Source organism: Amphiura filiformis, chromosome 15 (genome assembly GCF_039555335.1).
Source record: "Amphiura filiformis chromosome 15, Afil_fr2py, whole genome shotgun sequence".
NCBI lineage: Eukaryota > Metazoa > Echinodermata > Ophiuroidea > Amphilepidida > Amphiuridae > Amphiura > Amphiura filiformis.
In genome coordinates, this window is record NC_092642.1 from 49,834,567 (window position 1) to 49,978,745 (window position 144,179).

The 144,179-nt window shown below is 37.0% G+C and overlaps 1 protein-coding gene across 2 annotated transcripts; it reads left to right on the top strand.

The window, feature by feature from the left end:
* Positions 1 to 1,176: 1,176 nt before the first annotated feature.
* On the top strand, positions 1,177 to 119,217 carry LOC140171784 (ethylmalonyl-CoA/methylmalonyl-CoA epimerase-like). Of its 2 annotated transcripts, XM_072195113.1 has the most exons (6): positions 1,177 to 1,240; positions 8,931 to 8,985; positions 9,130 to 9,168; positions 15,842 to 15,897; positions 18,029 to 18,175; positions 117,968 to 119,217. In XM_072195113.1, exons 1-6 carry the CDS (start codon positions 1,193 to 1,195, stop codon positions 118,118 to 118,120), a joined length of 498 nt encoding a protein of 165 aa, XP_072051214.1. In that variant the 5' UTR covers positions 1,177 to 1,192; the 3' UTR covers positions 118,121 to 119,217. The 2 variants fall into 2 exon arrangements, with proteins under 2 accessions (XP_072051214.1, XP_072051212.1); XM_072195111.1 differs by lacking the exon at positions 9,130 to 9,168 and having other exon boundaries at positions 8,931 to 9,024.
* The last annotated feature ends 24,962 nt before the right edge of the window (positions 119,218 to 144,179 follow it).

Below are 144,179 nucleotides of genomic sequence, written 5' to 3' on the forward strand. Positions count from 1 at the left end.
TGCCATTAACATGCCTACTTGTTATTCGTTTAATTCAATCATTGATCATGAACTTAATAATTATTATAAAACAAAATATATATAGGATATTGGCCAAGAACAACATAATAACCTTTCTGATCGTTCCAGAATGCTAACAACTTAATATCGCATCGACACATTAAAGATACAAAACACTTCTGGAAATGTTTTAAGTTGATAATTATGACAAAGTTTAAATCAGTATCTTTTACAAATGGGACCAAGTTTCAAAAAGTGAGCCGAGGTGGGGGCTTTTTAAACTTGCTGCTTTCTTTACGTTGTCAACGTTTTTTTGGTGGATAACCACTTACATGCAATTTTGATTTTTGTTATACAATTTGCACACAATCATGATAATGCTAATGAGCAAGTATGTATTATACACGGAACTAGGTTTTGCTTTTTATTTCAAAAATAAAATGTCCATCTGAAATAAGGTACTCTATACATTAAATGACTCCTTTGTTTTTTAAACATCTGTCTCATGTTCCAAATTTCATGTTATTGTTAGCAAAGAAAAGTCAACTTTTATAATGCAAGTTCCCATCAGCCGGAAATAGTGGAAATGTACGTAATTTTGGGGTTTTTGCCTCAAAACTGGGGGAAAACTGGGGCGGGGGGGAGAAGAAAAATATGGGGGTGGGGGCTAAATATAGCTATAGGACTCAGCATGAATAGCAAAGCTGTTGGAATATAAGAAAAGACACATCAACCCATACTTGTTCCGTAACATTTTCATTCCATGTCTACATCTTTATTAAAATTCATTAGGACAAATTAAATGACCAGAATTAATGTTCTGGATAAAAAGTAAATTAACACGCAATACTTACAACAGTTATAAAGTACTGCAGTAGTCAGTGGAAAAAACACCGGAAAAAACATTAATCACGATTCTATAAAAGCATATTACCATGAATTTTGGCAGTGCCAATGTTTATTAGAAATAGGTAAACTGTCACCAAGAAATGGGACTTCAATAAAACAAAACAATTATGCACTGCATTGGAAGAAACCTAAGACCGAGAGAAATTGACCAATTTGCCTCTTTTTCTCATACTAGCATTCATGCTGAACATGGTGAATGTAAATATAATGTACACTGTCACTTCCGGGTTCAGTCGACGGAATTCCCTTAGCCTCGTTCTGGTTTGTTTGGGATATCCCCAAAATGGCGGCTTGCATCGGTCGTGGTATTTTCAAAACACTCGGCAATTTAGTAAGTTTTCTGTGTGATTTCAAGAAATGACAAAGCAGAATTGCAGCAGTAATCGAAAATTGGAAGTTTGCGCCTCCTTCAGATACAACTTTGAGCTTGTTTAGTTTTGAATATGGTGAAATATCGTACATGAAAATTTGGTTGATACAATTTTCCAAATTTTGGGTTGTCGAATTTGGAACCATATCAATAATCACTGAGTGTATTTTTGTCAGAGTGAAAAATGAAATGATCTATCACCGACAGGTTTATATGATAGTGACGTACAATTTTTTTTATCATGGGTGGAGGTTGCTGTGAAATCCGTGAAGTGGAGCGAAAGTAGACTACGCTAAAGTTTTATTCAGATTTCCTTTGACAGCTTACGCGCTGGACGGCTAGCAGTACGCTTAAAGCCATATTATAACATTATCATACAAAATAGATTAGCATTTCTTTGCCATAAAATGTTAGTTTTTACTGTCAGATATATCCCCTTTTATTTTTGAGCCGAACAAATACGGCAAAGCAAAGAAAATTGGAATTTACTACCAACACGTATGTCGCCAATACGTACCACTCCTTCGGTCATGTTATGGTACGACCCTTTGTTGTGTAGATCACCGTCCCGCATGCCGTGTACGTTACTGTGTGTTATGAACACATGCGAACACATGCTAACATGCGAACCATACCTCAACAAGACACCGATTATCTATGGTAATGGTCTGTTTTGAACCGTTTATCTTACATATACGGTGAGCCAAAATAAAAGAATTTGTTGTTATGGTTTATTCATTTTCCAAAAGACAAACTGGAAAAGCTGATATGATTATCTTGTGTAAGTTTAGGGTTTTTCCAAAATAAAAACACAACGGGACAGTGTAATATTCTCCTCATGTGTCCTGCGTTCGAGTCTATGAGTTTTATTGCAAGTGATTTAATGAAATCAATACAGCATTGATTTCAATCTATTTAACGCGTTAAACGGGAGATTCTATTCAATTCACTCGATAGCCTTATTAATTCTTTATACATATTCGTAATATTAATAATGAATATGTAAATAGTTCAAAGGTCAAATTAAAAAGTGGGTGTGTTTTACCTAGATATGACGGTAACTCATTTAACACCATAGAAGAGTCACGCGGTAGCCGTGACCAGCAAGTTTAAAAAAAAAAAGACTGATAAAGAAGACTAATAACAGATGCTCCAGCGAGACTATATTTACACGTAACATTAAAACACTTGACTTCTATTGTTCGATGTTATTTTTCGCTGGGTACAAAATGTATCTAAAACCATGCTAAATGTGATTTACAGTCCCGGGTGTAATATCGTGACAACTCATTAATTCCAAAAGGGCCACCAATCCTACAGTCAATCATTGTTCGTAATAAACAAATATTTTTGCTTCCATTTCACGCGGTATTTCATAGCGAAAATTGGTTGCAAATCATACTGATCCAGAATTTTTGGACACTGCTACAGGTCTACCTGGTTATCACATTCACACTACTTTTTCAGATTCACTTCCAAATATACCCTAGCAGTTTCCTGGATACCCTACATACAAATTCTGAGCCCCATTCGCCAAAAAATCAAGTTTTTCACAATTCTTTTGTTCTTATCGGACGACGCATCCATTTATATAATAAATGCTGTATTTCGACACAGTATTTTACAGCAGAGGTCCGTGGCCTAATGGTTAGTGCGCTTGACTCCAGATACGCTATCCCGAGTTTGAAACCCGGTGACCAACTGATTTTTTTTTTCAATGTTTTATTAAACAATTTATTGTCATTAATCAAGGATAACATAATTTTAAACATCCAGTGCTATTGTGATATTATTTTTTTATTAAAGCAAGTTGTTTTATTCTCATGGAAATTGTTTTTTGTGTTAAGGGCCTATTTAAAAACACAGCATCCGCACAAGTTCCGCTAGTATGGAAGGCCAGCAGGAAAAAAAATCCAAATAACATTTATCAAGCATATATAGTACGGAAGCGTCTATGTGACACAACTTGACAAGATAATTATCTTGCCATGTCTACTTATTATCAGCATTATGTCAAAATGAGGATATAAACTATCTCGCCAAGACAACTGAACAAACAAGTCAATATGGCAAGATAAATTATCATGCTAAGTCGACATACCAAAAATGGATGTCTTCTTCCCGAAATAAATTATTATGCCAAGTCAATTTAGCAACAAATTAATGTCTACATAGCAAGATATTTTGTCACGTCCAGTTGACTTAACAAACAATATAAGTCAACATGGTAAGATAAATTATCATACCAAGGAATAGTAATTTTTGACACCGTATAATTTAAATTATTGAAAAGCATCCTCGGGATGTAGAGGAGGGCGACCCGAAATTAAAGGTAAAATTAAATCTCAAAAGACCGCCGACAACCGCCGCTCAATAGGGATATCCAACTAGATTGCCCTCAAGCAGTGCTACAAAGAACCACAAACCGCGAATTTCGATATCCAGCTAGATTGCCCGCAGGACTCAGGAACCACAAATCTTGAAATATGGATATCATGCAAATTAAAACCACAAACCGCGAAAAACCGCCAACAACTGCCGCTTAATAGAAATATTCAACTATATTGCCCGCAGAGGCTACAAAGAACCACAAACCGCGAAATTTGGATATCCAACTAGATTGCCCGCAGGGCTATAAAGAACCATAAACCGCGAAATATGGATGTCCAACAAGTTTTAACTATAAATTAGCCCTCGATAGAGGGCAAAGCTTGAAGGATTAGGGAAATTATAACCACGAACACGAAAGTTACCTTAACAAACAATATAAGTCAACATGGTAAGATAAGTTATCATACCAAGTAATAGTAATTGTTGACACCGTATAATTTAAATTATTGAAAAGCATCCTCGGGATGTAGAGGAGAGGGCGGCCCGAAATTAAAGGGAAAATTAAATCTCAAAAGACCACCGACAACCGCCGCTCAATAGGGATATCCAACTAGATTGCCCCGCAGGGCTACAAAGAACCACAAACCGCAAAATTTGGATATCTAGCTAGATTGCCCCGCAGGACTCAGGAACCACAAATCTTGAAATATGGATATCCTACAAATTAAAACCACAAACCGCGAAAAACTGCCAACAACTGCCGCTCAATAGAAATATCCAACTAGATTGCCCAAGAGGGCTATAAAGAACCACACACCGCTGAAATATGGATGTCCAACAAGTTTTAACTATAAATTAGCCCTCAATAGAGAGCAAGGCTTGAAGGATAAGGAAAATTATAACCACGAACCGCGAAAGACCTCCAACAACCACCTCAATAGAGATATCCAACTATATTGCCCTTGAGGGCTACAAAGAACCACACACCGCTGAAATATGGATTTCCAACAAGCTTAAACAATAAATTGGCCCCGATAGAGGACAGGGCTTGAAGAATAAAGGAATACCACGAATCATGAAAAGACCGCCAACAACACGCCGCTCAATAGAGATATCCAACTAGCAGGGCTACAAAGAACTACAAACGGCGAAATTTGGATATCCAACTAGATTGCCCCAGTGCTACAAAGAACCACGTCCATTTTAGTTATAGGTATAGCTACATATACTGTATTTTTTATTGTCATAAATCAAGGATAATATTATTCAAACTTCTATTTTTCGCTTTATTCGTCTTATGGAGTACGTCGTAACCGGATGACTTTTCGAGCTTGGAGCTACTCGGCTTCATTCATAAAAAGAAACGAAATCTACCAAAAAAACGTTGACAACGTAAAGAAAGCAGCAAGTTTAAAAAGCCCCCACCTCGGCTCACTTTTTGAAACTTGGTCCCATTTGTAAAAGATACTGATTTAAACTTTGTCATAATTATCAACTTAAAACATTTCCAGAAGTGTTATGAATCTTTAATGTGCCGATGCGATATATTACTTAAAAGTTGTTAGCATTCTGGAACGATCAGAAAGGTTATTATGTTGTTCTTGGCCAATATCCTATATATGTTTTGTTTTATAATAATTATTAAGTTCATGATCAATGATTGAATTAAACGAATAACAAGTAGGCATGTTAATGGCAATGATGCTAAAAAACACCGATTTGCTGTTGATATTCAAAATGGGACCAAGTTTCAAAAAGTGAGCCGAGGTGGGGGCTTTTTAAACTTGCTGCTTTCTTTTCGTTGTCAACGTTTTTTTTGGTAGATATATATTTATCTTTAATATACTTATACAACAAATGTCCTGAACAAAATCAACGCATATTCCTGGGTACCCTCCTCGACCTATTTGTGTTGGGGTTAGGCCGTGGATTGTTGTAGTTACTAGTTTTTCTACATCTAGTCTTGTGGCCTGTAATGTACTGCATTTTAGGTGCAAAATATCCTTGGTTGAACTTAATTTGTAAGACCTCATGGCTATGTTTTGTTACCTACTTTGTCGGAATCTGCGTTAGTTGGGAAAGGGGGGGACAAAGGTAGATTGACATCCCTGTCCTAATTATACAAGCTTTAAGAGACATAATACAAACTAATTTGCATTATTCAATAGAGGTGTTCTTGGTGTCATTCAATACACACAAGTATTGTTTACCATCTTCATTTAAATCTAATATGCATAAACTTGCATAATAATTTATGCTGATCATGTAAAATATGTTAAAGTCAAAATTAGAGCTCTCTCTATTTTGATCACATAATGTACTTTGATGCATTTTAAGTTTGTTGAAATGTCCAAAAAATCAAATAATGTGGCCAGTGTTTCTAAATATGAACATGTACGTCTCTTGTTCAAAATTTATTGACCTGACCAAGATTATCTTGACCTGTCCAGATTATCTTGACCTGTCCAAATTATCTTGACCTGTCCAGGTTATCTTGACCTGTCCAGGTTATCTTGACCTGTCCACATTACTTGATATAATCAACAGTTGACCAGACTTTGAACAAAAGAAATACAATAGATAATGGAACAAAAGAAGAGGGCTAGACGTATATTCCCAGATAACTTGCGTTCACTAAAAAGATTGTGCCCCGAGCCAGCGCTCTAATTGGATAGTAAAATTACCCGACACTCAACTTGGGCTAGCTACAATGTATAACCCTGATCAGTGTACAAAATCGCTGCTGTATCAGCATGCGCATGATTTGCTGTTTTTCAAAAGCGGCATACATGTATAGACTGACACCCTCATTTGGTCAACGTTCACTAATAAGCCTTATACCAGTTGTAATAACTGCAAATTTTGAACGTTTGAGGACTTGTTCTCAAGTTGTAGCAGGTACCATAGGGTATCTTCAGTGTTAATTTAATTATTTTCATTATATAAATGTTGCAAAATATTAATATTGACAATAATTAACAACCTGTTTGACCTCTCCATATATTCATACATTGCTCACCTGTGTTTTCATATCATATTTTGTGGTGAAAAATGATTACAAATGTATAATTTGCAATCATTTTTGGAGCAACGATTTCTTTGTACCAACAGCTACATTGTAAGTATGCATGTGAATGCACATTAAACACATACACAACACTTGTTGGAACTCCCGGTCGGAGCCGGGAGTTTCAATTATTGGAACCGGCATTACAGGATTCGGGTCTAGCATGAATAACCCATGAGTATAAACTCAGCTTTACACAATGACTAATTTACATGGGCACCAAAGGCTGTGATCATGTACTGTTACTCAGCCAAGCATGACAGAGTATGGTCCGGATGTTCTATCTTCACAACATTAATTTTCTTTACCAGCACAGAGATACGAACAGCAAACATTTATGGCTGTCGTTATAGACCTGCAGGAATGGAGAAGGCTAGATTATTCAGCTATTTCCCACTCACTGCACTGCACTGCCATGGCATGCCCCTGCATGAGTGCCCATGATGACGGCCTGCCACTGGTATGTCTATTTGTACACAGTCCATCAGTAAGACAAAGGTACAATCCAAGTAGGATCGGAATGGATCTGTCCCGGGGGATCTGTCTCATGTTCCAAGGGCAAGGTTTCACCTGCAAAAAATTGTCCAATGATCGTGTGAAGTAAGCATGACCTAGTTGTTTTTACACGATAATCAGGACAAGCGGTTGGCCAGTGTGAAAGGTCTTTCCAAAATACTGTACATGTATTGACTTTTGCTGAATTAACTCTCTTATAGAGTCACCAGGCCATCAAATTATTATTCTCACATGCATACTGATACAGCGGTACCTCAAATTGTTGAGTATTGTCACCCTGGCTTTACAATTTTCACGCTATAGATGGGGGGGTGCTGGTATGATCTTTACTTTTTTGAATGAGTCTGTGACCTTTAACATGCTAGGTATTTCTCTTGTGTTACACTAGACATAAGCAAATAACTTGCATTCTGAACCATGTGGTACTTCATATTCATGCCTACATGTACTTCAACCAGCATATTCTGAAGAAGGCTTCATAAAAATTCGAGTTTATGTCTCAATTTGATAAACACATATTTTGGTTTTTGACCTGAACAGAATATTTTGAACCCCCCAAAAAAAACCCCACAAATTTGAACAATGTTGGATAGGGACCCCTGGCCCAGGACCCCTGATACATTTGTTTTGAGAGAGGAATCAAGGAGGCTATTACATGTATGCATGTTCACCAGAGCCAATCAACCATGTCTGAACAAGGACAAGGGGCACAAACAAGTTACATAAAGTCTATGACCCAATCATTAAATACCTTGCATATCAAACAGCAGGACCAGATTTACCTTTTACTGGGCGCGACAACATGATTGGCCCCCAGGATCTATGGATGGTACAAATGCACTAAGCACACACATTTTTTTTCCCTGTTGAAGCTCATATGGTCAATTCCATTATGGTTGAAATTTTAACAAATTGTGTTTAAAAGCGTATTAAAATTATCACTTTTCAAGCTGACATGGTCAAATATGTAAGACTAATTTGGTCAAAATAACACACACAAGCATCAATTTTGGTTTGGCCCCCCTCTAGATTGTGACCCCTACAATGTGTGGGCAAATCTGACCCTGTCAGATTAGATCATTCTGTTGAAGAAGGCTGTAGTGAATTTAGGAGGTTATTTTTAAGAACATTGAATTTCCCATATTATATGGATCATCATACAGACAAACTTTCATGCTAACATCAATATTAGTAAAAAATAAAATGAATACAATCGTTTGTGAATATGCAATTTTTGCCAATATATGTATTAAGGCTACCATATACTAAAAACACCAAAGGTCTAGCATATACCTGGTTGATTGGTTCTAAAGTTCTGGAGTTTTGTGATGTGTGTTTTCTTATGTATTTTATTGTTTTATTCTCCATATGTTTGCCTTTAATCTCAGTTTCAATTTGCCGCCTTTGTCCCCCATGGACCAGATGATCGTGCCACATATGGGCTGTATTTTTATTCTGCAGAATATTTCCTGTGAAGTACCTTGCTGCCTCTATTATATGTGGCTGACGTATACAATGTGCCACTGCCAAGATTTGACATTCCTGGCAGCAGCAATTGGTGCCAAAAAGGGATTTACACTGCAGAAAAATAAAATTGGTACTTTTGACCTCACCAATCGATGTGATGAATCAAATGAAAAGGGGGAGTTTTAATACAAATCTGAGATGTGTATGTGTGTCACTGTGAAAAACACACTGATATGATTTCAATATTTCTGAATGTTTGTTTCATTTCAGAGGAGGCCGTTATTATTTTGTAGAAGTTATGGTTCAGGGAAGCCTTGGAATCTAGGTAAACTCAACCATGTAGCGATTGCTGTGCCCAGTCTTGGTAAGTTTATGTAAACTCAACCATGTAGCAATTGCTGTGCCCAGTCTTGGTAAGTTTATGTAAACTCAACCATGTAGCAATTGCTGTGAGTCTTGGTAAGTTTAGGTAAACTCAACCATGTAGCAATTGCTGTGCCCAGTCTTGGTAAGTTTAGGTAAACTCAACCATGTAGCAATTGCTGTGTCCAGTCTTGGTAAGTTTATGTAAACTCAACCATGTAGCAATTGCTGTGTCCAGTCTTGGTAAGTTAAAGTAAACTCAACTATGTAGCAATTGCTGTGCCCGGTCTTGGTAAGTTTATGTAGACTCAACCATGTAGCAATTGTTGTGCCCAGTCTGGGTAAGTTTAGGTAAACTCAACCATGTAGCAATTGCTGTGCCCAGTCTTGGTAAGTTTAGGTAAACTCAACCATGTAGCAATTGCTGTGCCCAGTCTTGGTAAGTTTAGGTAAACTCAACCATGTAGCAATTGCTGTGCCCAGTCTTGGTAAGTTTAGGTAAACTCAACCATGTAGCTATTGCTGTGACCAGTCTTGGTAAGTTTATGTAAACTCAACCATGTAGCAATTGCTGTGCCCAGTCTTGGTAAGTTTAGGTAAACTCAACCATGTAGCAATTGCTGTGTCCAGTCTTGGTAAGTTTAGGTAAACTCAACCATGTAGCAATTGCTGTGTCCAGTCTTGGTAAGTTAAAGTAAACTCAACTATGTAGCAATTGCTGTGCCCGGTCTTGGTAAGTTTATGTAGACTCAACCATGTAGCAATTGTTGTGCCCAGTCTGGGTAAGTTTAGGTAAACTCAACCTTGTAGCAATTGCTGTGCCCAGTCTTGGTAAGTTTAGGTAAATTCAACCATGTAGCAATTGCTGTGCCCAGTCTTGGTAAGTTTATGTAAACTCAACCATGTAGCAATTGCTGTGCCCAGTCTTGGTAAGTTTAGGTAAACTCAACCATATAGCAATTGCTGTGCTCAGTCTTGGTAAGTTTAGGTAAACTCAACCATGTAGCAATTGCTGTGCCCAGTCTTGGTAAGTTTATGTAAACTCAACCATGTAGCAATTGCTGTGCCCAGTCTGGGTAAGTTTATGTAAACTCAACCATGTAGCAATTGCTGTGAGTCTTGGTAAGTTTAGGTAAACTCAACCATGTAGCAATTGCTGTGCCCAGTCTTGGTAAGTTTAGGTAAACTCAACCATGTAGCAATTGCTGTGTCCAGTCTTGGTAAGTTTATGTAAACTCAACCATGTAGCAATTGCTGTGTCCAGTCTTGGTAAGTTAAAGTAAACTCAACTATGTAACAATTGCTGTGCCCGGTCTTGGTATGTTTATGTAGACTCAACCATGTAGCAATTGTTGTGCCCAGTGTGGGTAAGTTTAGGTAAACTCAACCATGTAGCAATTGCTGTGCCCAGTCTTGGTAAGTTTAGGTAAACTCAACCATGTAGCAATTGCTGTGCCCAGTCTTGGTAAGTTTAGGTAAACTCAACCATGTAGCAATTGCTGTGCCCAGTCTTGGTAAGTTTAGGTAAACTCAACCATGTAGCTATTGCTGTGCCCAGTCTTGGTAAGTTTATGTAAACTCAACCATGTAGCAATTGCTGTGCCCAGTCTTGGTAAGTTTAGGTAAACTCAACCATGTAGCAATTGCTGTGTCCAGTCTTGGTAAGTTAAAGTAAACTCAACTATGTAGCAATTGCTGTGCCCGGTCTTGGTAAGTTTATGTAGACTCAACCATGTAGCAATTGTTGTGCCCAGTCTGGGTAAGTTTAGGTAAACTCAACCTTGTAGCAATTGCTGTGCCCAGTCTTGGTAAGTGTAGGTAAATTCAACCATGTAGCAATTGCTGTGCCCAGTCTTGGTAAGTTTAGGTAAACTCAACCATGTAGCAATTGCTGTGCCCAGTCTTGGTAAGTTTAGGTAAACTCTACCATATAGCAATTGCTGTGCTCAGTCTTGGTAAGTTTAGGTAAACTCAACCATGTAGCAATTGCTGTGCCCAGTCTTGGTAAGTTTATGTAAACTCAACCATGTAGCAATTGCTGTGCCCAGTCTGGGTAAGTTTATGTAAACTCAACCATGTAGCAATTGCTGTGCCCAGTCTTGGTAAGTTTATGTAAACTCAACCATGTAGCAATTGCTGTGTCCAGTCTTGGCAAGTTTAGGTAAATTCAACTATGTAGCAATTGCTGTGTCCAGTCTTGGTAAGTTTATGTAAACTCAACCATGTAGCAATTGCTGTGCCCAGTCTTGGTAAGTTTATGTAAACTCAACCATGTAGCAATTGCTGTGTATATTGTATATATTGTATATTTTATTAGAAATCACATAGCAGCCAACGTATGTAGCCATTGCTGTGAGTCTTGGTAAGTTTATGTAAACTCAACCATGTAGCAATTGATGTGCCCAGTCTTGGTAAGTTTATGTAAACTCAACCATGTAGCAATTGCTGTGCCCAGTCTGGGTAAGTTCGGAATATGTAAACTCAACCATGTAGCAATTGCTGTGCCCAGTCTTGGTAAGTTTATGTAAACTCAACCATGTAGCAATTGCTGTGTCCAGTCTTGGCAAGTTTAGGTAAACTCAACTATGTAGCAATTGCTGTGTCCAGTCTTGGTAAGTTTATGTAAACTCAACCATGTAGCATTTGCTGTGCCCAGTCTTGGTAAGTTTATGTAAACTCAACCATGTAGCAATTGCTGTGTATATTGTATATATTGTATATTTTATTAGAAATCACATAGCAGCCAACGGCTGAATTGCATGACATTTACATTAAAAATAGCATTATGAAAAATACATACATTTATAATTAAAACACTCAAACATTAAAAAACATACAAATAAATAAGAACACATTATAATTGCACTTGACTGGATTTGGAACAATATCAAAAAAAGACTGGCAATAAAAGCAAATTACATTGCTTTTAGGATGTTGGTGAGAAATGGTAGGGGACTATTTTGAAATCTGTTGGTCCTACATCTAAAAGAGTCAAATTTTGGTTGTCTTCTAAGAGTCATGTGGGAGTGATACTTACTAGGTGGAAACCAGTGTGAGAACCTCACAGACGTGCTTGCTTTCAGGACAAATTCCTTGCAGATGTTTTGTCTCCTCTCAGACAACGAATGAAGTTCAAGGGTAGCTAAGGAATCTGCATAGGTAGTATACTTTCTACCAAGGATGTATTTGCAAACACGTCTCTGAATTTTCTCAAGCTGGGCCACCTGATTATGAGTAAGACCAGAATGCCAAAGTGGGGCGGCATACTCTAAAACAGGGCGGATGTACCCCTTGTACACCAATAACAACTCCTCGGGTGAGAGATGCTTCCTTCAGTTTACGGAGCATGAAGAGTTTACGATTGGCCTTCGCATACATTGAATCAACTTGTTCATCCCAACATAAATTGTTTTGGATCATAACACCCAGGAGATTAACCTTCTCAACAACAGCTAATTTATGATCATCAATGGACAGATCAACATGTGGGGTAGCCTTCTTACCAAAATAAACTTGCATGGCCTGACATTTTGAAGGGTTCAACTTCAGTTTATTGCTCTTAGACCACTCATTCAGGTCATCAAGATTCTCTTGGATTGCACTATCATCACTTTATGCCCGATTTTCACCTATTGTCAGGTCATCAACATATTTCCAGACTCTGTATACTGGACATCATTCAATGCATAGTTGATCATGGCAAGAAAGGTAATAGGTCCCATGTTGGTACCTTGTGGAACACCTCCAGAGAGAGTAACCCATTCAGAAAAGGTTTGCTTGTACTTAACCCTTTGCTTACGGGAGGAAAGGAAGTCAATCACCCACTCCACAATTGCAGGGGAGACCCCCATCTTCAACAAATTTATGACAGCAATTCTGTGGTCTATCATGTCGAAGGCTTTGGTATAGTCCGTAAGGACAAGAGTGCTAACATTACCAGCCTTTTCAGCTCCAGAAACCATATGATGGTAAACATCAATGAGGCAGTGGGTGGTTGACATTCCTTTCTGATTACCATAGTGTCCAGTCTTGGCAAGTTTAGGTAAACTCAACTATGTAGCAATTGCTGTGTCCAGTCTGGGTAAGTTTATGTAAACTCAACCATGTAGCAATTGCTGTGCCCAGTCTTGGTAAGTTTATGTAAACTCAACCAAGTAGCAATTGCTGTACCCAGTCTTGGTAAGTTTAGGTAAACTCAACCATGTAGCAATTGCTGTGCTCAGTCTTGGTAAGTTTATGTAAACTCAACCATGTAGCAATTGCTGTGTCCAGTCTTGGTAAGTTTATGTAAACTCAACCATGTAGCAATTGCTGTGCCCAGTCTTGGTAAGTTTAGGTAAACTCAACCATGTAGCAATTGCTGTGGCCAGTCTTGGTAAGTTTATGTAAACTCAACCATGTAGCAATTGATGTGCCCAGTCTTGGTAAGTTTAGGTAAACTCAACCATGTAGCAATTGCTGTGGCCAGTCTTGGTAAGTTTAGGTAAACTCAACCATGTAGCAATTGCTGTGCCCAGTCTTAGTAAGTTTAGATAAGCTCAACCATGTAGCAATTGCTGTGTCCAGTCTTGGTAAGTTTAGGTAAACTCAACTATGTAGCAATTGCTGTGCTGAGTCTTGGTAAGTTTAGGTAAACTCAACCATGTAGCAATTGCTGTGTCCAGTCTTGGTAAGTTTAGGTAAACTCAACCATGTAGGAATTACTGTGCCCAGTCTTGGTAAGTTTAGGTAAACTCAACCATGTAGCAATTGCTGTGCCCAGTCTTGATAAGTTTAGGTAAACTCAACCATGTAGCAATTGCTGTGTCCAGTCTTGGTAAGTTTAGGTAAACTCAACCATGTAGGAATTACTGTGCCCAGTCTTGGTAAGTTTAGGTAAACTCAACCATGTAGCAATTTCTGTGCCCAGTCTTGGTAAGTTTAGGTAAACTCAACAATGTAGCAATTGCTGTACCCAGTCTTTTTGATGTTTTTTTTAGGTATTTAAATTCTAAGGCTCTATTAAGGGGGTACTACACCCATTGATTTTTGCTTTTTTTTGCATTTTGTGAAGAAATTACAAAAAAAATTGGACAAAGTGGTATGCAAAATGAAGGGCAAATCTTCTCGTTTTATTGGTGGCATCGGTATCAACGTAGCTTACATGCTTTTGAAGATAGAAGCCAAAAGGAGGTACATCACTGATGATTTAAATTCACTTCATTTTGGAAAGCTTACTATCAACGGATTTCGTTAAAATTTTGGATATGTGTTGCTAACACGTTAGGGGAATAAAGTTGATATGTAAAATGGGAATAAGTGGTTCCTGATTTCTTTTATGACTTCATGAACTTGGTGCTCCACAACTATCAAAAAGGAACTGGTTAAAATGCTTCTATTTTCAATGTTGAGCTATATTTTGTATTTTTAACTTGCGACATTATTTCACTGAAACTTAATTAAGCCACAGGTAACAGGTTACCACAACCATACTACAGCAATGTTGAAAAAAATTGTATTTCTTGTCACCTATACCACCATATTGGGTAGTTTTCCGTAAGCTTAACGTTTGTGATTTTGGTAACTATTTTATATTTATTTGTGAAATCCATCTCAACTAGGCATTCAAAATTGTACTCACCATTTACATCCCAAGGTATATTAGTATATCCACCTTGCACTTCTCGATATATATCCAGTTAAAGACAGAATATCAAAATTATTCCTCATTATGATATCACAAACTCTCACATGTGTATTCAAAATTGATGCTTAAATTTGACCTGAACCAATTGACCTATAACCTGACATACGGTGACCTAATAGCCTTTTCTTCTCCTAACAACACATTATAGTATTATTGACTAATGACTATGCATCTATTGTGTAAGTGTTTATATATTTTGCATGCACCACTAGATTTTCTATAGAGAGTATAACAAAGGATTTAATGTATTCTATTCATGTACCCTACTTGAACATGTTGAATGGAATAAATCATGGTTTGTTATGAAACACGCATCTGAGTAACTAGGATACAGTAAACAAAATATATATAGGGCTAAAATGACTTACTACAATTGTTTAAAAGCACTTTTTTTTCTTCTTTTTTCATATTTTTTTATTTCACATGATCCGTGCATATATCGCCTAGCTATAAATGAAAAAATATTTATTTAGACCAATCAAACCAATATATGGGTGTAGTACGCCCTTAACCAGTCTACATATATATGGATAGTGCCGCCAAACATAAACAAATACTGTGGTCTGTCATCTATAGCTATGGACCTACTTAAAGCTTGACATTTAGTTGGAAAATGTGAGCTTACCATGGTCACACACATTTTGCACATCACTCTTGAACTTCAAGTTGAAGCCTAAAGCCACATTATAAAATTTGCTGAGTGGGATGCCCTCATTATTTTTCAAAATTCTGATTTGTACAAGATTGTAATGTACTTTAATATTAAACTAACATACCCTGCAAAAATCAAGACTATGGGTGCTGTAGTTTTGACAAAATCCAAGATTTTGAGGAGAAAAAAACCAGAGTACATCGTTTAATTACTGTGATGAAAATATTAGTCAACCGCATATGGGATGTTCATAACACTCTATGTAAATGGCATGCGGGAAGGTCATAACACATCAAAAGGACCAATCTCAGTCACGATTGACAAAGTAACAGGGTCAAAATTAAAAGGGAAATATCTGACCGTGAAAATAACTTATGGGGAAAAGAAATACAATTCTATTTTTCTTATGAAATAAGATTCTCCTAAATTCATTTTGGTCACTTTGAATGATATTATTGTTTGTTTACTTTGTTTCTACAGAAGGGCAGACAAAATTATATAGAGATGTTCTAGGTGCTAAAGTCAGTGAACCAATGGTAAGTACTTTATCCCCAATCACTGATTATGTTCCTCAATAGCCACGTATTTTGTTCCGACCTGTTTAATAGTTTTGAGATGCATAATGGGCCGAGGGACATCCGACTAAGGCTATTGACAATAGCCCGGTGACTAACCTCTGTAGATCTCAGTGAGCCTGGTACGTCATCTGCATTAGACTGCCTCCACCAGTGGTCCACATTGTGCTTGTAAAGTGATATGTTTCGTTACCCCGATTGTTTACTAATGAGGGCAGCTGTCATTTTTTTCTGTTCTGCACATATAAAATCTGATTTTTTTTGTCAGTTTTTGATTTCAAAATGCACAATTTGTCAATACGCTCGCTAACGACTATCATGTTCTTTCAACACATATATTCAAGTGCAAGCCTTGAAATTGGCTTCTTTAGAAAACAAAAATTACGGGAGATATTCATCATTTTCCACCCCGGTATCCAAAGATTTATCGTCTGAATATATCGTGCATGTGTATCGATCCCGGGTATTGATTTAGTTTCCCTGCTGTACAATGTAATTATTTACCAGGCGATGTCGCTGTGCACCATTGACATTAATTTGTTGGCCTTGTACTTGTACGTGTGTTATTGGCTTCCTTGTTTACATGCACATTTCTTGCAGACCTTGAGACATTGGACCTGTAAGTGTTACCCTGGGTGGGACCCTGATATCGCCTACCACTACGCTGCGCTGCATTGGACTTACTCACATAATCAACATTATTCGCTGACTGGCTTTCACTTACGCTTGTGCCATTACCACGAACTAGACCTCTATCTTGCTTACGTGCTTCAGATTGTCTACAAATTCTGACTTCTTCTATTAAGGTTAGATTGGACTTGCCTTGCATATGGTCATATAAACTTTCATCAGACACCCCAGCAACCAATCTGTCTCTGATAATTTTGTCTTTGTGTGAACCATACTCGCAATCGTCAGCAAGTTTGTATACATCTTGGATAAACTTTTCAATGGGCTCACCAGGTCTCTGTTGTCTTCTGTTGAACTTTGCACTTTCAACAATTGTATTTTTTCTAACGTTGATGACCTCTTGATAAGATGCCTTTGATTCCAGAGTTGCCAGGATATCGCTTGGCTGAATCGCCCATGCAATAGAGTAGCAATGAGACCTGATCTTCTTGGGGCTGTTAGATAAAACCGCTGGATTGTCTATATCTTTCAAATCACTGCTTCCATTTTTACCAGTTCTTGGTTTGCTGTGCCCCGTTTGCACCTTGAAATTCGCCTGGCAGAGGCAGATGTGATGCCGGAATGCCTGACGGAGGAGTAGGGCCGTCATCTATAATGGCTCATTGGTCAAACACTAATTGCCACCATGTAAGAATATCGATAAAAGGCGATGGACACAAGCGGTATAGAGTTAATGTCAATTGTGATTTATTCGCTGTGTAACAACCTTTGACCAGGTAACTAAATGTTGTAGTCGGGCGCTTTTACTACACCCATGTTAAACAGCTAAAATAGCCAGTGTGGACTCTTTCATAAATCAAATTGTCATAACAAGATCGGGTTTTGGTGTAGGATGGGTTACATAAGTGCAGACTTTCATTAGGCTGAAAAAAAATAGTTGGCATGCCCTTTATGTACCAATACCTGGGTCGGTTGATATTTTTTTTAGAATTTTGTTGTTGCAATTTCTACAAAATACAATGTGCATAGAGAATTTGAGAGAAATAGAGACAGTATGCGCTTTACAAATGTACGCATCTTCAGGTACGAATGTTATCGAAAACACTATTGAAACTGTGATTCAAATCCATGCAGGAAATATGACTGAACACAATTGCTATCCCACATTTCCCTGTTAAAGTTACAGCGTATGTTTACGCTGCCAAAATTAACAAAACAAATGCAGAAATCAAGTCAGAATTTGCAAGAAATTGATGACTTTATGTGTTTATACTGCAGTTTAACATATTATAAATAAAACACATATTTTGAATATTATAAACCAAAATATGACATTTCCTTATGGTCATATTTAAAAAACAAAAACAAAATGTGACCGTGTTTTTTCAGATTTTTGGGTCGGTCGATCAGGGCAAATTTTTTATAAGCATTATTTGTATGAATTGTTATGTGTATTTCTTAGGACTTGCCAGAGCATGGTGTAACAGTGGTGTTTATAGAACTTGGTGAAACCAAACTAGAATTACTTCAACCCCTAGGAGAGAAGAGCCCAATAGCGGGATACCTAAAGAAGAAACCAGCTGGAGGAATGCATCATATATGTATAGAGGTAGGGTACAGTGCTTTTGAATACCCTCTGAGATAGGGTTGCATGACTTAAGCTTTTTGTAGTCGACAAGTTGTCACCAAATAGTCGCAACAAGTCAATAAAGCCTGAGTTAATTTTCATGGTGTGCGAACCAGGCATTGTGCTCACTGTCATGCAAACACTACGCTTACGGGGGTTACTTGTGACCCCCACCCTCTTGTTCACTATTTTGACAATTATGGGCATTTTCTTTGGTGTTTGTTGGATCCTAATGATTATTTACATGGTTTGGGGACCCCTGAATAATATATTTATGCAGTTTTTACAAGAATTGTAAAAACTGCACTTTAAGAGCTAATTCAGAATGCAAGGGCACTGTTCAGCCTAAAAGCTGTTACATATCCCCCTACTGAAATTTCATCATAAGGTATATTGCTGATAGCAATTGATAGGCAAAAGTGATGCATGCTGGGAATGAAAAGGGCTCAAATTGGCCATCGTGGGTGATGGCCTTCCCCCGGACATTGAGAGAATGGAATGAGTTGCCCAAAGAAGTAGCTGGAGCGCCCTCAATCGACGCCTTCAAGCAGCAGCTTCAAGCACTACCAACCCATACCAGAGCAGCACGTTAGATACCAATCCATTTCAGCACAGCACATGCACAGCACTTAGACTGATATCCAGCCTTATCCTTTTGCCATTCCCCCCTTTTTTTTATTTCTTTTGTTTGTCATTTACCACCATTTTAAGTTGACAAGAGTGGCATATAAATAAAGCCGCCCTGTCGACGTACTTAAGAAGAAGAAGAAGAAAAATTTGATGAGTTTTGAGCCCTTTTCATTCCCAGCATGCATCCATGTTTGCTTTATGATTGCTATCAGCAATATATACCTTATTTCTTATTATCAAATCAAAGTTATCATAAATAACAGCATCTGTCCAGATTTTAAGGGGGTACTACACCCCTCGATAAATTTGTGTCTATTTTTGCATTTTTCTCAAAAACTTATAACACAGTGGTAACGAAAGTTATGTATATTATTGGGGCAAGGAATCCAATAACTACACTGGAATTTCAGTGACCCAAGACAAGCGGTTTGTTATTTATGATAAGAAATAAGGTACCGCTAGGATGTACCTCATTTCCTGTCATATATACTGAACCGCTTGTCTTGAGTCGCTGAAATTTCAGTGTAGTAATTGGATTCCTTGCCCCAATAATATACATAACTTTTGTTACCAGTGTGTTATTATTTTGAGAAAATACAAAAATAGTCACAAATTTACAACAGGGGTGTAGTACCCCCTTAACTCTCAAGCGTATTTCATTTGTGCGTAGTAATAGACACTTCCATTGAATTACATGTGATACAAAGTTTGTTGACCCCTGTATGATTCTATGGGCAGGTCACCCCTATATTAAGATTTAATGCTACTGCCACACCGAATGTTTAAAAGGCTGAAAATTTCGAAATATGGATAAACAAAAATGGTTGCTAAAGGGGTCGTTAAAGGTAAAACACCATCACAGCCTAATTTTACCTAAAACTGCAAATTCTAAGGACACCAAAAAGTTTTGTTTGATAAAGTGCATAAATGGCTTACCTAGACCTGAAACCATGTAAGTAGATACCAAAAATGCATAATTACATAATTCTTAATGTGACAAAATTCCCTTAAAACTAGAAAATAAAGGTGAAACCTGCCCCCTGGTTTTTGCATGCAGGATCCAATTTTGGACAAGGAGTTTTGGAGAAAATGGTGGGCACTTGTCAAATCCTAGCTAAGACCCTGATAGGGGGATGGTGGTTTGTCTTGTATAGAAGCAGATTAAATGGAGCATCTTTTGCTCCCAGAATGACTTTCAGAAATGTGAAGCATGCAAAATATTACTATTTTTAAAATTTATTTGGTCAAATATGAGGATAATTGGAATACTGGAAGTATTGACAACTAATTATGCCTTTTGTTACAATGCTCCTGATTGGTTAATTACACAATATAATCATTAAAAGTAACCAATTAAAATACAGCTTTTAGATTTCTTGGCAATTTTAAGCTTAATCCCCTTCAGCCCTACTGACTCTTCTTACCATATCTCTGATTGGCTCAATACATGATATAGCCCTCTTTGTAACCAATCAAAATTGTTCTTACAGGCTGATAATTCAGCTAGTAGTCCCCATGGGGTTAATCAGGGGTCTTGCAAAAAAAAAAGCACATCAAAGTCAGTAATCATTGGACATATCAAAATATCCTTTATTACTATTAAGTTTATTACTGAGTGTAATGACCTCACATCACTGTACATTACTATAGGAAATAGCCAGTTATACTATGAATTGGATGCTTAATTGGTTATAGTATGGATGTATACTGTAGGAAATACATATTTAGTTTTATCAGTGTAAGGATGTTGTCTATTCATGGTCTCCTGGTGACTGGTCCTTCATTAGGAGTCACAAGGGCAGAGACCTTTTAAAGCAATAATGTGTGATTTGCATAAAGAATAGATTCCTATTTAAATGTTTGTTTTTACTGATCACATTATCCCCTTTTAATTTCGAGCCAAACAAATGTGGTATAACGAAGAAAATTGTGATTTCATTCCAGCGCCTATGTTGTGTGTACCGCGGCTCTCCGATCGTATTACATGTAATATTGCACAGAGCATCGTACTCGACGTGTGTACATATAAGCTGACATCCACGGGACATGTTAGCAAGCACTCGATCGGCGAACTCTGAATAAAACCAGGTCTCCCCGGTTTAAATATAAAAACTTAAATTTTACTGTTATTAAAGCACTTCAGGCTTAGTCTTTTATGTAGTATTTTAGTACACCACTGGACATTATAATTATGCACAAAGTAGAAATCCAAGTAAAATTGATGGCGTCGCTGTGAAGCAAACCACACATTATGGCTTTTAAAACACCTTCTTTATCAGCCTTTTTTACTTTGGCTTTTATTCAGGCCCCTGAACCCTTGGGCCCCTGGACTTTGTCCACTCTGTCCACCCGCTTGCTATGCCCCTGATTTTAAAATGTTGCTTTCTTTATTGATCAGTGAGTCCATCTTGGTTTTCCTCCTGTAGTATAGACAGACAGGTTTCAAAATGATTGGTGACCAAAAATGCAGAGATCGCTGTGCTCTTCATATTCTCAACACTTATCAGTTGCACACACATAATGATTATTTATACCACTGCAATAAGCCCTTTCGCAATTCCAGAATCATGATGCATTATGGGTAATATTTACCAATTTTTTTTTAGATAAACAAGAGGAGGCTGCAGTGTGTTTGCAATGGCGGCAAACTTTGCACTTCCTTCAAAAACACATTTTTGTAAAACATTTTTTATTCATTCCTACATATGTTAATATTTCCTGTGATATACAAATACAAATTCCCTGTGAACTGTCAGCGAAATTCCAGTGCAAAACGTTTTTATGCAAACGTCAAAGTTCACCCCATTGAAAATGTATAGTAGCCTTGTCGTGTTTATCTCCAATTCATCGGCAAATATTACCCATAATGCATCATGATTCTGGAATTGCGAAAGTGCTTATAAATGAACTTGAAATGATGAAAGGTCAAAATACATGTATTTCATAAAATTTGTTAAATTTTTTGTTGTTTGTGATGAAGATTTGTTCTAAATGTCAACGAGGTAGGGGAATCTTAGCATGAGGTATATTAGCAAACATCGCGCTCTTCTACGAATTTATACTTAATTGTGCTAATTTATGAAAAAGCATGAGTTACTTTGTTCAAAATAAGAGATAGTAATCAATAACGTAGCCAGGTTTTCGGAACCGAGGGGGTTGGGGAGGAGCACAAACTAGTTAATATACCAATGGAAATATTTGTTCCTGATGGAAGTTGTGAATTGTTGACCCCATTGTTTTTTGTCCAGTGCACTCAAGAATCTTCCAAAGTGGGGGTGGTGCAGAGCAGAATTTCAATGCACGTTTATATTACGTGGCAATGTAAACAGGGAGATTGGGGGGACTGAAAGCAGGCCCCAGTGGCTACACCACTAATAGTATTTATGCTCAATCATTATTTTGTATTTATTAATACTATGCAGCATGAAACTAAAAGAGTAGATGGGCTGGAGTAAATGGCTGCAGCAAAAAGTATATGTGTGTAAAAGTGCGATTTGGAACCTGTTTGTATGTAGATAATGAGTTTGATCCCATGATGCTAGCCGGTAACCTGTTCCAGGTGCTAGGCATCATATAGCAGAAGGTCCTGCATTCTGCAGACTTGATGGGTTTTGATAGTAACATAATTATAGTCAGTCAGGAGGTGATATCATACATAGAACAGGCTTTCTCTAGCAGGATATTGAAAGGAGATACAATCAGAACTGGCAAATTCTTAAAATGGTCTGTCAAAAATCACTTGCCCCCCTTTTAACATGCCAAAAATCTTCCCTTCCCTTTCTTGTGCCAAAAAACCTTTGCCCTCCCTCTATCATTCTTACTGCAATGCCTTCACACATGTCAGATTTTTGGTAACCCAAATTTAACACCTTATAGTTTAATCATGATACAACGAAAAGGAACTTTTCTTTATATGAATGTTTTTCTACATGTTTTTAGGGTGAATGTCAAAAGGGTGACCGCAATCTGTGCTAAAAATTGCTTTCCCCACTTTCCCCCTGCTAACAACTGCTTGCTCCCATCCCAAAATAAAAAAAAAAAAAAATCCCGGGAAACATCCAGGATCACACAAAACTTTGGGTACGGTACATATAATTATTGCACCACCCCTTTTGCATAGCACATGCAGCTGCACAACCCTGATTGGTACCAGCTATAAATCATATTAAGACTGTGTCATTGACATACAAACATTCATTCGTTTCTTTAAATCATGTTAAACAAAAACACACTACTTTTCAGCAATTGCATTTTAGTGTGCATGTTTGAATATCTATGAGCTAATCGCTTCAGGCTAATTCCTTGTGAGTGAGCCCTCTACTGGCCAACAACTCACCAACAAATTCATATGCATGTACTTTATAGACAATTTCCTGTTTATGGCATAGGAAACCAGCTCAGTGGCCTAGACAAGGACGTTAAGTTTGCAATCTAGTTAGAAAATGCGCACCAGGCCTTAATGAGTTTCATATCTAATTGAAAAGTCAATGACAACTCATATGAACAAAGCGTTCCATCAGTCAAGGCTAAATTCTATATGTTAATATGTTTAACTCTATACTCACTATGGACCACTATGGCCTCAACCCTATGGCATAGTCCAATAACCTCAATTAAACAATCATAGTGCAAAATGTGACCTCAAGTTGAAGAGTATGATTTTTTGTACCCAAATTTTCAAAGGTCATTCAATGAATGTGCAACTGTATTGGGTTTCAAGAACTATGCCCCTGATAGATGAGCATGTTGTGGATCCTAGTACCTGAAACGTGATCTGCTTATTTGTTTGTTTATTTGATTGTTTTGTCTTAAAATTCCATTTTGTTATCTCTAGAATTTCTAAACTACAGTTATATTTATTTAAATGCATGTTTCATGCAGAATTCATAATTTATCTTTATAAAGGGAAAATTTTTGACATTTTTGGCAAAGTTTGTAAAAAATATTGACTTTTGTATATATGCGATGATAAGGGTTAGTTAAAACAACGTTGTGTCCTGTTTTATGTAGTAATCAAATTGGAATTATTTCCACAAAAACTAAAATGTCATGGAGGAATTTGATAAATGGATGTACTGTTGGAAATTATATTATTAAAGTGAAGTTGAGAAGCAATTATTTTTTTATTATTATTAATGTTAGTGCATTTTGATGTTGTGGTCTTTCCCCTCATTTGTGTTGGTTTCAAAAGTTTGTCCCTTTTCTCCTTCACACATTATGACATGCTGCGAATATCAGAAAGTAAATATCCACTGCTCAGTGCCAGAAGTGGGTAAGCTATTGCACTTACCCACTTCTGGCACTGGCACTTATAATCAAGCTTGCTTGGGTACCCATCTGCTATCGGGATCTGCTAAAGCCAAAAAAAAGTTTGCCTCTCAAACCTGTGCGCATAAGTAAGTGAACGCTATCCTAGCACATAGCCCTGCGCTGAGCCCTTTTACAGGCTCTTTGTTTAGTTAGAAAGCAACGAAACTGGCAGTGAAGTGGCAAAAAGAAGAAGCGGGGCTAACAAATTATCATGCGTACCACTTAGCTTGTTTTAATTTTTTTTAAACCAGAAAATTTGTAATAAATAGTAAAATAAATAAATGAGAGTTGTCTAGTTAGATTTGAAGTTAGTTAGACTATATTTAGGATCAAGTGTTCGAGTTACAAAAAAGGGTGACGACAAAGGGCTAGGTATGTATAGTGAAAATCTTACATCAGCGTGCTTCTCCATTATGGGTTAGTTTAATGATCTTCTCACCACTGCGACCCGGGTTCAATTCCCCTTGGTGCCACATGTGAGTTTGGTTGCCGATCCATGCTCGTTCTCGTAGGTCTTTCTCCAGGTGCTCCGGTTTTCCTCAGCTCCTGTATCTAAAATCAGACCTCTTCCCATATCCCTGTCCCGTAATATCCGGTTAGCATCCCTTGAATTTAGTAGCCTCTGACTATTGGGTTTTGCCTGGCTTTGGCTGAATGTTTAAAATAAATTTAAAAAAATTGTCCATTCTGTGATGTCACAAAAACATGAGCTTTCCAGCAATCAGCATGTTACTGGTGGAAATCGATGTATTTAGGTTTGAAGCATCAGGCAGGCTGTACAGCTTTAAAATTGTTTAAATGGTAGCTAGTGTTAGTGGAATGCCATCAGTCCGTTCAGGTATCATTTAATTAGTAATTTAATGGAGGATTGATGAAATGAGTGATTATAAGAGTAATATAATTTTTATGAGTTTGTAGAGCTGCAATATAGGATTGGTTTACCGGGGTATTGGTTGTTAGTTTGATTCATACGCTCTTTGTTTCTGTCATCCGCAATCACTAGGATATGTTCATCTATCAGGGCACAGTTCTTTAACACCAATACATTTGTACATTCATTGAATGACCTTTGAAGATTTGGGTACAAAAACTCATACTCTGCAATTTAAGGTCAAATTTTGCACTATGATTATTGTAATTGAGGTTATTGGACTATGCCATTGGGATGAGGCTCTTGTGGTCCATAGTGTTAGTTTGATTCATACGTTCATTGTTTCTGTCATCCACAATGGAAAAACAAAACAAAATGAAATGAAAGCACATAATTATTGTGGAATGTGATCATTATTGAAATAAATTCTTTGAGATTTAAGGTTTTTTTGAGGTATAGATATTGTTGTCCCTGCCGGATGAGTGCAAAACGTGGATAATAAAATGAGCACGGTCTGTATGTAGGGGTGCATGTGTAATTACCTGCAAACGTGGACCTACATTAGGATACACACAACCGTGGGCACACCTGCAACTGTGGATGTCTGTGGTTGCTGGCTATAACCAGGACAAAGCAAATAAAAATGCATTTAACTTAGAAATGTTTTTACTTTTCTGACTTTATTCTTGTATTTTTATAATATTTGCTATTTACTGTTTTCATTGTAGTGCTAGAGTATAGTACTCTAGTACCGTATTCTAGCAAGTATGACGGGCATATTACTTTACTTATCTACTTGTTAATGTTGAAATTAAGACTATAGCTCTGATTTTCCTTCTGTTGGGATATTTTTATCCAATATTTCTCAACTTTATATGTCATGCAAACATTTTATCATAAAGCAAATTCAGAAGCATTATAAATATAATAATAAATTTTGGATTTATAAAGCGCCTTTCTCCAGATCTTAGAGGACTCAAAGCGCTGTAATTTCGCTGCAATGGTGAATCATCACAATCAGATCGCATCAACTAGGTTGCTGCCGAACGGCGCACACCTATCCGCATTTAGATTGTAACATCCACCAATTATCTGTGCAGCTCCCCAAATTCCATTGGGTGAAGGAAGTTTTGATAACCAAACAACTAATCACCGATTTTTTGCGATACAGGGGAAACCGGAGATCCCGGAGAAAACCTGCGAGAACGAGCATGGAATCGGGATAAACCAAGTGCACATGAGTCCTTGGGCGCGCCGGCTTGAACCCGGGACCTCAGTGGTGCAAAGCGAGGAACTACCGCTGCGCTTTAACTTCGCCTCCCCCTAGCATTGAGGTATTCAGAAACTTTATTTTGAGGACATCGTTTTTTCTGTACGTTTTACTTTTTACTTATAAGTTCCTCATTGAACTAAGCAGATGAAATAATATATAAAGGATTTGTACTTGAGTGTCCTTCTGAAGGTATTAGTTAGTGTAAAAGTGCAAATTGTGTGTTTTATATATAGCAGTCCAATTAGTTAATGGGCGAGGTGCTTGACTATTATGTGTGACGGTTTTAGTTTAGCCTTGGCTGTATCAAATACTGTTCTTGTTTAAAAATTGAGCCAGCTTGAAATTCCCCTGTCCAAGGAACTTACAGCTATTTGTCCCATTCTATCTGTACACAATTCAGGGGCCTGGTTCTGGCTGCGATGGTTTATGTACATGTAGGTCGATTAGGGCTTGCACTGATCTCTTGAATGGTTTATGAAGTGTGCAGCTTTGTGAGTCTGGCAGCACACTATAAAGATCATCGTCATGAGGTTGGGTCACAGTATAGTAGGGCAATAAATAAGTCCAATTATTTATTTATAGCAAGCCTAAGTTGTAGATATTATACCCGTACTCTTTGCAACAGATTACTGCTAATATAGATATCATCTACAGAAAAAATGTCATTTGAATGAACATAGCCTTGTCAACATCAAGATAGACTGTGCGTACACATCCACACCAATGGAGGTGAATCCAATTCACTCTGATTCACTCTGATTGGCTGGTATTTTCGATAATGTCTTTGATTGGTTTGATTGATCAGTATTTTCGATCACCTACATTTTGTGTTTTGAAATTGTTATATATTGTAGGCCTATACAGTCTGAATATTCACCAAAGTGTTTAGACTAGGAGAGCCTGGACTCCCACCATATTTATTTTGCATGTATAGCTCTGGATATTTTTTCACCATATGCCCATCAAACCTTGAATTGTGCATGTATATCTATGTGTAAAAGCACTGTAAAAGCACTGTCCGTTATAATAGCCCTTTTTGTTAAGGTGCAAAGTCTTATCTCATTTCAAGATGTACACTTTTTTTGGTACCCATGGGTGACAACCCAATATGGTGGCTTTCCCTGTAGCATTATGACTATCTGCACTCTCCCATTATAACCTCCTTGATCTTCTCTCAAACCCTATTTTCAGTTAAGAAGTGACCAGCATCACTATGGACCACAATGGCCTCATCCCAATGGCATAGTTCAATAACCTCAATTAAATACTCATAGTGCAAAATTTGACCTGAAGTTGCAGAGTATGAGTTTTTGTACCCAAATTTTCTAAAGTCATTCAATGAATGTACTAATGTATTGGGGTTAAAGAACTGTGCCCTGCTGATAGATGAACATGTTGTGGATCCTAGTGTATGGCTTCTTGGACCTCTCTGTTAGGCCAAGGAAAGTCGATTTTGAGTTTCCCGTCACCCGCCCTCACTTCATTTTCTGACCCTCACTTGAATTCATTATTGTGATTTTCCAAAAAATACTGATAAAAATTGGTTATATTTGCAAAAAAATTATGAATATCCCTTTATTTTTTGTGGAAAAATCAAAATCAAAACATGCATTTTGTTGTCAACCTTGCAGACTCTTTTTAATATACTTTTGAATCTCGTTTGGGCTAAACATCCATCTTCAAGTGAGTGAGCGGCAAGTAACAACACATTTTACATGCGTGATGGTCATATAATGAAAGGCAGAAAAATAATGAATAATGAAAAAGTTACCTCACTTGTTTTCAGAACTTATGTGACGGGAAACTCAAAATTGACTGTTAGGGGTCTTATGTTTAAGTTTACAGCACAAATGTTATCCTCATATTATAAGGATATGGTGGCTCAGTGGTTACGGCCTTGGACTCATAATCTGAGAGCTTGCTCGACGTGCATGGGTTCGAGTCCCTGTCCCTCCACCGTGTTGCGCCCTTGGGCAAGGCACTTTACCTCGCTTGCCTCACCCCACCCAGATGCAATGGGAAGCTGTTAAGGGGTAGTCACAGTCGTTGTACTGATGAACCCTACACCATTTGTAGGCTGCAAACGTGGTTCCGACATATTCTAATGACGGCGGAATAAATGTAAAGTGCTTTGAGGCTGTTTACGGCATAAAGCGCTATATAAATATCTACATTTTATAAACACAGATATAGACAAACACGTAGCATAGAAATTCAAATCAAAGTAGAACAAGTTGCAACTTGTATTTTGATTTATGCTGGTACTACGCATCCTTATGTATAATTCATTCAATATTCATTGGGAAAGGTCAGTGCCATGTTAGTCAGTGTAATAAAAAGACTCATCCAATGTGACAGAATCACATTCAGAAAATCCTGGACCTGTAATTTGCTATAATTGACCATGACACAACACTGATATGTAATTAGCTACTCAGTCAAAATGCTGATTCTATTTTCATTTTGGCCATTGGGCTATTCAATTTCAAATCCATACTCCCTCCGTGGAAGATTCTGGAAATATCTTCCACAGGGGGAGTACAAATGGAATGAACACATTCATTTCAATTTCATACACCCTCTAAGAAAGATTCAACCTGAATCTTCTACAGAGGGAGGGTGAGTTTCAAATGGAGCTGCCTAATGTGTTCATTCCATTTGAAATTCATACTCCCCCTGTGGAAGATATTTCCAAAATCTTCCACAGGGGTGTGTGGATTTTAAACGGAATAGACCATTTGACCATGACACAACACTGATATGTAGTTAGCTTTAAAGTTAAAAGGCGGATTCTATTTTAATTTTGACCATTTCTTTTTCCGATTTCAATTCTCGTTACAATTTGATGAAGCAATGGACACCTTCTGTATACACTATGGACCACAATGGCCTTATCCCAATGACATATTCCAATAACCTCAATTACATAATCATAATGCAAAATTTGACCTCAAGTTTCAGAGTATGAGTTTTTGTACCCAAATTTTCAAAGGTCATTCAATGAATGTGCAGATGTATTGGGGTTTAAGAACTGTGCCTTGATAGATGAGCACATTGTGGATCCTAGTGATTACCTTTTTGGAGATTGGACAACTACATGTATGAAGAAAGTAATCACTTTTATTTATAATTCATTGGAATGATCATATTTCAAAATTGTAATTGAACAGAAGGTAATATAATGACAGGAATACAATAAATGGAGGACAAACAAGAAGAATTTGAGACAATATAATTATATGTTCTTGACCTTATAATCAAGCATTATCAGGCTGTCACTCTTTAGTCTTTAAGGGTTTAGTGTTAAGGCATTTGTGGCTTCATGTTGATTAATCATCTAGAAAGCTTAAAAAGTAACCATTATGTCTAAATTGATCATTAGCATGTGTAGCTATACCTAGTCTCAGGCCATTAACTTTGCCCTGGTAAAATTACTGGCCATCTTTGGTGTGTTAAGGAAATTATGTAAAAATATGCGACCTTGATTACAATGGACTATTCCAGTTGAAATCAACACTCCCCCTGTGGACGATTTTGGAAATATCTTCCACAGGGGGAGTATGTTTTTCAAATGTAATTGGTCAGGGTACATCATTTTGAAACCCATACTCCCCCTGTATTATGGCTTTACCTATATCTTCCACAACTGGAGTGAGTTTTTCGAATGGAAGTTACCCAACCGTCTGTTTTATTTAAAACTTATACTCCCTCTATGGAAGACTTTAGCTAAATCTTCCACAGGGGGAGTGTGGATTTTAAATGAAATTGCCCAATACATGGCATGTTAGTGCTTTCACTATCTTATTGTATTTTGCTTGAACTTGCAATAAACTCTCTGCCTAGAAACAGATGTAGAAAAATAACAGTATAATTATTTATATTTAAGGTCATTGTGTGGCGTACACAGTTGCACTGGCTATAGAATTACTACATTTTCGCTCTCTCCGTATCTTTGTGTAGCGAGCTAATTTGCAATCAAAAAAGCAGATGACAGCGCAAGATTGATTACCAAGGACACGGGGTAAATGGTAGGCCGCGTAACTGCGCATGAGCGGAGTCATTTAGCCAACGATCGTCGCATCGTTTTGCTTCTTTAATCACTGTTACTAATCTCCAATAGAATTGTGTTTATTGTGTAGGTTTGTATTGTGGCCTAAGGGCATATGGGTCCTACATGCTTGAGGCAAAGTTCACAGACCTAACAAGACACAAATACGCAAGTCATTAGCTGGGTGCTCAATTATCATACCCACATTTGATTAGGTCAGTATGTTTGAAGAGACTTTGTGTATAAGTCAATGAACAGAGACTCTTGGGGATGATGTCAATAGGGGGATAGGCATGATGAAAAAAATGAATTGAAAAGCTTATAATATATGTTGAGACTATAAAATTGTATATTAGGCTGTGCATGGTCCTTTTGGTCATGTTAGTCATAACCGTTACTGCAATATTTATGATTAATTGAATAATTTGAATGTTTTATTGGAGAATACCAAAGTATGTATTATTGTTGTCTCTGATCTTAGGATTGAAGTTGGAGATTAAACATATTTTGAGTCATTCTGGATTAGCTGCAAAATTTGTCAATGTTGATTTATATCGATGGCAATATTGAATTTTTGAAATTTATTTGTATTTTAGAGTCCAACAATAATTAAAGTAATCATAAGAACCAGAATTTCAGGACCAAAACGGGCATATAGCAAATACAAAGGCCACCTTCTTTTACTTAGAAACCATCACTCCACTGAATGCAGAGCATATGAAAAATAACCAAGAGACCCAAAACTTCAAGAAACATACATAAATAAAAAGACCATCAACAAATAATGACAAAGGTAGCTAAATATTTTGGATGCTTGTTATAAGTCATTCATAGGCTTTGTAGCAAGGATGTACCTCAACACCAGTGGCAGGTGCCTACAAGTCATAGTCTGAAAACCCAATATAACATTACATGCTACATTATGTGAATGATACTGTGTGCCACCTGTCTCAATCAATTGTTACAGTTATGTTGCTATCTACAGAAGATAACTCACATATAACATTTAATTACATGCTATTTACAGTAGATAGCTCATATTAGAATATAATAAGGCAATAGAAACAAATTAGTTCGATCTTTCGATCGACCATCGATGCTTGGTCGATCCTTATTATTTATGAAATCAATTAATTTACTATTGTTTATTGTGATAAAATAGTAATTTGTGCCTGTAGTGATATTGTCCAATACAAATTTATCGTTAATTCTGATTAATTAGTTGATAGTTCATTAATAACATGCATCGAAGCAGCATCGACGGTCGATCCAAAGATCGAACTAATTTGTTTCTGGCGCCTAACATGCTGCATTATGCATTATGTTGCTTTCTACAGAAGATAGCTCATATTTTAATAAAAAATATTAGCTTCTACTATCTACATTGTGTGAATACTACTGTCTGCTTTTTGCAATTAAACAATTATGTTTAGAACAATACATACTACATTGAGTGAATGCTACTGTGTGCTCGTAACCTACCTCCATTGATTGTTACAATTATTATGCTATCTGCAGAAGATAGCTCACTTAGAACACTACATGCTGCATTGTGTGAATGCTACTGTGTGCCACCTGCATCCATCGATTGTGACAGTTATGTTGCTATCTACAGAAGATAGCTCACATAGAACAGTTACATGCTACATAGAGTGAATGCTACGGTGTGCTACCGGCATCCATGGATTGTGACAGTTATGTTGCTATCTTCAGAAGATAGCTCACATAAAACATTGCATGCTACTGTGTGCTAACTGCCTCCATTGGTTGTGACAGTTATGTTGCTATCTACAGAAGATAACTCACATAGAACAGTTACATGCTACATAGAGTGAATGCTAGCGCGTGCTACCGGGGTCCATTGGTTGTGACAGTTATGTTGCTATCTTCAGAAGATAGCTAACATAAAACATTGCATGCTACTGTGTGCTAACTGCCTCCATCGGTTGTGACAGTTATGTTGCTATCTACAGAAGATAACTCACATAGAACAGTTACATGCTACATAGAGTGAATGCTACGGTGTGCTACCGGCATCCATTGATTGTGACAGTTATGTTGCTATCTTCAGAAGGTAACTCACATAAAACATTGCTTGCTACTGTGTGCTAACTGCCTCCATCGGTTGTGACAGTTATGTTGCTATCTACAGAAGATAACTCACATAGAACAGTTACATGCTACATAGAGTGAATGCTACGGTGTGCTACCGGCATCCATTGATTGTGACAGTTATGTTGCTATCTTCAGAAGATAGCTCACATAAAACATTGCATGCTACTGTGTGCTAACTGCCTCCATCGGTTGTGACAGTTATGTTGTTATCTTCAGAAGATAGCTCACATAGAACATTACATGCTACATAACATATTACTATGTGCTACCTGCCTCCATCGATTGTTACAAATGTTGCTATCTACAGAAGATAGCTCACATATAAGAACATTACATGGTACATTATGTTGCTATCTACAGGAGGTAGCTCACATGCTATATTTTCTGGGACACCCTGTAGAACATTGCATGCTTCATTTAATGTGAATGATCATGTGTGCTACCTGCCTCCATTGGTTGTGCCAGTTATGTTGCTATCTACAGAAGATAGCTCACATAGCTCACTACATGCTACATTATGTTGCTATCTACAGAAGATAGCTCAGAAAGAACATTGTATGCTTTATTATGTGAATGATACTTTGTGCTACCTGCCTCCATTGATTGTGACAGTTATGTTGCTATCTACAGAAGATAGCTCATATAGAACATTACATGTTACTATGTGCTAACTGCCTCCATCGGTTGTGACAGTTATGGGAGCGATTACCAAATAGGGTGCGACTCTACTAGTCTCATTACAAGACTACCCAATCCCAACCCTAATCCCTAACCCTAAACTGTGTAAACCAGGACTGAACTCAAGTCTAGCAAGTTGTACCCGGTTTGGTAATTGTACCCAGTTATGTTACTATCTACAGAAGATAGCTCACATAGAACATTACATGGTACATTGAGTGCATGCTACTGTGTGCTACCTGCCTCCATTGATTGTGAAAGTAATGTTGCTATCTACAGAAGATAGCTCATATTCGAATATTAAGTGTTACAATTATAGTTATTGTAGTTGAAATTCATACACCCCAATGGAAGACATGACCTTAATCTCCCACATAGGGGTGTAGATTTCAAATGGAGTCACTCATTCAGGTAACCCATTCTCCATTTACACTCCCTGTGTGGGAAGATTAAGGTCATGTCTTCCATAGGGGGTGTATGGATTTCAACTGGAATATCCCATTATCACTTCCAATTTGACACATTGCTGTTCTTGTCTTTAAAAAAATGCTTATTACTTAGCAAAATAAAATAGAATAAAAAATGCAAATTACTTAATTCTCGAAAAATCAGGTCCTGATTTTCCTCATTATTTCACACTGTGATATTGGGTTGTTGGCTCATCGAGTGGAGTGGGAATTAATTGTTGCATACAAATTTCCCACTATTTATATGTTATGTTACCTTGGCAACAATAAAACAGGTGTTAGAAATGGTATAATTTTATTGTATGTATTGTATGCTAGGTCAGCAGAGGAAAAATTTGTTAAACATTCATTCTAACTCTCATATATTTTAATGAATGAATTCATGCAGCTTCTATGGAACCATGGGCGTCAATCCTGGGGGGGGGGGGGCACAGGAGGAGACATGTCCCCTTCACCTTTTCCCCTCAAACACCTAAAAAGTGTAGATCTTTGGGGGCCGGAGTGAAATGTATATCTTCAATACAAAAGTTAACATTTTCATATGTTGGATGGCTTTTCATCCAAGCTACATACACTTTAAGTACATATCATTAGATTTATGAGATTTACTTCAAGGACTTTTAAACGACAAAAATATAATTTGTTAATAATTTGTGATAAAATTTGTATTATATCGCATATTTAAAATTGATATCAGAAGGACTATCATCGTATTCAGAATGCAATTTGGTATGTCTGTTGTGCTCTCAGGTCCCACAAAAATATGTGTAAACGTTGCTATCCGAGCCCTTAAGCTTTTTCTAGCATTTGTATACCATGAATGATATGAATAGTTAAATCAATGAGTAAATAAAAAATAAAGAAAAAATGACACCTGATGAATTTATTCATAAAAAGGAAATATCATAAATTTGCTGGAGTTGCAGTTTTGGTAAAGAGATAAATTTGTGTTTGGAAGGATTTTATGATCAGTATTAAAAAGTAAATCTGGATCACACAAAGATGAGCCCTTAAACCTAAATTACGTTCTAAAAACAATAGGGATGGGGGTGATTGGATAGGCTGAAAACAGGGACTGCCTTTTGAGGAGAGTGAAAGCAATCACTCTCTACTGCGCTCATTAAATCTGATATAGGAGAGTGATTTTTAGCTCTCCTTAGTTGACAATTCTCTCTTTACATTTTGTTGTAAATGCTCTAAATAGCTCTCCTGAAGGCTCCAGAAGAGCTTTTTAATACTCTCCTGCAAATTCCAAAAGACATTCCCTGGATAGGCTGAAATACACTGTTTGTGCAACCTCGCATAGACTGATTTAGCAGGTTAGTTATGGGAGCGCCATGTGACCATAGACTGTAGAGATGATGCTGTGTGACCAACCCTAGCCCTGCATATTTTATTAACTCAAAATGGTTAAGGGGGTACTACACCCCCTGGTCAATTTTGTACCTATTTTTGCATTTTTCTCAAACATTATATCGCATTGGTGACAAGTAAGATATGTATATTATAGGGGCAAGGACTACAACTACTGCACAATTGTTTTCTGTGCTAAAATAAAATTGCGCTATAATTTTTCAGAAAAATGCAAAAATAGGCATAAAATTGGGCACGGGTGTAGTACCCCCTTAATTTCTTTATTACCATATATACCTGTAAATATATGTACCTGTAACAATTAAGAACTTAAATCAAAATAAAATTAATTTATGCAGGAAATTTTGTATGCAAGCATACGACCCAAGATGGCGCCTGTGTGTCGTGGTCGTCATTTTATCACCAAGCTTCATTTAGATTATGCATTTTATTGTTCAATCTTGCCTGTATGAAAAATTTTGTACTTGATATCGTTTCACTAGGATCCACAACATGCTCATCTATCAGGACAAAGTTCTTTAACCCCAATACATTTGTACATTCATTGAATGACCTTTGAAAATTTGGGTACAAAAACTCATACTCAGCAACTTGAGGTCAAATTTTGCACTATGATTGTTTAATTGAGGTTATTGAACTACGCCATTGGGATGAGGCTATTGTGGTCCTTGTGTTTCGTACGACACAATGCCCGTGTCTAAGGCATATAACAATAGGATTCACTTGACTGGTATAGATTTGTGTAGGCCTAGTGTGTTGGTTTTGTTGTCGAGGTCATAGATCGCATGCAAGGACTTGCATACATGCAAGTAAAAGGCACAATACGTTTGGTACAAACCATGACTTGGTATATGAACCTGAACGCACATAAATACTGGTTGTGTTTGAGACTTTTATTTGTGGATTAAGCTAGATACCTGTAGAGGTTATCTTTTATTTTATGTGCCAAAAAATCCAATAGATGTTTTCTGACATCTGTTCTTCAAGTCAGCATTAGTGTGTAAATTGCAACCCTGATATGGGTGCTTAAGGGCTGGGGTATGAACGTTTGGACAGTATTTATTGCGGGACATTAGAGCACATCAGACATATCGAATTGCATTCTGAATACGAAGAATGTCCTTCTGATATCAAATAATTTTGATTTTTTGAAATTCGCAATGTAATACACATTTTATGGCAAATCAATAAAATTGATATTTTTGATATTTAACAGTACTCGAAGTAAACTTTATAAATCTGATGATTTATACTTAAAGTGTATGTAGGTGGGATGAAAAGTCGACGATCAATTGAAAATTTTGACCTTTCGTATTGAAGATATGGATTTTTTCCCCAAACACCAAAAAAAATTAGGTCTTTTTGGGAAAAAAATCCATATCTTTAATATGAAACGTCAAAATTTTCAATTGATCGTCGGCTTTTCCTCCCAGCTACATACACTTTAAGAATATATCATTAGATTTATAAAATTTACTTGAGGACTGTTATATATCAAAATTTGAAAAATATCAAATTTTTATAATTTGTCATAAAATTTGTATTATATCGTGATTTTCAAAAATGAAAATTATTTGATATCAGAAAGACATTCTTCGTATTCAGAATGCAATTGACACGCCTGAGGTGCTCTCATGTCCCACAAAAAATACTGTCGAAACGCCATAAACGCTCATTCCAGATCCCTTAAACATATCAAGTTCATTTTACTGAAAACATTTTAATGTTAAAAATGTAAAAGAAGTTGAACACCTCATTAATGTGTCCATGTTTCATAGGTTTGCTCTGCATGACTGGTGATTGCTTGATTACCATACCACATCATAATTTTTGTTGAAAATCTTTTGAGATTTGCATTTTTAGTCTATGTTGGGGATACTCAGTTTGGTTTGGGCATGGTACCCCTGAGAATCAAAGAAGAAACTTTCACTCATCAGTATACCTAAAAGCACACATTTCTGTCAAATTTAAAACTAATTAGCACAGTTATGTCAAATTTCCAAAAACATCAAATTTTTTAATATGTTGGCTTCAATAAGTTAAATTTGGGCTATTGTCTGCAAATTTTTGAAATATGCATACATATACCAAAAATAGACCTCAGAAAAGGGGTCATGCCCGTGAGGGGGGCGGGGGGTACTCAAGTTTGCTTTGGGTAGAGGTGTGGCATTGACAATTTGAAAGTGGACCCATCAATATATCAATTTTTCAAGAAATTTGGACCCATTGATATACCAAGATTCAAAATTTTCAGCCAAATTTAACACAAATTGTCGTAATTTTTACTCCTTTCCTCCCCAAATGTTTAGGAAATTTCAAACATTTTGGCTACAGTGAGGCAAAAATGGACAAATTTCTGCAAAATGTGATAAAATCTAGAAAAAAGGACCCATCCATATACCAAAATTGGCATAGAAGAAGGGGTCATTGATATACCAAAAGGCCAAAAATGCTACCCATGTTTGCGGCATGTCTCTGTATGGTCATTTCTTGTGAGTCTATACTTCTGATTATATTATGTTGTTATATTTTGTTTGAAATAAATTTTATAATTGTCAACGTAATTGAGTTCTTCAATTGTAGTTATGTTTTGAATCATTGCAAGTTAATCCCCAAAAGACAGAATGAGGCATAAATAAAACTGTGTTTCCACAATCTTGACTTTTTCCTGTTGTTTAAAATCAGAGGATCAAGAAATTTCAAACTAAAATCTCAAACAGGTAAAACATGTCAACTTAATATGGCCGGGTAATATCATGAAAATGACTGCTCAGTGCCCGAAGTTGGTAAGTGTAATAGCTGCCATGTGCACATGCCATGTATATAGATGAGTACAATATATTGTGTGTAAATTGCCAAATGTTCACAAGGCAGCTATTGCACTTGCTCACTTCTGGCACTGAGCAGTCGATAAGTTCAAAGGTGATTAGCCGCTAGGTAGCCCATGACTCAGTGAAAAAATGCACAGTAAATTGGCAGTAAAGTTGGATGTATTTGATAAGCTTAATATCTGGAGACCCAATTCTGTGGCAGAAGAAGGAATGGTTACCACTGATAAATTGTAAATATTTAAGCTTACTAAAATTGAAATGTCCTTCTGTTGTTGACTGATCATATCCTGCTATATTGGTATGGATAAGGTTATCTACCCCACTTCATGCCCCCTGTGGACTACTTGTTCGGAATGTTAAGCTGAAAGAGCCAAGTAATGGCAAGGTCTGGCAAGTGGGCTCAACTAGTACTAGCTCAGTTTGCCGATTGTGACGCCCTCTATCCTGACCGCTATATCCTCGCGGGAAGTGCAAGCTTTGGCTATCTCGAATAGGGCATTATGTTGGCGCTATGCTAAACCATATTATAGGCCAAACACTCACTTGTATAACCAAAAGAAAGGACATAGAGATTGGGCTATTCCATATTTCCATTTAAAATCCACACTACCCCTGTAGAAGTTTAGCTAAAGTCTTCCATAGAAGGAGTATCAATTTCAAATAAAAGAGACAGTTGGGTAACTTCCATTCGAAATACTCACTCCAGTTGTGGAAGATATAAGTAAAGCCATAATACAGGGGGAGTATGGGTTTTAAAATGATGTACCCTGACCAATTACATTTGAAAAGCATACTCCCCCATGGAAGATATTTCCAAAATCTTCCACAGGGGTAGTGTGGATTTCAACTGGAATAGCCCATTAGAGGTGCCTTTGGTTATGACCCCTTTCTTGAATAGACTCTTACAGACAGGTGGATCCAGGAGTTTAAGGATACTAGCGATCATGCTTCTCAAAATTTCATGAATCGGAATGCAATCATCCATTATGAAAAGAAAAACAGCTTCAATGGGACTTGAACCAGCAATCTGTTACTTCCATTCTCCATTGAATACAGTTGTGACACCTTACTGACTGTGCCAACTAGGCAGTTGAAAAGGAGAAGTAGAATATAAAACATAACCCTAAAAATGTTGTGTTTATTCCTTTGTTTACATAAAAATAACAAATTTGGTAAAAATTGAATGGCCACTTTAAATAGTATGAATGTTTAGAGAAGACATCAAACAAATAATGTAGGCATTATAATATGATGACGTTGCATAAAACACGGGATATCTCTGTGTCGCACAGGTTTTTTTTGTGCAAGTTGCGTTCAAGTTGACCGGAATACACAAATCGGTAACATTATCATTTGGATCAACAAATGATATTTCAACAACATATGATCACATTCTTTCTTTGGAGTGTTTTGGACACTGTCACAGACTATTCTAACTAGGCTACCTGTTTTCTAGAATTCCTTACAATTCTATCTAATGATGTCACTGGTAGAATTATTTTCTCAAATTTGGAGGTAGTAATATTGTACAAAACAGGTTTTTTCCTGTGTCATGCTGCCTTATCTTTATGTCCTTAAGGGCTGGGGTATGAACGTTTGGACAGTATTTATTTTGGGACATTAGAGCACAGCAGACATATCGAATTGCATTCTGAATGCGAAGAATGTCATTCTGATATCAAATAATTTTGATTTTTGAAATTCGCAATTTAATACACATTTTATGGCAAATCATTAAAAATTGATATTTTTGATATTTAACAGTACTTGAAGTAAACTTTATAAATCTGATGATTTATACTTAAAGTGTATGTAGGTGGGATGAAAAGCCGACGATCAATTGAAAATGTTGACCTTTCAGATTGAAGATATGGATTTTTTTCCCAAAACACCAAAACAAATTAGGTCTTTTGGGAAAAAATCCATATCTTCAATATGAAAGGTTAAAATTTTCAATTGACCGTCGGCTTTTCCCTCCTGCTACATACACTTTAAGAATATATCATTAGATTTATATAATTTACTTCGAGGACTGTTATATATCAAAATTTGAAAAATATCAAATTTTTATAATTTGTCATAAAATTTGTATTATATTGTGATTAAAAAGAAAGAAAATTATTTGATATCAGAAAGACATGCTTCAGTATTCAGAATGCAATCGATAGGTCTGAGGTGCTCTCATGTCCCACAAAAAATACTGTCGAAACGCAATAAACGCTCATTTTAGATCCCTTAATACCAAACCCCACATTCTCATCACACAGATGCAGGGAAATGATGCATGAAGCTTCCATAAATGCCTTCATCTTCATCTTCTTGTGATGGAGAAGAAGATGATGATGATGATTTGCCTTTTTCTTCTTCATCTTCTTGTGATGTAGATGACGATGAAGATGACGATGAAAATGATGAAGAAGAAAATGAAAATGAAGATGATGATTAAGATGAAGATATAGAAAAAGATGAAGAAGATGATGACGATGAAGAGCACAGCATGACGGAACTACATCATAGACACCAGACACTGACTATATGGACATATTTTAATATTTTAAAAGTATCCCATTATGCCAGATTTGATACACTATCTCACTACGCTTTTATAGAACATGTATGTTTAGCACACGGTTGTTTGATGTATAGATGGCTTCATTATTAACTAAATGCAAACTATAGATGGTGCTATTTATCCTGAATCATATTTCTTTATTTGCAAGGGGTAGGTGATTAATACTGCCATTAAAACAGCTGGAATAGGTGAAACAACCAACAAGGAAATTTTATAAACATATTTTATCAAACAATAAAAGGAGTTGTTTGTATTAAAAGCTTGAAAGAGTAATTTCCAGTAACTAAATAGCGCCACCAATTTTGTCATTAATAGATACATTTTATATCCAAAAAAGGTAAAAAATGCTATAAAAGTGAATAATTTTGTAAAAGAGGGAAAATTAAAGTTGATAATGACTCAAAAGGAGAGGAGAGGAGAGCGTGGCCTAGCGGTTAAGGCATAGGACTGTGAACCCAAGGGTCAAGGGTTCGAATCCCAGGTCCGGCTCTTTGTGTCCTTGAGCAAGACACTTCACTCTACTTGCTTAGTGCTTCGGAGGGCACTTTAAGCTGTCGGTCCCGTGTACATGCATATTTTCTCACATTAATGTAGTGTGCACGTTAAAGAACGTCCACAGGCTATTCGAAAAGAGCAGGGGATCATCCCGGTCATGTTGACTGTACTTCAAAATACACTCATCTACTCTAGGTTCCAGAGTAAAAATAAGTACAGCTTGTCTGTAATGCAGTGCTTGCGACAATACTCATACATATGAGGGAGGCACTTATAAGGAAGAAGAAGAAGAAAAGCGTCTGTATACATTAGCATGATATCACATTTAGCTGTCCAGGCCTAAGATTTGGTTGTACATGATGTTTTGTTTGAAAAACTAATAAATGATCCCATCAAACAACCGTGAGCAGCATCTCCAAAAACATAATTGTCATGAATGACTTACTATTCCGAACTAATGTGATTCATAAGATATGTTTCTTTGATTATTCAACTTTGAGCTTTATCCTTCACTTCTGAAATCAAAATGAACATTTTCTTTTCAATGTCACATTTCCTTTAGGATAAAAGCCACAATCAATATTTCATTGTCTTTGACATTCTACAACTTCGCAATCTGTTACAAAAGATTTGAAATTAATGTTGTTGAATATTTTGGTGTTAAGCATAATGAACAGTTTTGACAATGCCATCCATATTTTTTTGACATTTTCAGAGCAACCAGTATCCATCATCATTTGCCATCCCCTTATGTTGAAGAACTAGAATAGATACTTATAGCAGTGAAATATGCACATAAAACATGAGAGTTTCAACAAATGTTTGAAATGAAGACACGTTTGAAATATAATCATTCAAATCAAAAATCTCCACTTAATAAAGGAGTATTTTGTGACGCTAGCATTCTCTTTTTTATGGTATATTTTAGTAGATATCCACAAAAAAAAAAGTTTATTCCCAAAATTTCAGTTGATTCAGAATATTTGCAAATTATGCATGATTATGTATAATATTACTTGTTCTATAGGCCACTGTGCTATCATGTTGCCTGTTTCCCCCCAGTAAAAAACCCTAAATTACGAAAATTTCACCTTTTTGCGGTAATTTTGCCCCCTGAAATTCACTTTGCCCCCTCAATGCCCCCCGAAAAAAATCCTGGCACCGCCACTGAATTCAAATTATATCTGAGTATAATGTATTATTGTAATTCATACTATACTGAATGAAGTCACCAAAGACCTTTACAGAAATGAGCCAATTTCTTCAGAACATGTTTTGCACAAGGAGACAGTTATCATTAGGTTAAAATACAAAGGACATGCTAAAGATAAATGTGGTAAGAAAACAGCTTTTCAAATACTTCTGTCAATTATGATGCCTAATAGCTCACTTGAACATGTTCATTCATAAATATTAACTCATAGGTGTGACTCCTTGGCACAGTGGTACTGCACCCGTACCTACTTTTGAATCTGCCAAATCAGTCTGTTTAGGTGGTTTGGGCATTTTCATTTCACCAAGTTCATCCTCAGTTCTCATTTAAGGTTACTATCTTCCTTTGCGTTATATAATAAATTATATAAATAACAAATCTTGGATTTGTATAGCACCTTTTTCCAGATCTTATAGGACTTAAAGCACTGTAATTTTGCTGCCATGGTGAATCATCACAATCAGATCGCATCAACTAGGTCGCGGCCTGTTGCAGTACAAACCTATCCGCACTTAGATTGTAGCATCCACCAATTATCTGTGCAGCTCCCCAAATTCCATTGGGTGAAGGAAGTTTTTGATAGCCAAACAACTAATCACCAATTTTTTGAAAGCAGGAGGAAACCGGAGATCCCGGAGAAAACCTGCGAGAGTGAGCATGGAATCGGGATAAACCAAATGCACATACAGTCCTTGGGCACGGCCGGGGCTTGAACCTCAGTGGTGCAAGGCAAGGGAACTACCGCTGTGCCAACTCGCTCTCCCTACAGTTATATAGTTATACAGAGGGCCAGAGAATTCACGTTATCATAATAAAAAAACTATATTTAAACTAGAAATCAAAGACATCTTTGAGTATAACTGTAGTGTAATGAATGACTGACGTAATTTTAACCAATGATTTTTTTTCGGTGATCCATCAAAAAACAAACCTTAATATCAATTTTAAATTTAGCCCAAAGTGTGTTAAAATATGGATAAAAAACCCTTCCTCTTTAAGTGACCGTACAGACTTTTTATTCAGCGTAAAATATTTGATGTAACATATCTACGTTATTTAATCTAGTCCCATTCTATTTCCAGTAATGTTTAAGTTCTAATGAATGTTTGTTTAAAATTAATAATATATTTCTACCAGATATTTATATACACAACATATTATCGATTTTACGTCATCAAACATTCGTTAGAACTTCAGCATTACTGGAAATAGAATGGGACTTGATTAAATAACGTAGATATGTTACATCAAATATTCTATGTCAAATACACGGAGTCTGTAGCGGCACTTATAGTCAAAATCGTTTTTACTATGAACCTGCTAACCATTGTTGATGCCATTTCAGATACATGTGCCTTAATTCTAGCCGCAATTTGTGGCCCTCACAGACTTAGCAAGCGCGTAGCGCGAGCAATTGAATGCATAGCGTTCAACCGAGAGCGTAGCGTGCAACCTCTCTGGATAGTACTGTAAAACACTTCGCAGGTACTTCATTTCGCGAATTGAGAAAAAGCAGGATTTTTTGAGGGTTTTAAATTCGCGAATCTAGAAGATTTGCTGTTAGTTTCAATGTAAAATTATATATTTTGCGGGGATTTAATTTAGTGAAATTTGTGAAATTAAATACCTCACGAAATTTAAGTGTTTTACAGTATACTAATAGCAACAGCCCGAAAGTAGTGCTACCTTAATTCATGAAATGTTAAAATGGTGTCACCTGAACTCCTTGTATAAGAATCAAAAAGGCCCATTAAGAAAATTGCCTAATTTACATGAAAATATCTGATTTTGTGTACAGGTTTGGATTGTAGCAAAATAAAATAAACATATGATTGAAGAGATATATTTGAAACAATTATACTAAAACACATCGTTTCATGCCACAACATTTTTTTTGTGATTTCTGCTTATTCTGCTTGATCAGATCGTCACAATCATCCGCCTAACTTACCTCGTGCCCTTGCAAAGGGCACAGTTGCTCTAGTTTTTAGTTGTTTTTGTGTTTTGATTCAAAGTAAAGCATATCTGAAGGCAGCTTTGGTATTTCTTTATGAATACATAAAGTTTTGCATTCACAATATAATTATGCAAGAAGAAATGCTTTGTTATATACAAACTGGTGAACAACATGCGAAATAGTTGTTGCCAGGTTAACTTTTTCTTCATTTTTGTGGGGGACGTGCCTGGATGGTTAGCTGCCATTATCTACGTGTCAATGTTGCTGCTGGCAAAATTAATCTTTAGGAATTTAGGATAATTACAAATGTGTAAGTTAAAAAGTTAACCTTGTAACACTTTTTTTTTAAACTTGTTTGTTTCCATGGGCTACCAAACACAGTAATACATTTAATTTGCACATCAACTTCATTGCATTTATGACTGTGGAAAAGACCTTTCTTTTGTATAGAACAAGAAATTTTGCTTTTTTTTGCTTGTTGTATCACACATTTTTAAGGACCAAGCATTACTTAAAGCAATAATGTGCAATATCCACAAAGAATATTATTTTCCTCAAAATGTTAGTTTTTCGCTGATTGCATTTCATTCCAGCAAAGTGCTATTACAAAAAACAAAACAAAATCATGCGTAGCTTTTTTCACAACTAAGAATCACAAAATCAAATATCTCATAGCTTTAGCTCTTACATGTCTCTGTATCAACCTTTTTTCCCCTTCTTTGGCGTAATAGGTACCGGGTAACCTGAAATGACCCTGCGGTCAGATGTTAATTAATGTTGACTCGTTAATCTAAATTCATCTATGATTCACATGGTAAATTTGACCTATTTACAAGCATGAATACCTTAATCCATTTACCAATCCCTTAGTCTCACTGACTAACTAAATCAATCAGGGAGGCAAGCTTTTAATCAAGATAAAAGTATCGTAGTGCTATCTTACCTAACTTCAGTCAGTGTGGCTGTCTCGAGGGATACTTCAGATCCCTATCACATTCATATCTACACAGGCTAAGTTCAGTACTGTGCTGTGTTGTGTTGTGTGTATTGGACGTTCCATGCTATACTGACATAGTGTACGGTAATTAAAGGCGCATTTCCACATTTCGAATTCATTTTTTGGTACCAGGGGTGTAGCGAGGGAGCAATTGCCGAATAGGGTGCAACTGTACTAGTCTTATCACAAGACTGCCCTATCCCAACCCTAAACCCTAACCCTAAACTCCGTAAACGAGGACTGAACTCAAGTTGGGCCACCCCCATCACCAAAAGCTAAAAAGGTCCACTTTTCAAGCATAGCAAGTGAAAAAAATATAGGTTTTTATCCTTTTCTGTCAAAAAAAGTTAAAATTTGTCCTAACATAGCGAAAGCGAAAAAATTAGGTTCTTAATGCTTTCTTGATCAAAAAGTCCATAATTTGGGGAAATGGTCCACCGTTGGGGGAAACAGGTCCACTTTTCAAAATCAGCACCCCCCCAAAAAAAAATCCTGGCTATGTCCCTGTGGGGTACATGCCTATTTAACATGAAATACCAAATGAGAGTTCCAATAAATGACATGACATTGATAGAACAGAAAATTGTGAGATCTGATAGATAGTTTTTTCACCAGCTCGTACACACAACTCAAACTGGGAAGGTATGTTGGTCTGTGACGGGGTTTGGCCCTCTTTTATGTTAACACAGTGTTGTGTCAAACTCTTTCTGATGTGCTGCTTAATAAAACTAAATAAAAATCCAAAGTAATTATTTTGGTACAACCCCAATAAAAGGTATAATTGCAATTGTGATCCCAGCTGGGGGGGTCTGTGAATGCACTAAATGTGATCCATGTGACAAGCCCAGTGGGGGCCCAGGTTGTTCAGTTCCCCTGAATGGAGTCTGATTAGGAGCAAATTTGGATGTTTTTAACTTTTTCCCCCCGAATCCCCCGAATGACGAACAAAAGTGGGGGGCCATGGCCCCCTTGCCCCCCCCTTTGCGCATGCCACTGGACAAACCAACATGATTTCTCCTTGCTCTAAATTTTTTTAATGTGTATGTAGGGTCTCTGTAAAATAAAATTTGTGAAGAACAAATCTCTGAATGTCCCTTTAAGTCAACACTTTTCTCTTCATGACTTGGGCTTCTAGATTTGTTGAATAGAATAATGTTTGATGTTGATATCTTGGGGGCAATAAACTTTAGAAGTGATGGGTATGTGCCTACCAACGATAGGAAATAAGAGCTATCGGTATCGGTATGAAATGTTGTTTTAAAAAGGGGGGTCATTGGGTATAGCAAAATGAAAAAGGGGGTCATTGGGTATAAAATTTTGAAAAAGGAGGGTCATTTGGTTTAGAATTTTGAAAAATGGGGTCATCTGGTAAAATGTAGTGATGTCAATGCTTTTTACCGGTTTGCGCTGCAAGCTCTGTGCAATTAACTTGACGCATGTGATTTGATACTGCTACCAGCAAAATACGCACCTACGTCACTACCGAGCTTGAGGCGAACCAATGTATAGTGAAGTTGGACTGTACGGACAGTACATTAGTCCAAATTGTCATTAGTCCGACAAGGTTAGGGTTATCATTAGGGTTAGTATTAGGATTAGAATTAATAGGGTTAGGGTAAGTGTTAGGATTAGAGTTATGGTTAGGTATTGGATTAGGATTAGGGCTGTGTTCAGGGTTAGAATTAGGGTATAGGTTAGGGTAAAGTTTAAGGTTATGATAGCGTTAGGGTTTATATCTATTAGTTGCTGGGTTTTGGGACTAATGACCCTTCGGATGACTAATGACCTGCAACTAAACTGTACAGGTATAATACCTGCACAGTTTGGTTGCAGGTCATTAGTCATCTAAAGTCATTTAAAATTTGTGTTTGGGATACTAACATCATACCCAAGATGTCAACAATATCATTCAACAGCGATATAGGTTAAAGAACTTTGTAAACACAAGTGAGATAATTAAGGTGAACAAGGTGTCCTTAAACTTTGTGGAAGAGCGTATCATAAGGTTTAATTGATAAGGAACTAATTAGTCCCTGAGGAATTGTGGGTACTGACAAGTGTTAAGCCCCTTAAGTTGGTTACAGGAAAGTTTCAATCAGGCAAGGAAAACCCACAAGTTAAGTTTAGAGACCTCAGAGGAACTATTTAATACTGTAATGTTCTCCAGTGTACTGAGCAGTTCCTTATATGATTAACTGAATTAGTGTATAGAGGGTTGAATACAAGGCTCAATGTGAAAATGATGTATGCAGGTGATGAGTAGGCTGGCAGTCAGGGATATATTGCGGTAAAAAGATATGCAGAATTTTTTTTGCGTGCAGAGATTAAAATTCTTAAACATTTTCTGATTTTGGTTAGGTGGGTGAGGAATTGGGAGGGGTTGGGTGTTAAGGAAAGGTTTAGGGTTGGCCAGGGGCACAGCAAGCAGGTGGACAGGGTGGGCCAAGTCCAGGGGCCTTGAGGGTTTGAGCAAAAGCGAAAATGAAATAAGGGGGATAAAGGATATGTTAAAAGGACCTGCACTGCTCCTTGTCCATGGGCCCTCAAGACTCTTGCTATGTCCCTGGGCTTGGCACCAAAGAAACCTCTTTTTCATCACGTTGAAATAACGGAAATAAAGCCATAATATAGTGTACGTTTTCCATAAATGTCCCAACACATTTTGATGACGATTGCACTTCAACTCCTGTTAGGCTATAAAATGATGTTCATATAGGGATGGTGGTGATGGTCTATTTTAAACAAGCCATAACCCTTAAAACACTTGGTTTGGTGTTCCTCAGATGGGCCTACCTTCCGATTCACTGTAGCAGTGTGAAAAGTAACAGGCAGAGATTATAAGCAACTTAAATATTGAATACTCATTACATGTCATGTATACATAATTTAATAACCTGTTTCTGTATAAAGTTTGTGTATATTGTGCAAGAATGTAGGCCCCCTATTTATCATGCATACAATATGCATAACTGCAAATCACTGTTTAAGGTTAGCAACTATTTTAAACTGTTGCAATTTGGTAGTTCACAGCATCTTGCGAATGGTAGTGAGCTTTGGCAAAAATTGCATTGATCATTTCATAACGAGTGTGTAGAAGAATTCAAATATCACAGATATACTTTTGTAGGTCCTGTGGTTCTTGAGTTATGTTGTAAACATGGATTAAACAATTCACTTTTGTAAAACGTACATAACTCATTAACAACAATAAATCAAGCACATTTTGAAAGTATATGATTTGTAGAATGAACTTTTGCAAAACATCAAAGTGTTATTTTTCAATAATATTTTGATTTAGATAATGAAAATCAATTTTTTTGGGCTGCTTCGACCAACAATACATAGTCTACCCTTAAGCTGTACTCTTCCACTGATTAAAAAAATGAGCGGCTCATCTGTCAAAAAGTAAAATCTTCCAGAAAACAGATGCACCCAAGAGTTTAAAGAGAAGAGAAAAGAAAGCATTTTCTTTTTGTAACAGAAAAGAATCTGATTTACAGTCCCTTCTTATCCCTTTTGTTCATCAGTCCGGTCTGCCTGCCTGCCGTGGAATATTGCCAGGCCAGGCAACATGTTGCCTGCATGACTTCAGTAACTCTTCCGAATTTGGCAGACTAAGCCCTAAATTGATCATGGTGATTTTACAATTTTAAACCAGGCAAATCAAATTTCACCAGGAGGGAAAAGGATTTAAATAACAAAACAATTTTAAATGTTTTTTTGACACTTTAATTTAAATATGCAAATTACCTGTATTTGAATTAGAATTGATGACGAAATACCACTGATTGTTCATTAGCTGATAATGTTAGATGTTACTTATTTTACCTACTTCTTTACTCTAAACTAAGAAATAATGGCCTATTAAAGGATGCTCATTTCAATTATAGCTTGCATTGTGGTATACCATGTTGCCTGCACAGGTAACATGCTGCCTTATCAGAATAACCATGTTGCTTAATTTCTAATCATGATTGTTCTGCATGTAGTCACACTAAAGATATTAGTACTTCTTCATAAAAAATCATTGCAATATATATATATTTTTAATTTAATTTAAATCTCAAAATTGATCATCCATGACAATGACCATATTTGTGTTATCTATGCCATACATTGATAATATAATAAAAATAGAAATTATTGTATGGAATATATTTTATGATACCTATGTTTATTGTTTAACTACAGCAGTGCCTTGCCGTTGTTATGGAAATTGAATATGAGTAAACCATATTACTTGCTGATTGTATACAGTTAGTGAATATGATTGAGACCCAAGTATCTGATTGCTCATCAAATATACAGATGTCTGCTAAAACCGAAACAATTAAAATTTTGGTAACTTTTTATATATATATTGTTTTTGGAAAATGAACTATCATGTGGAGAATAACGCCTTGCATGTTGGATTCTGCAGTATCAGGTTCGAATTGTGCACGCTAAATCCTGCGGGATGTATACACACACATAGAAGGGCGATTTATCCGTATGCTGGCGACACAACCGCATAAACACCCTGATTCAACCTGCCACTCGAAGTCCAACATGGCATTACTCTTAACTTGAGACAGAGACACACTTTAGCTGTACCACTCGGGGGTGTTTGGTGGAGTTTCCCTATGTGTTACTCTATCCTGTTATAGCACCACCACACTATTACAGCGTGAAATTTTATGTGACAGTCACTATGCATATCGACTGCGCAGTGCCAGAAATGGGTAAATGCAATAGCTGCCATGTGTAGATGAGTACAATATACTGTGTGTAAATAGATTAAAATAGGTGGGAGAGAGGGGGATGGCAGGACGTCAAAATGTCAACCGATGGCTCACTCTAGGAGAACGGAAAAGGGTGTGTCACCATTGAAATACTCATTCATGAGTATTTGTTTTGAGAAAGTTTCACGTATGAAACCTTAACGATTCGTGAACTAAGATGTAGAGAAAAACGTCATCATTCGTGCTGGAAACGGAAAATCTGAAAACTGATACTGAAGACAGCAAGGCCCAGGGCCTCCCGAGGCAGCGACTCCCCATCTGACGACTAAACACTCCAAGTGGGACCCCAATATAAGGGGCCCCTTGGGCAAGAAAGCAAGGTGGATTGCTGCGGAAACATCCTCTTTTCTCGTGTTATTGCTTCTCGTAAGAATGTCCAATATGAAAGAACTAACAGTGCATGTGTGGTAGGTCAGTTCGGGTGTGAGAGAGAAACTATTTTCTCTGAAGTCCATCATCAAAATGAAAAGACTTAACATGCACGCTATAAGATGGTGTTAACATGGTTAAGGAAAAAAGACTATCTTGGTAGTTTTTCCCTTCCCCTTCCATGAGATACAAAAGTATAAAGATGGAAAGGTTTGGGATCTAGATGCCCTTAGGCTTCTGATCATATAGTTAGAGAACCAGTACGCATGTCCCCTTAGGGCGTATGCCATATAAAAAGTTCTTTGCAAAGAGAAAGCTGGTTTCTAACTATACGGCTGCTAGACACGTGTTTCTGGACTTAATAGTCCTTCATCAGTAGCTTGCCGGGTCCCTTTCTTGTAGTGGCCTCATATATGTCAACTTGACCTATACATGCTGAGTCTTGTAGTTCAGAAAGTATGGATCGTATGGTATAGCCGTGTGCCTATAATATAGGCCCATAGTGCATGTTGAAGCAATGTGACCCACAGTTGCGTGTATGGAACATGTTCCATATAATATTTTGTTGTCTGTTAGTTCAGAATATGTTCAGTTGGTGATAAAAGCCGAGGCTTTTAGTCCTGCTTCCTTTTCTTCATTTTTCTGTTGACTCTGTAGTTCAAAATTGAGCTACGTGCTGGCTGTCTTTTCTATGATGTCGGTTTTTTTCGCCTTAGGCGAATAGTAGTGACCAAAAGCGTAGCTTTTTTTCTACTACTTCAAGTTTCAATTTTCCTATACTTGGTTGATGGTGTGTGCAGCTCAATTATGAGCTACGTGCTGCCTGCTGACTGTCGTTTTTTTCTCTGATGTAAGCTAAGCGTCTTCATGGCTTATTTATATGCTAATTTTTCCTGGTCAGAGTACCGCTCACGATCATAAAAATTATTGATTGAAAGAGGTGCAATAGAATTTTCCTATTCACCAGTCCGCCGCGTAAATTTACCGAAGTAAAATCTGATGCTCAGTATTCCGATTAGATTTCTTCTCTTCTGACTCTCTGGTTCCTCCCGCGTTTCAGATCAAAAAGATCTGCAAGAAAAAGGTCCACTGTTGAAGAGACGTATGTCTGTAGGTGTCGGTATTTCCCAGTAGGGAATTTAAATGATATTCCATAAGTAGCGATCTTGCTATATCATGATCTCTAAATACATGATAGATAAAAAAAGGAAGTCTATGAAAACCAAAGGAATATGGTTTTGTTTGAGAATAAATATTTTTAACAAAAATATTTAAATAAAAGCCGAAAGCCCAGTAGGGCTGGGGCCGATGACTCCCATAGTAACTTGAACTTGCAATTGTCCAAATTATAAGAGCCCCGTAGGGCTTAAAAGCAAGAAATAATAAACCCATAGGTCTATATTAATTTATGGATATCTTTGAATGAACACTCTTGTGGTATTCTATATCGCAAAGTTTGATGGTGGAACATACGTACACGGAAGAAGTCAGAATAGCAGGAAATGTGTCTCCTGTAATAAGTGAAAAACCACATGGTTCACAAAAAGACGGATTCGCTAACAAAAATTACTAACTTATGAGTAAAAATTGCGCTGAATACGACCCACCGCCGGCCCTCGTACCCGCACTACGCCGGTCAAGACCGTGCATAGGGGGCAAAGTATAAACAGATTAAAATAGGTGGGAGAGAGGGGGATGGCAGGACGTCAAAATGTCAACCGATGGCTCACTCTAGGAGAACGGAAAAGGGTGTGTCACCATTGAAATACTCATTCATGAGTATTTGTTTTGAGAAAGTTTCACGTATGAAACCTTAACGATTCGTGAACTAAGATGTAGAGAAAAACGTCATCATTCGTGCTGGAAACGGAAAATCTGAAAACTGATACTGAAGACAGCAAGGCCCAGGGCCTCCCGAGGCCGGCGACTCCCATACGACGACTAAACGCTCCAAGTGGGACCCCAATATAAGGGGCCCAGAGGGCAAGAAAGCAAGGTGGATTGCTGCGAAACATCCTCTTTTCTCGTGTTATTGCTTCTCGTAAGAATGTCCAATATGAAAGAACTAACAGTGCATGTGTGGTAGGTCAGTTCGGGTGTGAGAGAGAAACTATTTTCTCTGAAGTCCATCATCAAAATGAAAAGACTTAACATGCACGCTATAAGATGGTGTTAACATGGTTAAGGAAAAAGACTATCTTGGTAGTTTTTCCCTTCCCCTTCCATGAGATACAAAAGTATAAAGATGGAAAGGTTTGGGATCTAGATGCCCTTAGGCTTCTGATCATATAGTTAGAGAACCAGTACGCATGTCCCCTTAGGGCGTATGCCATATAAAAGTTCTTTGCAAAGAGAAAGCTGGTTTCTAACTATACGGCTGCTAGACACGTGTTTCTGGACTTAATAGTCCTTCATCAGTAGCTTGCCGGGGCCCTTTCTTGTAGTGGCCTCATATATGTCAACTTGACCTATACATGCTGAGTCTTGTAGTTCAGAAAGTATGGATCGTATGGTATAGCCGTGTGCCTATAATATAGGCCCATAGTGCATGTTGAAGCAATGTGACCCATTAGTTGCGTGTATGGAACATGTTCCATATAATATTTTGTTGTCTGTTAGTTCAGAATATGTTCAGTTGGTGATAAAAGCCGAGGCTTTTAGTCCTGCTTCCTTTTCTTCATTTTTCTGTTGACTCTGTAGTTCAAAATTGAGCTACGTGCTGGCTGTCTTTTCTATGATGTCGGTTTTTTTCGCCTAGGCGAATAGTAGTGACCAAAAGCCGTAGCTTTTTTCTACTACTTCAAGTTTCAATTTTCCTATACTTGGTTGATGGTGTGTGCAGCTCAATTATGAGCTACGTGCTGCCTGCTGACTGTCGTTTTTCTCTCTGATGTAAGCTAAGCGTCTTCATGGCTTATTTATATGCTAATTTTTCCTGGTCAGAGTACCGCTCACGATCATAAAAATTATTGATTGAAAGAGGTGCAATAGAATTTTCCTATTCACCAGTCCGCCGCGTAAATTTACCGAAGTAAAATCTGATGCTCAGTATTCCGATTAGATTTCTTCTCTTCTGACTCTCTGGTTCCTCCCGCGTTTTCAGATCAAAAAAGATCTGCAAGAAAAAGGTCCACTGTTGAAGAGACGTATGTCTGTAGGTGTCGGTATTTCCCAGTAGGGAATTTAAATGATATTCCATAAGTAGCGATCTTGCTATATCATGATCTCTAAATACATGATAGATAAAAAAAGGAAGTCTATGAAAACCAAAGGAATATGGTTTTGTTTGAGAATAAATATTTTTAACAAAAATATTTAAATAAAAGCCGAAAGCCCAGTAGGGCTGGGGCCGATGACTCCCATAGTAACTTGAACTTGCAATTGTCCAAATTATAGAGCCCCGTAGGGCTTAAAAGCAAGAAATAATAAACCCATAGGTCTATATTAATTTATGGATATCTTTGAATGAACACTCTTGTGGTATTCTATATCGCAAAGTTTGATGGTGGAACATACGTATACGGAAGAAGTCAGAATAGCAGGAAATGTGTCTCCTGTAATAAGTGAAAAACCACATGGTTCACAAAAAGACGGATTCGCTAACAAAAATTACTAACTTATGAGTAAAAATTGCGCTGAATACGACCCACCGCCGGCCCTCGTACCCGCACTACGCCGGTCAAGACCGTGCATAGGGGGCAAAGTATAAACAGATTAAAATAGGTGGGAGAGAGGGGGATGGCAGGACGTCAAAATGTCAACCGATGGCTCACTCTAGGAGAACGGAAAAGGGTGTGTCACCATTGAAATACTCATTCATGAGTATTTGTTTTGAGAAAGTTTCACGTATGAAACCTTAACGATTCGTGAACTAAGATGTAGAGAAAAAACGCGTCATCATTCGTGCTGGAAACGGAAAATCTGAAAACTGATACTGAAGACAGCAAGGCCCAGGGCCTCCCGAGGCAGCGACTCCCATCTGACGACTAAACACTCCAAGTGGGACCCCAATATAAGGGGCCCACTTGAGGGCAAGAAAGCAAGGTGGATTGCTGCGGAAACATCCTCTTTTCTCGTGTTATTGCTTCTCGTAAGAATGTCCAATATGAAAGAACTAACAGTGCATGTGTGGTAGGTCAGTTCGGGTGTGAGAGAGAAACTATTTTCTCTGAAGTCCATCATCAAAATGAAAAGACTTAACATGCACGCTATAAGATGGTGTTAACATGGTTAAGGAAAAAGACTATCTTGGTAGTTTTTCCTTCCCTTCCATGAGATACAAAAGTATAAAGATGGAAAGGTTTGGGATCTAGATGCCCTTAGGCTTCTGATCATATAGTTAGAGAACCAGTACGCATGTCCCCTTAGGGCGTATGCCATATAAAAAGTTCTTTGCAAAGAGAAAGCTGGTTTCTAACTATACGGCTGCTAGACACGTGTTTCTGGACTTAATAGTCCTTCATCAGTAGCTTGTCGGGGCCCTTTCTTGTAGTGGCCTCATATATGTCAACTTGACCTATACATGCTGAGTCTTGTAGTTCAGAAAGTATGGATCGTATGGTATAGCCGTGTGCCTATAATATAGGCCCATAGTGCATGTTGAAGCAATGTCACTCACTGTTGCGTGTATGGAACATGTTCCATATAATATTTTGTTGTCTGTTAGTTCAGAATATGTTCAGTTGGTGATAAAAGCCGAGGCTTTTAGTCCTGCTTCCTTTTCTTCATTTTTCTGTTGACTCTGTAGTTCAAAATTGAGCTACGTGCTGGCTGTCTTTTCTATGATGTCGTTTTTTTTCGCCTAGGCGAATAGTAGTGACCAAAAGCCGTAGCTTTTTTCTACTACTTCAAGTTTCAATTTTCCTATACTTGGTTGATGGTGTGTGCAGCTCAATTATGAGCTACGTGCTGCCTGCTGACTGTCGTTTTCTCTCTGATGTAAGCTAAAGCGTCTTCATGGCTTATTTATATGCTAATTTTTCCTGGTCAGAGTACCGCTCACGATCATAAAAATTATTGATTGAAAGAGGTGCAATAGAATTTTCCTATTCACCAGTCCGCCGCGTAAATTTACCGAAGTAAAATCTGATGCTCAGTATTCCGATTAGATTTCTTCTCTTCTGACTCTCTGGTTCCTCCCGCGTTTTCAGATCAAAAAAGATCTGCAAGAAAAAGGTCCACTGTTGAAGAGACGTATGTCTGTAGGTGTCGGTATTTCCCAGTAGGGAATTTAAATGATATTCCATAAGTAGCGATCTTGCTATATCATGATCTCTAAATACATGATAGATAAAAAAGGAAGTCTATGAAAACCAAAGGAATATGGTTTTGTTTGAGAATAAATATTTTAACAAAATATTTAAATAAAAGCCAAAGCCCAGTAGGGCTGGGGCCGATGACTCCCATAGTAACTTGAACTTGCAATTGTCCAAATTATAAGAGCCCCGTAGGGCTTAAAAGCAAGAAATAATAAACCCATAGGTCTATATTAATTTATGGATATCTTTGAATGAACACTCTTGTGGTATTCTATATCGCAAAGTTTGATGGTGGAACATACGTACTCGGAAGAAGTCAGAATAGCAGGAAATGTGTCTCCTGTAATAAGTGAAAAACCACATGGTTCACAAAAAGACGGATTCGCTAACAAAAATTACTAACTTATGAGTAAAAATTGCGCTGAATACGACCCACCGCCGCCCTCGTACCCGACTCGCCGGTCAAGACCGTGCATAGGGGGCAAAGTATAAACAGATTAAAATAGGTGGGAGAGAGGGGGATGGCAGGACGTCAAAATGTCAACCGATGGCTCACTCTAGGAGAACGGAAAAGGGTGTGTCACCATTGAAATACTCATTCATGAGTATTTGTTTTGAGAAAGTTTCACGTGATGAAACCTTAACGATTCGTGAACTAAGATGTAGAGAAAAACGCCATCATTCGTGCTGGAAACGGAAAATCTGAAAACTGATACTGAAGACAGCAAGGCCCAGGGCCTCCCGAGGCAGCGACTCCCATACTGACGACTAAACACTCCAAGTGGGACCCCAATATAAGGGCCCCAGGGCAAGAAAGCAAGGTGGATTGCTGCGAAACATCCTCTTTTCTCGTGTTATTGCTGCTCGTAAGAATGTCCAAGATGAAAGAACGAACAGTGCATGTGTGGTAGGTCAGTGCGGGTGTGAGAGAGAAACTATTTTCTCTGAAGTCCATCATCAAAATGAAAAGACTTAACATGCACGCTATAAGATGGTGTTAACATGGTTAAGGAAAAAAGACTATCTTGGTAGTTTTTCCCTTCCCCTTCCATGAGATACAAAAGTATAAAGATGGAAAGGTTTGGGATCTAGATGCCCTTAGGCTTCTGATCATATAGTTAGAGAACCAGTACGCATGTCCCCTTAGGGCGTATGCCATATAAAAAGTTCTTTGCAAAGAGAAAGCTGGTTTCTAACTATACGGCTGCTAGACACGTGTTTCTGGACTTAATAGTCCTTCATCAGTAGCTTGCCGGGCCCTTTCTTGTAGTGGCCTCATATATGTCAACTTGACCTATACATGCTGAGTCTTGTAGTTCAGAAAGTATGGATCGTATGGTATAGCCGTGTGCCTATAATATAGGCCCATAGTGCATGTTGAAGCAATGTGACCCATTAGTTGCGTGTATGGAACATGTTCCATATAATATTTTGTTGTCTGTTAGTTCAGAATATGTTCAGTTGGTGATAAAAGCCGAGGCTTTTAGTCCTGCTTCCTTTTCTTCATTTTTCTGTTGACTCTGTAGTTCAAAATTGAGCTACGTGCTGGCTGTCTTTTCTATGATGTCGGTTTTTTTCGCTTTTTCGTATAGTAGTGACCAAAAGCCGTAGCTTTTTTCTACTACTTCAAGTTTCAATTTTCCTATACTTGGTTGATGGTGTGTGCAGCTCAATTATGAGCTACGTGCTGCCTGCTGACTGTCGCTTTTCTCTCTGATGTAAGCTAAGCGTCTTCATGGCTTATTTATATGCTAATTTTTCCTGGTCAGAGTACCGCTCACGATCATAAAAATTATTGATTGAAAGAGGTGCAATAGAATTTTCCTATTCACCAGTCCGCGCAGAAATTTACAAGTAAAATCTGATGCTCAGTATTCCGATTAGATTTCTTCTCTTCTGACTCTCTGGTTCCTCCCGCGTTTTCAGGCCAGGCAACATGTTGCCTGCATGACTTCAGTAACTCTTCCGAATTTGGCAGACTAAGCCCTAAATTGATCATGGTGATTTTACAATTTTAAACCAGGCAAATCAAATTTCACCAGGAGGGAAAAGGATTTAAATAACAAAACAATTTTAAATGTTTTTTTGACACTTTAATTTAAATATGCAAATTACCTGTATTTGAATTAGAATTGATGACTTAAATACCACTGATTGTTCATTAGCTGATAATGTTAGATGTTACTTATTTTACCTACTTCTTTACTCTAAACTAAGAAATAATGGCCTATTAAAGGATGCTCATTTCAATTATAGCTTGCATTGTGGTATACCATGTTGCCTGCACAGGCAACATGCTGCCTTATCAGAATAACCATGTTGCTTAATTTCTAATCATGATTGTTCTGCATGTAGTCACACTAAAGATATTAGTACTTCTTCATAAAAAATCATTGCAATATATATATATTTTTTTTTTATTTTCAATCTCAAAATTGATCATCCATGACAATGACCATATTTGTGTTATCTATGCCATACATTGATAATATAATAAAAATAGAAATTATTGTATGGAATATATTTTATGATACCTATGTTTATTGTTTAACTACAGCAGTGCCTTGCCGTTGTTATGGAAATTGAATATGAGTAAACCATATTACTTGCTGATTGTATACAGTTAGTGAATATGATTGAGACCCAAGTATCTGATTGCTCATCAAATATACAGATGTCTGCTAAAACCGGAAACAATTAAAATTTTGGTAACTTTTTATATATATATTGTTTTTGGAAAATGAACTATCATGTGGAGAATAACGCCTTGCATGTTGGATTCTGCAGTATCAGGTTCGAATTGTGCACGCTAAATCCTGCGGGATGTATACACACACATAGAAGGGCGATTTATCCGTATGCTGGCGACACAACCGCATAAACACCCTGATTCGAACCTGCCACTACGAAGTCCAACATGGCATTACTCTTAACTTGAGACGAGACACACTTTAGCTGTACCACTCGGGGTGTTTTGGTGGAGTTTCCCTATGTGTTACTCTATCCTGTTACAGCACCCCCACACTATTACAGCGTGAAATTTTATGTGACAGTCACTATGCATATCGACTGCGCAGTGCCAGAAATGGGTAAATGCAATAGCTGCCATGTGTAGATGAGTACAATATACTGTGTGTAAATTGTGACAGTCACTACGCATATCGACTGCTCAGTACCAGAAGTGGGTAAATGCAATAGCTGTCATGTGTAGATGAGTACAATATACTGTGTGTAAATTGCCAAATGTTCACAGGGCAGCTATTGCACTTGCCCACTTTTGGCACTGAGCAGTCGATATGTGCATTACTATAGGATTTTTTTTATCAGCTTCTTCCAGCAGCATGATATATAAACTGAATATATTAAAATCAGGCCTTATTAAAAAGAACCGCCCTTCTGGCAGGGACACTATGGGCTATTCCAGTGGATAACCACACTCCCCCTGTGGAAAATTGTGGAAATATCTTCCACAGGGGGAGTATGTTTTTCAAATGTAATTGGTCAGGGTTAATCATTTTGAAACCCATACTCCCCTGTATCATGTCTTTACCTATATCTTCCACACCTGGAGTGAGTATTTCAAATGGGAGTTACCCAATTGTCTATTCTATTCAAAATTCATACTCCCTCTGTGGAAGATGTTAGCTAAATCTTCCACAGGGGTAGTGTGGATTTTAAATGGAATAGCCCTATTTATGCACCATTACATGTAATTTACTAATCTACTTGCTTCAAGCTATACCCTCTTCACACCCCTGGATGTGCAGAATCCCAGCAAACACAAAACGTTTTCGACATCATTCGCAAAAGGTTATAAAAGGTTGTCAGAAAACGCGTTTAAATGTCGGGTTATATAAAGGGTACATTAATGGTATAAAACGTTTTCATAACATTAAATAACATTTGTTGGTAACTTACTGCACAGCAAACACAAATGTTTTACAGAAAACATTTAAATGTCGGGTTATATATATAAAGGGTATAAAAACGTTTTAATAACATTCTAAAACCATTTTTCAAAACTTGGTACAAATCATTCTAAACAGAATGTTATTTTGGGGTTGAAAAAATATTTTGCAAAAAAATGTTTACAATAACGTTTTTAAAATGTTTTCACGACCTTTATATAACCCGACATTTAAATGTTATTAAAACGTCTTGTAAAAAACATTTTAAGAACATTTCTGTGTTGGCTGGGTGCAAATATTTTAACAAAATGTTATTCAAGTGTTGACAAAATATTTGGCCAAAAATGTTTGTAAAAATAGTTTACAATGACATTTTGAAAACATTTAAAAAATATTGTTGTAGTGTGTTTTCATACAAAACGTTTTAAAACGATTTCATGATCTTTATATAACCCGACATTTTAATGTTATTAAAACGTTTTTACCTAAACCAAAACCCAAAATATAACTTATTTAAAACGTTTTAAAAATGTTTTTGTGTTTGCTGGGATTCTAAACAAAATTGCAAGGACTACATCTCTATTTTCTATTCATGACATTTTGCCTGTCCAGGGTTTTAATGTAAATTATTTTAATATAAAAGTGATTGTCAATGTATTAATAATAGTTTCAAGTATTGGCTGTTGTTTCTGCAAATGTTCAATAACTACTCATGAAAATAGTTGACATTTAGGAAGTTGTTTTTTCTTGTCTGATATTATAATACTCTTGATTTAGTTATTTCCATGCGATTTATTTTCACCTGTGCAGAGTTTAAATATTTCACTTGTGAAGGCTCCTGTTAAGGGCTGGGGTATGAACGTTTGGACAGTATTTATTTTGGGACATCAGAGCATCAGACATATCGGTTGCATTCTGAATACTGAAGAATGTCATTCTGATATCAAATAATTTTGATTTTTGAAATTCGCAATTTAATACACATTTTATGGCAAATCATTAAAATTGATATTTTTGATATTTAACAGTACTTGAAGTAAACTTTATAAATCTGATGATTTATATTAAAGTGTATGTAGGTGGGATGAAAGTCGACGATCAATTGAAAATTTTGACCTTTTCAGATTGAAGATATGGATTTTTTTCCCAAAACACCAAAAAAAATTAGGTCTTTTTGGGAAAAAATCCATATCTTCAATATGAAAGGTCAAAATTTTCAATTGACCGTCGGCTTTTCCTCCCTGCTACATACACTTTAAGAATATATCATTAGATTTATATAATTTACTTTTAGGACTGTTATATATCAAAAATTTGAAAATATCAAATTTTAATAATTTGTCATAAAATTTGTATTATGTTGTGATTTTCAAAAATGAAAATTATTTGATATCAGAAAGACATGCTTCAGATTCAGAATGCAATTCGATAGGTCCGAGGTGCTCTCATGTCCCACAAAAAATACTGTCGAAACGCAATAAACGCTTCATTCTAGATCCCTTAAGGACTTTGAAACTAACTATTCAATAGTTTGAATTTTTTATTCATCTGTTTGGGTTTTCTTGTTGTCATCTCACTCTGGTTTGGAGGGCTCCTGTAAGTGTGAATATAAATGACCTATGGAAATGATCACTTCAGTATAGTAGTAAATTCTGCTTCCGTGTGTTTATATTTTGTTGTTTATTGAAGAAAGGTATTGTATTAAGGCGAATGGGATGCAGGAGCCATATTTTTACCATTTTACTAGAAATACTTAATACATAGATCTTATAGCTGAGTTGACCTCAATGTTTATCAACAAAAGCAAGGGACTGGTATATCGATATGCTTCAGCAAACTGCATACAAAAACTACAGTGTTCAATAACCTATTTGTGATGTGGCGGGAGTTTTAAAAGTTTTCAAAAGCACAGGCCTTAAACAAAATATGATGCGTGCATACTGCCAGGCAAGGAACAATGGGAATTGTGGTGATATGCACGCATACTGTCAGGTAATGCCGTCAGAAGTCAACTCAGTCTCATCTATTATAGAAAATGAGCCAAGGAGTTAAGGCCAATAATAAGTTTTTGACATTTTCTACTTCCAAAATCAAGCATATGGGGTGAAAATGACCCCCCTAATATCATGCTTTGGGATTTCCTTTATACCATTCTTGTGTGTCAGCTTTATTTGTCTCAATATTTGAGTTCAAACATCACTAGGTTATTTTCCTCCTCCAACCCGCCTTAATGGTGGCCTTGATATGAGGAAGACCAGTGTTTACTCTATTGTACTTGAAGATGCTGTTAACAATACTTGTTGGCAAATAACGTAAAGACTTGTTAGAATATTAGCGTGATTACGGCTAATGCATTTGATAATACAGGATGTAGTACTGTATACGTGGTAATTTTCGCGAGGGTTTTATTTTTGCGAATTTCGCAATTAGAGCTCCAATCGCGAAAATAACACCTCGCGAATATATGCAATAATGTAGTACACGTATAGGGAAGGACTAGCCAATCGCGAAAATAACATTCGTGAAAATGTGTCTCTCACTCCAAATCGCGAAAATATCTGTACGCGAAAATTACCACTTATATACAGTATATACAACACAAGGAATATTTTAACCTACTGTGGATTTTGTTCATTTTGAACAATGTGTGACACGATCATGGGAAATGAGTCGGATGTCGCTAATATTGATTTTGAGATATTGGTAAAGAAAGTGTTAAAATTCCTTTATTTTATATTGTTTTCAGCGATTGATAAATTGACGTAACTTCGCAAAAAAATGTCGTTTCAACAAGGGGTTTTCAGTTTCTCTTTAGAAAGAAATGTTCTCTTTAGAAACATAAGTAAAACTCATTTGCGACCAGGGTCGACATGTGACTCATTCCCCTTGATCATGTTACAATTACAAGTAAAAGTGAAGATGTTTTACTCAACCACTCGTGTAGTGGTGAAACATCACTAAAATGTGAGTAAAACACCTTCTTTTTTACTCAACCACTCGTGTAGTGGTGAAACATCGCTTAAATGTGAGTAAAACACCTTCTTTTTTTTACTTGGAATTGTGGCCAAAATTAAAAAAAATTCCGGAAATGTAAAAAAAAAAAAAAAAAAAAAAAAAAAAAAAAAATTTAAAATTATTTTTTCTTTTTTTCATTTCCGATTGGATGATGATAATTCGTCATAATAAGAGCAAAAATTTTTTTTTAGGGGGGTGATACCCTGCAGCCTATTCCCCGGACAAGCCCTGTGCAAGTGGTGAAACATTGCTAAAATGTGAGTAAAACACCTTCTTTTTTTTTACTTGGAATTGTTCAAAATGAACAAAATCCACAGTTAAAATTAATAACCCTAACCTATTCTTTTTGCGATTAAAATATTTTTTAAAGGGACATGCTAGGATATTACAGGCTGTCTCTTGGGTCTCTCTAATAATTGATAAATCGTGACATCATGGAAAAAGGTATATATCGTTCACTGTGTGTATCAATGCGTCGGTGAATAAAACTGGGATTCCAGGTTTTATTTTACTGTAATTTAACCATTTTAGGTTTAGTCTTGCACAGGGTATTAGTACACCATTGGTGCAAAAAGTAGAAACTTGAGAAAAATTTATGATGTCGCTGTGAGCAAATCCCACATTATAACTGTAACTGAGGTTCGAGTTGCAATAGAGGTTACTAGTATTCCTCCTTTTGCCAGCTTTTGGGTACAAATCAATTTTCAGTTTTTTGCATTTGCGCATGAAGGATCAAATACTAAAAGCACCCAAATAAGGCCTTAATCTACAAGATGTGAACATGAGATAAAAAGATGTGAACATGTGAACGTCACAGAAATAACCTCTATATGCATGTGGGAGCACGTGTGGCTGAGTGGATAAGGCACCCGACTCATAATACATAGGTTGTGAGTTCGAGCCCCGCTCGTGCTAACGTGTTCTGTCCTTGGGCAAGGCACTTTATCCTCATTGCCTACTGGGGGGATTGGGTTGGGTTGGATTGGATGTTTGTATAGTTGTTTGTTTCAATGTTGCAATATTGGCGCTGATTAAGCTGCTGCCTGCAAATTGCATTGTGTCTGTTTAGTTGTGTTTACTGTACAATTCTAGCAATTTGACCTGCGGGTCACCATTAGAGTTTGAAATAAAACCTTCCTTTTTTTATTTTTTATGTTAGCTTTATTGATGGTCCATAAACAATGACCATGCTATGAAGTGATAATATAGCAAGGTTCAATGCATGATAGCACAATACTTTTGGAAAGCGTGATTTTAAGTTGTGGGTGTGTTCTTTTAAAGTAGGAGGATCAAGGCTGTTAAGTATACTGAAAAATTAAAGTTGGTCCTAGCATTTCTGCCAAAAGTTGCATTCATAGGTATTTAATTAACATTTGTCAGGGTTTATTGTTATCTACTGAAGATAGCATGTTGCTATCTACTGAAGATAGCATATTGCTATCTACTGAAGATAGCATATTGCTATCTACTGAAGATAGCATATTGCTATCTACTGAAGATGACATATTGCTATCTACTGAAGATAGCATATTGCTATCTACTGAAGATGACATATTGCTATTTACTGAAGATAGCATGTTGCTATCTACTGAAGATAGCAATATAAAACAAACTTATGTTCTACTAATCATTATGCTAGAAGTACTATCTACTGAAGATAGCAGTAATACTTGTGTCTTGTTGAATGCTGAGTTGGCCGAGCGATTACTGCATTGCTCTGCTGGCCGGGAGAATATGATCTACAAGAGTTTGAGCATTGGCCTTGCCTTGGGTGAAAAATTTCTTTTCTCAAAATGTTCCTATGGTTGCGGGAATCCTACAACTGTTCAGTTTCTTTGCAGAATAAAATTGTAGAATTTCTTCCTACCCCTATACACTACTTAGCACATGTAAATAAATGTAGTGTGTGTGTGGGGCGGAGGGAGTGTGCAACGCCTCATGGTTTAGGAATTCACATAAAGCAGTTGAACCCTTGTACAGGAAGAGTCATCTCTGTGCATGTTAATGCTCTGCGTGCTAGTCATAAGCTTCAACATAAAAAGTTTTGAGAAATTTTCTCAAAATATCAAGAGCTATATGAAGAACCACTGAACCAATACTAGGCTTGTTTGTACTCATTTTAATGCATTTTTCATGCCGATTTCAAATATGGTCATGAAAATTTACAATTCTGAAATTTTTGAAAAATTCAAATAAAATTTGAAACTTGTCGTCTGCAGTCGACACCCGCGTGGAGAGAGTTAAGTGTCAGAACTTTACGAAAATAGAAGGGGGACCATCCTGATGCTGATACCTGTAATCAATCCTAGGTTTCAGAATCGTGCATAGGTAAACTATGCATGTGAAACATGTGCAATAATACTCAAAATTGATGTACAGCACATTTATAGGAAGAAGTAGAAATAACTGAAATTAATGTTTTTTTAACTTTTAAACTAGAAATTTTAATATATTTGAGAGGACACAGAAGTCATTTAATCAATATCAAACGGATTGTAACGCTTGGTGCGTTCTGTCTCACATTGTTTGAGCTCCATTAACCAAACATTTTTATTCCAAGTTTTGTGTTCCAGGTCTAATATTTGATTGGGATGATGAGAAAAATATGAGCTTTCATCTGATACCAAAATCTGCATTTTGACAGGGTAAAGTGTGTGGGGGTGTGTGTGTGTGTGGGGGGGGGGTGTTACCTATAATCAGGCATTGCTATCTACTTGAAATATTGCTGATAGAAATATTTACTGACATCTAAATTAAAATTACTATCTACTGAAGATAGCACTAATAAGCCCTAATAATCATTATATAGCCTTAAATAAAATGGGCATCTATTATAATTATCTATTATAATTACCTCATTGACTTTAATTGACATGTTGTTATTGACTGACAAGCAAATAACAAAATTTATCATTGTTTCTAAAAAATGCTAAGAAAGTATTTTCCATTAATATTACATTGAACTAAAGACTCTCATACTGATTAAAGATACATCAAAATTCTAAAACAATGGCTCGATGTTACTTTAAAACCTCTTAACTACAAACACACATTGAATGGAGGTACCTTGTGTCACAAACCTGTATGGGTTCTGCAGCGTACAGTGTTGCCTAATTATTTCTAGCTGTGGCGTAGCAGAAAGCATATGGCTATACTTACAGATGGTGCGTGAACAAACCAAGTTTCCAATGGCAGGGAAGAGGCACCCACATTGCCAGTTTGTGTACATTCCTATAGTACAGGTATATCACTTCGGACAGTAAACAGTCAGCAACATCAACTTTGTAAATTCAATTTAATGAGCTTATTTGCATATTTTGCCTACATTTTCATTAATCCACTCTGCAGCTTTTTTAAGTTTGCAGTGAACAGACCAAGTTTCCTTTCCCAATGGCAGGGAAGAGGCACCCACATTACCAGTTTGTGTACATTCCTATAGTACAGGTATCACTTTGGGCAGTAAACAGTCAGCAACATCAACTTTGTAAAATCAAATTTTAAAATTTGTTTGAAGGCCACCATGTGACAGGTGATGGAACATACACACACAAAAAAACTTTCAGAGAATTCCATGGAGGTTGCTTATAAAGTAGAAAATAAACTGAGGTGACATTTAATGTAGAAAATATTGCAGTGCAGCAAACTGAATTGGAAAAGTAGAAAATAAACTGCGCCAACATTTAATGTAAAAAATATTGCAGTACAACAAACTTACTCAGGATGGGTAGAAAGTAGAAAATAAACTGCATCTATTATTATAACATGTATAATTTAAATCTATTAAGTTTATTATACGAGGGGGTATCAACAAGTTTTAGAAATCGCCCAGAAGTGAAAGAGCTATATCAATGAAATTTTGTCAGTACAATCACTGGTCCTTATGTACACTATGGTGCAAAAATGGTCTCATAAGTATTTTTACTTTTTTCTACAGGAGCTAGATAATAATAATAATAATACATGGGATTTATAAAGCGCCCTACGATGTAAAAACAGCCTCAAGGCGCCGCACAGAATCTTAAAACTACATACACTAATACAAAATCAACTAGGGCCTACATGTTGAACAAAATAGTATACATGAAAAATAATCATGATAAAGCTCATTAAACACACCTTAATATATATACTAAAACATAAAATAATGTACAAGTTACACAATCAATAAAATACCGTAAGCTTGACCAGCAAACTACCGGTATAAATTTAGTCTAAACTCTGGAGACATATGTTTAAAAAGTAGCAAAATGAATAAGATTAAAAACGCTTTTAAAAAGGCAGTATTTGCACAAACCACATGCCACCTTATTTCACACTTCTAAAAACAATATAATTCAAGACCTTGCAGAAAATGAAATTGCACAACTGAAATGAGATGACGATCATATTGTCTAACAAGATGCATTGAATAGATGAGTTTTGAGTCCTTTTTGAAAGAGTTTATGTTTGAAATTGAACGAAGCTTGAAAGGCAAGTTATTCCACACCTTTGGTGCAGCTGCGGCAAATGATCTTTCGCCGTAGAACTTGGTTTTACAGTTCTTTGGTGCTCGTGTACAAAGGAGAGCTTGTGAAGCCGATCGTAGAGTCCGCTGTGGCTTATACTCCTCAATAAGATCGCTAATATATCTAGGAGCCAACCCGTGCAGTGCCTTATAGGTAAGCAATGCGATCTTGTACACAATCCGCTGTTGCACGGGAAGCCAATGGAGGACTCTAAGAACAGGCTTCATGTGCTCATCCTTTCTGCACTTGGTAACGAGGCGCCCATGGTGTTCTGCACTCTCTGTAACTTCGCGATTTCATTGTCTTGAAGTCCGTACAAAACAGCATTACATGAGTCTAAACGCGAGGATACAAATGCATGTACCAACCTCTCCACAGATGACTTGTCAAGATAGCGACGCAGCTTTCCAATACGGTAGATTGCAAAAGAGGCTGCACGGACAACACTCTTAACATGGTCTTTCATGTCCATAGATGAATCGAAGATGACGCCGAGATTCCTTGCACCATGATACCTCAATTTCAGATGTATCAATGGTGATTTTGGGAAAGGATGGAGTTTTCACAAATTTTGAACTTATGTGAACAACCTCAGTTTTTGAGTCATTCAAGACAAGCCTGTTTCTGATTGACCATGCTTTGATGTCGCGAAGACAGAGTTCTAGTCTCGGGATGGCGAAATTATGCTCACTTGGGTGAAGAAGCATGTACAGCTGCGTATCATCAGCATATGTCGTGAAGTTGATGTTATGGGCGTTGATAACATCACCGATGGGGGCTGAGAACAGAGTAAACCAAAGGGGACCATTGACCGAGCCTTGAGGGACCCCGTCATTAAGGTCGAGACTGTCCGATAATTCTCCGTTGATGACAACCGACTGAGATCTGTTTTGAAGATATGACTCATACCATTTCAGTGCCGCTCCTGTTATGCCGTGAGCGCTCACGCAGACGCTTGAAGTAAAGCTGGGTGGGAGAGCGATCGAACGCCTGCGGAAAAGTCTAGAAGTACTAAGACAGCTTCAAGATGTTGGTCTGCGGCGTTGAGAATGTCATTGTGAATTCTGGTGAGTGCAGTCTCTGTGGAATGGAATTTTCGGTAGGCAGATTGATTAGGAGCGAGAGATCATTTGCAACAAGATAGTCTGATAGTTGTGCTGCAGAAACGCGCTCAATTGTCTTTGATAAGAACTTCAAGTTTGAAATTGGCGGTAATTCTTCAGCTCATTTCGGTCAGAGTTCGCTTTCTTTATAAGTGGGGTCACTTGCGCAGACTTCAGTGACTGAGGAAATACACCAGACATGAGAGATGCATTGACGATGTTGGTTATCTGTGGCAGCAGTGGATCCAAACATTTCTTCAAAAGACTAGTTGGAATTGGATCCAATGGACAAGACTTTGTAGATGATTTCAACACAATCTGGCAAACATCCTCATCTGATACCTCATGAAATGCAGTGAACTCACTCTCACACGTATCAGTTATATCAACAGATAGTCCAGGTGGATTAATGTTGTCAAGCGTATCTAACAGTCTTTTCACTTTCTTCTTGAAGAATTCTCCAAAGCCATTCGCGAGATATTTGCAACACGAGTGGTCAGGAAGCACACTTGACGAGGAGGACTTGCTCAATTTGTTGACAATCTTGAACAGTTGGCGGTCATCACATTGACTGATTTGTGCACGGTGGTATTCACATTTTGCTCCTTCAAGCTTTTTGCGATACTCTTGGCAGTGTTGGATATACAGCTGGTGATCCACTTCCAAACCAGATTTTAACCATTTACGCTCACATTTTCGCTTTTCACGCTTATATGATCGTAGCTTGTCATCATACCAGGGGGCATTAGGTCTGTGCACTATTGTCCGAGTTCTCATAGGCGCATGAGAATCAAGCAAACTGGAGAGCACATGTTCATATCGGTCCACTAGAATGGAAGGATCGCCATCGACATGATCAAATTTGCTTTCAGATGAACCAAGGGTCGATGATGTAATGTCAGTTTTAAACTGTTCCAGATCAATACTGCGAGGTTCCATGAGCAAACTTCCACTTTTACAGGAGCTGGTCTTTGCACATCCATAAGACATTTCAGTGGTTTATGGTCCGATGGAAGACCATTCAAAACTGCCACACCAGAGATAAGCTCATCAGATGAGCGCGAGATAATAACATCCAATGTGTGACCGTCCTTATGCGTTGGTCCATGGATATGTTGACAGAGTCCACATGAATCTAAGAGATCCATAAAAGCAGTCGCATCGCGATCACAGGAATCATCAAGATGGAAGTTCATATCACCGGTGATCAAAAGATGGCCCGGGCAATGGTCAAAGTTTCCAAAAGCTGGGAAAACTCTGTCATGAACATTTTCACTGTAAGTTTGTTTTCTGTTGATGGTGGTGGGCGGTAGATGATGACCAACCTGATTGATGAGGATCCATTTGACAACAGTACATCGAGATATTCGAATGACTGGAAGATACGAATGTCATTGAGTCTAACATTGAATCCCCTATGAACGATCAAACAGACGCCGCCGCCTCTGCGGTTTACACGAGGAGCATGGTGAATGGCGAAATGGGGCAGAGTGTTGATAATATCTGCAAGAGGAACTTCGTCACGATCGTCTCCATCTAGCCATGATTCAGTAATGGCTAGAACATCAAGTTTCTGATCAATTATAAAGTCAGCAATAGACGCCGTTTTCTTTTTAATTGAACGCGCATTCCATGATCCGAGGCAGGCTTTAGGCAATGATTTTGTCTTTTTTGGTTTCTGTCCAGCTCCGACTGGGGCTGCAGGTAATTTAACAAGATAGCGCCGCCCAAGGAAGGCGGTGGTTTCAAATCAAATGTCTTGGGCGTGATATGAACTTCGATTTTGCGTCCTTTCCCCTTTCGTCCACGGCAACCTCGTCTTGTTTTTCTGGCAATACCGAGGTTGCTCAACGTTGTCCAGACAGATGGTTCAATATTATAACAATGTTGTTGATCACACCTTTTGTTCAGATTAAGTAGGATGTCCTCACTGTATATTCGTGGAGGCATAGTGTGAAAAAAGTTAAAGTACAATAAACTGTCAATGCACTATGTTAGAAAATTGCTTCCAAATTCTGCATTAGTATAATACATAGAGATAACGCTGATCGTTGAGATTAAATAAGACAAAATAGCACAATTGCTGTTTCCAAAAATTCAATCAAGTTCTGCTATCCATAATAAAATGTACTCACGCAAGTCCTATATTGTCGAAAAATACACAAAATGTCTTTAAAATATCAAATTTGATGAAACATTTACAGAGCGAAAGTGACATGCAGCCAATCGTCAACGAGGGCGCTATCATCAATAATGTCTAGATGTCACTACCTGCCTATGTAACCAAATAACCAGCAAAATGGAGAAAATTGAGGCATGCAGCATGATTAAGTTCCATTTTAAGGGTTACAGTGCCCAAAAAATCTGTGATGAAATAAAATTTCCTTTTCCAAAAAGCAACAGTGACATATCACAATCACCACCGAAGATAACTTTCATTTCATCATCAATTTTCTAGGCACTGCAACCCTTCAAAAGCAGGATCTTAATAATGCTGCTTGCCTCAATTTTCTCAATCTTGCAGTTTATACGCAGTAACTGGGGCAGCAGGTTATTGGCATCTAGTGCCACCTGTAGAAAAAGTAAACATACCTTTGAGACCATTTTTGGACCATAATGTACATAAGGACCAGTGATTGCACTGACAAAATTTGATTGATATAGCTCTTTCACTTCTGGGCGATTTCTAAAACTTTTTGATACCCCCTCGTACACTGTGCAGAGGCCCTTAATGTTTGGCTTTACACAGTATACATCACTCATGATTTTAATCATTCACAACTACAAGAGGAAGCACACCTTACCTAGAGTCCGAAGTTTTTCGTTTTACGGAAAATGGAAGAAAATCACGGAATCAGAGGTACAACACGGAAAATGACATTTTTGTAAGATGTGACAAAAATTGTTAACAAATAAGAGAAATAAATGTTAAAAACAATCATGAGTTGTGTATTTCAATTTTTATGATAAAAATACTGTTTAATAATACCGAAATAAAGGTATATTACCAAGGCATGACCCTGCTATACCTCCAAACATCTTAGTAGTCGGCCTATTATCGTGAGAATATTCCGATCGGAGCATATTGATCACAATATTGAACACTTTATTGTGATATTAATATCATTGTTTATACATTTTAAGCTTTATTCATGACACAGATTTACAAATCTTACAACACGGATTACAACACGGAAAATGGATTTTAGAAAACGGTAAACTTCGGACTCTAACCTTACTCTAACCTTATAGAAGAAAAAAAACCCCGGTTATTTTGGTGCAACCCAAAACTACTCTAGTCTGTGTAACTTCCTTGAGTCAGTAATTTAGATTTTGTTTTTTATTGTATCTCTAAATGTAATGATAACATAACATAACAGAAAACTTTTGGTGCGCTGTTCTTTATGACAAGCTTGTAGCGCTTTCAAAGAAGTATATAAAAGTATATATTTTCAGAAAGAAAATGATGCCAGGAAGCCAACAAGCATAACAGATATCTGCAAAAATTAACAGTTTTTGAGAAAATCTCAAAATTTTGTTTTACTTTATTGACTCGAGGAAGGAATATGGACTATAATACTAGTATCTTTTTTGTTGGGAAATGTAATTAGGTTTGGAAAAGCACACAATTTAGGGTGTGTTTTTAAAATTTAAAAGTGTGTTTAAAACAATTTGTGGCCAACCTACCATATTTTTGGCAAAGATAACAACAATGTAACAATTTTTCTGTATACGCTCGTATATATAGCAAGGTGCTTTATCTTGCTTGTCTCACTGCACACAATGAGGACAAGGCAAGTTAAGGGGGTAATTGTAACACACCACAGCAAACTTTGTTCGATTTGGGATCAAATGTAAATACTTCTTCAATACTTATACTAGTTAATGCTAGTTAATCGCTTGTTGAGAGAGAAGTTGGACTCAATGCGGGGGGGGGGGGGGGGTTGCATTGGATGCATTAGCAACATTCAGCGCAATTGCATTATTGTATCTAATCTCTCTAAAGTAACAAGGGATCTGCATTTATTAACCTGTATTATGCACAACAAAGAATTTCTGCTATTTTTTATATCAAACAAAATACTAAAAATGTTGGAAAATTTGACCAAGATCAATGTACCCACCTCCAAGAAAATAAATCAATCATGCAAGGCACGAACACACACCATGTACATGTAGTACACTAAACTGCATTAGACTTTTTTCGAGATATGACGAACACAATAGGATGGCGCTGCATGAAGTGGGTAAAGTCTTTTGAATTTGACGGGTTTTACCCAGATAGAAGACTGCCCTCCTTTTGTGTACGCCATACTTCGAAAAGGCTAATGCTAGTGAATTATACAATATTTATGCACTGAGCATATTTTTCTAATGGCTTTTCTGATTGGCTATGTGGTTGAGAGTGACTATGAATTGTAATTAATGAACTATTTTATCAGAATTAATCGACTAATTTACCAGAATTAATTGTAAAATGTTATTAGGTAACCATTTTCATAATTTACAACAATTAATAAGGTTCGGCCAAGCATCTACCGATAATTATAAGATCAAATAAATTTGCCTAAACTAAGAGCTAAAAGAAGGATATTATGTGAACCTGGCTGGTTGTGGGCCTAAGGCTGTGATCACATAGAAGTATACTGATATACGGTATTAAGCTATACGATATACGCTCATTCGATCAGGCTGAGTTCACATAGCAGTATACTATGTGAACTCCGCCTGATCGAATGAGCGTATTTCTTATAGCGAATACCGTATACCGTATACTCTATGTGATCGCAGCCTTATGGGTACCAAATTGGTGAATCAATGCATTATCGACATACTTGACACCCTTAATACTATGCTCTCAACCAAGAATGAGTTATTTCTAGCAGCCCAATTGGGCTTGTAAGGTGGGCATTTGGCAACCATGCCCATAAATTCCCTGCTCTTTGATGTGTAATCAACATGAGTGATACGTTGACATTTGATATCATAACTTTGCCATGCTTCATCACTCACAATACATTAACATGCAAACCATCAGTGTACTATCCTTCCCTGTTTCTAAAATCCATCTCAAATTCCAAGGGTGGCTTTAAGAACCACTAAACCAATACTGGGCATGTTGATACTTTAAAAAAAAATTTCATGCAGTTGTCAAACATGCTCTTAAAAATGTACCATGAAATTTTTAAAAAAAGAAATGACCTGCTCCTTGCTAACTGGAGTGCATGCTGGCCATAGGCTTCAACATAAAAAGTCCAAGTCTTCTCAAAATATCAAGAGCTATTTTAAGAACCACTGAACCAATACTTGGCTTGTTTGTACTCATTTTAATGCATTTTTCATGCTGATTCCAAATATGGTCATGAATATTTACAATTTCTGAAATTTTTGAATTAAAAAAAAAATTTGAAACATGTCGTCTGCAGTCGACACCCTACCATCAAATGACCTGCTCTTTGCTAACTGGCCAGTGTTAACGCAGTGCATGCTGGGCATAGGCTTCAACATAAAAGTCGAAGTTTTGTCAAAATATCAGGAGCTATTTTAAGAACCACTGAACCAATACTAGGCTTGTTTGTTCTCATTTTAATGCATTTTTTATGCTGATTCCAAATATAGTCATGACAATTTACAATTCTGACATTTTTGAATAAAATTGTTGTCTGCAGTTGACACCTGCATGGAGAGAGTTAATGTCGTTGTTTGTTTATGGCATGCACAAAATAGTCCAATGCTAGTCATGTTTGTACTTATGTGAATATCCTGTCTCAGGGAATAAGTTCTTTTTGGCATTTGTGAGGGCAGCCAGGCAATTCTGCTAAGGCCTGCTAAGGCACCAAGGCAATCACATGCTAAAGAATACATCCAAAGTTACACATTTTGAGGGGCACCAAGGCAAAGGAATGGGGCAAGGCAATTGTCTTCGGTGCCTCTGGTTATTCCCTGCAGTGTCTATGTTAAACATATTTAATTTATGGAAAATGGTGCAATTTTAACTTTTTAAAATTGATCATGCTACCTGCAGTATCTATATCCACATACCTAAATGCTATAAACGTATCTCAAACAAAATATAAGAAAAAAAATATAATTTTATCAGCATTAAAAATGAAGGCAGTAAATAAGAAAGCTTTTTTTGTACTGAACATAGTGTATACATCTGTAATTAGAAAACCATACAATCATAAGAAAATATGGCCTTCGGCCCTGATTTGGTAAAATGATCTAACTTGAAATTAAAATCTCTGTTTCGAGAAAAAGAGCTTTAAAGTTTGAACACTTGACGTTTTTCTTTTTGAATAAAATAAATTATTAAACAGATCTTATGTCTTAGAAAATATAAAAATCTCATTATTTGGTGGCATGGTGGTGATTTTAGGATGTCACCAGTGGAAAGAGCGCCCTCACATTACCCATGATATGGATTTTTCTCAAAATATCCAAATTTCAAGTTAGATCGTTTTACCAAATTAGGGCCGCCTTGCCAGTGTATAGGGTGTCCCAGTAAAAATAGGTTGTAACAGTAGTGAAGCATGCATGACACTTTTATAAGCACCAGATAAAAACATGATTTTGGAAGCCAAAAAACACACCACGATTTTCCAAAAAACACACAAAAAACATGATTTTCCGGGGGAAAAACGCAAAAAAAACCTTAAATTTAATTTTTTTTTTAAAAGACGTAAAAGACCCTAAATTATTTGCCATAAGAAAACATGGCCTTGCCAGTGTATAGAGTGTCCCAGTAAAAATAGGTTGTAACAGTAGTTAAGCAAGCATGACACTCTTATCAGGGCAGATGAAATATCACCTAGTTTCATTATCATTGAGGTATAGGACATTTTATTTTTTTGGAGAAGAGCAGGTAGGGCAACTAATTGATCATATTTCTACATTTTCATACTACATACTCTCAAAATTTCAGAAAAATACCATTGGTCATTTGTTTAAAATTGCATTTTTATTACCAAAATTGAGGCTATAGCGCCCTCAACGGGCATGCTCTCCATAGAACTACATGTAAAGACCAGTTATAGAAAAACGGCCCCAAAATAGAAACGCCCGATCTTTTTTTTCCTCAAATTTAGTATATGATGTAGATTTAACATCTGGAATAAAATGCAAGTGGTGTTGTTGTTGCTTTTCTGAATTCATTTATATAATGTCCGCTCCAGACCAAGGTGTATACTTTGACTTTGAAGTAACACATTATAATATTACATAATTTCAAACAAATGAGGATAATATATTAACTGCCAGCAGTTAACAGTTTTTTATTCAATTTTGATAAAAAATATCTAAACATTGAAGCTACAAACATTGGTTGCAGGTGGTGTCATATGATGATGGTAAGTGCTATCTTCAGTAGATAGCAATTTTGGTTTGAGAGCCAAATGCACAGTGGTGGCACCATTAATGTAAAGGATTATTTTTGCACCACCATGTTATAAGTAAAATTGATACATTTGTTGTACTTTCTGTGGATAATTACACTTTTATCTGTAGCAAATTTATACCAATCATGATTTTAGTGAAAAATATATGAGTGTTATTAATGTCTCCAATAGACATAACTTGTGGTATTCATCAATAAAATAGACATTTCACTTTTGTTTTCATTTTCATTTTATTTCTTAATTCTGCAGTACACAATTTGCCATTATTTAATGTGAAGAATGTGAATTGTGTGAATGTTAGGAATGTTCTGATTGGCTGATTGAATCACAGCTACCGTATCTAAGTATGCTGATTTGGTATACACGCTCATGTATATTAATGTAACCTCTAATAATATTTAACATGCCAGTGATTACTGTGATGGTATACACATTAGTGAAGTACTTGGTAAAGCACTGTACACTTGATAGCATATCTAGTTTAATGACAGGGATATGGCATTAGTTCTATCTTTAGTAGGTAGTGATTTTGATTTTAATGGCAAATTTGTAACTTCAATTTGTAGCAGATGTTAGCACCAATTTAATGTGAATAGAATAGTATGCAAATACTATTATGGTTTAAAGGGAAATAGGGGAAACCATGTTTCCCGCACTACTGGCTACAGGCCTACCACCCCAAACCCAAAGGGTGAGGGGTGGTAGCTCAGTAGCCAGTGCCGAGTGAAAAATAGTGACCCTTTTTCCCTGAAAATACCATGTAGAATTTGTTTTATGACACCTCATGCATATTTATGAGAAAATGACACCAATTCATAACATTTTTATAAGAAACTAGGCCCACTTGTGCTACGGACTTACATGTACCTTTCATGTTTTTTTAACTTGAAGTTAAGCTTCGGATTCGAAAGCTCCTCCTGTTGTGCATATGTGATTCCCTTCTCAAAATACGTCTTGAACATCTTCACAAGCTTTCACAGCTTTATGAATCATACATTGGGTGTTTTGAGCTTCCTTTTACGGAATTACCAGAGTAATTCGGCAATATCTGATTTACTGATGTTCAGACCATTTTCTGGGAATTCTTGTTGGATTTCCACACTGGCAATTTGATGCAGGATAAATGCCGAGTCAGCTTGACTGTGGTACAAGTATATTCACTTACTCACTGCCAGCCTTGTCATTAGCTTCAACTTTATAGCTGTGTGCACATTATAGATTGTCCCAATAAAATGGAACCCTCACATTGTCAAGCATAAACATTAGTTAATCCACAGTGTCTTAGTAAGAGGGGCCCACATTGATCCAGTGCCAGGGGAAAGGCCTCCTTTTCTCTTAAAAAAGGGGGGAAGAAAGGCAAAAATAAATGATACCAACAAAATTGCCAGGTGCCAGGAAATAAAGCCAATTTTTTTCAGCCTCCATTACAAACCAGAAGATAGCATAAGTCATGTAAAAGTATTGCCCTTATTAAAGATAACACAGAACCGAGACGTCAAGGGATCTTTTGGACAGCAGAACTGTAGGCCCTCCAAGTTCTGTGACCCTGTCATGGGATCTTTTGGACAGCAGAACTGTAGGCCCGCCAAGTTCTGTGACCCTGTCATGGGTCACTAACCAATCGCCGCCGAAAAAAAAAAGAAAAAATAACATGGCTTGAGGAAGCATCCAGGATATGATGTGAAATGTCACCAATCAAAAAATAGTAAGTCCAGTTGACTAGATTTTAATTATCCATTTGATATTTTATATACCTGGATAACTGAGAATATACACAAATACACCTACTGAAGATAAAGATTGCTATCTACAGAAGATAGCACCGGAGTCATGTCAAAGTATTACACCTACTGAAGATTACAAATAACGATTTGCTATCTACTGAAGATAGCACTGTAGTCATGTGAAAGTATTACACCTACTAAAGATAACAAATAAAGATTTTCTATCTACAGAAGATAGCACTGTGGTTATGTCAGAGTATTACACTTACCAAATATAACCCATTAAGATTGCTATCTACAGAAGATAGCACTGTAGTCCTGTGAAAGTATTACATCTACTGAAGATAACACATTAAGATTGCTATCTACAGAAGATAGCACTGTAGTCATGTGACAGTATTGCCCATACTGAAGATAACACATTGGGAATAATTGCTATCTACAGCAGAAGATAACACTTGTAGTCATGTGAAAGTGTTATGCCTACTGAAGATAACAAATTAAGATTGCTATCTTCAGAAGATAGCACTATAGCCATGTCAAAGTGTTATGCCTACTAAAGATAACACATAAATATTGCTATCTTCAGAAGATAGCACTATAGCCATGTCAAAGTGTTATGCCTACTAAAGATAACACATTAAGATTGCTATCTACAGAAGATAGCACCGGAGTCATGTCAAAGTATTACACCTACTGAAGATTACAAATAACGATTTGCTATCTACTGAAGATAGCATTGTAGTCATGTGAAAGTATTACACCTACTAAAGATAACAAATAAAGATTTTCTATCTACTGAAGATAGCACTGTGGTTATGTCAGAGTATTACACTTACCAAATATAACCCATTAAGATTGCTATCTACAGAAGATAGCACTGTAGTCCTGTGAAAGTATTACATACTGAAGATAACACATTAAGATTGCTATCTACAGAAGATGGCACTGTAGTCATGTGACAGTATTGCCCATACTGAAGATAACACATTGGGAATGATTGCTATCTACAGCAGAAGATAACACTTGTAGTCATGTGAAAGTGTTATGCCTACTGAAGATAACACATTAAGATTGCTATCTTCAGAAGATAGCACTATAGTCATGTCAAAGTGTTATGCCTACTAAAGATAACACATAAAGATTGCTATCTTCAGAAGACAGCACCAGAGTCATGTGAAAGTATTACACCTACTGAAGATAACACATAAACATTTGCTATCTACAGAAGATAGCACTGTAGTTATGTGAAACTTTTACACCTACTGAAGATAACGAATAAAGATTTGCTATCTACATAAGATAGCACTGTAGGCATGTGAAAGTATTACATCCACTGAAGATAACACATTACGATTGTTATATGAAGAAGATAGCACTGCAGTCATGTGAAAGTATTACAACTACTGAAGATAACACATTAAGATTGCTATCAACAGAAGATAGCACTGTAGTCATGTGACAGTATTACCCCTACTGACGATAACACATTAAGATTGCTATCTACAGAAGATAGCGCTGTAATCATGCATGTCAAAGTGTAATGTCTACTGAAGATAACACATTAGGATTGCTATCAACAGAAGATAGCACTGTACTCATGTGGGAGTATTACCCTTACTGAAGATAACACATTAGGATTGCTATCTACAGAAGATAGCACTGTAGTCATGTGACAGTATTACCCCTACTGAGGATAACACATTATAAATTAAGATTGCTATCTACAGAATATAGCACTCTTGTTATTTAAAAGTATTATATCTACTGAAGATAACACATTAGGATTGCTATCAACAGAAGATAGCACTGTAGTCATGTGAAGGTATTATGCTTACTGAAGATAACACATTAAGATTGTTATCTGAAGAAGATAACACTGTAGTCATGTGAAAGTGTTATGCCTACTGAAGATAACAAATAAAGATTTTCTATCTACAGAAGATAGCACTGTAGTTATGTCAGTGTATTACAATTACCAAATATAACACATTAAGATTGCTATCTACAGAAGATAGCACTGTAGTCCTGTGAAAGTATTACATACTGAAGATAACACATCTACAGAAGATAGCACTGTAATCATGTCAAAGTGTTATGCTTACTGAAGATAACACATTAAAATTGTTATCTGAAGAAGATAGGACTGTAGTCATGTGAAAGTGTTATGCCTACTGAAGATAACAAATAAAGATTTTCTATCTACAGAAGATAGCACTGTAGTCCTGTGAAAGTATTACATACTGAAGATAACACATCTACAGAAGATAGCACTGTAATCATGTCAAAGTGTTATGCTTACTGAAGATAACACATTAAAATTGTTATCTGAAGAAGATAGGACTGTAGTCATGTGAAAGTGCTATGCCTACTGAAGATAACAAAATAAAGATTTTCTATCTATAGAAGATAGCACTGTAGTTATGTCAGAGTATTACACCTACATATATAACACATTAAGATTGCTATCTACAGAAGATAGCACTGTAGTCCTGTGAAAGTATTACATACTGAAGATAACACATCTACAGAAGATAGCACTGTAATCATGTCAAAGTGTTATGCTTACTGAAGATAACACATTAAAATTGTTATCTGAAGAAGATAGGACTGTAGTCATGTGAAAGTGCTATGCCTACTGAAAATAACACATTAAGGGGGTACTACACCCATTGCATTTTTGTGTGTTTTTTTGCATTTTGTGAAGAAATGAGAAAAAAATTGGACAAAGTGGTATGCAACATGAAGGGGCAAATCTTCTCGTTCTATTGGTGGCATCGGTATCAATTTCGCTTACATACTTTTAAAGGTAGAAGCCAAAAAGTGATACATCAGTGATGTACCACCTTTTGGCTTCAACCTTAAAAGTATGTAAGCTTCATTGATACCGATGGCACCAATAGAACAAGATAAAGATTTGCTATCTACAGAAGATAGCACTGTAGTCATGTGACAGTATTGCCCATACTGAAGATAACACATTAGGAATGCTTGCTATCTACAGAAGATAGCACTGTAGTCATGTGAAAGTGTTATGCCTACTGAAGATAACAAATAAAGATTTTCTATCTACAGAAGATAGCACTGTAGTCATGTGAAAGTGCTATGCCTACTGAAAATAACACATTAAGGGGGTACTACACCCATTGCATTTTTGTGGTTTTTTTTGCATTTTGTGAAGAAATGAGAAAAAAATTGGACAAAGAGGTATGCAACATGAAGGGGCAAATCTTCTCGTTCTATTGGTGGCATCGGTATCAATTTCGCTTACATACTTTTAAAGGTAGAAGCCAAAAAGTGATACATCAGTGATGTACCACCTTTTGGCTTCAACCTTAAAAGTATGTAAGCTTCATTGATACCGATGGCACTAATAGAACAAGATAAAGATTTGCTATCTACAGAAGATAGCACTGTAGTCATGTGACAGTATTGCCCATACTGAAGATAACACATTAGGAATGCTTGCTATCTACAGAAGATAGCACTGTAGTCATGTGACAGTATTACCCATACTGGAGATAACACATTAGGAATGCTTGCTATCTACAGAAGATAGCACTGTAGTCATGTGACAGTATTGCCCATACTGAAGATAACACATTAGGAATGCTTGCTATCTACAGAAGATAGCACTGTAGTCATGTGAAAGTTTTATGCCAACTGAAGATAACACATTAGGATTGCTATCTACAGAAGATAGCACTGTATTCATGTGACAGTATTACCCATACTGAAGATAACACATTAGGAATGCTTGCTATCTACATAAGATAGCACTGTAGAACATACATTAATCCTGATCCTTTGGTTTGACATAATTGGCCGTAGTGTAGGCTATTCATATTTTAGTAATTAACAGGGGTGTGATTTTTCCGGATTTTTCCGGATTTCTTTTTGGATTTTTTTTCTTTTTTGCTTTTGGAGTGGCCCTGGACCAAGAGCTAAATGCTTAACAGAGATGTCACATTTCCGGAATTTTCAGTTTCCAGATATGAGAAAATCTCCAATTTTAAAATGAAAATTCCGTAGAACCTTGACTGGATGATTTATAGACACACTGTACTGTGCAAAAATGGTGATGCAATTTCTCATGTGTATGTGAATGATATGATACTGGAAGTATGTATTCACAGATAATAAATGTTTTTATACTATAAACATGATAAAGTGAAGTATTTTAACAGTTTCTCATTTTTGCATTTTACCCCATGAAATTGCATCTCCAGTGGTGCTCAAGTGTGTAAAACCCTCTGGCTTGCCCGGGGGCTTCGCCCCTCGACCCCACCGGGCGTTGCCCCTGGACCCCCGCCACAACAGGCGAGAGCTCCGCTCGCTTCGCTCGCTGCGCTTCGCAATTTCATTGCCTTGGTTTGTTTTTTTAAAGCACCAATCACACCCCTGAATTAAGTAGTGAACATAGTGTAACCATTCTATAAATGGGGTGTGTTAGGATAGCAAGCTGCTCTTTTAGATAAGCCCATTGAAATTTGCTGAGAACTTTTAACATGAAAAATATGTGAACTTATCAATGATGTGTAACATTACATCCAAACTGATGCTTAAGACAATGTTGTTGGGAGCTTTTAATTAATCAAAAAAATATGGACACTATTGCATGGATGGTGACCCATCGTTACGCAACTAAATTTTGTTCAGTAACAAATCGGCAAAACCTACTATCATATTAATAATATTTAAAAAATGCCTGTCATGGCACACTGGTAATTAGCTCAATGCATGTTGATGAGAGAAGGAAAAGCTAACGGAAGCTAACATTAGCATAACTAAATGAGGAATTATCAATAAAAGCAATGAAGACGAGCATTTGTCAATTTTTATTTTGAGTATAACAAGCATGGACATCCAAGTGTCACGCTAGCTACATGCACCAGCTGGGTCCTGCTGGTTGTCATTTGAAACAAAGCGTATACAACGTGTGGATGCAATCAGACATACAGCTATTTAATGGCACCCTTGTGCGTCATTAAGCTCTCTGGTAAAAATAAGAAACTACTATAGAGTCATAAGTAGATTGCTTGATTAACAGTTGGCTTTTGGTAAAACAATTTACTCCAAGAGACGAGATCGTCGCCTCGGCTCGAGATGCGTCGCCTCGGCTCGGTTACAAACACACTGGCACACATGGTCAGTTAATTTATTATTCATAGAATTGATAGGTTTTTAAAAGAGACACTAGGATCCACAACATGCTCATCTATCAGGGGCACAGTTCTGTAACCCCAATACATTTGTACATTCATTGAATGACCTTTGAAAATTTGGGTACTTAAACTCGTACTCTGCAACTTGAGGTCAAATTTTGCACTATGAGTGTTTAATTGAGGTTATTGAACTATGCCGTTGGGATGAGGCTGTTGTGGTTTATAGTTAGAGAGTGAAAATATGTTGTGTGTATGAGGTGGGAAAGAGATTTTAGTTGTTAAATGGTACAAGATTGATGTGTTTAATTATTAATGGCAATTAAATATGTGACAAAACTTATGGCATGTAACAATTAACTCAGGGTATTTACTGCTGTGTGCTCATGATATAATGGGCAATTTTGAGTGATGGCATATATTAAAATGCCGTTTGGATGAGCCAGACTTTTTACTGTGAATTAAGTATGTCGTACAGAGGTCAAAGGTCAAATAATTGCTTTCATGAGTTGTTGAAATGTTAATAATATTATGAATATTATATTATTTCCCATTATAATATGAACGCATTTTTGCATGTAGTCTTTTTTATACATTTTGAGAGCGTACAGAGCGTAAACACGGAAATGTAATTCTGATTGGCTGATTCAATTGTCTGACGATCATCACAACAAACTGATAATCTGATTGGCTGATTACGCTTCCAAGTGTTTGCTGTTGCAGAGCAACCCTCTTGAAGAGAACGCAAAGCTCTGCATATGTCACTCATTAACAAGGTGCTCATGTCAATCAGAGCAAAAGACTGCCATACTTTTCTGGAAGCTAGTATAATGGGATCTAATAATAATTCATAGCCAAATGGATAGGCCTACCAAATAACCCACACCCACCCGGACCCGCCCACCACGGCACACACCCAATGGACAGATAGATGCACCCATGTACACCTACTGAAGATAACACATTAAGATTGCTGTCTACAGAAGATAGCAGATCATAGCACTATAGACATGTGACAGTATTGCCCATACTGAAGATAACACATTAGAAATGATTGCTATCTACAGAAGATAGCACTGTAGTCATGTGAAAGTATTATGCCTACTGAAGATAACACATTAAGATTGCTATCTACAGAAGATAGCACTTTGATAATGTTAAAGTGTTATGCCTGCTGAAGATAACACATTAAGATTGCTATCTACAGAAGATAGCACTGTGATTATGTTAAAGTGTTATGCCTGCTGAAGATAACACATTAAGAATACTATCTACAGAAGATAGCACTGTAAGCATGTGAAAGTATTATGCCTACTGAAGATAACACATTAAGATTGCTATATACAGAAGATAGTACTGTAGTCCTGTGAAAGTATTTTGCCTACTGAAGATAACACATTAATATTGCTATCTACAGAATATAGCACTGTAGTCATGTGAAAGTGTTATGTCTACAAAAGATAACACATTAAGAGACCTTGTGTATAAAAATCAAAGATGTGGTGGCAGACTTCAAAAAATCGATTTTCTTTATACATTGCACATGGTTAGACATTGAGTCAACATGTATAAATTTGGTTAAAATTTTACCTCTTCATCTATGGTTACCATGGTAACGGCCAAAATATTAATTGACCCAATTTTCACTATTTTTACCCTTTTCACAACTGGAAAAATGCTTAAATATTAGGTCATATTTCTGTATGAAGAACGTGAATTAAAATAATCTTCTCCCATACAATAAAGTATCCATCCTTGTCCTTTCCAAATATGAAGTAAACAAAACAATTAATTATTTCAATATGGTAGATACCATTTTGTAAAATAGGGTGTTTTTCATTAATTTAATTATGAAAAAAATGATCTTTTTAAAAATGACGTAACCTCCAAAGTGGTGCTTTTTTTTTTTTTTTTTTTGCAGGGTAGGTAGATAAGGTATTGGTCTACCTATCTATAGAAAAAAAGTTCTGGTAATTGTTTTACTGGAGAGCAGTGTTGCCAGAAACTTTGAACTTTTTAGGATTGTTGACATTATAAGGTAGTGTGGAAAAATATGGATTTTGAGCATTTACTTTCACTGAAAATCCTGATTAGAGTTGATAATGTACCAAAAGAAATTGGCATCAATACACCGTAAAGTGAGACACGATTTGATAATATTTTAATGACAGTGTTGCCAAAAAAAACGTCTCTCAGTGAAGCTGTTGCTCATCTTGTTATTTCCTATCATACAGCTATGCTGAAAAACGGCCAAATAGACCAGGTTAAAAATGAGCTATAGGTCCCACACATGAAAGGAGAAACTGAGGAACAAGAATGTATAAGGTAAAAATCCTGTATCCTAAAAACTTTCCTGTGAGGGCGCTTTTAGATAGAATTTTGTTAGATTATGGATTTGTATTTATGAAAGTAATGTATAAATAAGTCGGTATATTAATAAGAAGGTACCAGGAGGTCACAGTTGGGGACGCTTTTCAAAATGGCCACCAAAATTCAAAGAAAAGCATTATACGATTTACCATAGTCAATTATGAGGTATAATTGACCAGATTTTGGTTTAAGTATTGATGACAGTAATGTAACGCTAAATTAAGATTTCAATAGGTAGCTACCAGGAGGTCACAGTTGAGGACGCTTTCAAAATGGCTGCCAAATCCAATGAAAAGCTTATATATATGGTACACCGTCACTTAAGAGGCATAATTGAACTGAATTTGGATTAATATTTATCAAAGTACAGTATAATCAGCCACAAAGCCTCAGATAATGTTATTGAAAAAATATTTGAAACATTGAAATAGTTGTCTTTGATGTAATCGTAGTCTTCAATCATTGTCACCTCTAAGTTATCGTTTTGAGGGTGCAAAAGAACGAGTCACCAAGTCAAGATGACCTCTAAATTGTCCACAGGAATAATTTATGTTCACAATGCATGGGCAACATATTAACTAAATATACTGCACTAAGAAAGTATCCTTACCCCAGGGGGCCACTCAACTTTGGAAGCGACGGTATGTGCCTGTCAACCCTCTTTTAAAGTCGACTAATACCGATGATCCACTTTTTAAAAGTCATACCCGATGACCCCCCTTTTTTTAAGTCATACCCGATGACCCCCCTTTTTGGTTGCGGCTACCCAATGCCCCTTTTTTTCTAGAAGAACGTCATCAAAATGCAACAAAATAATGTCAAAACTTTCAAATTTTGCTCCATTTTTTTCAAAAATTTCTACCCGATGACCCATTTTTTGAAATCTTATTCTCAATGACCCCCTTTTTTCAAAATATTATACCCAATGACCCCCTTTTTCATTGTTTGTACCCAATGACCCCTTTTTTTAAAATAACGTTTTGTTTCCAATAGGCCCCTACTTCGCAACGCCGGTAGGCACATACCCGTCACTTCTAAAGTTGAGAGCCCCGATCCAAGTTACACTTGGAAAAATAAGCACAATTATTTCAAAAACTTAACCATATTGGGGTAAATTGGTTTTTGTAATAGATGCACTATCTAATCCTGCACATTATGACACCACATTGAATCCAATGTGACCTCAAGAAGAAAAAATTACAAGCAATTGAATAGACGAAGGTCCAGATTTAAAAGTGACAAATTAATTTGCCTATACGATGTGCAAAAAGATTCCAACAAGCGCAACAAAGAGACTACACAGTTGCTTCGATGAAGCTTTATTTTAAAGCAATATTTATTTCAGTTCTTACTTCTCTGTACTTTTCATAACTTGTATTTTTGTCAGCTCTTTTGTTTCAGTTTTCTTTTGTTCCTTTTCTTTTTAAATCAAAGGCACACACAAATTAGCCATTTACCACTCTCAAACCAGATGTCTAGTCCGTGTTGTTTTGAATAGGCCAGTGTGTCACTTTTTAACTTTGCTTCTTGAAGTTACAGCAGAGGCAACTGGCATTATGCGTGTGCCGTTGACCCGATGACTTTAGTCAGGACATTTACACCTACCAGTCATGTATGAGGATTTCGCTTTTGCCAGTAGGCTATATATGCAAGACAATTGATCATTGTAATTGTTGCATTTTTCCTTGACATAAAGCATCAAGTATGTTGAGAGACAAACAAGAGGTATGACAATAATGACATCCAAAGTTATCGCCATGCAGGTAATCACAGTTGTCTTGTGATTTCAACAGTTTCTTTACCAACATCGAGAACAAAGCAGTCTATTGGTGTCAAAGAAGGAAAAGGTTTTAGCAGACTCAAAGTGCAGCTATCTTCTTTTCAGAGAATGCAACGTTTCACAAAAGAAGATATATATGACCTATATGCCGCTTTGATTTCAGATAGGCTAGATAATGAAGAATAATTTTCTTAATGTAGTGATATCGATGTGAGTGATCTCAAGATAAACACACAATAAAAGAATTCAGTGAAACCAAGAAGAGTATGAAGTAAATATCCTGCCCTTTGTCAATAGTCAATACATAGGGACAATTCTCTGGTGGTCGTTTTGGAGATTTGGTAATCATATTAGCCATCTTGACTCGCTATATAGCACTTTGTAGCTCGCTATATAGCACTCTGAAACACTTGCTTAGAGGTGACAATGATCAAAGACAACTATTGAATGATTCATCAAAGACAACTATTACATTCTCTTATCAAAGACAACTTTCTTTCTTAACACTTTTATCTGTGGCTTTGTGGCTGATATCATGCAGCTCTTTTTGGTGGCCATTTTGAAAGGCAACCTCAACTGTGACCCCCGGTATCTTCCTATTATTACATTGACTTAATTTTACTGTACTGGGATCAATATTAATTCAAGATCTGGTCAATTATACCTCTTTTTAAGTAACTATTTTAAGTTTAACAGTGTACTATGTTGGTCCGACATTTTGAAAAGTGCCCTCAGCTGTGACCTCCTGGCACCTTCCTATTAATATCTTGACGATATATTTACATTACTGCTATCAATGCTTAACCAAAATCTGGTCAAGCATATACAGTGGCGTAGCACCAGTTATCATATGGGAGGCACCAACCAATATAGGTGGCAGTCCGTTTTTTTGGATTCTTAAAATTCAGATCGATTGGGGGCCATGTAACCCCGTGCCCCTATGACGTTACGCCACTGCAATCATACCTCATAAGTGACTATTTTTACCATATATATGCTTTTCATTGGATTTTGGCGGCCATTTTGAAAAGCGTTCCCAACTGTGACCTGTTGGTACCATTCTATTAATACCTTAACATAGTTATACATTACTTTCATCAATACAAATCCGAAATCTAGTCACTTTTATCTTTTATGCGACCTTTTTAAACGATAGTAGCTTTTCATTGGATTTTGGCAGCCATTTTGAATAAAGCGCCCTCACAGGAAGTTCTCAGGATACATGGTTTTTATTTTCACCTCATAAATTCTTGTTGCTCATGAAAAACTGGTCCAGAAAAACTATGTGAGAATGTTTCCTTTCATGTGTGGTAACATTTTTAACCTGGTCTAACTCTTATTTTATGGAAAAATACCTATCTTTATGGCAACACTGTTTGTCTATATTAAAATTACCAGAACTTTTTTATATTTATTTGGGTACAGTACTATCTAGTCCAGCCACACTGAAAAATATAACATATAAAAAGCACCACTTTGGGGGTTACAGCTCATTGAATATTGCTATATTTCAGAAAGTCACAAATTACGAAAAACACCCCTATTTGAAACAATGGAATATCCCAAGTAGGACAGACTGTTTGTTAAAACAACTGTATTTTTAGAAAGCTTAGATGTTGCCAATTATGTCGTGGAACTCTCAAGGTTTACTTCTATTTTTCCTTTATATGGTGAATCCTGAAACTTGTTATTTTTTTAGCCTTGTAAAAGTGCGAAATAGTCTAAAACCGGTCATTTTGATGTTTTGGCCGTTGCTATGGTAAAGAAGGTGCAGTGATGAAATAATTTTGATTTTGTAGACTTTGACCAAAGTTGCATCCTGATATAAAGTAAGAAGAAATTCCATTTTTTGAAGTCTGCCAACTATTTTTGATTTTCTTTGATTGGTACGCAATACTACTCTTAAGATTGCTATCTACAGAAGATAGCACTGTAGTCATACTCCATAGCCAAATGGCAGACCTTCATTTCTAGAAACTGGTGGAGCTCTATTAATCACTCTCCCGACTTTATCGGGAGCTCAACAAGGATCTCAATTTACAATGTCCAGCATTTAAAATATGATATTTTCAAAAACCAGGAGCTTGATAAATAGCACTCCTGAAATGTTGTCAGGAGCTCTCCGAGGAGCTCCAGAGCTATAGAGCTCCTTAAAAGCGAAAAACATATAACCCACACCCACCCACCCCTGCACAGTGCACACACCCAATGGACAGACAGATGCACGCTTGTACACCCCCACACACCTGTTTAACATATATGAACAAGTAAAATGATATAATATCATACACAACCCTTGACCTCAGATATGCTTTGAGGAACACATTTTGATTATAGCTGCATCTTTCGTTTCCTGTGGATAGGTCATCCTATTGTGAGAGAGGAAATAGCCTGCTCATATACAGAATAACTTCATCTCATAGAGAATGCTTTAAATAGGTCTAATTCTTTATCAACCTTGGCAGTGTTTTATATTTAATTTAGGAGTATTCAGATGGTAGGAATCTCTAGAGATTAAAAAAGGCTCAAGAAATATTGATTTCATAAATATGGTATAATTATGGCACAAGGCCAACTAGTAATGCTCTTTCCCTTGTAATACAGGATCTAATTTTGTCTTGTCAGTATCTCTGGAAGATACATTTTGACTTGTCTCTTCCAGAGAGTAAAATTGGGCTGTTCCATTTAAAATCCACACTTCCCCTGTGGAAGATTTAGCTAAAGTTTTCCACAGTATAAGTTTTGAATAGAATAGACAATTGGGTAACTTGTGGAAGATATCGGGAAAACCATAATACAGGGGGAGTATGGGTTTCAAAATGATTAACTTTGACCAATTACATTTGAAAAATGTACTCCCCCTGTGGAAGGTGTTTCCAAAATCTTCCACAGGGGAGTGTGGATTTCAACTGGAATAGCCCAACATGCTTGATTGATGCAAAGAACTATATTGAGGGGCTTGTATTGCATTATGTAACACAAAGTATATAAATAAATCTTTTGGACGTTCTTTATTACACAGCACAGATATATGCAAGCAAAATACTATGAGTCTAGCATCTTTTTTATTTGGTACACTCAAGGGTGACTATCAATTCTCTTCAGTTAAATAACATCGTTTGAACACTTTCTATGCCTATTATTAAACTCAGCTGTAGAACTCAACTAGATAACAATAGAACATGATAGATACCCTGATGAAGAGGACGACCTTATATGGCCAAGTTGCCACGGCAACCACGATTGATGCATGGGATGGTAGAGTACGTTTGTCGTTTACCAGGTGGTAGTAGCAGAGGAAACCCTGAGGGCATATGGTCAGGGTACGAGAATAAGCGCTGCGATGGCACCGACAGACCGGCGAAAGATGAGTTAAATCAGCAGCGGGTTTTATCAGTTGACGCTACTAATTATAGTTTAATTGAGCCACACCCATATAGGTTTTGGAATAGATGAATGAGTGGGGATGGGAAGCGCAATATTTGTTATTAAGTGGCACTGCTGGAAGTTGAGATTTTAGGCTTTACTAGAACAGAACTGGGGATGTTTGTGCATTTGGTTAGGAAAGCCAAATAATGTGATGTATCTTAAAGGTGTATGACCAAATTGACAGCCTCATCCCCAGCCCCACCCTATCAAAATGATGATTTTGTTATCAGGTGAAAGCTTATATTTTTTTAAGATTGCTATCTACAGAAGATAGCACTGTAGTCATGTGTAAGTAGTATGCACACTGTAGATAACACATTAAGATTGCTATCTACAGAATAGCACTCTTGTTATTTGAAAGTATTAACTCTACTGAAGATAACACATTTTAAAAGATTGCTATCTACAGAAGATAGCACTGTAATCGTGTGACAGTATTACTCTTACTGACGATACCATATCACGATAGCACATAGCTATCTACAGTAGATACCGTTGTTAAACCGCATCCACTGAAGGGAGCACTGCAGACTTACTATCTACTGAAGATAGCACTCAATGATTGGAAATAGTATTTTTTATGTGATTATAGACCTTTGGGACATTAATTTGTTAAGCACAGAAGGAAGCCTTACAGTATGGCTGAAGATAGCATACAAGACCACTTTGCTATCCAGTGAAGAAAGCTTTTCAGATAAATGAAGATGTTGATTGGGAAAACCAAATAATGTGATGTATTTTAAAGGTGTGTGACCTGATTTAAAGCCACATCCTCGGCCAAACTTTACCCCATCAAAATCATTTTGATATCAGGTGAAAGCTCATATTTTTCTCATAACTCCAGTGAAATTTCAGGTGTGAAATTCATTTAGACAGTATGAACAAACACATAGAGTTTGGTGGCTACCCCGGAAGATGTGTACATACTGTTCTCTGAGCCATCGTGACACACATGTTTGCTTCTAGAATTCAAACTTCTGGGGCAATTGAACTCAAAACTTGGAATAAGAATGTTTGGGTGGATGAGGTAGAAATCATTGTGTGTTACAATATGGCCAATGATTACCCACCTTTAAGAATCATTGCCCCAATGGGCTATTCCAGTTGGAATACATATCCCCCTATGGAAATAACAAAATGGGGTGTGAATTTCAAATGGGGTTACCTGAAATGGGGTTACTTGAATGGGTGACTCCATTTGAGATTCACACTCCCTGTGTGGGAGATTAAGGTCATTTCTTCCATAAGGGGTGTATGGATTTCAACGGAAATAGCACAATACAAGGCATTTGACCAAATGTACAAAATATTTAATTCCACCAGCAAATAATCAAAAGGGCTGAGAACAAGAAAGTCAACTCACAATGACCTGCTCTCCCAAAATGAGCATAAAGTTGACTTAATAACTTTCTGAGATATTCCTGATTTGAAATTGTTATTTTATACCCTTTAAAATCATACCAAACATGATAGGATGGCTCCTTGTTTTGGTCTTGCTATATTTCCTCCAGAATTTCTTTTGTTTTCTATCAAATTTTGTCCTGATTAATGGACTGTATCTTCTTTAGATACAATTAGATTACTATTCCACATGTAGACTGGTATGTACATTAGCCATGAGAAATGAGAAAGCTCATGATCTTACAACCTTCCCACCGATATAGCCTAGCGCACCAAACTGCACGACTACCCTCTACCTCTAAAAAGGGTTAAACCCATATAATAAGTTACACCATCTAGTACCCACTACTCAAAATATAGGACTTGCCTATCCTCATTGACAAGATAATGGATGCAGTTGAATAAATAGGCTTAGATTGCTTCTGAAAGCATTTATTGAGCATATATAACCAATTAAGCCTAATTTCCACCAGACCATCTGATGATGAATGAATATGAATGAAAAAAGTGGTACTTTCCGTTTTACCACAAGGTGAGCAAATTGCCAGCTCTTTTAAAAACGGTCAAACTGCTCTTCCTTGATTTTGGTTTTGGATGAGATTATTGAGCATCTACATGTATATAGCCAATTAAGGTTATACACAATTTTGCCATTTTCAGAAGCAAAATGGGATGCACGTAGCCCCCTTTAAACTTATCTATTTCTGGAAATAAATATCGGAGAGAGAAAACGCAAACTACGTCTAAAAGCTGAAAGTGTAAGGGTCATTATTATGCTTGAATTTTCCACTTGGCTCAAAATGAAATGTACTTTTCAAACATTTCAAATTTTTTTCAATATCCGAGCATCAAGATTTTTGGGAACACGGCCATAATTTCTCATTGGAAGTGGCGATTTTGTTGGGAACTTGACGCACATTACAAACAAGTCAATAAAAGAATGTGCATATTCATTCTTGATATTGGTTGTCTCGATTTTTATGTAAGCTTAAAATGTTGGCCGAATTTGAAGTAAAATGGCCTCCACTTGTATGTCGTTTTGTAACCAGTAATAATAATTCCGTGCAAGATTTCATAGACAAAATTCTGACCTACATTATTTCTATAAACCCTCTTCTGCATGCAGGTGCTATTTAAATTTTCATTTCGATAGCAGAAAATTGAGATATTTGCTATTTTTCCGACTCGCTGCTGCCAAATTGTCTAGTTTCGCGATAAAAAGATACAGCGAAATCAATTTTTTTTTTTCGAACCATTTCACCTCGTTTCGGCCTGTGCTTTGAAGTACAAACTTCAAAATTGATATAGTGATTCTATATTTCAAGCTGCGTCATACTGTGTTTTTCTTACCTCTGATTGTCGCTGCTCAAGGCCAAAATTCGAAATTTTTTGGACAGAAGTGACACTCTCATTTCTTTTTAAAACACATGTTTACGTACTACATTGTTACGACGGGCTGTATTTGCCAAGTGGTGTTGCCGAGGGCAAGTGGTGTTGCCGAGTTTGGATTTTAAAATATTTAGGTATTTTCTAGCTTAAAATCCAGCGCCAATGCTGCGCTTGCAACAGGTAGATATTTAGAAATCCATTTAAGGTATGGGTATGGGTATGGAAATTGGGGATCCCAAAAAATTGGCATATGCCTATATATAGGCTATATGCAAAGGGGATGGGGCATTTTTGGCAGGCCAAGGGGGAGGGGGCCACAGAAATTTGGCAGTCCAGGGGGTGCGGACAAGCGATTTTTTGGCTGGCCGAGACGGGAGGCAAGCGATTTTTAGCGAGTCGCTTGGAAATTTTGGCTTATAGGCCTAATTAGTAGGCTAATACCGGTACTGATTGCACAGCCTTTCGAGAAAGCAATTTTTGGCAAGCCGGGGCGGGGAGGGAATAAAATTAAATTTTGGCAGGTCGAAAGGAAGAATGACTTTACCTAGCACACATTAAAGGGGCATTTCGTGATCCACAGCCTCATACAACCCCATAGGCCTACGTCCTTTCTCACAAGATAAGATTTTTATACCAGTCATCCCGCTCTGGCCACATGTTTAGGCATTTTCACGCAGATCAATTCATTAAGCAATGGAAAATATTGCCAAATTTGAATTTCGTTTTAAAAGCCTACTCCCCATTAAAAAAACCACTAATTTTGGGGGATTAAAAAAAAGTTCTGTAAAATGAAACAAAAGGCTGCCTCAATCCTAATTATTCATTTAATAGGCCAGGCCTTCATTTCTGAAAATATCGGGAGCTCAGTTAGTCACTCTCCTATGTGTAGGCCTACTGAGGAGCTTGACAAGGAGCTCAATTATATAATATCAATATTAAACCATAGGATTTTCAAGAAGTGAGCAGCTCAATAAATGCCATTAGTAAAATTATTGGGCCTACGATTTTTATATTTTATTTGACTGTGATCCGTTTTTCTATAGGCTATATACATGCCTACACTGTATATAGGCCTACCTTTAAAATTTCTAAAATTGGCGGAATTGAACAAGCTCTAAATTTCTCATACGTCCAGCATAACCAAGGGCAACGGGGGGGGGGGACGCCCCCTAGCCATGGCCATACCCGTAGTGGCGGAACCAGAATTTTTTCCGGCATGGGGCCGGGGAAGTGAATTTGAGACGGGGCACTTATTGCACTTGAAATTGCCGCAAAAAGTGGAAAATTACATAATTGTGGGGATTTTGCCTAAAAACTGGATGAGAAAGAAAAAAATATTGGGGAAATACTGCCCCCTCTAGCGGCGCCACTGCATAGCCTATCCATCCATGATGCTAGAATGACGGAAGTTCTGGCGCTGAAATTCAATTTCAATGAGTTTTTATCAGGGATTTTACCAAGGGAAGGCGATAGTGTAGGATTTTGCTGATATACCAGGCAACACGAGAAAGGTGTGGCTAAATAAGGGAGTGTTCATTATAAATATTTTCCATTATCATACTTTTGGCCTTGAGAGCATAATTATTTGAAGCGTACATCGTGTCAGTCACATGGTCACATTATTTTCTGTTGAAAGAGAAACGCACATGTCTCTGATTAGCTCGGGGATTAGCTACTGCGCGCTGCGTGCTGGTCTGTTGTTGTCGAGTGGAAATCCCGGGTGGAAATGGGAAATTTATGAATGAACTTCCGCAACTTTGCAACATCATCACGCAGCGGCGTAGCTGGGATTTTTTCCAGGAGGGGCCCAAATCCACCAAATTTCCCACTGGGGCGGGGCCCAAATAGACAATTTTTTGCCAGGCTTATCATAATCGTATATGGTAGGCCTATTGAGCTGTATTGCATATCGTTTGGATTCCCCATCTCTCTGCCCCTCCTCTCACCCTCTTCTCTCTTTTTTCCTCTTTCTCTCCCCCCCCCCTTTCCCTCTTTTTTTCCTTGCACTAGGGGGCGGGGGCCCAAATAGGCCATTTTGCAATTGCCCCCCCCCGGCAGCTACGCTACTGTCATCACGGTAGACATACGCGGTAGGCCTACAAGCAGGGCTGTCAACTCTCACGCATTGGCCGTGAGTCTCACGCATTGGGTCACTTTCTCACGGTCTCACGCCAAGGTAGTATAATCTCACGCCTCGTAATAAATCTCACATAAAAAGCTGGAAAATGAGTAAAATCTCACGCATCGTCCTGAATAATTTGTTGCTCCTACCGTCCCCCCCGCTTTTCACATTCCCGAGCGCCGTGGCTCAAATATTAATGGTTCAAAATGAACATTGAGTCGGCAAATCCAGTGCGCCTAGCTCTTTATACAGACAAATATAGTAGGCCTATCAAAATGTTGTATTTTTATATTTTCTGGTGGACTCATGGAGAATATCATGTCATGTAGGTCCCGGCGCTGGGTGTGGGGGGGGGGGGGGGCTCAAGGCATTTTGGTAGGCCTACCCATGCTTGATTCCGGGAGGTTTTTTAGCAGGCCCGACCATTTTTTAAATAAAAACACCTCGGGCGGGTCTCTTCAAAACATTTGTACCAAGGATCAAAGTCATCCAAATTTGGCCTAATTTGGCGCTTTTTAAGGGCACTTTTGCCAAAATGCGCCTAAAAGTTGGTCTTCGCTGTAAACCCACCCATCATAGTCGTTGAAAAGGTAGGCCTACCCCAAAACTGTGGCACATCCACGAACCCGAGGGAGAGTCCTCAGCGGGTAAAAACACCCCTCGAGCGGGACCAGATTTATAATTTCAAATAGGCCTACATTTTGGAAGCCAGTCATCACGACAAAACGGGCCATGGCAGTGTTAATGGTATTAACACTTTGATTTTAGGCTTAAATAACGAGTGTAGGCCTATAAATTACAAATTTGCACACACCGGGGAACCTTCTCAAGCTGGTTTGGGTAAGGATGTGAGGCTGTGACTCCGAAAAACTACGATGCGATTTTAAACCAAATTTGAAGAAAACAGACCCAAAATTGTATCAACTTTTGGACTGAAAGTTTTCGCACTAATATTTACTTTTTCGAGAAAATTATTGAAAATACCCTTCTTGAACCTAATTTTCATGACACTGAGGGTCAATAAAATCATGGCTAAAAATACAACAGAGTCTAAACTAAATGGCTGAAAATGCACCCCAAATCTGCAAGCACATCCCCACGACACATTTCACCTTATAGATTTTGAAAATTGTCGCAATAAAATAGGCCCGAACTTATCCCAAATTATCCCCGAAAAAATATTTTTTGCAGGTGAGGTTGGAGTCTTATTATTTTTATTCTCAGAGAGGATATGGGTTGATATTTTTAGCAGGGTACAATTCGTCTTGTTTTTTGACGTTGAAGTTCCAGATTCTTTTTTTTATATGTTATTATTCATTTATTTATTTATACCCCGGGATTTATACCCTGTACGTGGGGAAAAGTACACACGGCAGCTACAGAGAAACCACGAAAAACTCCTGTAAAGTGCATGAAAATGCCCGAAAATGTGCCAACCAAACACCCGAACAGGAAGATAAAATAAAAAACAAAACCAAAAACCCAGGAAATTTCCCGAAATAAGTTCCAAATTCTTTGTCCCCACTAAAATATATGAACACTCCCTTATGAAGTCTGCCCTCTTCCGGCTATTCTGGTAGTAGGCGTTGACAATTACCTTCATATTTTTGAAGCATGTTTGAACCCGATTTGTTCTCTATTCACATTTTTAACGTTGCAAGTAACATTTCAAGACCTCTATTTGTGACAGGTATTTATTACCTTGCTAGAGATGTGCCTAAAGTTGAAATTCAATATTTCGGATCGCAAAGATCGAGAGATATAAAGTTGTTGAATATCAGTTTAACACCATGGATCATATGGGCGTCTTATATGAGCGATTACGATAACTAGGCAAAAATGGCTGGGATACAGGTTGTGTAAATACTACATGAATATTCATGAACTATACAGATTCCATTCTTCTCTAATAATAAAGATGTCAATCACTCTCCCAGACGACAGTTGCTTGGCGCTTGTAAACAAATCGAATAATAGTGCTTGATAACAGCTAAAAAATAGGCTAAAACACATTTTCACACAATTTTTTCCGGATTTTTTTATTTCACATGATAAGTAGACATATTTTCTTACGTATAAGGTAATAATATATTTTTTCTGGAGGTAAAGCCCTTCAACACTTTGTTTAACCTTAAGCCTAATTTCCACCGGACCATCTGATGAGCCAATATGAAAAAGTGGTATATACTTTCCATTTTTTCACAAGGCGAGCAAATTGCCAGCTTTGAAGACGGTCAAACTGCTCTTCCTCAATTTGGTTTGGTATGAGCTGGTGACCAGTGTCATATAGAGAGCTCACACTTGTTTAGTAATTACTTGGTATTAATTATTCAATATTCACTACGGGCCAGGACTGTGATAGTGTAAAATTAGAATACCGGCAGCTTAGTATAAATGACATATCAGATTTCGTATTGATTATCATAGATGTAGTAATGGTTTAATTGGAGTTTAATTTAAACCAAGTAAGATGGGTAAATTGGATATAAAGTGGTAGAGATGAGTCACTGAGATGACAAGTATGAGATGTAGATGAAGATAATTAATCCTATGTATTCAGCGTAATACCTTATTTATGATGACTTCTGCAGCCTACTCTGACTGTCATAACAAGTAATTCATGGTGAATTTTTTCCTTAAGGCCTGGTTCAGATTTTTTTTATCCAATGTGGAATACTTTCACTTAGCAGATAGGCGAGGTTTGCTTGTTTTGGTAAGGAGCAGTCTTCAGTGAATGGCTCTTTTCAGAGCCACCAAACCCTTTACATTAGCAGATAGGCAAGGTCTGCTTGTTCTCTGTTGACAAGGGACAGTCTTCAGTGAACGGCTCTTTTCAGAGCCACCAAACCCTTTTACATTAGCAGATAGGCGAGGCCTGCTTGTTCTCTGTTGACAAGGGGAAGTCTTCAGTGAACGGCTCTTTTCAGAGCCACCAGTAGGCAAGGGACGGCCTACATGTCTCATTCTTAGGTACTTTGTCCCGAAGAAGTCAGAGCTACTCCTGACGAAAGCTTGTCAGTTCTAAACTTGTCCGATGGCGAACCCACTAAAAACTTCCAATAGTTATGAACTCTCGTCGTAAAAGCCTATCCCACAAAATGTGGAATACTTGTTGTTCAATCTTGTTTCAAGTAATTGTTATCTTCTGATGATTGTTTGTTGAGAATACTTGTTTTGTCAAGAAATTAGAGAATAAAGGTATTGTTTTTAGCCGCTGTCATGCATCTGTCTTCCTGCATTACACGGGCGATATCATTGTTTTAAGAAAACGAGATATTTCATGACAAAAGTAATGTTGTTGCCTGTGTTATATGAGATGATAGATGCATGACAGTGGCTAAAAACAATACCTTTATTCTCATTCTTAAACACTTCAATTCAAATAAAAAATTAATTATAAGTATGCCGAATTATAAATCAAATTAAATCTTACATTTTTCTAGGAAGTAATTAGGGTTTAGAATCAGTCCCATTGTAGTTATGCACCTCCGATTTGTTCAAAGAGCAAGTACGCATATCGCATTGACGTGACCGGTGACGCATGCTGAATCGTGTTATATGGTCTCATATCATGCGGGTAAGAACCAATAAGATTGCAGAAACTTTCTCAAGTGTTTAAATATTCATTAGATAAAAATTTCATGAAACAGACTGAATAGTGAATATTGGACGTTGTTTATGAAGTGTGAATCAGCCATAAGTAGGAGCTCTTCAATATGAAGATCCACAACCACTTCTCGTCTTGGAGTACTCAAGGCATATTTATAATGCCATACAGTGTGCTGTATAAATATATCAAAGAGCACAAGACCTTTTAAGGTTTTAAAGACTGCCATGCTTGTGTGTCACTCTAGGGAGGAACTTGCCTGTATAAAGGATCTAGTAAGTCCCAATTGGGCTCCTAAACAATTCCGTTGGCAACCGTTCATCCAGTAAGGTGATTGGCCTGCCTGATGGATGTTATAAGACCATGCACACTAGGTCAATTACAGGATGCAGCTATATCAATGTTGACCCATCGAACATGTTCATCTATCAGGCCACAGTTCTTTAACCCCAATACATTTGTACATTCATTGAATGACCTCAGAAAATTTGGGTACAAAAACTCATACTCTGCAACTTGAGGTCAAATTTTGCACTATGATTGTTTAATTGAGGTTATTGAACTATGCCATTGGGATGAGGCCATTGTGGTCCATAGTGATTCCTACCGGCCAACCATCGTCATATCTTACAAAATATGCTGTATGATTAGTATGTATGCATGACTCAGAACATGTAAGAATAAAATGGGTACACATGGGTATTAGTGTTACTTTGTGATCATACATAGATGAAATCTATGAAATTACAAAAACCGCTTTGCTGTTTTTCAGAAATTATTCACACTGGTAATTATTATAATTAATTTTTAAACATAACCGTCATCATTGTGGAGTGGATTTATCCCTTGGCTAAAACGATACCCTAAACAGGTAAACGCACCTGTTTTCACACCCGAAACAGGGATTTTATTCCTTGCATCAAATTTCATACCCTAAATTTCATTTCCGCGTATTAGCAATTGCAATTTTGCCACCCTTTTGTCCAATTTTTCATGTTTTTGACACCCTAAACACGATACGCGCGTATCGTGCCTAACGATGAAAAACTACGCTTTTTACGCGTTTTTATTATCGCGGATGGTGTACAGGCCACAATGGGAGTGACCCCCCTGGGTCAAAAATATGAATCAAATTCTGGACTCGCCAACGATTTTTAGTAACGTCGCGACCCGTTCACCGGGTCTTCATCAGACTGCGTAGAGACTTGACTGATGGTTTGATCACATGGTGGTAAACGGGGGGGTAGTAGTTTAACGGTGGGGTCCCAGTTGTGTGATAGCAGGAAATGGAGACCCCGTTCTTATTGAGTGCTGGCTGCTTGGTTCTTTCTTGGATGACTTCTTTCACTCCCCTCTCAAACCACCTCTACTCCTTATCGAAGATTATGATGTTGTCAGCATTCCCGAGTTGGCATTGAATTGGTGGCCAGAGAGTTTTGAGTGGGTGAAGACTGTGGAGTCCTGGTTTTCATTAGAGCTTCCTCTCCAGTGCTGATTACCATGAGCAAACCATCAGTCAAGTCTCGATCTGCACAGTCTGATGAAGACCCGGTGATGGGTTGCAACGTTACTAAAAGTCGTTGGTGAGTCCAGAATTTTATTCATATTTTTGTCCATTTTATACTACTAGATGACTCAAAACATTCATAACCTTGTAATCAAGTAGGGATGTTATATGTGTCTCAAAGAGCCTGGAAGTGGCACCCATATTTTTACCCATTTTTTTGGTCAAATATAAGACCCATTTCTATACAGAGGCCCAGATTTTGGACCATATTTAACACAAATTTCACAACTTCTCAAAATTTTTGTATATATGTATTGGGAAATTTGAAATTTGCTGATAATTTTGCCAATTTGCATTAAATTTGGCCAAAAAATTAGACTTTTGGTATAACAGTGGGTCCATATTTCTTGAAAAGGTTGGAATATGGATGGGTCCACTTTGAAATTCTCAGCAGCACATCCCTCAAACTTGAGTACCCTGGGGTCACAAATACATTCCTAATAGTAATACCAATACTGTGGTCACGGTATTGTCGGCAAAAATGACTAATATTCGAATAGGAGGCCCTATGTCACATGGGAAAACACAGTAAATCGTCCAAAAGCGACAATTTGCTGGAAATTGCGGGAAATGATGCTAAATTGTGACCAATCACTATGAATCGTGTTAAATTTTGATAAATCACAGCAAATTGAGGTAAATTTGACAAAATTGTTTCAAATTTTGATCAAACGGCTAAAGTCGCCAAAAATCACCATGAAATCTCCAAAGAAAGCTTAAAATCTGCAAAATGGATGGAAATCACTAAACTGCTGAAAATGATGCTAAATTGTGCTAAATTTTGATCAACCACAGCAAACTGAGGTAAATTTTACAAAATTGTTTCAAATCTTGACCAATCTGCAAAAATCGCCAACAAATTTGCTAAAAAAGCTTAAAATCCACAAATTGGCCATATATGTAGCAAAAATAATGTGCGATTTTCCCATGTGACATGTGGCCTAATAGGGAAGCAAATAGCAGGGCCAGACGCAATCAGTATGTTTGTTTAATAACCTATTTCAAATAATCCAATATTACCTTATAAAATGATTTCACATTTTCAGGTAGAATATTAATTCATTAACACCAACCACAGTGCTATGGAATGATCAATTCTAAAAATAGATTTCCCCCAGTTTTCCTCTCCCTAATTGCATAAAATCAGAAGAACGTAATTTTTGCTCGAGGGAGAACAATTTTTCATTCATGAAATGAAAAAAAAAAATCAATGAGTTTACATACAAGACGTCCAGAGGGCATTGTGTTGTTGGCTTGCAAACGATGGTATTTTTACTGTATATTTGATAGCGCTCAGCTGATCATAATTGATGTTGTATCGTGGTAAATTATCGCCAATGTACATGTATTAGTATTATCCCCGAAGACAAGCTTGAATTATTTATCAAACTGGGGGACTGGATGTGCCCCGATGAGTTGACAGATTTGTATTGTGCATAGGTAGGGAATGGACTTCAGACTGTTGAGTGTGTTATTCAGGCGTATTCATTTATCAGGGGTCCTAAAGATAGCACCCTAATAGGCATGGTAGGTTAGAGACCCCTTAATTTGGAATTTTGCAGGACATTATGATGCTTCTTTTTTGTGACAGAAAAGATCATTTTTATTGGCAAAATGTGCAAGGACAACTAAATACTTGAGTAATCTTTGTTCAAAAAGAGGGACTTTGAGACCCATCTTCCCAGTCAACATGGTATCACTGCCTTGCATGAATGCATGTGTAGCTTTGTGAATATGTAGGGAATGGACTTGAGACTGTTGAGTATGTTATTCAGAAGTATTCATTTATCAGGGGTTCTAAAGATAGCACCCCTAATAGGCATGGTAGGTTAGAGACCCCTTAATTTGGAATTTTTTAGGACATTATGATGCCCCTTTTTTATGACAGAAAAGCTCATTTTTATTGGCAAAATGTGCAAGGACATAAATGGGCTATTCCATTTGAAATCCACACTACCCATGTGGAAGATTTTGGAAATATCTTCCACAAGGGGAGTATGAATTTTAAATGGAATTAGCACATAAGGCATCCAGCTCCATTTGAATTTCATACACCCTCTGAGAAAGATTCAACATGAATCTTCCACAGAGGGAGGGTGAGTTTAAAATGGAGGTGCCTTCCATTTAAAATTCATACTCCCCCTGTGGAACATATTTCCAAAATCTTCCACATGGGTAGTGTGAATTTCAAATAGAATAGCCATTTGAGTAATCTTCTTTCAAAAAAAGGAGCACTTTGAGACCCGTCTTCCCAGTCCACATGGTATCACTGCCTTGCACATATCTTTGTGACATTGTTGATAATAGTCTACTGGGTCTGAGTTTAGAACCAATTTCATTTCATGTTCATGTAGGGTGGAGTAAGGGACCTGGGGTTATGCATGAATGGGTTCAAGCCCATCCAAACCCATGGGCATCAATTCTGGGAGGCCATGGAGATCTGTTCCCCTCCCCACTTTTTGGAAAAACTAGCAATTATTTGTTCTTTTCAGCCACTTTTTGACAATTTAGGCCAAATATCCCCTCACACTTTTCAAGACAGATTAATGCCTCTGTCCCAACCCAACCACGCCCTCCTTGTCTTTGTAAACCATTTATCAGTGACATTGTGGCCCTGTAAGTATTCAGCTTCATGTGCAGGGAGAGGCCTTGAGCCCCATCCTCTTCCCTGCTGGAGGGCCCATCAAAATATGTCAGTTTATTTAGATGTCTGCTGTGGAAAAGTTTCCTTTTTCTCCCTTTTGGAGCAGTGATGTACAAGCAAAGTTTCCAGGGATGGGTAAAATTCCTTTGCAACCATTTGTAATTTTACTTTTGAGCCCCCTGGTACACCTCTGGTATCCCCTCAAAACATAAATCTGATTATGCCACTGTAAATATGGCTTTGGAGTTACCCCTTTCCATGAGTGGTCATGCCAGTGGAGGCTTTCCATGAGTGGTCATGTTTGATTAAGTTTTTTTCTTAATAAATTGTGACACAATCTGGTCCATGGGGGCCAAAGGCGGCAAATTTGAAACTTAGATAAAGGTCAAAATATGAGGTAAAAACAATAAAATACATAAGAAAATAGACATCAAAAAACTTCATAACTTAAGACCCATGTATGCTAGACCTTTGGTGTTTTCAGTATAAAATGATAAACTAGTAGTACTATAGTATGTAGAATATAATAATTACAGTAACTCAATTTTCAAAAATGCCTCCTTTGGCCCCCATGGACCAGATCATGTCACAATTTGTATTATAATTATTCTAAACTTAATTTAATTAAGGTCTGGGGTATGAGCGTTTGGACAGTATTTATTTTGGGACATTAGAGCACATCAGACATATCAAATTGCATTCTGAATACGAAGAATGTCATTCTGATATCAAATAATTTTGATTTTTGAAATTAGCAATTTAATACACATTTTATGGCAAATCATTGAAAATTGATATTTTTAATATATAACAGTACTTGAAGTAAACTTTATAAATCTGATGATTTATACTTGAAGTGTATGTAGGTGGGATGAAAAGCCGACGATCAATTGAAAATTTTGACCTTTCGTATTGAAGATATGGATTTTTTTCCCCAAAACACCAAAAAAAAATTAGGTCTTTTTGGGAAAAAATCCATATCTTCAATATGAAAGGTCAAAATTTTCAATTGACTGTCGGGCTTTTCCTCCGTACTACATACACTTTAAGAATATATCATTAGATGTATATGATTTACTTCGAGGACTGTTATATATAAAAAATTTGAAAAATATCAAATTTTTATAATTTGTCATAAAATTTGTATTATATTGTGATTTTCAAAAATGAAAATTATTTTATATCAGAAAGACATGCTTCGTATTCAGAATGCAATTCGATAGGTCTGAGGTGGTCTCATGTCCCACAAAAAATACTGTCGAAACACAATAAACGCTCATTTTAGATCCCTTAAACTATTGATAATTCCTAAGTAATAATTATGAAATTAAGGTGGTGATTCCCCCCGGGTGATTCCATTTGGAAATAAAATTGCTCTGCATTTATGGAGAAAAAACCCCATAATATGAGGTAACTTTGGAAATTCAATTCAATTTCAGATGCTTCCAACCATAGCAAAAAAAAAATCTTGTAACCTATAAAAAGGACTAGAGCCAATGTCAGCCATACTATCTAACTTTTCCATGGACAGCAGCACAAATTGTATAAAACCATGGACACTCAACAGGCTGTGAACTGATGACCCGTGAAGATCACTAGACTTGATCAGTCCAATGTTTTTGTGTATTATAATTGACAACAATTTTAGAGAAAAAAAAGTAGGAAAGGTCAACTGAAATAATAGTTTTCTATAGCAGTGTACAGTTGTTGATCACTTCTTTTTTTAATGTGTGGAAATGTACAGCGATGATGGTGGAAAATTACATGAAAATTTAGGTCAAATTATGGATGAAATTGTCAGGATTTTCTTAAGGAAGATCTTAGCTATGCTTTCAAGTGCTACTCCAAATTTAACAGGGCTCAAATAACTGCAGCATATTTATCGTAGGTGCAGACCTGCCAAGCCATTGGGTAAAATGCCCCTCCCCCACCACCACAACATTTAAGTTCCACTAAAAGGAAGTGCCACACCCCCAATAAATCCTGGCTATGAGCCTGCTCAGTAAGGTATAACAGGTGCGGATCCAGGGGGGTGGCGGAGGGGGCGCGCGCCCCCCGTAAAAATAGCAAAAGTAGGAAAGATGGGGCGCGCGGCCTCCGTCAAAACGGGGAAAGGGGAAAGGAGAGAAAAAGAAAAGGAGAAAAAGAGAAGAGAAAAGTAAGAAAAAGAGAAGAGAAAGGTTACATTGCGATTATTTTAGGCATTGCCGGAGTCAATGCTGACTTCAATCCATGCATGGTTTAGTAGGCCTAATTGTGTGTCTCAAGTCTTACAATGTGTCTCAGCATGGTCAGTGGACCAGTGTAACATTTAAAATTTTGCAAATTGTGTTCGGGCCCTTTTTTGTTTAAAGCAATGATATAAATAGTGTAAAAATGGTGCACCAAATAGCTTCAAGTGGGCCATCATTTTGCAAAATTTCCCCCCTCAGACGCCCCTACGTATATGCGGATAGGCCTATGCGTAAGCAACTGCCTGTTTTCGCTTTTGTTTTGGACACCCGTACACTTTAATAGGCCTATATTGTTTGAAGTAATGACTTAATGATTAGGCCTACAGTGAATAATGGTCCACGAATGGCTTCGATTGGGCCTTCATTTTCACACATTTCCGAACTTTATCTAACTAAATTTTACACAATTATATAGTGTCAAAATCGTCCACCAAATGGCTTCATTTTGCAAAATTGTCCAACATCCCCCACAGACACCCCTGCGTATGTATAAATAAGTTGCCTGTTTCTTTATACTTTGGACCCGAACTTTATGTTTAAAGCAATTGAATTTATACAATATACTTGTCCACGAATTTTAAATGAGCCGTCATGGTCATTTCACAAATTTTCTGCTCTTCCAAACTCAAATTTTACACAATAATTGTGTCAAAATGGTCCACCAAATGCCTTCAATTAGGTCTTCATTCTGCAAAAGTTGCTCACTTCTGAGGGGGCACATCCCCTCAGACACCCCCCTAAGGTCAAGTAAGCAATTGAATTTATACAATAATATTGTCAATTTGTTCACGAATGGGACATGAGCCGTTGTGGCCATTTTACCAATGGTTCGTCGCCCTCTATCTCATGTATTTTGCGCCTCCCGTATTTTTTGTTCTCTGGATCCGCGGCTGTATAACGTGTATACAAAATGCAAACTTCTATTGCAGGCTGGTTCTCAACCACTTTGGGAACACCACCCATTTCTTGAAAGTCAGGGCCACTCTTAGCCCATGACAATGTGTTGCAGGTGCCAACTGAATGCAAGAATGTGACAATTGACCAACTTAAATTCCCAAGTCATTTTACCACCCCACTGGGCCACTGGTCATTGAACAGGGGGTATCATGCATGACCATAAATATAATGTAAAAGGGTCTCTTTTGTGATCAGGCACTGTACGAACAAACGTATCGTGAATAGGGTATCTAAAACAAGCAAATTTAAGCAAAAGGATATATCTTGCACAACAAATTTAGTTTAGGGTCTTTTGAAAAAATGAAGCATGACATAAATGTTCTGGCCATTTTGAATTGGTGTTTCTCCAGTTGTTATGAAGGGTTTATGGTCAAGAAAATGAATGATTTACTTCTAGAGGGGATATGCCAATACTTTTCTAGGGCCCAGTTAAGGGCAGGAAATTGCACTTGTCATACTTGTTTAGGGTGCATTTTTAGCCCCCGCAAATATTTGTTTAGGGTGAATTTTTGAGACTTCATGACGTACCCCTTTATTGCCAGTTGCCTGCTAATCCACATATTTTGAGCTGGCAACTTAGAATAGGGTACCAATGATCTGTGTTGTGGAACCCTACTATAGTTCTTAATCAATCCTCATCCCCTGTTATAGTTCTTAATCAATCCTCATCCCCTGCTATAGTTCCTAATCAATCCTCATCCCCTGCTATAGTTCTTAATCAATCCTCATCCCCTGCTATAGTTCTTAATCAATCCTCATCCCCTGCTATAGTTCTTAATCAATCCTCATCCCCTGCTATAGTTCTTAATCAATCCTCATCCCCTGCTATAGTTCTTAATCAATCCTCACCCCTGCTATAGTTCTTAATCAATCCTCATCCCCTGCTATAGTTCTTAATCAATCCTCATCCCCTGCTATAGTTCTTAATCAATCCTCATCCCCTGCTATAGTTCTTAATCAATCCTCATCCCCTGCTATAGTTCCTAATCAATCCTCATCCCCTGCTATAGTTCCTAATCAACCCTCATCCCCTGCTATAGTTCTTAATCAATCCTCATCCCCTGCTATAGTTCCTAATCAATCCTCATCCCCTGCTATAGTTCCTAATCAATCCTCATCCCCTGCTATAGTTCTTAATCAATCCTCATCCCCTGCTATAGTTCCTAATCAATCCTCATCCCCTGCTATAGTTCCTAATCAATCCTCATCCCCTGCTATAGTTCTTAATCAATCCTCATCCCCTGCTATAGTTCTTAATCAATCCTCATCCCCTGCTATAGTTCTTTATCAATCCTCATCCCCTGCTATAGTTCCTAATCAATCCTCATCCCCTGCTATAGTTCTTAATCAATCCTCGTCCCCTGCTATAGTTCTTAATCAATCCTCATCCCCTGCTATAGTTCTTAATCAATCCTCATCCCCTGCTATAGTTCTTAATTAATCCTCATCCCCTGCTATAGTTCTTAATCAATCCTCATCCCCTGCTATAGTTCCTAATCAATCCTCATCCCCTGCTATAGTTCTTAATCAATCCTCATCCCCTGCTATAGTTCTTAATCAATCCTCATCCCCTGCTATAGTTCTTAATCAATCCTCATCCCCTGCTATAGTTCCTAATCAATCCTCATCCCCTGCTATAGTTCTTAATCAATCCTCGTCCCCTGCTATAGTTCCTAATCAATCCTCATCCCCTGCTATAGTTCTTAATCAATCCTCATCCCCTGCTATAGTTCCTAATCAATCCTCATCCCCTGCTATAGTTCTTAATCAATCCTCATCCCCTGCTATAGTTCTTAATCAATCCTCATCCCCTGCTATAGTTCTTAATCAATCCTCATCCCCTGCTATAGTTCCTAATCAATCCTCATCCCCTGCTATAGTTCTTAATCAATCCTCATCCCCTGCTATAGTTCCTAATCAATCCTCATCCCCTGCTATAGTTCCTAATCAATCCTCATCCCCTGCTATAGTTCCTAATCAATCCTCATCCCCTGCTATAGTTCTTAATCAATCCTCACCCCTGCTATAGTTCTTAATCAATCCTCATCCCCTGCTATAGTTCTTAATCAATCCTCATCCCCTGCTATAGTTCTTAATCAATCCTCATCCCCTGCTATAGTTCTTAATCAATCCTCATCCCCTGCTATAGTTCCTAATCAATCCTCATCCCCTGCTATAGTTCCTAATCAATCCTCATCCCCTGCTATAGTTCTTAATCAATCCTCATCCCCTGCTATAGTTCTTAATCAATCCTCATCCCCTGCTATAGTTCTTAATCAATCCTCATCCCCTGCTATAGTTCCTAATCAATCCTCATCCCCTGCTATAGTTCCTAATCAATCCTCATCCCCTGCTATAGTTCCTAATCAATCCTCATCCCCTGCTATAGTTCCTAATCAATCCTCATCCCCTGCTATAGTTCTTAATCAATCCTCATCCCCTGCTATAGTTCCTAATCAATCCTCATCCCCTGCTATAGTTCTTAATCAAAACCCATCCCCTGCTATAGTTCCTAATCAATCCTCATCCCCTGCTATAGTTCCTAATCAATCCTCATCCCCTGCTATAGTTCCTAATCAATCCTCATCCCCTGCTATAGTTCTTAATCAATCCTCATCCCCTGCTATAGTTCCTAATCAATCCTCATCCCCTGCTATAGTTCTTAATCAAAACCCATCCCCTGCTATAGTTCCTAATCAATCCTCATCCCCTGCTATAGTTCCTAATCAATCCTCATCCCCTGCTATAGTTCCTAATTAATCCTCATCCCCTGCTATAGTTCTTAATCAATCCTCATCCCCTGCTATAGTTCCTAATCAATCCTCATCCCCTACTATAGTTCTTAATCAAAACCCATCCCCTGCTATAGTTCTTAATCAATCCTCATCCCCTGCTATAGTTCCTAATCAATCCTCATCCCCTGCTATAGTTCTTAATCAATCCTCATCCCCTGCTATAGTTCCTAATCAATCCTCATCCCCTGCTTTAGTTCTTAATCAAAACCCATCCCCTGCTATAGTTCTTAATCAATCCTCATCCCCTGCTATAGTTCCTAATCAATCCTCATCCCCTGCTATAGTTACTAATCAATCCTCATCCCCTGCTATAGTTCTTAATCAATCCTCATCCCCTGCTATAGTTCCTAATCAATCCTCATCCCCTGCTATAGTTCTTAATCAATCCTCATCCCCTGCTATAGTTCTTAATCAATCCTCATCCCCTGCTATAGTTCTTAATCAATCCTCATCCCCTGCTATAGTTCCTAATCAATCCTCATCCCCTGCTATAGTTCTTAATCAATCCTCATCCCCTGCTATAGTTCTTAATCAATCCTCATCCCCTGCTATAGTTCCTAATCAATCCTCATCCCCTGCTATAGTATACAAATATTGACTGCTATGAGGGGCACGGTTAAAATTATAGGCCCAAGGTGATCTCAAAACCATGACTATGCCCCGAGGCGTATAGCCGAGGGGCATAGTCACGGTTTCGAGATCACCGCGGGCCTATAATTTTAACCATGCCCCGAATAAAAAGCAGTCAATATTTGTTTTATATACCAAATCTTAAGATTCTTGTCATCTGTTTGGTTAAAAGCATCGATTTTGGGAAGAGAAATTAATAGTTTCAATGCTGAACGGCACACAGATTACAATCTGCGATTTCTGCGTAATTATGGCGCATGAAAACATTAACGCGTGCGTAATATCATTTTACGCTGGGAAAAGCGCGCAGCTTGATCGTGGCCGCACGTGACCGGTCCATAGTTCATTTCCATGGACCGGTCCATAGTTCATTTTGCGGGCATAGTTAATTCAATGACTGCACTTTCAACCAATCAGATGACTGGAATCTATATATGAGGTATATAATTCCTAATCAATCCTCATCCCCTGCTATAGTTCTTAATCAATCCTCATCCCCTGCTATAGTTCCTAATCAATCCTCATCCCCTGCTATAGTTCTTAATCAATCCTCATCCCCTGCTATAGTTCTTAATCAATCCTCATCCCCTGCTATAGTTCTTAATCAATCCTCGTCCCCTGCTATAGTTCCTAATCAATCCTCATCCCCTGCTATAGTTCTTAATCAATCCTCATCCCCTGCTATAGTTCCTAATCAATCCTCATCCCCTGCTATAGTTCCTAATCAATCCTCATCCCCTGCTATAGTTCTTAATCAATCCTCATCCCCTGCTATAGTTCTTAATCAATCCTCATCCCCTGCTATAGTTCCTAATCAATCCTCATCCCCTGCTATAGTTCTTAATCAAAACCCATCCCCAGCTCTAGTTCTTAATTAAGGCTCAGCCCTGCATAGTTCTTAATTTTTGTAATTTATAGAATTGGTAATATTTTGTAATGCTGAAAACTCTATAGTAACATATTTAGTTGTGAAGATAGTATGCATTCTACTACACTACCCCGTAGTCCACTTGCCCACTTGTGCATACTCTGGATATTGTATTTAAGCTTAAAACTCTGATTTAATTAATGTGTGCACAATTGATAGATTTTCACATCTGATCTTTTCAGTCACCCTACTCCCTCTCTTTGATGTAATGCATCTTTAAATGGATCTGCCTTGTGATTGGTCGCCCATATCTCGCTATGGTTTAAATCTTCTGGGCACGCGCCTTTACCATTAACTACACCGTACACAACTGTCTGTGATATTTGCGGTGCTTTTGTGTTGACGCCAAAGTTAATCTCTCATCAAACATCTAGCTGCGTCTTGTACTATACATGCTAGTACTTGTGGTTAATGGACTGATAAACAAGTATGCTTGACAGTGTGTTTTTAGAGAGCAAAGTCCAGGGGGTAAAGTTCTGCTTACAATTCAAAGTCCATAGTCAAATTTTCGGGGTTCAGTATTAAAGTGAGCCATTATAATTATGCAAGATAATGTTGCATTCAATTACTTTTATTGTCACTAATCATCTGATATTTTTAACTCTTTATGACCATTTTACTATTGAATACTTTAATTTTAATAAACATCTGTATAATTTTGAGTTCAACGAAATGGGTTCATCATGACTAATAATAACATATTTTTAATAAAATTCGACTATGGCATAGTCTAGCATTCTACAGGCTGTATCAAAATGATTGATACCCATCAGTTTTGGTGTTTATTGGCAAGCCTGCTTCTTCAATATGCAAACATTGGATCTTCTTGAAATGCCCAGGATTTATAGTATTATAAACATAATACAATATTCATCTATAAATAAGGTAGCTCAAATGTTTCATTTTGATGTGACAGTGTTGTCCATAATGACTGGAAGGCAGCTGATGGGTACCAATCTTTTTGATACAGTCCGTATACCCATTTTGTCCTGTGCATGGATTGTCCCTCATGGTAGATTTGCTACTTGGAATGAATGTACCAAAAACAGACTACATCCCTATAAAATACCAAAGTGTTTGGTCAACATAATTTCATTCAAATATTTCAGTCTTCTGTGACTGATTATATTTCCTGATTACGATCTCCCACTTTCCCCATTTTAAACAGCTAGCCCCAACCCCACCTTTGAACACACAATGACTTCTGGGTCATAATAATTAGCCAATTGTGACAAAAAAGGGATAAAGGAGAGGTCAAGGGGTCAAACTATTCAAAACTTTATAGCCAAGGAAATCATTGCTTAGTTACCATGGTAACTCAATCAGTTTTGGTGATTTGAATTTCTGCTATTTTGGTGGTTTTGACAAATTCAAATTGAATTGATCAGGTATGAGTAATTTTATGGCACTGGAGTATGGAGTAATTTCTAGGGTCTATGGAGTCATTGAGACCATATACTTAGGCATTAGTCATGGTTGGTTATGCTTATGATTTTTTTTAATTTCAAAACAAATTAAAAATGTATATACACCCCTATACACGCACACCCCAACACACACATCCACCCCCATACATAATTGTAAAGGCCTGTTTTCCAACTAAAGGCCCTTTAAATCTGTGCCACCGCTTGATATATCCGTCTTTGGGAAAGGAAATCTACTTTTTGTACTGGTGCGGGTGGGTGTGGGGTGTGTTTGCTTGTGCATTTGTAAACACCCCACCCCCACCCACCTGGATATACACCCCTACGCATGGACATACACAAACTGTGGACCGCTTGAGACCTGACCTTATACTGGCAAATAATATGCTGGTGGGGAAAAGAACCGAGAACTTCCGCAGTTTGTGTATGTCCATGCTTAGTGGTGTATATATCCAGGTGTGGGGGTGGGTGCTTACAAATGCACAAGCAAACACACCCCGGGCCACACTCCCTCCCACCTGCACAAAAAGTAGATTTCCTTTCCCAAAGAAAGAAATAGGCCTATGCCTCTTTATAGAGGCCACCAACCTGTTTGACTTGTAGTCTGCCCCTAGGACTCCACTAGGCAGTGCTGCTCCATGGAACTTCATGATGGTCCTCAATTCCTGGATTCCCACTAGAGGGTGCTGCTGATATTGATTTTACCACCCCTAACATTTCCCCTAGCTCAAACAAGTGGCTGGTTTATGAAAATTCATATCTCTGCAAGTAAGTTTGCAAACATTTTGCAAATTAAATTTATATGCTATGTTTTTTAATAATATGCAGTAAAACAAGCAATTATGCAGGCACAGGATTTTTAAATTGTGTTTTTCTTTCATTAAAATTTTTTTTTTGACCTGTAAAAAGGACCGGGGGTCCAGGGGGACGCGCCCCCCGGAAGCTCTGGCGTTTTAAAAGGCCAAGGAATCCAATTTTGAGGGGGCAAATTTTGACAGTTTTGCATAATCTCAGAGATTTTTCCTTCCACGGGACCTTCCAATTTCCCCCGAATGACCAACAAAAGTGGGGGGGATGTGCCCCCCTGCCCCCCTTTGCACACGCCACTGGGCTGAGCACTAGAATTACTGCTGTGCACAGGTTTGAGAGACAAACCTTTTTGGGGCCTTTACTTACTATAATATGTGACTTCAAATAATGTATTCATTTTGTTAGTCCGTCAGTCAAATTTGACATGAAATAATCTACATATTTCCATGAAAATATTCCAAAAAACACAAGGAAGTGAAAGTGAAAAATTGCAAATCAGTGACTATACAATCTTGAATGTTATTCAAGATATTTTTCCTATTTATTGAATTGAATGATTGGTGGGTATTCAGTTATAATAGGACTGCAAATCCATGCAGATAGAGTGGAAATTCCCCTTTCTTTGCCGAAGGACCCTGAAATCAACTGTTTGAACTTAGGTTTTTTGGGAGTGGGCTATGAAATTTTTTAGTTATACCACTTTTCTTATAAATGAGCAAGTTCTTAAACCAAATGATTTCTTCTTTTAGCAAATTTATCAGGATCATTCATAATCGTAATTCATTACTTTAAGGGTAGACGAGCCTGATATTGTTAGTCGAAGCAACCAAAAAATTTGATTTTTTATTATTCTAAATAAGTATTATTGAAAAATAACACTTTGATGTTTTGCAAAAGTTCATTCTAAAAATCATACACTTTGAAATCTTGTTTGATTTATTGTTGTTAATGAGTTATGTACATTTTACAAAAGTGTTGTTGTCATGTCAGCCCTCTTTACAACATAACTCAAGAACCACAGGACTTACAAAAGTATATCTGTGATATTTGAATTCTTCTACATGCTTGCTATGAAATGATCGATGCAATTTTTGCCAAAGCTCACTACCATTCACAAGATGCTAGAACTCTTTGCAGATGATGCAATGTTATAATTTGTCTTTCTTGAATTTAGATAGTTTCCTATTTTGTGATATTTTTTACATGCATTCCATGTATTTTTTATTCACAATTCTCTATAACTGTGACCTTTGTAATTTGCCCTGAACATGTAATCACCTGTTAATAATTTTATGGTAACAGTAATTTTCTTGTAATTATATTTTCGTAAACTTGATATACATATATATAGACAAGTCTCATATGCAACCCAGAGTAAATCCCCTTACTAAATCAATCTTGCTTACGAACCATTGTCGATATAGTACGACACAGCCCAACGAATGACCATAGTCATGCTGCGCTGAACAGGGAATCACTGATGCGTAACAATATAAAACCAAACAGGCTAGCCTTGACTCTGGATTTCATTTGAATCGAGGAGTAACTTCAAATCTTCCCAGCATGCATTGCAGGTGTATACATTCTTCATCGCTATTTTGTGCAGTCTTTGCCAGAAGTAATATATAGCATTGTTATATATAGTGGACATTAGAATTATACAAATACAACATGTTTGAGGGAAGTAAAACTACAGGTCCCAAGGTGTTGGATGATTAGAGGCAAACCTCAAAATAAGCAGATCTGGACCAGGAGCCACACATTTGGAAAAAGCAGCTCCTGGGTCCTGTTATTATCTAGTGAACCCAGGAGCCATTTTTAAAAAGCTAAGAGTCATTTCAATTTCAATTGTACACATTTAATACAAAACCTGCTTTAATTTAATTTTGACAAAAATGTAGAGCCTGGTTCACATGATTTTGTTGTGAACCAGGAGCCAAAATGTTATGACCATTGGATAAATGGCTCCTGGGTGCCTGGTTATTTTGAAGCTTGATTAGAGGGAAGTAGTCAAATCATCCAACACTGAGGGCCGGTAGTTTTGAATAATTCCTCAAAATGAAACATGTTGTATTTATTTTACTAAGTTCAGATCAAGTATGCAACTCCGGAAACAAGCAAAATTCAAACCATACCTATTCAAAACTGACCGATTCAAGAACAGCCCACTGCCCTATCTTACCAGTCTTTTAAATGAACTACCCTCCTATACTTCCTAAATTACTTATTTTTGTTGTGCTAGCTGTTTGCATTATTTTCATCCGTGTCCTTTAACTTTTATTAAAGTGCAGTTTAATAGCTTGTATATTCTCAGTGAAAACCTTTCACCAAAACAGTGTGCAATATTCATGTATCATTATAAAATTCAATCAATATGAAAGCTTTTTTTGTGTGCAATAATTGAGCTCCCTACCAGTGCACTACTCTTACCTCTTTGACTTTTTATGAATTTGATTTAAATTGTGTTTTTATAATTCCTTTTTCTTTTAAATATGTTTTTTTGATGTAGTAATATATTACTTTGAAATTGTACATAGATATATATTTTTATGTTGTATTAATTAATGTGTACATTTTGATGTTTATAAATTGTAAATTGTGTCGCAATTCAGTGTTTTAATACTGCTATGACATTTAATAAAATATACCTGAAATATACCTGAAATACTATACCTCATAAATGTTCCACTAATCACAGTAAAAATGTAAACAAAAGTCAAAAATCAAAATGTAAAAAAAGTCAGCGTGCGGGTATGGTAAATAAACTTAATATTTTGCTTTCCTGATTTTATTGGAGGATTGGAGTTCAATTAATTCAGATTTATATTAGGGCCTATTCTAATTTTTCTTTTTATTACCCCATAACATTTTGTTTCATAAAACATCAAATTTGTGTGTTGTTATCCATTGGTAATCTCGGCAAAATAACATTTCCATGATAAACGCATCTGCATAATTGCTGTTGTGTAAAATATAAAAGTTGATACAAAATTTTCATAAATTTTGCAAAATTTTAAACATTTTTGTAAAATTTGAAGAAAAGTTTGAAGAAAAATAATGAAAAAACGGGGTCATTCATTGAGAGATTATTAGAAATTTTCCCAAAATTTTTGAAAAATAAGGGATCTTTTGGTGACAGGAAAACAAAAATGGTGGTCATTGGGTGAGAGGGAGTTCAGTAAAACAAAAAAGGGGGTCATTGGGTGAGAGGGAGTTGAAAAGTGGGGGTCACCTATTTTTAGTGAGTGCCCCCCCCCCCGGGTATTAGGGGTGTGGAAGTTTTTGTTGAAGGGTGCTGTTATTGATTTGGATGTCCAAGGTCTTTGGTGACCAACCTATTGCCATGGATTTTGACAATACCGATTTTGCATGCTACATTTTAGCACGCTTGAATTGGATTCCCTAGGCATGATGGGACTTGTGAATGCTTCCCCTGGAAACTGGTGGCAATGAATATTCCCAGTACCGTGCTATTATTCGCAGCGTTACAGTGGTTGTCCACGGACAAAAGGCGATCAAATGTATTTACAGGGCATGGGAGGATCCGAACAAACTAAGTGACCACAAAAATAACAGGGTTGATAATAGCAAGCAACCAACCTCAAATGAAAATTTGAACACTTTTACATTTAATATTATGAGTTAGTTGGTATACCTAACAGAGTTAGTGTACTAGTCAGTTGATATACCTATTAACAGAATATGTATTTTTGAATTTGCATGTATGTAAGCTCAGTAAGGTGGTGAAGTACAATGACACAGTTAGTCATAGCTGATGAGGGATTAAATGAAAAAAAGGAGAATTTTAATAATATTTCTGGTATTCCAAATTGCTACAAAAACATGCTGAAGTCTTTAACCCTAACCATACCAAACATATTAAAAAACCTCAATTCAGAAAGCGTAGGCACAAGCAGGTATCCCACGTGATGCTATTGCATCATCATGTGAACAGTCATATGGCGATGGAAAGCTTGGCCGGGCAAGCTACTCCCCTGTGGCAAGGTAGACCAGTGCATGGGCGTGGTATCCGAAGGGTCGGGGGTTCAACACCGCACCCGAGAAAAAAAGTTTTCTCTTCTTCTTTCTTTCTTTCTTTCCTCCTTCTTTCCTTCCCCCTCGCCAAAAAGCAACTGGGGCGTTAGGGCTAAAGATATATAAAAAGGTAGTAGAATGCTTAAAGGTGCTTGACCAGGTTGGCAGCCTCATGCTCCATTTTATCCCATCAAAATTCAGATTTCGGTATCAGCTGGATTCAGATGAAAGCTCATATTTTTTCTCATGACCTCAGTGAAATTTTAGGCTTGGAATATGTTTCGCTAAGTCTGGTTACAACCTAGAAGGTATGTACTACATACCTGTTGCGTCCATGTAGCGTACTAAGCGTGTACGCAGTGTAAGGCGCGTGCATGCTTTCTTCTGTACAGCGCTATGTGTGCATATGTTTATCGCGAGCCACTAGCGTTCTGATTATTTTGAACTTAGCCAAGAATTACCTAATTGACCTGTAGTTCTATAGACCTCTAGGATATACATGCTATATACTTTTAGAATCCAAATTGCCCCGGGGTTCTTCCTGGTTGAAGGTATACGGGGGATGTGCCACGGTTTTGGGGTACCTTTTCAGTGATTTTGATATATCGATGGGTGGGTTTTCAGTGGATACCAATGCGCCCAATTGGGCGCATTTGGGCAAAAAAGTGCTTTTTGGGTGCTTTTTCTTGAAAATTGGTATACTGATGGGTAGCAAAAACAGCAAAAAGTAGGTATAGAGAAAGTCAGCATCCGAAAGTCTGTGTGGCACACCCCCGTACAACATTTTTCGAAGACCCCCCCCCCCTTTGACTAAATATTGACGTTACAGTGTACATTTAAATCAATGTAGCCCAAGATTTGAAAGTTGCAGTAAATTCTATTGATTTTGCATTCAGTGTAATGGAAGGAAATTTGTGTAAATGATATCTGAGTGTTTTTGTATTGTAAAAATTTGTATGTAAGTGCAACTTTCAAATCTGGACCTCACTACATTAAATTGACCGGTGATTTATTGTTTTCTGGGCTATTGTATCAAATGAGGTGTCAAAATGCGCAGAAATAAATTCTGCTTCCAACGCATTTTATCGATTTGTAATACAATAGCCCCTTTTTGAAAAAAGGCCATTATTTAAGGGGGGTTAGTTACTTATTTTGATATGTTTATGATATTAGTATTACTGCAGCATTTAGAATATAATGACTAAGATCTAGGAACATGATGGTATAATTAGAACTCTGTGTTTTTCGCCTTTTGTACGGATCCGCCATCTTGTTACCAAAACAAGGTTCTCCCTGCAAACACATGCGCAAAATGTGCATTTTTGTTTATAACGCTTTTTTAGCAACTCACCTGAAGGCTTTTGCAAACGTATACGGTAATTAAAGCATGTGTTTGACAGATGTACGCATACACAGCCCACACATTACGGATAGAACTTCGTTTTGAGATGACCAATGCGATTGGCGAATAATGTGGAAGAATTTTGATTCTGATTTTGTACTCCGGAAGAAATTTTGATTTGAAAATGATGCAGTATTCATATTCTAAAGCTATTCCAATCTAACCTGCCTCCCCCTGTTTTTATTTTCTGGATGCAGGTTGATAGCATCACTGAAGCCTTGAAGACATTGAGTGCCAACAACATTCAGGCCATAGACCCGGAACCCAAGATAGGAGCACATGGCAAACCAGTAGTATTTCTGCATCCCAAAGACTGTGGAGGTGTTCTTACAGAACTTGAGCAAGCTTAGATCAAAAGGGATGCTTGAAGAAAGTGATTTCAAATAACATAGGGCTTAATGGGTATGGATGAAGCCCTTTCTCAATTCGAAAAAGGAAGCGTATAGACTAATAAAGCCCATCTTGGCTCCTTTGTGGCATCGATAAATTTGCTTTAAAGTATTTATGTATCAGTGGCAATATAGATGGATATATTGAAAACAATATATCGTCACCCTGCTACGATAATTGCCTAAGTCATTTTGTGTAATTTTGAGAACAAAATCCAAAATATGGTTCAAGCATGCATCAGTTACGTAATCACTCTAATTATTTTTAATTATTCCCTTTAATTTGCCTCATTATCATTTATAAAGATTGGCGAATTAATATGTTTAAATGCTAGAACCATATTTTGCACTTTGTTCTCAAAAAAAAAAAAAATGACTTACGCAATTATCATAGCAGGCTAACAATATTAATGTAGACAATTGTAAATGTTTTCCAAGAAAACCTGTCCTTCAAATTCATTTAATTTAAATGCTGATAAAACTTGCATTTGATGAGTGCTGATATACCAGCATATGGAAGAAATATCTACAACCGCAATTAATTTTAAGCTATACCTACTGCATGGTTGTTTGATGTAATCATTTGTTACATTACATAATTTTCAATCCTATACTTTTACAATACCAGCAGCTATCACACTAATTTTTCATCTTTTTCTGCCTTTTTGGGGTAATTTTTATTCTGTCAACTGTATATTTGTGTTCAAATTGAGGATGCTATTTACACATATTTTAAACTTAATTGGGTCAAATAATATGAGTTATTCCTTTCATGTCATGATAAAAAGTAGTTTGAAAGTTTCCTTGCTATGATGCCATTGTACAAGTGTCTACCCCTTATAAAGAATTCAGGCATGAAATTATTTTCAGGCTTTTGCCTGAATTCAGGCAGTTTTGTTGTCCAAATTTACGCATTTTCATTTTTATTTAGCCTGTTTTGGCCCTTTTAAGGCCGAATTCACACGCTTTTTCAGGCAGTTTTCAAAAAAGCCGTTCTCATGCCTGAAAGATGAAAGCAAGATTTAAGATAAATAGCGCCATCAGTGTTTAACTTTGCTTTTAAAATGAATATAGTTTTACATACCATCAAACAACCGTGACTGTGATGTGACTTTTGACAAACAAGCAATAATTCAGTCACCTTAAGGGGGTACTACACCCCTCGATAAATTTGTGTCTATTTTTGCATATTTCTCAAAAACTGATAACACAGTGGTAACAAAATTTATGTATATTATTGGGGCAAGGAATCCAATTACTACACTGGAATTTCAGTGACCCAAGACAAGCAGTTCGTTATTTATGATAAGAAATAAGGTACCGATAGGATGTACCTCATTTCTTATCATAAATAACGAACCGCTTGTCTCGAGTCACTGAAATTTCAGTGTAGTAATTGAATTCCTTGCCCCAATAATATACATAACTTTTGTCACCAATGCGCTATAATTTTTGAGAAAATTGCAAAAATAGGCACAAAATTGGCCAGGGGTGTAGTACCCCCTTAAAGTACAAACTAATATTGTACATGAAAACTAATGTTGTACATGAGCCTCTGCTGGTCATCTCAACTCCCCAGCTCATCTCTCCATGTTATATAGGTCAGGTGGCTTGGTTCAAAGTTATTAACACCTGCAATTACTTTGGTCATATGGTTTTACACTCTCATACGACAAGATAATATTGTTTTAATTGCAATGAGGCGTATAAAGGATGGGGTAGTGTAGTGGTCTTTTCACTTTTGCCGATCCATGCTCGTCCTCGTAGGTTTTTCTCCGGGTGCTCCGGTTTTCCTCCTTCTATCGGACCTCTTCGGTTGGCAACCCTTTAATTTACTAGTAGCCTCTGATCCCAGGGGGGCCACTGAAGTTGCACAGTGTACACACATGCATGACCAGAAAAATGCAATTTAAGGATCCTTTTCAGAGAATGAATGTGAATCCTGTTCAGGGGGTTAAAATGCCTGTTTTTAAGAAAAAGGGTAGTTTTTAAACTTGTAGTTGGTGCGTTTAGGGTTATTTTAATGATCCTGCTATTTCACAAAGTGTGTTTCCCTGGTGTGTTTACTCAGCTTGACATCGCCAAAACATAAATATAAGAAAATTACAAAACAAAGCATGTAATTTAAGGGTTTATTTTATCTACAAACCTGTAAGGGTGGTACCTTTCAGATAAAAATCCTGCTTAGGAGTATATCTTTCAGGTAAAATCCTGTTTAGGGGGTAACTTTTGTTGCAAACTGAGCTAAATTCCTGTTTTGGGGTGTTTTTTGCTCAAAAGGGCAAATCCTGTTTATGGTATGTTTTGAAAATATCTGGTCATGCATGTGTATAATGTGAAACTTGAGTGGCCCCCTTAGGCCTCTGATCACTATTGGGCTTTGCTTGGCTTTGGCCAAATGTTGTAAAATAATAAAAAATTTCAAACTGAAGTCAGCCTTTGTGCTTGTATTGTACAATTTACTGATTCATACACAAAATGCAAGATAATTTGTGTGTTTAAAATGCTTTTATAGGACCTACATTACATAATGTTGCATACAAAACTGTAAAAGTGAATTCAATATTGCTGTGGGTTGGAATCACAGCAGCTGAAAGGAGTATCCAGCAAGCATTGCAGTATAGCTGCATGCTCCATAGCAAATGTATACAAAATATAAACAAGAGCCGCTTAGATATTGACAGCTATGGATAGTTTCACAATACTTTAGGGGTGAGGTCATATTTTTGCAAACAAAAGTCTTAACCTCCCCTGATTTAACCCACTATTGAAAGTTGAAGTGAGAGATTTTGTGTACATTTTCTATGGCACATACAGTTCTATTATGGTACCGCAAAGCATAATGGGATACTCCCTTCAGCTGCTGTGGGTTGGAATATTGAGAAATGAAGATGGAATTGATGCTGCAAATTTCATAAAGAACCACAAGTACACTGAAAAGATTAATTTGTCAAAAAAGTGGTCTAATTTGACAAATTAAAAATTTGTCATTGCATATGAAATATTTAGCATTTAAGATAAAACTGTTGAAATGTGCTTGGGATGTCGAGGAAACAATTTATAGCATTTCAAATTATTTTTCATCATTACAAATATTTCACGACTTATAAATATTCATTTTGTAATGACGAATTAATGAATAATTTGTAAAATGACAAATTAATGAATGACAAATATATAGTATGACAAATAATTTTAGTGCATGATGGTTCAAAATGGTAAAGAGACTTTTGGGACACCCTGTATATTAGAATTTTAGATATTTTTATGAAAGAAATGACTCATGTGGAATTCACAACAGATTTGCCACATTTTTCTCATATAGTAACTGGTTTTGAAAGAACAATAATGACTTCAATGTGTTTTGGATGTAGCAAACATGATTAACATTATGACTCAAAAATATGAACTTCATGTAAAAAATGTAATAAAGAAGCTGTGTTCATAGACAACAATGATAGAAGTAAGTGGGTATGTTTTGTTATTAGTGGTACATTTGCTAATTGTTAAAGGGCCATTAGTGATTTGGCAGACCATAACACCCAAATGGGCTATTCCAGAAACTGAAATTAATCAAGCAAAATCAGTCAGAACTCGGATATATTAAAGACTTATTAAGTCGTCAGTTTCTCATAGGTGGGTCAGTCCATATGATATCAAGGAGGTCCCCCACCTGACCCCCTCAGATTTGCTTTATATTTTAGTCATATGTTGTACCTGTAAAAATATTAAAAACCTGCAAATTTGAGGTCTGTAGCTCTTACGGATTTTCTGTGGTAGCCATTTAAAGTTGGCGTATGGGGGTCTAAATTTGGACTCAAAAGTTGCCCTTTAAATAAATGTCATCTTTGGGAGTCTGTGACTTCTTTACAAAAGAAAAGAGGTCTGAAACCTTGTATACACACTAACTGCATGCCTAATTTGTCAAAAGTAAAAATAAAAAAAATTGGTAATTGCTTGCGTTGTGTCACGGGGTCATTAAATATGCAAGAAAAATGTAATGTTTTGTAAACTGGCAAGTTTAGCCCCCTAAATTCACATTTTTGTCAGATTAATTATTTTTGTTGTCACTGATGCTAAATATAGGTTAAATACAATACATATCCAAAAAATTGAGGTCACAACTTATTTACATTTTGAACAGCGCCCTCACGAAGATGAAATTTATTGCAAATTCAACATTTTCAGGGGTCCAAAGTCGATGTGGTCCACCTTCAAAATTTATAAAACATTTTTTATATATGACTACTAGTCTTAAATTACAACTTTGCAAAGTCCCAGTAATTGTCTAGGTTGACTTCATATAAAACGACAAGCCCAAAGTTGACCCGATTTCTTATGATTGCATGTACTGCAAATGTGCCGAATTTGGAAGTCTTAAAGTCAAATTGGCCCCAACATTGAAAATAAAATGGAAATTAAAGTAAATAGGGCCAATAACTACACATCTAGTCATTTGTTTTCAATATTGTGGCCATTTTGACTTTTAAACCTTCCGAATTCGGCACCTTTGCAGTACATACAATCATAAGAAAATGGTCAACTTTGGGCTTGTCGTTTATATGAAGTCAACCTATAAAATTACTGGGATTGAGCAAAGTTGTACTTTAAGACTAGTAGTCATATAAAAGTGATGTTTTATGAATTTTGAAGGTTGACCACATTGACTTTGGGCCCCTGAAAATGTTGAATTTGCAACTTAAATTTCATCTTTGCGAGGGCGCTGTTCGAAAAGTAAATAAATTGTCACCTCTATGTCTTATATATGCATTGTATTTGTCCTATATATCGCATCAGTGACAACAAAAACAATTATTCTGACAAAAATGTAAATTTAGGGGGCTAAACTTGCCAGTATACATAACATTACATTTTTTTTTGCATATTTAATGACCCGTGACACAACGCACAATTACAGACATTTTTTTTTTTTTTTTTTTTTTTCAAATTAGGCATGCAATTAGTGTGTATACAAGGTTTCAGATCTCTCTCTCTTTTTATTAGGAAGGTACAGGCTCCCAAAGATGAAATTTATTCAAAGGGCAACTTTTTGGTCCAAAGTTATATTCCCTACTCCAACTTTAAATGGCTGCCACAGAAAATCTGTATATTGAAAATAAAATGGAAATAAAAGTAAATAGGGCCAATAACTACGCATCTAATCATTTATTTTCAATATTGTGGCCAATTTGACTTTTAAGCCTTCCAAATTCGCACATTTGCAGTACATGCAATCATAAGAAAATGGTCAACTTTGGGGTTATCGTTTTATATGAAGTCAACCTAGACAATTACTGGGACTTTGCAAAGTTGTAATTTAAGACTAGTAGTCATATAAAAAATGTTTTATAAATTTTGAAGGTGGACCACATCGACTTTGGACCCCCTGAAAATGTTGAATTTGCAATAAATTTCATCTTCGTGAGGGCGCTGTTCGAAATGTAAATGAGTTGTGACCTCCATTTTTTGGATATGTATTGTATTTAACCTATATTTAGCATCAGTGACAACATAAAATAATTAATATGACAAAAATGTGAATTTAGGGGGCTAAACTTGCCAGTTTACAAAACATTACATTTTTTCTTGCATATTTAATGACCCCGTGACACAACGCGCATAATTACCGATTTTTTTTTAAAAACTTTTTGACAAATTGGGCATGCAGTTAGTGTGTATACAAGGTTTTAGACCTCTCTCTCTCTTTGTAAAGAAGTCACAGACTCCCAAAGATGACATTTATTTAAAGAGCAACTTTTGAGTCCAAATTTAGACCCCCATACGCCAACTTTAAATGGCTACCACAAAAAATCCGTAAGAGCTACAGACCTCAAATTTGCAGGTTTTTAATATTTTTACAGGTACAACATATGACTAAAATATAAAGCAAATCTGAGGGGGTCAGGTGGGGGACCTCCTTGATATCATATGGACTAACCCAGGTTAGTAAAAAGCATTTACAAAGCTGGATTTTGCAGAAAACCCCATTGAAATTGAACAACCAGTTCAAAAGATATGAGCAATTAAAGAGTTTCCAAAACCAACAGGAAACAAAAGGAAATAGTTCCTTTGTTTGGCTATATCTAAAAATCGATATTTCTGAGTTCCAACTGATTTTGCTTGATCGCATCACATATGGGAAAATCAAATTTTCCCATGTCTTCTTAGGGTAAACGTCCTTAGCAATTGCGAGCACCAGCATGCTATATATATTACCCTACACTTGTGAACATAGAGTCTGTGGTCATTATTTTTAGAATCCAATTGAATATTGATAGCTGATTGATCGTTGATTATCAAATATTGATTAACCCCCAACACCATTTCAAACACTGCTTTAAGGGGGTACTACACTCCTCGATAAATTTGTGTCTATTTTGCATTTTCTCAAAAACTAATAACACAGTGGTAACAAAAGTTATGTATATTATAGGGGCAAGGAATCCAATTACTACACTGGAATTTCAGTGACCCAAGACAAGCGGTTTGTTATTTATGATCAGAAATATGGTACCGCTAGGATGTACCTCGTTTCCTATCATATACTGAACCGCTTGTCTTGAGTCACTGAAATTTCAGTGCAGTAATTGGATTCCTTGCCCCAATAATATACATTACATTATGTAATTATTTTTTGAGAAAAATGCAAAAATAGTCACAAATTTACCACATGGGTGTAGTATAAAGCCAAGAATTTTCTGCTTTACAAATGCTAAATTCCACTTTTCTCCGCTTTGTAATTTTAGCACATTTCTGACATAATAAAATTTCACAAGAATCTTGTGACGATCATTGCGATTTGCAAAGTTGGGATGGGTAATTGCGTATCATGGCTGCAATGGGGCGTTGTACGGTAAATCTATGACGGATTTTACTTTATTTTGATGAATTTTGAAGACCCATTTCATTTAGTATTTTATTTATTTCTTTTCAATTGTATTTTTTCCTTTTTCCAGGTCATTTTTGCTTATTTTTTTATTTTTTCTCAGAAATGCGTTTTCCGCTTTATCTCCGAATTCTGCGATTTTCGCGGAATTTCCGCAACGCGGAAAATTCTTGGCTTTAGTGTAGTACCCCTTAACAGTGTGCTAAATTAAGACTGTGATCATGAACTTCTTAGGCAGGATACTCTATGTACTGCTGGCTATGTTCTTTTGTATTTGTTTTGTGATTTACGAAGTCAAAGGTCAAATCTGTCTTCTTTAGGGGTAAGGCCAAAAATTTCTGGAACGCCCGATCAAAATTCATATTTTAACATTTTGGAACATGCAAACATGAGTAGTACACACTTGGAATCAATTCTCCTGCTCCTCATCGTCTACTTTTTGTTGGGCTTTGACGTTGATGGCGCTGTTTGAAAGTTGAGTAACTGGTCATAAATGTGGGGTAGAAAATAATTCCCCTTATCTTGGTTAACAGAACAACACAGAATTAGAAGTCACATTAAAAGAGTCATCTTGATTTACAAAAAGGGGACCACACTGAGATGAGGGCAATCATTTTCTACCGCACATTTATGACCAGTTAATTCAAGTTCCAACAGGAAGCAAATGATGAGGAGTGGGAGGATTTGTTGCTTAATTTGAGTAAAGTAAATTCCAATTTTCTTTGCTTTACCTCAGTTGTTCAGCTTGAAATTATAAGAGGACATATCTGACTGTAAAAAGTAACATTTTAAGCAAAAGAAATACTAATCTATTTTTTAGAAATGTTACAATATGGCTTTAACTATTCCGATCAAGTTCACCTATCAATGCTTGTTGATCATTTGCCAAGATATTTTCTACAGAAATTGTTGAATTTGCCTTTAACACGTTTAACGCAATCTAAGAAGATGATCTTGATACAATATTTTGATTTTTGTGACTTTAATAATCAGAACTGGTAGATTGATGTGCAGATTGCAGTAAGAAAGAAATAATCTCAGCTAGATCTCAAACCTGGATTCTGACAACAGTCTTATCGATGAAGTCAGTGTTATCATTTTGCTGTGTCATCCTGGACTCCCTGCAAATGTGTGGGGGTGTGTGTGTGTGTGGGGGGGGGTGAAGGGGGAAGGTGGGTGTAGGGGAAGAGTAAGTGGCTAATTGCACTCAAATGAAGCCATACAATGAATGATTACTTTGTTATCTATTATTAGCTGAAGTGGGTAGCAGTTTACATAAAATTACACTTTAAATGCAATAAATAGAAGTTGGAATGAGTAGAAATGTGCACCTTCCATTGGGCTAGTAGTAGGCTACAATTGTGTTAATTTTGCTTCATTTTTAGGACTAATTACAAATTTTTGAGTACTTCATGCGCATTTGTCCTGGTAAAATTATTTCAGGATAATAAACCAACTTGAAGCAAGAACTCTTTAAAAAAAAGTAGGTGGTGGGGGAGGGGATATAGCACTTTCGTAGAGCCAGGGGCCAATCATGTTGCAATGCCCAGGGGCCAGCAAAAGGTACTAGGTAAATTCAGCCCTGTGTTAACTTGCTGCTTGCTGGTACCTGTAATTCATATTAAGTTATAAGAGCCTGAACTATTCAGTAAAATCTGATAAATATTTATGACTTTAACGATAAAATCAAATGCAGCAATAATGGTATGTATGTGCCATGATTCATCAGTTTTTATTTTCACTTAAATGAATTTCTGTAAAGTATCAAATTGGGCAAAGCAAAATGAGATGTTATGATAACTTGGTAAATTGCACAGTTTATGTAAGTTTGTATTTACAGTATAGCATAGTGTTATTCTGGCAGTTGTATTTTTACATATGAGGGTCATTCAAAAAGTTCTACCTCCATCATCACATCTCTGCTATCTTACGTGCCAGGATATTGAAATTACCCATGATTATACTTTTAAATCTAAGCTATGAAATAAAAGTTTTTTGATGAAAATGTGATATATAAGCATATGGCTTATTTGATTTTAACTTATGAACCAATTAATACGACTTGAAACAACAAGTGCTCACCCGATCAAAGTCGACAGCCTATGGAAAAGGGTAAATATGAAGGCTATTCTGAACAGGTATTGGTTTTGTTGTACAAAAGACACGCTACCCAGTAAAAATGTATTATCTGCAAGCATTAGATATTTATTTATCATTTTCAGAAATGAATCTGTAATGATTTCCACATAGATGTAGGCAACCTTTTTAATCAAAAATCTAAACAACCAAAAATCACATTCAAATAACATTTATTTTGTAGCCAAGACTAGAGTATAAACATGGGTAATTTCAATTTTCTGGCACGTAAGATAACAGCGATGTGACGATGGAGGTAGAACTTTTTGAATGACCCTCATATATATTCCATAAAATGGATGTTCAGTTAAACTGATATCATCATATTAAAGGAGCATTTTGTGATCCACAGCCTCATCCCCCACATTTCTAAAAACAGTTCAGATTTTTATACCTTTGGAAACCTCTGGCTACATAATGTTTTTTGGCAAAAAAGTTCTTGCAGATTCATTCGCTTGGCAAAAATATCATTAAATAACAAAATTACAACACAGTAAGTAGCTTATGGAGCCTATGCACAAGTCGCAAATGCAAAATCAGAATCAACTGAATATATTTTGGGAATAAGTTTTTTAGAATGTCTGAGAAATTAGAATTTAGAATCACAAAATATTCCTTGGCAATAGCCACATATTGTTTGGCTCCTGGCCCACAACAACCTGTCATGTGTGGGTCTTATGTTATGTTGGAGATGGTTGATTGGTTCTCCCTTGGTTTGCTGGGCGCGGTGGTTTGCTGCATTGGTGGAATCAAAATCATTAATCCACTCTGCAGCTTCAACACAATAAACAATCAAATTCAAAATTGGTTGGGTGATAGCACAATTTCAAGGGTCTGTGGTGATAGGATAGTGGCCTGATGTGCCATATAGTTTTGTTTCTTGTTATATGAATATTTATTAATATTAATGAGCTTATTTGCATATTTTGCTTCAAATTCCATCTAACAGCTAACATACAATAATTACCCTTTAACTAAATAAGATATGATGGAGTATGATCACTTCTTGTATTGTTTGTGTCATGGTATCTGCACATTTATCATGTTTAAGGATGTTTATGGATTCTTATGCATATTCTCTGTATTTACAAACCTTTTCTATTTACAAACCTTACTTGTGGGGCCACCTTAAGGCAGCTGTGTACTCTAGACATTGTTTCTTTTGCAAAATTGAGTTTTTTTGATATTTTTGTACTTTGTTATGTTTTTTATAAATACAAGGAATGAAAATCCAGATTTGTAAACTCCAACTGCAATATTTTAAGGATTTTATTTCACTATTCCACTCGTGTTTGAAATTGAAAAGGAAAGAAAATCTTTGTTGTACCAGCAGGGTACACGCGCGCAATTTGTTAACGCACAAATACGCTACGCATACGCGACGCTTATCTGCATGCGCGGCGCATCTTATGGAAAATGGAAACACCACGGAAACACAAAAACCTAGTGGTCAAATGGCTCCGTTTTAGCTGATAAAATGTGGGGTTTTTCCAAGTTCTTTCCCCCGATTTAAATATCAAGTTATGAATGGATTTCGCTCAAACTTCTCAAGGGGCCATGGATTTACCCGATGTTTATGTAATGTAAGGTAGAAAAATAAAAACTGCCGCATTCTCCTGCGATTCGATGAAAGTGCAAAATGTGACCACTTTAAACTTCAACGGCCATTATTTTAATGTTCATTTTCTCGGTAAAATGACAATTTAGGTACACGATAACTCAATAAATACAGCATCTATAGGTAAGCAAATATGATCATCGTAAAAAGCATGATCGACTCAAGAAACTGTTTTCTCATTTTTTATATTTTGGTCTATTTCCGATTTTAGGCATCATTTTGTGCAAATAGGCGTTTGTGAATTTTAAAAGTTCAGTTTGATGCCTTATATGGTCAATATCTCAAAAAATAAGGCCAATATCAAAAAAAAAAAAAAAAAAACGTTTTTGGAATGGAGCCTCAAGATTGAGCTAAAAACAAAATAAAATATTTTGGAAAGAGTGTTTTTTGTTATGATGTACCTAACAAATATTGCCAAAACTCACTTTTTGTGATTTTCTTCATAATTGTTGTTTTTACCCCAAATCTGTATTTATATTAAGATTTATTGATGTCTTGCCTTCATAAAATGTATACTTTTATATGTCTGGTGTGAATAATTAACAAGTTATTGCACTTTTACTACATGCATGTCTGAGAGTACACAACCTCCTTAATACAAACTGCATAATAATCTAGTTTGAATTTATGGTGTTTTACAGTAGGTACTTCATCTTCAAACTTGATTAACCATGTGCACAACATTATTAGAATCAAAGGTTTGCTTCTATTTTAGGTATTGATGACAAAAATACTGTTTCTGACAAAATATGTCAAAATATTTGCATGTGTCATTTGTTTCCCCAGTTCACCCCAGTCTATTCTAATACAGGCTTGATTCATTTGAAAATATTGTTCAGATTAGGCCTGGTTCAAACTTTTTTTTTATGTATTCGATGTTGAATGAAAGTTCTTCAATCTGTATCAAGTCATTGTTATCTTTTATTGAATGTTTGACAAAATACTATCACCACTAAATATTTGATGGCAGTTACAATTTTATCAACAAACATTTGATAGAAGATATCAATAATGAATACTGTATTCATTCCAATAAGCGCTCATGCCCCAATAAGCGCCCACCCAGGGTATTTTCAATTTACTAAAGGGTACCATCAATGTTGAAGTGATGGATAGATGTCGATACAGTGATATAGCTGGAGGACTAGAAGTCCTGTGTAAACTTGCAATACATTTTCTGCATCAGAAAAGCTACTAGAACGTCTCAGGACCCTTTTATAACACAACATAAATTTGTCTCTAATAAACGCCCCTTACAAAAAAATTTGTAAACTAGGTAAACAATAAGCGCCCACCCAAAATGACTTTGTTAAGCGCCCTGGGCGCTTATTAGAATGAATATGGTACTTGCTGTATTTGGTATTTGATGTCAAATTTGGAGTATTAATCAGCCTTTATACCATGTATACTGTTGAACTGGGGCATGGGATGTCATGCCAGTCCCTGCTGACCCAGTACTTTATTAATTTGCTGTATATAGAAGTAGTGATATAACAGGATTAATTACCATAGCATTTGGTTTACACTATTTTTGAATATATTGCCCTACACTAAATGGTAAGCCGTACAGGGATAAAGACCTGAATCGTAATTCTATAGAATTTTCACATCATGCTGATCACCCGCACCTGTAAGGTTAGTGTCTTTGAAAAGAGTGGTATTGTATTCAATCTATGATTGCAGACATATGCATGTGATGAGTGCATCCAGCTTATAGTGCAGGGCAATACATTAAAAAATAGTGTAAACTGTACTAAACCCATTGCTATGGTAATTAATCCTGTTACATATCACTACTTCTATGGCAAATTGGGAAGAATTTCTTTCACAAAACAGTAGCATTTTTAATTTTTTAGGGATTTTGTTAGGAGCATGAACCACAAGGTCTTGTCAGTTAGAATCTGGCCAATTGCAATTTGATTTTTCAATGTTTATGCACGAGGTAAAAATGGTATATGTCAGAACTATTTCCAATTCATTGCGCTGAGGAGCAGGGTGCATAAAGCAGCCTTCGATCGCATGGCGCAAGACTGGTGGATTTTGTAATGTCAGATAGGGCCTGTCACAGTTCCTCAGCACTGAACAAGTGGTAGTACATACCAATCTATCACCCATAGTACTAATGTCCTTTATCGAAATGAAACCAAAATGTAGAAGAACACCGTAGCAAAAGGTATACAGTACCCCATCATGCATATCTGCACTATAACAATTTCCCATGTCTCAGTTGCATTTGTGCATTGGGCACTGAAACATACTGCATTGGTGCATATTCAATCACTAGGATCCACATCATGCTCATCTATCAAGGCACAGTTCTTTAACCCCAATACATTTGCAGAGTCATTGAATGACCTTTGAAAATTTGGGTACAAAAACTCATACTCTGAAACTTGAGGTCAAATTTTGCACTATGATTGTTAAATTGAGGTTATTGAACTATGCCATCGGGATGAGGCCATAGTGATTTGTGCATTGGGTACTGAAACATACTGCATTGATGCATATTCAATCGCCACGGCTAACTAGATGGCCAGTATGGAATATTACTTAAGCTTTTACTCTCACAACCAAATTACAAGTTCTTATATGAGCATAGCAGTTTTATACCAAACTGTCATTTAAGTGTCATAGGATTAGTTCTCAAAAGCTGAAGTGCTATGTTCACTAAGCTTGTGTTTCAATAGCATCTGTTGACATGTGCATTGGTGGATGAGTGATTGGCCTGGTAAGCACAGGTATTCAGTAATGTATCATGTTGAAATCTCCATCAAACCCAGATAACAAGTTCATGACCGTACTCATCATACAAACTTTCACCCTGTGGATTGTGATATAATCACTACCCAAATACTATAGTGTCAAAATTGCCTGTGTACATGTCAGTAGAGGTTAGTGAACTTGGGGTGAGTGAATGAGTTATTGTCGTGGTGTATAGTGATGTATAGCATAGCTTGGCAATCTCCATTACCTGATTAGTAATTCATCTGTAACTATGTACCTCATTTGCACAGCTTAGTGACAAAGTCGTTCAGTAACCTAATGGCTGCCATATAAAACAAAAGTCAATTAATTGACACAATTATTCTCCTATATATTGTTTAATGTTTTATGTAGAGAAGTGTACTGTATCCATGGAAACGGTAGAAGACCTGATGATGGATATGCCACTTTTTAGGTTTTAAAAGACAATATTTCTCTGTTTTTGTTTAGTTAAGCTCCTTTTGGGGCCTTTAAACCCACATTTACTTGCTATTTCAGGCTTTTTCATCAGTTTCATATGTGTTGAGGCTTTTTCATCAGTTTCATATGTGTTGAGTGGTTCTAGTCACATCTCTGTGAAGAGCACACACATTCTTTTTAAGGAGTATGTATACCTTCATTATATTTCCCCCAAATTGAATTCCTGAATTCCCATCACCAGATTATTTTCTAATGTGCTGATATAGTATGGAGAGCCCTGAGTTTATGATTTGTAATCAGTCCAGTTGGTGAAATGGGCTATTCCACTTGAAATCCTTACACTCCTTATAACCTTTAATAATCTTCCACACAGCAGGGTGTGTGAATTTCAAATATAAACCTGAATGGTTTGAATTCTACACCCCATGTGTGGGAGATCAGTGGCATGTACAAAGGGGGTGGCATGCCCCCCCCCAACACTTTTGTCAGTCAGTTGGGTGGCTAGAATACGTTGGTTGGGGGAAGTGCACCCAGTCGAGGAAGAAGGTTTACCTATTATGGCAAACAAGCAAGCCAAAAAATGTTGGAACAGTCGGGGGGAATCAAGGCCTGTGCCCCCCCCCCCGACATTTGAAAACCTGTGGATGCCACTGTGGGAGATTAGATTGTAACTTTGTTGTAACTTTAGGCAGAGTGCACTGCACCTCATGCTCTGCATTTAGCAGTGTCCTCATCCATAATCTTGCTTATTAATGTTTTTCATTAAAAAAATAGTTGCTTTTCTCATTGTATATAAAAATATATTTATATTTTTATTTTGCTATTTTCATTGTATACTGTTGCATGATGTCCTGGGGGTCTTCAAACAAGAATTCCTGAAAAAAATTGGTGTCAGTTCCAATTTACAATGTAATTATTATTTGAATGTAATGTTAAAGATGGAATTGCATGAGAAGTTTTGCACTGCAGCACTGACAGGAACATCTAGTGGTAGTTCATTTATCATTAAATAATTATACACTTACATACGTGTTTTGGCGCAGCGTGAGCCTTCTATTCAGCGTTTTTAAAAATAAAAAATATGCAAATGAGGTAGCTAATTTGCAAATTTTGTGACAAAAATCACATGGGATCTTAAGACTGCCCTTACCACCACCATACCAAGTTACATCTATATACCCCTACCAGTTCGAAAAATGGCAAAAGCGTTTTTAAAAATAGAAAAAAAAGGGAAATGAGTTGCATATTTTGTGACAAAAATAGCATCTGATCTTAAGACTGCTCTTAACCATCACCCCACCAAATAACATTTCTATATAGTTCCGAAAAATGGTTTAAAAAAGTTAAATCTCTATACGCCTCACCAGTTCAGCTGCAGTTCCACAAAAATGGCAAAAAGCCTTTTGAAAATAAACAAATATGCAAATGAGGTGGCTAATTTGAATATTTTGCGACAAAAATCACGTGGGATCTTAAGACTGCCCCAAATTGCATCAAGTCTTAGGGCAGCCACTTACCACCACCCTACCAAGTTATACCCCAATACACCTCACCAGCTCCGAGAAACTGCCGCTTACCACAACCTCATCAAGTTACATCCCTATACGCCTCATATCATCAGTTCTTCGAAATGGCAAAAAAACAAAACCCAAAAAACAATTTTTAAGTTTAATATGCAAATTAGCTACCTAATTTGCATATTTTGCGCAAAAAATGCATCAAGTCTTAGGGCAGCCACTTACCACCACCCTACCAAGTTACACCCAGATACACCTCACCAGCTCCGAGAAACTAACCTGGAAGCCAAAGGCATTTAAAAACAAAGTTCACACAATACAAATGTATAAGACCCCATTATAGCATAAGGCAATTTATAAGTCATTTTAAATTATTTTAAATGTGACGTATAAAATTTGTCTATAACACAGGGAGATATAAAATGTAGGGATTTGGGTACTTTTTGTTCAATTTTCACAGAAATTGAAGGATTTTGACCTATGTTTTGTTTGTCTGTTTACCCCAGAATCGCTGAAACAAAAGAATTATATTAATTGAATCACCTAATTTATAATTAATAAAGGACAAAGAAAGATAAAAGCAAAAGTATGCTTCATTTAGTTCAAACAATAGTAACATCCCTGTTGTGTACAAAAATATAACTCTATACGACAATGCAAATCAGGATCAATTCATGGACTAAATGTTGAGTATGTAAATTAAATGGAACAGCCAAAATTCCAATGGGTATGTAATTTAACTAGAACAGCCTTAAATTGATATCGATATTAATATTGACGTCACAAATAAAAACTGCCGCATTCTCCTGCGATTCGATGAAAGTGCAAAATGTGACCACTTTAAACTTCAACGGCCATTATTTTAATGTTCATTTTCTCGGTAAAATGACAATTTAGGTACACGATAACTCAATAAATACAGCATCTATAGGTAAGCAAATATGATCATCGTAAAAAGCATGATCGACTCAAGAAACTGTTTTCTCATTTTTTTATATTTTGGTCTATTATTCCGATTTTAGGCATCATTTTGTGCAAATAGGCGTTTGTGAATTTTAAAAGTTCAGTTTGATGCCTTATATGGTCAATATCTCAAAAAATAAGGCCAATATCAAAAAAAAAAAAAAAAAAAAAACGTTTTTGGAATGGAGCCTCAAGATTGAGCTAAAAACAAAATAAAATATTTTGGAAAGAGTGTTTTTTGTTATGATGTACCTAACAAATATTGCCAAAACTCACTTTTTGTGATTTTCTTCATAATTGTTGTTTTTACCCCAAATCTGTATTTATATTAAGATTTATTGATGTCTTGCCTTCATAAAAATGTATACTTTTATATGTCTGGTGTGAATAATTAAAAAGTTATTGCACTTTTACTACATGCATGTCTGAGAGTACACAACCTCCTTAATACAAACTGCATAATAATCTAGTTTGAATTTATGGTGTTTTACAGTAGGTACTTCATCTTCAAACTTGATTAACCATGTGCACAACATTATTAGAATCAAAGGTTTGCTTCTATTTTAGGTATTGATGACAAAAATACTGTTTCTGACAAAATATGTCAAAATATTTGCATGTGTCATTTGTTTCCCCAGTTCACCCCAGTCTATTCTAATACAGGCTTGATTCATTTGAAAATATTGTTCAGATTAGGCCTGGTTCAAACTTTTTATGTATTCGATGTTGAATGAAAGTTCTTCAATCTGTATCAAGTCATTGTTATCTTTTATTGAATGTTTGACAAAATACTATCACCACTAAATATTTGATGGCAGTTACAATTTTATCAACAAACATTTGATAGAAGATATCAATAATGAATACTGTATTCATTCCAATAAGCGCTCATGCCCCAATAAGCGCCCACCCAGGGTATTTTCAATTTACTAAAGGGTACCATCAATGTTGAAGTGATGGATAGATGTCGATACAGTGATATAGCTGGAGGACTAGAAGTCCTGTGTAAACTTGCAATACATTTTCTGCATCAGAAAAGCTACTAGAACGTCTCAGGACCCTTTTATAACACAACATAAATTTGTCTCTAATAAACGCCCCTTAAAATAAAAAAAATTTGTAAACTAGGTAAACAATAAGCGCCCACCCAAAATGACTTTGTTAAGCGCCCTGGGCGCTTATTAGAATGAATATGGTACTTGCTGTATTTGGTATTTGATGTCAAATTTGGAGTATTAATCAGCCTTTATACCATGTATACTGTTGAACTGGGGCATGGGATGTCATGCCAGTCCCTGCTGACCCAGTACTTTATTAATTTGCTGTATATAGAAGTAGTGATATAACAGGATTAATTACCATAGCATTTGGTTTACACTATTTTTGAATATATTGCCCTACACTAAATGGTAAGCCGTACAGGGATAAAGACCTGAATCGTAATTCTATAGAATTTTCACATCATGCTGATCACCCGCACCTGTAAGGTTAGTGTCTTTGAAAAGAGTGGTATTGTATTCAATCTATGATTGCAGACATATGCATGTGATGAGTGCACATCCAGCTTATAGTGCAGGGCAATACATTAAAAAATAGTGTAAACTGTACTAAACCCATTGCTATGGTAATTAATCCTGTTACATATCACTACTTCTATGGCAAATTGGGAAGAATTTCTTTCACAAAACAGTAGCATTTTTAATTTTTTAGGGATTTTGTTAGGAGCATGAACCACAAGGTCTTGTCAGTTAGAATCTGGCCAATTGCAATTTGATTTTTCAATGTTTATGCACGCAGGTAAAAATGGTATATGTCAGAACTATTTCCAATTCATTGCGCTGAGGAGCAGGGTGCACGCAAAGCAGCCTTCGATCGCGCAGCGCAAGACTGGTGGATTTTGTAATGTCAGATAGGGCCTGTCACAGTTCCTCAGCACTGAACAAGTGGTAGTACATACCAATCTATCACCCATAGTACTAATGTCCTTTATCGAAATGAAACCAAAATGTAGAAGAACACCGTAGCAAAAGGTATACAGTACCCCATCATGCATATCTGCACTATAACAATTTCCCATGTCTCAGTTGCATTTGTGCATTGGGCACTGAAACATACTGCATTGGTGCATATTCAATCACTAGGATCCACATCATGCTCATCTATCAAGGCACAGTTCTTTAACCCCAATACATTTGCAGAGTCATTGAATGACCTTTGAAAATTTGGGTACAAAAACTCATACTCTGAAACTTGAGGTCAAATTTTGCACTATGATTGTTAAATTGAGGTTATTGAACTATGCCATCGGGATGAGGCCATAGTGATTTGTGCATTGGGTACTGAAACATACTGCATTGATGCATATTCAATCGCCACGGCTAACTAGATGGCCAGTATGGAATATTACTTAAGCTTTTACTCTCACAACCAAATTACAAGTTCTTATATGAGCATAGCAGTTTTATACCAAACTGTCATTTAAGTGTCATAGGATTAGTTCTCAAAAGCTGAAGTGCTATGTTCACTAAGCTTGTGTTTCAATAGCATCTGTTGACATGTGCATTGGTGGATGAGTGATTGGCCTGGTAAGCACAGGTATTCAGTAATGTATCATGTTGAAATCTCCATCAAACCCAGATAACAAGTTCATGACCGTACTCATCATACAAACTTTCACCCTGTGGATTGTGATATAATCACTACCCAAATACTATAGTGTCAAAATTGCCTGTGTACATGTCAGTAGAGGTTAGTGAACTTGGGGTGAGTGAATGAGTTATTGTCGTGGTGTATAGTGATGTATAGCATAGCTTGGCAATCTCCATTACCTGATTAGTAATTCATCTGTAACTATGTACCTCATTTGCACAGCTTAGTGACAAAGTCGTTCAGTAACCTAATGGCTGCCATATAAAACAAAAGTCAATTAATTGACACAATTATTCTCCTATATATTGTTTAATGTTTTTATGTAGAGAAGTGTACTGTATCCATGGAAACGGTAGAAGACCTGATGATGGATATGCCACTTTTTAGGTTTTAAAAGACAATATTTCTCTGTTTTTGTTTAGTTAAGCTCCTTTTGGGGCCTTTAAACCCACATTTACTTGCTATTTCAGGCTTTTTCATCAGTTTCATATGTGTTGAGGCTTTTTCATCAGTTTCATATGTGTTGAGTGGTTCTAGTCACATCTCTGTGAAGAGCACACACATTCTTTTTAAGGAGTATGTATACCTTCATTATATTTCCCCCAAAGTGAATTCCTGAATTCCCATCACCAGATTATTTTCTAATGTGCTGATATAGTATGGAGAGCCCTGAGTTTATGATTTGTAATCAGTCCAGTTGGTGAAATGGGCTATTCCACTTGAAATCCTTACACTCCTTATAACCTTTAATAATCTTCCACACAGCAGGGTGTGTGAATTTCAAATATAAACCTGAATGGTTTGAATTCTACACCCCATGTGTGGGAGATCAGTAACATGTACAAAGGGGTGGCATGCCCCCCAACACTTTTGTCAGTCAGTTGGGTGGCTAGAATACGTTGGTTGGGGGAAGTGCACCCAGTCGAGGAAGAAATTCAGGGTTTACCCCAGGGGTTTACCTATTATGGCAAACAAGCAAGCCAAAAAATGTTGGAACAGTCGGGGGGAATCAAGGCCTGTGCCCCCCCCGACATTTGAAAACCTGTGGATGCCACTGTGGGAGATTAGATTGTAACTTTGTTGTAACTTTAGGCAGAGTGCACTGCACCTCATGCTCTGCATTTAGCAGTGTCCTCATCCATAATCTTGCTTATTAATGTTTTTCATTAAAAAAATAGTTGCTTTTCTCATTGTATATAAAAATATATTTTTATTTTTATTTTGCTATTTTCATTGTATACTGTTGCATGATGTCCTGGGGGTCTTCAAAAAACTTTGTATGGGGATGTGCCACACCGTTTTTCCGATGCTGACTTTCTCTATACCTACTTTTTGCTGTTTTTGCAACCTTCCAGTATACCAATTTTCCACAAAAAGCACCCAAATTTGTCCAAATTGGGTGCTTTTAAGGGCACTTTTGCCAAATGCAAATTGGGTGCATTGGTCTTCACTGAAACCCCACACATCGATATACCGGGGTCCGAAGTCACTGAAAAGGTACCTAAAAACCATGGTACATCCTTGTACACCTTCACGAGCATGATGTATAGAAAGATACTATTGATTGATCATGTCTTCCACAGGGGGTATATAGATTTGATTGGAATAGCCCAATACATGTATATCATACACCATAAACCACATCTCAGGCTCTATCAGGTGGTGTATGACATGCATTCCCTAAATTCAGTAAATTTTCATTGTCAACCGTGTAATTGAATGGGATTATTTTGAAATTTTAAAACGCTTGAAATATCACAAACAAATAGGCCTATGTTGATAAATAATATAAATACAAGCTAAAACCGTTGGGGTTCATTATCAAAAACAAACCGAGTATATGGAAAATGCCATACGGCCGGGCGGTTTCACGAGTTGCCGGCTCGATCATGTCATCCGCCGCCTGGCTCTATAACACCATTCTCCCTAGAGGTAGATAAGAAGTTATGACAACTGCTGCAATTAATACCCCCATCTCTTCTTCTCCCTCCTTCCCCGTTATCACTATTTACAGGCTTTTATGGTATAACAAGCATATTACCCAATTTCCAACCCCAAGCTTGCTTTCATTAATAATGTTTACTGTAAAACTTCTTTGAGCATTACTTTGGGGAAGCTTTTCAGTACAAGATATAATGTGGGTTTTTTTATTGAAAAACATATGCATACTTAAGTTTTACTTTTTACATCATCATGTTTATTTAATTTTTTTAATTGAGTACAACATTTGTAATTCTTGACAGACTCTCTCTATTATAGAAGATGGATTGAGAATTTTTATTAAGATCATGTTGTGGTTCTTCTTTCCCTGTGTATTTTTATTAGTTAATTTAGAGTGAGACAAGCATAGATTTTACTAGGACATTTGCGCTCAAGGCATGAGAAAAAATTTCAGACTATTTTAGCCCAAAATGAAGTGAATTTTGCAATTTTACTCTATTTTGGCCCAAAACATGGGTGTTTTTGGGCTAAAAAGGAAGATGCACAGGGCAATTTTGGGGGGCCCAAACAAAAAATTTGAGGGCCCTGGGCCTTGGCCCATCTGGCCCAATGGTAAATCTGGCCAGGGGGGGGGGGCAAATTTGTGAGACCCCATTTTTTCCTAACAGGTGATTGCCAATAATGATATCGGACAAATAAGCCCCAAAATAAGCCAGAATTTTTTAGGGCCATTTGGGCCTAAATGTTTGAGGGCCCTCACAAATTTTTGTGGGCCCAAATTTGGGCCATTGGTTTTAACCTATGAACCCCACAAAAAAAGTGAGAAAAATGGTAAATTTTTTGCGGGCCTTTTGGGCCCGCCAGATCGGTATCTTTTGCAGGCCCTCACTGATTTTTGGGATCCGAAGGCCCTCGGGCCCTCCTTATTTCGAGGCCTAGTGACCATCACAAGAGGCAAGTTAGAGTGACAAATTCACACCTTCACATGGCAGCCTTTCTATATTAGTGTCTTGTTCTCCCTTGATATATTCCACTGACTAGTCAAGTGTTTAGTTAATAAACACAGCCAAAAAAGAAAGTTTCCAGTAGTTCCATCCCCATTTAATCAGATTCTGATGAGTTTATGGCAAAATAATTTATATAATAATTTTCTATACACTCTCCTTCAAGATTGATACCAAATTTGATATCAAAAGTTTAATCATCGTGAGCATAGAAACATTTGTTTGGAAATTCGTGCAATTTTAAAAATGACATAGGGAATTGTATCACGTAGCAGAGCTAGCGTGAGTGCCAAGAATTACGTCGCCTGAATAGGCCGGCAGGTTAAAGGTTTGCCCATGCATGTCAAAATGCAAATCAAATACCCGCTCTTTCAATTGTGCGCAGGCAAGGGTACAATGATTCCTGTACTGGGCATGCTTCAGACCACATAATAAGCTGATACCATGCATTGCTTTTTGCGTTGTCAATTCGTAATTTGTCATTTTTAAAATTGCACGAATTTCCAAACAACGGCTCCTTTGCTCATGATGATTAAACTTTTGATATCAAATTTGGTATCAATCTTCGCAGGAAAGTGTATAGAAAATTATTATATAAATTAGTTTGCCATAAACTCATCCGAATCTGATTAAATGGTGATGGAACTACTGGAGACTTTCTTTTTTGGCTGTGTTTACATGGTTAATATAGACAGCACATGGCAAGTCCCAGCTGAGAGACAGGAATACAACGGAATTGGGTTAACTCTTTCATTGCTCGAGAAGTTTAGCCAAGAATTTGCTCACCGATAGCTTCACATTCTAGGCTAGAGACCATTGCATTAAAAATCTAGTCGGATTCGCTGAAGCATGACACCGTGTAAAGCAATGGAAGTTCAGAAGTAAACACAGCCGATCACGACAGGCGATCGCATCAAAAATGTTGCTAAAATTACATTTCAGCAAAATTTTAGACTGTCCAAAGTTGGCAAATCTTGCTCAAAAGATACCATTGACTCATCGAAATAACTTTCATCCCAATTTCAACATTAACAGAATAAATAACCTCTGGTGCAAAACTGTCCGACCGAAAAATGATAGCAACGCACTCTAGCATCGAATGCGTAACTATCGTGTACAATTCTAAGCTAAGAGTTCTCCAGTAACTCTTTCACACCAATATTATTTTTATGGATGTTGTATGCAGGATTCCGGGGCAGGATTTCTTTTGGGTACTGGATTTCCCAAATTTGGACTTTTGGGAAAAAGTCCAATGGTAAATCTAGCTGGGGGGGGGGGGTGTGAGACCCCTTTTTTACCTGACAGGTGGATTGCCAATAATGATATCGGACAAATGGAGTGACCATCACAAGAGGCAAGTTAGAGTGACAAATTCATATGGCAGCCTTTCTATATTGGTGTCTTGTTTTCCCTTGATATATTCTACTGACTGGTCCAGTGTTTAGTTAATACATGGTTAATATAGACAGCACATGGCAAGTCCCAGCTGAGAGACAGGAATACAACGGAATTGGGTTAACTCTTTCATTGAGAAAGTCGCACCTTTTGAACAATATTTTAATGGATGTTGTGCGCAGGGTTTCTTTTGGGTACTGGATTTCTCAAATTTGGACTTTTGGGAAAAAGTTGTTTGCATGATCCAAAATTGACCTTTTCACCTCCACTCATATATACATTTTCTTTAAAAGTAATTTTTGAAGGTAGATAATGCATATTTTATTCTGAAATGTGTTTTTTCTTGTGGATGACACGGGCAGGGTAATTACTTGGCCATTGTATATCCTTGTCGCCAAGTTATCAGGAGTACAGAACTAAGATGTTCAAGTGATGCACATTGTTTACTGTGCTGCATCCATGGGTCTAGTAGTACAGTGATCACCCAGAAGACCAATGCAGTCATTGGACATCGACAAAGTGGCATATAGGATCAATGGTAAAGATGCATGGGACCAATGAGATATGGATCTTGCATGGTCCAAGTGAGGAAGAAGACTGAGTGGTTCATGGATAACACAGCACAGTAAACAATGTGTATCACTTCGGGAGGGCGGGTTAGTGTAGTGGTCTTCTCACTCGCTTCTCACCACTGAGGCCGGGATTCAATTCCCCGCGGTGCCACATGTGAGTTTGGTTGCCGATCCATGCTCGTCCTCACAGGTTTTTCTCTGGGTGCTCCGGTTCTCCCCATGCATCTAAAATCGGACCTCTTCCCATATCCCTGTCCCGTCATATCCGGATGGCATCCCTTGAATTTAGTAGCCTCTGAACACTATTGGGTTTAGCCTGGCTTTGGCTGAATGTTATAAATAAAAAAAGTAAATAAATTATTGATTAGTTCATACAATGGCATAGAATTCAAAAATGATCTATAATGGCTATAAGACATAAGGAAAGGAAAGGGTCAAAGAACAACAGCAAACTAATCCAGGAAGTGGACCAGTTTGCTGGGCAACAAGTTGAAGAAGTGTCATATATTTTTTAAAATTCTAAATGGAAAGTGACATGTGTTTGATTTAGAAAGGCAAACTGAGAAAAGGACCAATATGGATCAATCATATTGACAAGTGGAGCTAGAAAATGACAAGCTATCAATGAATACAATTGAACTGTGAAGATAGAACCAATGACCAAATGACCATGAGACACAAAACGTGCAAAGGACTAATAACTAAGGATCACCTTGCCTGGGCCTTAATATGGGTCAGTGTGTCATAATAAGGCCATTTAAGGACACTATCATTAATGATCCAAGGATGTGTTTTGTGTTGACACTTCACATGATGCAGTTAAAACATCTGCAAACATCAATATGAATACAAATTATGTATTGCACAAGGCCTTACAGATAGTTTTTGCTGAACCATGAAATGGTATCAGCCTATAACTGTGTATGTTACTAGGTTACTAGGTCCCTAGCAGGCCCGTCATGGGATTTTTTTGGGGGGGGTGCTGATTTTGAAAAAGTGGACTTTTTTTCCAAAGGGGGGCGATTTTGTGAAAAGTGGACTTTTTCCCCAAATTTGGACCTTTTTTGACCAAAAAACCGTAAAAAACATGGATTTTTTGATCGCTACGCTCAGAAATTCTTAGATTTTGGGACTTTTTGTATACTTTTGCAAATTTGGGGAGGTGCGGTCGCACCCCCCTGCGTACGGGCCTGGTCCCTAGGTCCCTAGGTCTAGGTCCCTAACTAACCATTTGGTCTGAAATGGACATATCTCTAAATGCCACGAAGGTATGACCCCATGAGTGGTGTCATATGAAAGAGAAAAACATAAAGAATATAATAAAAATATTTCCAAACATCAGAGGTCATCCAGGGGTCACAGGGGTCAAAAAAGGTCATTTTAACCAAAAATGCTCCGATTGAGCTTAAATTTAAATGCAATGATCCTTATGACATTCTAAACAAGTTTAAAACATTGTTAAATTTATTTAAGGTCATTTTAATGGGGTCCTAAAGGGGTCAAAGGTCAAGTTGTTCAAAATGCTCCAATTGAGCTGAAATTTAAACGCAATGATCCTTATGACATTCTAAACATGTTGCAAATATTTTAAAACTCATTTAAGGTCATTAAGGGGTCGTAAAGGGGTCAAAGGTCAAGTTTTTCAAAATGCTCCAAGATCCAATTGAGCTGAAATTTATATGCAATGATCCTTATGACATTCTAAACAAGTTTAAAACATTGTTAAATTTATTTAAGGTCATTAAGGGGTCCTAAAGGGGTCAAAGGTCAAGTTGTTCAAAATGCTCCAATTGAGCTGAAATTTAAACGCAATGATCCTTATGACATGCTAAACATTTTAAAAACATTTTAAGATTCATTTAAGGTCATGAATGGGTCATAAAGGGGATCAAAGGTCAAGTTTTTCAAAATGCTCCGATTGAGCTGAAATTTAAGAGAGTTTATCCGATAGACTCAGATGGTAGGTGGAAGATGGGGGTCAGCAAATTTTGTTCATATTTTGTCAATCAAACATGTGTCCATGAGTATTTACAGTGGAGGTATTAAAAAAATTTGAGGACCCCCCACTGGGAGATACTGGACCCCCCTCAAAATGAACCCCTAGGATTGTCTTCTCAGACACAAAAACTTCGAAATATGCGCTAACTTTCGACTAG

What these genes read in the sequence shown, in the direction of transcription:
- LOC140171784 (XM_072195111.1), top strand. Translation starts at nt 1,193, where the DNA reads ATGGCGGCTTGCATCGGTCGTGGTATTTTCAAAACACTCGGCAATTTA. An exon ending in GATTGCTGTGCCCAGTCTTG is followed by an intron (nt 9,025 to 15,841) that starts GTAAGTTTATGT and finishes TTGTTTCTACAG; the next exon opens with AAGGGCAGACAAAATTATAT. An exon ending in TGCATCATATATGTATAGAG is followed by an intron (nt 18,176 to 117,967) that starts GTAGGGTACAGT and finishes TTCTGGATGCAG; the next exon opens with GTTGATAGCATCACTGAAGC.